This window comes from Coturnix japonica, chromosome 3, assembly GCF_054131305.1.
Source record: "Coturnix japonica strain WE chromosome 3, WE-NBRP24, whole genome shotgun sequence".
In the NCBI taxonomy this organism is placed as follows: Eukaryota; Metazoa; Chordata; class Aves; order Galliformes; family Phasianidae; genus Coturnix; species Coturnix japonica.
Genome location: NC_140665.1, coordinates 72,850,687 through 72,978,109, shown reverse-complemented (window position 1 = coordinate 72,978,109; position 127,423 = coordinate 72,850,687). Strand labels below are relative to the sequence as shown.

Genomic DNA, 127,423 nt, shown 5'->3' with positions numbered 1-127,423 from the left:
CCTTGTTGCTCCTAGTATCTTTGAGAGCAAACAGGATAAATCACCAAAGAAAAAAAAAACACAATAACATCATGGATCTGTCTGGGGCTATCTGGCAAAAGAGTTTGCCCAGTAACTACTCTTTGATTAGTAATTTATGTCACTTAATATGTATATTAAAAAAAAATAAAAACATTGTTTAGGAAGTATACATCTTGGAATTACTAACAGAAAACCACTGTCTTCCGCTATTTTATTTTCATGTCTCTACCTAATGAATGTATAAATCACTGCGGTTTTTATCCAGAGGTCAGGGATACACATTTTCCTTCAATAAATGTTATTTTGTACCTTTCCTTTGCTGCTCAGCTTTCTCATTATAACAAGAAAAAATTGTTCCCTGGTAAAAAGCTGGAATTCCCATTCATTTTCAAAAGAGAAACTGGATATTCCCACTACTCTCGCACAAAGCCGTATCATTATTTACTAATTCCTTTTTAGTCTTACTTCTGTGTTTCAGAGATGGATTAGAAGGTGAAATAGATAAAAATGTACTCAAGACAGACTCCAGGGAAAGTTCCCCACCAAAGCCTTGTCCCACATACATGTCTGTTTTGGAAATAATTAAGACTCAGGCTCACCCACGTAAAAGGATGCTGACTATAATGTATGTCAGTTAGGTGCTCAGCAGTGCAGGAAAGAAACTTATACTAAGAGCTGGCTCATTTGTGAAGAAAATCTCAGAAGTAAACCCAGAGCTTCTTCTGTTTGAACAATGGGAAAGTCATGGCCTGCAGCTGAAAGATGCTACCAGCCACACAAACTTTGCTAATGTTCCAATGTGACCCTGAGCATGTGCTCACAGTTTCATCTAATGAGCACAGAGATCAAACCATACAATGTTTGTATGAAAATCTAACTTACATAAGGAAATATTTTCCCTAAAGGCATTTTTAACACACATGGGGAACTATTATCTAACCATGATCTAACCATTATCATGGTTAGAGTTCCCAACATTTTCTACTCAAAGCATTTCTAAAGAAGGGAGGCTTCTTTTCCAAATTAAAAGATCTGTGGTTTTCACAATTTTCCTTTTTTTCAGCTTTCCTGTTGTCTTTCTTTTCCACACTGTTTTGGAAGGGAGAAATCTAGAAAATAAAAGAGTAGAAGGTAAAGAGGAAGAAAAAGAGAAAGAAAGAGAAAGAAAGAAAGATTTGACAGAGGGGAAAAAAAAAAAAAAAAAAAGGATGACTGAAAATACATTTCAAAATCCCAGGGAAAGCAAAATAAGATCAACTCTCAACAAGATCCAGCAGGGTTCTTTCAGTTGACAATGAACAGATAGAACCCATTCCCTAGTGAAAATGCTTACAAGCCACTAAAACTCCTGCAGCAATTAGTCAGCAAATGTCCAATCAGGTGGAAATCCAGGATGGAATTAGCATCCTTCCTGCCAACCTGGCATGAGCAACATGACCTACTGGATTTGGCTGACTGCACAGTATAAGTGTATACTTAAAAGTAATAACTGTTATTCATATGAGTCAGTGGAAATGAGGCACCTACATGGAAAGGCTGTGTAGAGTCTTCATTACAGTCTTCCAGTATTTAGAGGTAGATCATAAACATAAGGGATATCAACCCTTTACACAAGTAGATAGTGATAGGACAAGGAGAAATGGTTTTAAACTAAAGGAGGGAAGATTGAGATTAGATGTCAGGGGGAAGTTTCTCACTGAGAGAGTGGCAAGATGCTGGCACAGGCTACCCAGAGTGGTTGTGGATGCCCCAACCCTGGAGGTGTTCAAGGCCAGGTCGGATGGGGCCCTGGGCAGCCTGGTCTAATACTTGATCTAGAAGCTGGCAACTATGCCTGTAGTAGGGGGTTGGAACTTGATCCTTGAGGTCCCTTCCAACCCAAGCCATTCTACAAATCTATAACAGTTAATCACGTAAATACCTTTGCAGATCAGGGTCTTATTTCAGTGAAGGGCACTATGGTGCATTTTTTGTCATGGAAACTGGTATTTGCCACAATAAAAGAGACAGAAGTTCCCACAGAAGTTCTCCAGCCAAACAGCTTTATTTGGAAATGACCACGTCTGCAGCAGGAGTCACTTTTCTGATCAAATGTGCAAATTTCCTCTTGGTTCACACGGAAACATTTACAAGAACTCTGAAATATGGAAAGATTTTTGCCATATCATATGTTTTCATATTAGGAATTTTGTCCACAAATGCGGTCTTCCAAAAGAAAAAAAAAAAAGTGTGATTCAAGGAAAATGGTATCCAAGTCAGAACACGAAGCAAGCTAACAGCACTGTGAACCCAAAACAGCCTCAAGAAGATCTGTCTGCCAGCGGAGCCAGTAGTGGCGTCAGCCAGAGAAATCAGCCACAAAACCAGACACGGCTGCTGGAAAAACACATTCCAGGTCCTATATAACACTGCCAAGTTCACCCCATGATTATAGCCATGGACTTTGGAGAACCCAGAGGAAGAAGGTGAAAAGGAATAGATTCAACATTGCCTAGATCAGGAAGAGGCAGAGCCAAGGCAACACTAAAATTACTGGTAAGTCCCATTTCACTTTGTTCCTACAATGTTTTAAAGCGGATTCTAGCTATAGACTTTCAAAGTTTAAAGGAGATTTTGTCATTTTTGGCATCAAACTCAGCTTTCTTAGCAAACATGATAATGGCCTTACATTGCATGGCCTTTGCCCCAAAGGATTCCAAAGTGTTTTACAAACTTAAACTGATATGTGGCCAACGTACACACAGAACTCTTCATCTACCACTGAAATGTGCTCAACCTCAAGACAACCTGTCATAAATACTTACCAAAGCACAGAAGCTCTCTACAGTATTTTAGACTAGGATGTGATGAATGCTTTATGCTACTGAATCCGAATAGGAAGGTGGAACATAATTATGCCAGCAGACATTCAATCACACACAGAACTTTAGCTCCTACTCCTTCTACTCTACACTTACAGTCCAGCTCCTACCGCAGTGCCTTTCAGTGGTACAACTTGATTATAACCTTTGTTTTCCTAACCTCCCTCAGTAAAGTCCCCACCTACATAACTGAGTTCCCCTTCCTTTCTGACTGGTGCATCTACTGGACCAGCACCACCAGTTCTTCCTTCACTTAAGTGTTCCACCACAGTTTTTGACAGATATTTCACTTCTTCTAGGACACAAATATATCAAGGCCAAGTGAAGCTTTGCAAATATCTTCCAGTACAGTTATTGACCGCACAATAGTAAACTGCTACACACACTGTGCTTTCTTTTGTTTCTTTGAAATGGATATCCATTGCTGGTTTTACTTCTTTCCTCCTCAAGTAAAAGCATTTTAATAGTAGCATCAATTTTTGAGGCTCAGTAGCTACCTGTCCACAGTGGGAGAAATATTCATGGCCACAGTTTGCTTCCCTCTCCTGAACTTACAATATTAATAATTAAATTAATAATTAAAAATTATCATTTTGACCTTATAAAGCCACTTAATTCTCATGGCCATTTCAAGGCCAGAGGAATACCAGATTACTTAATCCTTAGAAAGAAAGATTTATAGAGCAAAACAGATTTGTGCCAAGTGCACATGGAGATCACAGGGTTTTAAATAAAAAATTTCAGACATAAAGCTATCACCAGCTCATGCAATACTGTATGTGGTTGCCACTAAAAAAGCATCAGCAGAATCCCAGATATTCTGAACACCATTGCTCTAAATAATGCTATCAGCCTCAGCAGAAGAAACGACATTTCCAACTCTAAGCACCAACACTAAGGCATTTCTTCTGAGAAATGAAGTGGTGGAATAGGCACAACGTCCCAATAAATGAAACCAAACAGATTTTTAGATTTCACCTCCAAGGCAGGGATATGGCCACAGGTTTCTCTTCAAGGGATGTTATGAGAAAATCTACTATCTGATTCCAGTTGCTTTTAGTACATGCATGTCTTTTTTTCATAATTACCTCCCTAATTATTTTCTCCAGTAACGGGAGAACTGGCTCTTGCAGCTTTCTCTCATAGTACATGTAATTCTGGCTCCTTCAGAGTCCCTGGAGTTGTGGAAAATATGTCTGTTTTCAAAAGCTTGAAATCTGATGATCTCAGTTTTCCCTTCTCATGGTGATTACTCTGAGACCATCAGATTTCAAGCTTTTGATAGCAAACAATTTCTTCCACATGTAAAATATTTCTGATAATACATAAGCAACAAATATTAACTGCTGGTCTGACTCTGAAATTTTCAATATAATTAATACTCAGGGCCCAATCCCATCCATTTTGGCATAACTGAATATTTTACCTGGCACTGCACAGCAGACCTAAGCACTGGCTTTGTTCAGCTGATAGACCATCCCTTCACAAGAAACAGGTAGCAAATCTGTTATGCTCCAGCACAAGCAATAAAAATTATGACAAAATTGACTACATTTGCTTTAGGAAATGTCTATAAATCAAGTAAACGCTAGCTTTGAGAAACTGCATTCAAAAGCTCACACACCTCAGCAGGCTGTAAATACAGCTATTTACTGCACCTTTTAACTACAGCATTACACATCTAGTAAAAGCAAATACGTAATAGAGGTGAGCCTGTTGATCTCAGCCTGGGCTGAATTTCAGCACTCTTACTTTTCTAGCAAAGTGCATAACATTTAGAAGGATAGGGGCTTGCACTGGAAGTGGTTTGCATAGCTAGCCAGCCCTTCCAAAGCTCTAAATCACATCCAATTACTCCTGTGCTGAGATCACAAGGTTGTGCTGGGATCACAAGCTTATGCTGGGCTCAAAAACTTGCACCCAGCTTTTCTTTGGCCAGCAGTGCCAGACAGCAGACAACTGTAGCATCAAGGAGGCTCTGCTCTGACTTGAAGATGTCCAGAGATGGAGACACTAACATTCCCTGCAGCAGTGTTTTCCAACAGCTAATCTTTTCCCTGTTGAAGACTCATGTCTTATTTCCAACATGACTTCGTCTGGCTTCAGTTTCAGGACATTGGTTTTCATTATTCCTTGGACAAATAAACCTGTTCATTATCATGCCTACAGATATCCAGCCCTGACATTCCCATCCTGTCTTCCTCAGCTCCCAGAGATCTGAATGGGGGAAAGAGAGATCTGAAAAGGGGAAAGTCCAGCTTGCTACAACAGATGCTACAACACTATTTATTAATTTATTTTTAAAGACAACAGCTTTCAAAAAGGTATGCAGTGTTTTGAGGCTGCAGTCTTTCTCTTAACTTCCCACCACTAGCCTCTTACAGGAGAGCCCCCTCTGCAGAATCCCCACCCACAGCAGCTAGTGGTGAAAATACTTCTCCAGCCTCTTCTGGTTTGGAGATCCCATTTCATTTCTTGGTTTGACATATTTCAGGGTAAGACAGACAATGCCAGTCTCTTCCAGCACTTCTTTATTGGATTGCTACTCTCTGCTGAGGTAGCAAACACACCAGTAGTTTAATGAGGAATTCAGGGAAGTTAAAAGACCTTTCCATTTGCGTTCAAATCTCACACAAGCAGCAGGCTGCAGCTGTAGCCTTTCCTGCCTATGGATAAATGTATTATTTTATAACATGGCCTGGACCTCCTACAAGGAGGTCCTCAAGGAGTGGAGCCAACGAGTCATTATGAAAGGCGGCCTAAAGAACATTTGACACTGTTTTCTGCCTACGCTTAAAAAGCACCTCGTAGTTTGGGCTGCAGTTTGCACGATTTTGGCTTTTAGAAAATATGAAACACCTTAGTAGATGGATTTTACGTCTAGGAGATTCCATCCGAGGCACTGAACCCACCCAGTTTTATTACTTATGCTTTCAAAAGGTTGGGAAAAGCTTCAAAGTCACATCTGAAGAATTCATGAACTTACCCTAAAAAAATATCTGGAACTCTGGCATCCATGCAATTTTTTAAAATATCAACACAGACAAAAATCTTCAAATAAATCTTACCTAAGCAAAAATCAATGGACTTATTAATTGTCTTGTATTTCATTTCCTTTGAATAAACAAGCTTATTTGCTACGTGTTGAGACACCATTCAGTAAGTCACATGCAGTCCAAGCCTGCCTGGCAATTAAGGCCCTGGGCTTCAAGAACCACCTGGTGACTGGGAATTCATATTAAAGAAAACAATGAGTGGAAGCTGCTGATGGGGCAGAGTTACAAAGATGAAGAGAAGGACATCTTCCATGTCTGAAGAGAAGATGGGACCACAATTAGAAAACTGCTTGCTTACCCTTTGTACCTCTGTTCTTGTGGCTTTACTAAAACTCACAAAGGTATTCAGGCAAGTGATAGCAAGTACAATAGCTAATTGTTATATTGCATGGCCTTTGGTCTCCAATCCTGCAGCAGTGTACAGTCCACCTGTGCTCTCTATGCCATGCAGAGGGCTGTCAGGCAGAGAAGCCTGCAGAAAGCCTTAGAGAGAAGCACAGAATCATAGAATCACAAGGTTGGAAAGGACCTACAAGATCATCTAGTCCAACTGTCCTCCCTTTACCATACCTACAGAAAACCACTAAAACCATATCTCCTAGCTCCCTATCCAGATGCTTCTTGAACACAAATTTTATAGCCTGTCCACTTGAGATTCTAATTTGTGATAAAATAGCATAAATAATCCTCAAAGAACAGATTAGAGCCCAGATCTGGGTCCTACTGCTTTGGCAGTAAGTGCTGAGCTTCACCCAAGATAAGACCAAAAGATGCCACCTACTTAACCCAACAGTTCACCTTTATGAATAGCATAATTTCATTGAATTGTTTGTTTTTATTTTTTCTGTACCCTTTCTGATGAAGGAGGTGAACCAGAGCCTGTAATGAGAGCACCTGCATAAACTTACTCCCAACTTCAACCCTATCTCGTGCAACTCCATGGACTTCACAAAAGTAAATGTGCTACCCAAAATATCTCTCAGATTTCCATAAATAATAGTTTCAAAATGAAAACATTTATGTGAATAAGTTCTTCAAGCTTTCAGCCTTCTGCTCCACTTTCCTTGGATGTGTTACTGAAGCTTATTACAGTTGAAAATAAACTGAAATGACTGTTAGGTTGTGGTAGTGAAATTAAAAGCAACTGAGCATATCTTGTAAAGTACGGTCAATAATTTATGGAGCAATTTAGGTCAAATATGCTTGACAATTCTCCACTGGCTTGCTAAGAATGTTATTTATTACACTCTTCACAACTAGTTGCCAGCTTAGTTAGTTCTCACTTCTTTATTTACTTTTCCACCTGATGTGTCCCAGGAAACACAATGTTTTCAGGTTTGGAGAGGGGATGGAAAGCATTTTTTGTGCACGCACATAATATCTAAAGCAGAGCTGTAATGGAAACTGTGGTTAAAATATTTTCTAGAGGAAAAGGTCAACTTCAGTAAAAAAAGAGGGATGATCTCATATCTGACAGTTCAGATACATGCAAATCTTAGCACCAATAAGTTATGTCATCTGTTAAATTCACATAAGCAGAATGCCTCTGTACATTTTGCACTGTTATGACAAGACTGTACAGAGCAGGGGTAAGTATTCCATATGAAACTGTTATCAATACAGAATTACTTGCATCTATTCTTATCTTCAGATAAATCAACTGTGAATTAAACACAGCATGGTTTTCTCTGCTGTCTTCAGAGACCTAAACTGTGCCACATTAAACAACATAGCAAGCATGAATTTATACTTAGACAGAATGACACTGAAAGTTATATCCTAGCATCTTACTCAGTGAGATACCATCCATCCTGACCTTGGCTAGACTTCATATTTTACACACCATTACTGTCATAGTAACAGACAGAGCCAACAATAATTTGCTCATACAATTTACAATATATTGTCTTCCAGCCACACTGAGGCTTCCTTAACCACCAGCAGATGTGTTGCTTGTATTAGCTACATTTGAACAAAGCAGAATTTATTCAGCCCAAAAGTCCCTATGGCTGCTTGGCTGTATCTTCATCTCAGTGTATAGCTAATTTAGTGTTCATACCACTGTAAATAATTACAGTATGGCTGAAGACTTTCAGCCTAGAACATGCTACCTAAATCTCATGCATTTTCCCCTTTCCTGGCATCTAAATATTAGAAGTCAGCCCTTGAAGAGGTTAATCAGTTAATCAGTACTTAATCCTGTTGCTGCTTTTTGATGTGCAGCCCTCTAGACTGTTTATATGTGAACACCATACAGAGCTTCTTTCATCATAACCCCTCAAAGATTGAAGTCCGCTCATTTTAATGAGCGCTACTTGTGCTTTATTATTGAGTCACCCCATCTTTTATGAATCTCTATATCTTAATATTCTGTAGAATAAACTAATGTAAAGGACATAAAGCACCATAGCTGCTTTTCCACATGAATGGAAGGGCTGTGGAGTTTATTAAGGTATAAGTATGGACCTAGCTCTGCTGGCAAAGGCATTCAGAAAGAGGAAACTCACAGGAAAAAAAGATGCAAGTCCCTAGTTTCAGGTTTAACTTACTGAAATAGCAGTACAACTGTATCCAGCACAGTGTAATAACATAGCCATCATTAATTTTTTTTTTTCCAGGTATAGAGCTATCCCAACCTGGCAAAAACTCTCAGTTAGGATCAACAAATAACTTAAATATCTTGTCCAGGAGCTCATATTCATTTGGGCAGAAAACCTGCCTGGCTTCAGAGAGATTAGTAGCCTGAGAGCTAAAACTACTATTTTTAAAGAGTAAATTAGGCAAGGAATTGGCTTCCCAGAAAGTTTCCTTAACAGCTTTAATTTTTTAGTAAAAGAATATGAAGGGTAAACAGCTCAGAATGTTGCAATAGTCTTTACTATAGTTACTGATTTTTATTCCTTTGTTTTTCAGAATAAGAACTGAAATGAGGGGAAGAACACAACTCTGAATTATCTGGGGTAGAATTACCCAGCCCATATTTTCCTTTGCCCATTTCACCTTTTCCTATCAGTAGCCTCTTTCACATCTTGACCAACAGAAACTCTTAACCTTTAATATCTATATCCTGTTAGTTATTTCCCTTTATACTGCTCAAAATAGCACCCCTTAACACCTGGTTACCAAAACTATTCCAGTAGCAGAGGGAAGAACATAGTGTTCTTCCCTGCCCACTTTCTTAGTGTGAGTTCATGACCCAAAGACGCTGCTCTTAAGCCCAACATAGCCAGCCTGCAAGGAAATAGTACAGCTTGAAAGGAGTCTTCTTATACTCACTAGAAAATGAAAATTTAGGTTCAGAATTTCCCCTTCTTTTTACTGCTTCTACAGGAGATAGTATTTCTCTAAGCCAATGCCCAGCCACTTGGTTGGGCCCTTGAGTCCATCGCCAGACATAACCCCAAACAGCCTGAAGGCTTCTGGAGTTTCTTCCACAGGTCCAGATGTAGGAACACTGCCTCCTAGAAAAAGTATCTTTTCACACCCTCCACTGGATGTCCTTCTTGGTCCCTAAGCACAGCAGAGTATCTCTCTCTTTTATAATTCATTTCTTTCTGCTTCTTCCTTCAACAGTCTTGAGGTATCTCAGGCATCCTGACTGCAAAAGCCAGGTGAATCTGCTTTAACATTAGAAGTTGGTCTAATTACTGCAGCTCAGATGTTTAATTCTTCCACTGCTTCTGATTCAAGGTGCCTTCACAGTGCCTGTACTGTCAAGTGTTGGCAATACTTCCCCAGGACCTTTTGTTCTTCTATAATATCCATCCTGGTTGGGGGTGGGGGATTATGAAATGAAGAACCTTACCCCTTTTCCTAAACCGGTTTTGCTTAGCTCCAGTGTGCCTCCAAATTTCCTAAACTTCAGGGTAGTAATTGTCATCAAAACAGATAATTTTATTCTTATACAGCTCTTCATTGTTCTTCCTGACTGTTAAAAGAAATTCTGCTGAGCTTGATAATTCTGGAAACTGAAAACTACACATTTTAGCTGGAGCCAAGGCTGTTTGTGCTCTTGCCCTGTAAGATCTTTGTATAACACAATCAAAATGCACGGACCTTGTGAGCGATGGACCAACATTTCCATATTTTTGTTATTTTCTGCATTTTTAGGAATGCCATAAATCCTGTCATTGCTTCTCCTTTGAGCATTTTCTAAATCATCGCATTTTACTCTTTGGGGCCTGTTCTGTTTTACCAGGGAAAATGAAATGTGTGTTCTCTGTAAAAGGTTAAACAATAAAATCTTTGCAATCTCCTCTCATCTGGCCAGGCTCGTTTTAATTTCAGTAACAATGCAAGTCAACTCACTAAAAGATGCAGCTTAACCTTTTTGAAGTCTTTCTGCTTCATTTTGATGTTCTTTTATTCATTATTGTTAAACCTTTTGAACATATCGTCAAAGTTTCTGATATCCAGGAGTTCCCACAAAGCCTAAGTTCTTCAAGTTGTGTTACATGATGAAAAACTGAGTTCTTAAAGCAATACCTGCTATTTCCTAAAGGGTGTGGAGGAAAACCGTAAATATATCCATAACGTACAGTTATGCAAGTATTCAAATGGGTAAAGCGAAGAAGGCAACACTTTTAAAAAATATGCTCTGTAACATCAAGGTCCCATTTACACACAATTCTCTACACTGGCAGCGCTCCTACTGCTCATTCCCTCTTGTGTGCCCCATCTTGTAACAAAAATCATTCCATGTATGTACTTATAGAGAAACATATCAGTAAGCTGGGTGGTCAGGGTAGTTAGAGGATAATCCTGCCAATTTCTTTGGCACCAGTGTCCAATGCCTCCCCAAAGCCTGATACGTGATGAAGCTGAACATCTTAGAGATCATATGAGGCAATATGGTACACAGAACCACACCAAGGTATTTGGTTTGCTTTTATTTGGTATATTAGTGTAGTACAAACACCTACACTTTTTTCTGTCCTGCCACTGTAGAATCTGAGGATTCAAGATTTTATTGCATGCTAGCTTTGAGTTAAGAAGATTACAAACAAGAGTAAATTATGGATATGAAAGAGTGAAAAAAAATCAGTAAATATAATTCAAAGGGAGTCATCTTTCTGTCATGGTCTAGATACCATTGCATAGAAAGCAAACTCAAGAGTGTTGTCATTTTCATTTGGAAAACCTACTCTAAACAGACCTGAAAAGTAGAAAGCTTAAAACAGTGTAAGCCAAAAAGCATGACATTATCTCTGGGATAAGTTCGTAAATAACACCTTAAAATATACATTGAGGCAAACTAGGCATCACTGCAAATAGAGGGACAGATTAGAAGTGCTTATCTCAAAAAACTGTGGTGAACTGACATCTCTTTGCAATATGAAGAAAGGTTCTGCTACACTTTGACTCTTCCATCATACAGAACCAGGAGCTGGAAGAGAAGAGAGGGGTTGGTCCTGCTTCATCTCATTCCCAGCTTACAGCCACCATTGGAGGTAGAGGACAACAAAAAGAGCCTTTAATCTGAACTGTTGATGCCAATTCAGTGCTTTTATGATTTTAATACAGATATTACACATGTATATCAACTCACTGTGTACTGAGTTGATGCAAGCAGTATTTTTCCAAAAAAAGACATAATGGGAATAAGTATGAAATAGACTTTAGCTTTTGCAACATCACATGCCTACAGATTTATTACAAGACCAGAACTGCTATTATTCCCACAGACATAATTACATCTTAAAATACAAATTTTTTTTAACTCCCAAAATATTCTTCACAGAGAATTAATTTTAATTACAAAAATATCTCAAAGTGAAACATCTTTCTGTAAGTAAATACAAAATTTAAGGGATGGAGAGTATCGCATTTTTAAAATTCCCAGCTCTGTTTGTCAAAAAAAAAAAAAAAAAAAAAGAGTTGACTTTTTTTTTCTATTCCTGGTTGAGTAGCAAAAACGTAAAAATAACTTTGTGCAGCTGTATTACAATACTGCATATTAGTAATCATGCTGTTAGCAGATGCAAGTTTAACTTTCCCATATGATTGGAGATATATATTACAAAATCGTACTTTATTTACTTTTCTATCTAATACCTTTAATTGGCACTCTTAACAGAAGTGCTTCGGGTTCCAACTCAAATAACAGCATTTCTTGAAGCTGTAGCCATAACCATTTTAATCACGTGCTATATGGAACCAGTTCTAAATATTAAGGAGAATAAAAGCTCTAACAGCTAAGCAGAAGGCTGGAATCCAGGCAATATTTCTTTGCAAACACAAACTAAAGCTCACTTTCTGTGTGACCTTGAGCAAGCTACTTGATCTTTTTGTGCCCTGTCAAGAGAATTATTAAAAATTGGACTTCTCTAACCAACAGATGTTACTGTACATCAACACAGAGAATACTAGAGTGAGTGCATTACTGAAAACATTTATGACAACCAAACAACGTAGAACCAAATTTATTTCATACTGTGTGATTTGCATCTTCATAATTCTTACCACACTTACTGACAAAGCCATTTAAATCATGAGATCACTTGTTTTCCAACAAATTAAATCCCAATACTTGCCAATCATTCTGTTTCACAGGTCAAGAAAGATAAAGTCCTTCTTTACCTTGCATAGATCCTCAAGACTATTAGAATTACATCTATTTGCAAGAAATGCTCACAAAACTAACAAGTTCCAAATGTTTCCTTAAATGCATGTTTGTTTCAAATCACATGTTTTTAATCTGTGTAAACTGACCGCATTTTATTTACCCCAAGCAAGTGCTATCCAGGAGATACTATAACTAAAACAAGCTAAGCAAATATTTTTAACTCATCTATCAACACAGAGCGTAACACAAGAAGAAAAAAAAAGAAAACTACTTTAGCGAGTACTACTCATATAAATAACAGTGTTCAAAACATGTGCTACAATCAGAAAGATTAACGTGGTGGAAGAGCAGCAAAGCGATGTAACAATAAAGGGACTAGTGCAAATAGAATGGTGTCTTGATAAAAAAGGTACTCACCCATCTCAAAGATCTAGGCTCACAGAAAATACAAGGAAGGGATCTACAACCAGAGATTTTTCCACTCTGGTTTGTCAGCTATTAAATGATGTCTAAGAGAGGTGCAGCCAGGCTCCACCCCTTGGGTCATGCAGCTGAATTGCCTTCACCTGTGCTCCCAGGGCTGATCAGGTCCTAGCCCCAGGTGCTCAGTCAGTGGTTCAGGCTGTGAGTCAACAGTTACCATAAAACAGGTAAGAGGCAGAGGGGAAAAGCAAACATTCTCTATCTCTAGGAGCATTAGGACAGGAAGAGAGAGCTCTTAAGTAACATCTTTTAATAAGAACCCTTGCAAAAGTAAAGAAAGACGGTGACATGATAGAAAAATATGTTCCCAGGGACTGCAGCACTAGAGGCCATTAAGATCCAGGAGGACAGACATCTGAAGTACTGAGAACCCTGATGCAGTTGCATGTGGAATACACCTAAGTAAAAGTGATAATCATTTTTCTGAGCTCCTAGCTACAAGCCATTCAAAATAGAAAGCCAAAAAAGCCCCTCAAACCCTGAATTTGTATTTTCACAACCCTAGGACAAAGCTTATCAATGTTGTTAAAAACCCTTTGAGTTGTTTAACATTGAAAAAACAGTTCAGGTAAATAGGGATCAACAAGAGCCTCTCACATGTCTTAAACTGATTCTAGAAGGTCATTCAACAACAGAACTCGTGTATTTACCTTGCGCGTTAAGTATACACCATTGTTTTATTGCAGCAATAAACAATTTTGAATCAAAAGGAATCTGAAGAAATTTTGGTGAGAAAAGAGACCCATAGGACACATAAGCTGGGTAGCTCTAATGGCATCCATTCTTCCATGAGGACTGGAAGTACATGCAGACCTAGGAATGAAAGATAAAAGGATAATTATGAAACATCTTGAGGTATCTTTGTTGCAATTATGCTTCCAGTCTGAATCTGGTGGGGAATGTAATGAACTTTCCCAAAGAAAGTAAGAAATATTTTCTTTTCCCCTCTTACTGGAGTAAATTCAGCAATTTTGCCCTTGACTCTTACCGTAGTGTCCTCAGTTTCTCTCTTTTATGATTCTCAGAGGCATTAAAAAACTAACAATGCCAAATGATTGAAAGGTGTCCTTATGAGACAGATTTTGGCACACAGCATTGTCAAGGCTGACTTTTCTCTCAACTATTTCTATACAGTGAATGAAACACAGGCATGTAAAAATATTAATCTGAGAAGCATCTTTCCACTGTTTGGTTAAAAGAACCTTATTCATAAACCCTGTTGTACTTCAATATCACACAGGCATCTGTCTTTACAACCAGTCATGCTCAGAAATTACTGTGATTAAACCTTGACATGAAACCTGAAGCATTTTACCGTACTTCTCATGAAAGATAAAAAAAGAAAAAATACATGCACACACAAAATCTGGCTTAGTTTTCCTAAAGATATAATTGTAGATTAATGCTACTCAGCACATTTCTAATGAACTATACATTTAATTAAACAGTTCTGAGGCAAAACAAGGTTTTATACTACAGCAGTAAAATTGCTGATGAGCAGAAGTCATTTTCCATCAATTCCCCTCCTGCCTTAGTTCATCTCCTTGTATTTCTGACCTTTTTTGGTGAAGATTTGACCCTGATTAGGGTTAGGTATCAATGCATATAGATGACCTTCTAAATTTCACCCTAAATGTAGCGATGACAGTTTTAAGTGGTGTGCCTGCATTCCAGAGCTTGATACCCAATCATGTTTACTACCACTGTCCTAACACACAAAATGTATTTATAAAGAATATTATCATCCCTACTCAAGTTTCATCAGTCAGACTATATATCTATCTATCTATATATTTCTTTTATTTCTATTTTTTTTATCAAGCACTCCCGAAGCAGGCTTCTTTTTCCATTGATTATCTTGTCATCATACTCTGAACTTGTTCCACTTTGAACCTTTTGGTGTTTTTGTTTTCAAAACCAGTCAGATGAAATTGAGTAAGAATTCAGCTAAAGTCATATCAGTGCCACACAGAATAAAATCCTCTCTATGTAATGCTTCTGCTAGCAGTATCTTGCCTGAGATTTATATTTACTCTTTTTCCCAGCTGTGTCACATCCTTGGCTCTGTCAGAGACCTTTGTCTTTCACTGCTTTCAACTGCAGCTTCCTGCTTCACATAAAATTTAAGAGAAGCAATGGCAATGAATTGAAATGTGTTTAATAACTTCTTGTTTCACTTAATTTAGTCACAATGAAGATTAAATGATATTTATAGTGCCATTTTACTTGTTTAGATTAGAAGACTTTCTTATTCTTGAAATTCTAGTAACTCAAAAATGCCAACAATTGTAAACTAAACACAGGGTGAAGAGCACTCATCTGTGCCAGGGTCTGGGACTGCATTTCCAGAAGCTTCAGTTTTACTACTGTCTATTTCAAAGCCTGACTACAGTTTCAAAGATGTCATCAACTCACTGAAAATACTTCGGCTATTTTAAGAGGTTCTCTGTCTGTGTATAGGGTTTCAGATCTCAGCTCAGTTACTTCAAGAGGTGGAAGCACATCTGAGGACATCTTTGGATTTCTCTGATATGAGCTGGGTTAGCCCTCAGTTCAAGTTCAACATCCTGTAAAGCCTAGCAATTACTTGACTGTAGAAAGGCATAGTCATGTCAACTTAACTCTGTCACAACCACTGAAACATGATGTTCTTTGTTTTTTGTCCCTATTCCTTGAAAAGTTCATGGCAAAATGACTGATTTCCAGTTAGTTAATCTTTTCACTAGCTATTGTTGAAGACCTGCCTTATCCCATGCTTTTTACAACCAGTTAAGCCAGTATAATGGCCCTGAAGCATCAACAGAGCAGCAAGATCTTTTCTAGAGTATGAAACAAGATTGATTATCTGATTTCCTTTTAATACAGCCAATAAACACTCTTAATCTATATATCTTATATCTGAAGTAGCTTTATTATTTAATTCCTGTTTAACTTCTCAAGCAAATGCAGAGTATATCCTCTATTACTTTACCATCTTACTTTCCTGGAATACATGCACATTACAAACCTGCCCTTCCAGACCATGTTCTCAATGTGTTTTTACTTTAGTTCAGTAACTTGCCATTGAATAGAACAGCAGAGGACTGAGAACACAGTCTGGAATCCAAATTCTGCCTTCAGATTGGATACAGCCTGCAGTACAGGACCAGAGTCAGGCTCCCTCCTGCTCTTCACTCATCACCTCTGACATCCTGGGCAAGAGCTTTTGCCACCAGTTCACCACACAGAAGGCAAATGAAAGCATATCAGATGACAGCAGTTACTCTACTGACCAGGTCCAGTTTTCAAACCCATCTACAAGACTTCAGAGAGTATCAAACTGCCTAGAATTTGAACAGCAGCCCAGTTCTAAGCAGGCAAATGAATCTTCTCTTGTCAATCAGAAATATCATGAAATCACAGAATATCCCAAGTTGGAAGGGACCCCGAAAGACCATTGAGACTAGCTACCAGCTCCACACAGAACTACCCAAAATTCAAACTGTGTCTGAGAGCGCTGTCCAAGAGCTCCTTCGAATTCTGGCAGCCTGGGGCTCTGCCTATTGCCCTGGACAGACTGTTTCAGGACCTGACCACCAAGAAGAATCTTGTTCCAGTCCCCAACCTGTCCATCCCTGACACAGCTCCATGCCATTCCCTTGAGTCCTGTTGCTGTCACCAGAGAGCAGTTCTTAACACTGCCCTTTCACTCCCCTCATGAAGAACTGCAGCTGCCATAAGGCCTCGTGTCAGCCTCCTCTGCTCTGGGCTGAACAAACTCAGGGGAGTCAGCTGCTCCTCATACACCTTGCTGTCAGACTCTTCACCATCTTTGTAGTCCTCCTTTGGATGCTCTCTAGTAGTTTCAAGTCATTCTTACAATGTGGCACCCAAAACTGTGCACAGTGACTGAGGTGAGGCCATACCAATGCAGAGTTTGCACTACATTCTGCCCGACACAGATTTTAGAATGTTCCACCAGTGCGAACTGCACCAGCATGGCCTGCAACCACAATTTATATTCACAGCCATAACATTTGCAGGAATAATTCATATGGCAACTAGACAAATACTTGTTGTATTTGACTGTGACCATACCGTTCTCCTGTACTAACTGTAAGCTCAGTCTACACAGACATTCTCATTCAGAAATACAGGGAACACAATGCACTATAAGGTGACTAAAAGGGATTGAAACTGGCTCAGACTAAACATTAGTGGCTAAATGTTAACTGTTTAGGCTACCTGCATTGATGTCTAACAAATCTATGAACTTAATGTGGTTGGTAGGCAAGAATTAGGTTTTTCTTGAGTTTCACAGCATGTTCCACAATATTTCTGCTTTTTATTGTTCTACTGCAAGGGTTAATGTGATACGAGCTGTAACGAGCTGGCCAGCTCCTGACATGAACAGAAACTGATTGATTATATGTATAGCACACTAACTCTCTGCAGATGATAATCGCCATCCATGTATCATGCATTCAGCAATCACCAACATCTTTAATACAGATGTAAACCTTTGTATTGATGCCAGTTAAGCTACAATGAAGAGAGAAAGAATGTCAGAGACCATTCATTTTCTTTCAAAGAGTCGCTCCCAGCAATGCAGTTTAGAGCTCCATGCCATTTTCTGCTGCCATAATTTACCAGAAACTCAATTCCTGGCAGTATATTGTTCATGGTTTCAGAAATAAGGACACGTCTAAACTGAGAATTACTGCTCACAGATACAAGCCATCACAGCTTACATCCTTAATGCGATAGCTGAGGTGGAGATGGTGACTGCTGTTTCTCACTGGATGAGCTGTGATGTATTAGTCATTAAATAAGTTTCAGTAGGTTTTTCCCATCTTCACTTAAATCCATTCTCAGGTACCTACTTAAAAATATTCTAGGCACTTCAAAGGTTCTAAATAATCTCATATCTTCTTAGAATTGATGGAAGTCAAAGACAGATATCACAGAAGGAATCTGTAGAACAATACAAGGAGAAAATTCTAGAGGGAATAGTAGTAATAGTAGTGTAGATAAAATGGAGGATAATGTACAAAGGCAACAAGCACTGTGTTATAGCAACAGTAAAGCAAGAATAGTGAGATACCTGCATTTCTTAGATAATAATATGGTAATATCTCATAAAAACAGGGGAAAGAACACTAAGGGTACAGACGTCAGAAATTGTACAGGTAAGTTGATCAGAAACACAGAGGGAAGAGAGAGAATAGATTCAAATGATGTGTTCACTTTACCATATAAACTGAGATTAGTATTCCTAGATGCAAGGTTTGCATCATGTTGATAAATCCCAATTTTGTGTAGAGAACAGAGTACTGCTAGAGATGGCCTGCCCAGACTTGATGTCAACCTCTTTTCTCCACTCTCAATTCTTTTCTCTCTTGTGCCAGTAGAAATGCATCCAAGAGCTCATTTAACTGAAAAATTAGGAAAACGCAATAATTCCTCACCTGCTACAGTTACAAGATCTCCCAACTTAACAGTGAAGTCAGCAGACAGATTGGCCTGAAGAATGAGTGTTCAAGCATGCAATGACTTGTGCTCTTAATTTTCAGTTTTCTGTTTCTGCTTCACATCTGAAAGAGAACTAGTATGCCTGAAAACTTGCCTGTGCTATTCCACCAGTTAGACTAATAAGAAATAAGAGAGAAAGCTTAGAACAAGAATTTGGAGCAAAATCAGCTCTGACTTTTAACTAAAAGAGTTGCTTCCTTAAATAATTAGTTTCACAAAGTTACCTCTACTTCATCTCTGTGGTCCTGTATACTAGAAGCCAAGTGCAACAGCAGTTAGAATTAAATCACAAATATGAGACTGCTCAGAAAAATGACAAAGTAGGGTAGCTTAAAGGTCAAAACCCCAAGAAAAGCATTCTTTGAGGAACTTTTCCATCCTCTGATATAGATGGGTGTAACTCTCAGACCTGAAGTCAGTGATAGGAGTGGCTGATTGCATCAGGTGCATAAACGTGGTCCCCAAGAGGCCCAAGTATCCTGTGACATCAAACAAAACATGAGAGAGACCTGCTTTCTCTTTCACTCTCTGACTGGTACTTCTTGCTTTCTTCCTTTCCCTCTTCAGGCTCCATCAAATGTGTACGTCATTAGCTAATGTCCATCGGGGCTGCTTATTCTTCCAAGATCATTTCACACCATCCTATATGCCATTTCAAATAATGTGAAAGATATTTAGCAGAACTGCATTTGTCTACGTAAGACTGTATTTGGCCAACATCTTCACAGGGTCCATTTAACACAGGCGTAAGCGTGAGGTTCTTAGGTTTTTGCTTACATGAAGATTGAGAAAAAATGTTTGGCACTATTATTATTACACATATGTCATTCTGGCAGATCTGCATATTACGATAATTAACAGTCTTGCATCCAGAAGACAATATGACTACCAATTCAGTTTGTTCAGCAGTTCTTGCTGTGCTAAAACACTAAGGAAAGGAAAAGGAAAAAAAGGAAAGGGGAAAAAAAAAGTGAAAAAATAATTCTATGTGCTGGAAAAAAAAGGAAGGAAGGAGGGAAGGAGGGAAGGAGGGAAGGAGGGAAGGAGGGAAGGAGGGAAGGAGGGAAGGAGGGAAGGAGGGAAGGAGGGAAGGAGGGAAGGAGGGAAGGAGGGAAGGAGGGAAGGAGGGAAGGAGGGAAGGAGGGAAGGAGGGAAGGAGGGAAGGAGGGAAGGAGGGAAGGAGGGAAGGAGGGAAGGAGGGAAGGAGGGAAGGAGGGAAGGAGGGAAGGAAGGAAGGAAGGAAGGAAGGAAGGAAGGAAGGAAGGAAGGAAGGAAGGAAGGAAGGAAGGAAGGAAGGAAGGAAGGAAGGAAGGAAGGAAGGAAGGAAGGAAGGAAGGAAGGAAGGAAGGAAGGAAGGAAGGAAGGAAGGAAGGAAGGAAGGAAGGAAGGAAGGAAGGAAGGAAGGAAGGAAGGAAGGAAGGAAGGAAGGAAGGAAGGAAGGAAGGAAGGAAGGAAGGAAGGAAGGAAGGAAGGAAGGAAGGAAGGAAGGAAGGAAGGAAGGAAGGAAGGAAGGAAGGAAGGAAGGAAGGAAGGAAGGAAGGAAGGAAGGAAGGAAGGAAGGAAGGAAGGAAAAACAGGCAAAGACTCCAGAAAATAGTTCATTTAAGCATAAGTAATTCACCAACATTTACACAAAAATTACACAGGAATTATTTACATAGGAACTAAACTTTCTTCTTCCCATAGAGTACAACGGATGTAAAAAGAAAAGTGTAATAGATGAAGATGAATCTTGAAGGTGAATCCTTCAAGAAATGTCAAACTTTCCATGAGTACAAGTCAATTTCCTACCCAGGACACTGTCCCACCCAGACTGGAATTCCTGCATGTGTTTGGTGCCCACAGTTCTCTCTGTGTTGTTATCTCTTCCGCTCAAGTAAAGACTGATACAGCTTTCCTAAAGCTACAGAGTTTACCAGAAATCAGCTGAGCAGTCATCAGGAAAACATAGTGTTCCTGTGCATGTAAGAAAAGATAAGACAATGATAAGACTACTGATGATGATGATGCTCAAACCAAATTCATCTGGGCATCAATACAGGAATGTTCTGTCCCTTAGGTTTTCTAGATAGTGGAGAAAAATGGAACAAAATCACCTCTGCCTTTCAGACTTAATTTCTGAACAACTACTGGGAAACACCACAGCGTGAACAGCCCAAGCAGCTTAGCACCTACGTAAGGCCTGGACCCTGAGAAGATTCCCAAATCAGATCCTCCCTGTCTGTACAGTCTCTTTGGAGACACTCCACAAAGTGTTCTCAAAAACATCAAAACTGTAACAACTGTTGCCATCCTCTTTCAAAACTGCTTAGTTAAACCAGCAGCATTTTCACTCCCTCTATTGCTGCCAGCTATGAAGACCTACCCTTCCTTCTCACTGGCTCTGGCATTCATGTGACCCCCTTAGAAAGTGAATGTAGCTCACTAAACTGGCAGAAATCTAACCCAACAAAACAAAACAAATCAAGAAAAAGTGAATAGTTTTCACCACTTTAGTGAGCTAATGGATCGGACATATCCCAGAGACGACAGAAGGGAGACAAATGGAGCATGTGCCCAGGAACACGCCTGCCCCTTTCACCAGCAGCAAGCTTGTGGGTTGACAATCGCCTCATGAAACCTCACCCACAGGAGAGGAGAGGGCCTGTCAGAGAGGCCAGAGAGGCTCAAGGGGACCAGGAGAGACAGAGTGAGCTCTTCCCAACCTAGCTGCAGTGCTGAAGGGCCCAAGTCATTCTAAAAGCAGAGCTGGTTAAGACTGAGCCTGCCCCGAGGAGCACTGCAGCACCGTCTTCCTTCAAGACTGGCCTCCCCTCAACACAGAAATGGAAGGAAAAGCAAGAAAGACAAGCAAGTTGCCAAAATCTGTCAGTTCCAGAAGAAACGGTACTATAGGATGCGTCATGCCTTTTAAACAATAGTGCTATATAGTTGCATGTGAGCACAAAAAATCATTTGTCCTTTAATCAGAAAATTAAGGACCAATCACATCAAAGTCAGCTATTTAGGATATTAAGGATCGAGCTTTATGGAAAGCCAACCTAATGCAGCAAAACCATAAGACTTGCAGCATTTTCTGGTCAGTATATACAATTGAGAAACATCAGAGAGCTAGAAGTCTGAGTTGACAAAGCAAGTAAATAATTTGTCAGAGAGAAGAACCTGCCCCGTGTTAAATCTATGTATGGATATAATTGACCACATTTCATCTTAGGAGAAAAGAAAAGTTGTGGCCAACTTCAAAGGAAACTGAACAAAAGTATCTCTAATGATTAATGAATTAGTATCGTTGAGTAAACGAGCTATTCTGAATGTTTGCCCAGAGGCAGTCATGGGAAAGTTTCCAGAACTATTGTCATTTTTCCTGGAACTCATTGACTTTAAGGACTCCACAGCTGCAAGAATTGTGTGAGCATTTCAAGACTGTCAATTTCACCACTGATTTTCTGAAAAATTCTTCCTGAACTGATTTTTATTGGTTTCAGCTGGGGAATCCATTGCACCCAGCCAGGAAATGCCACATGCCTCCTAAGCTACTGCTCTATTCTTCTTGTGCTGATGCTATCAGAGACTCAAATTCACTGCGGGGAGAACACTGGGGGCCAAATTTGCCTTCTGATGTATGCACACAGCTCCCACCGAGCTAATGCAGTATTTTTTCGCCTTTGATGCCTCTTATAAAATGCAGTTTAAAGAAGCCTGGAAGTATTGCATTAGAACAGGGAGTTCACACTATTGGTGGTCCCCATTGTCATTAACACAGTTAGTGGCATTCCAGTGAAAAACACAGAACAACTCTTTTGTTTGTTTGTTTTATAAGCAGATCTTTCAGGGTGGGATCCGGCTTGCTCAAACTCCGCCAAAGCTGGAACTTCAGCTAAACTCAACATAGACCAGCAGCGATCCACTTAGTCTCCTTTCCATAACTGCCTAACATTTTAGGCACCTCAATACATCAGGCTCTTTCCTCCTCTGCCCAAAAACTCCCCAGGCAACTAATTTACAGTTACATATTCACTCCCACAAGAAGTTAGAGAGGGTGTCTCATTCCCCACCCCTCCTCTCTTACTTCCATTCATGTAATGCCATCCCTTCTCTTGTGCTAGCTGTGATGCTCCAGGGACCTTTGCTGTGGCAATTTATCTTCACAAAACAGCAGATCTCCCACTTCTTTACTGGGCTTATTTGTTCCAATTAGTGAGTTGAATCAGCTCCCATAGGGGTGGCAATGTTCCACAGCAAGGCCAAGGTAAGTGGCTGGCGCATGTAGAGCGGGAGTTGGACTGTGTTTCTTATAGTGCCCACTCTTGTTTCATGAAGCTGGTCACTCAACTGGCAGTCTGTATTAAGAAGCTCCATTTCTTGGGGGAGACAAGTTAATTCCAGCTGAGACACCTGCAAGCAGGAAACAGTTCAGGATCTACCTCTCACCCCAGCAAAAACTAGAACATGAAATAAGCCAGGGCCGCAGCTAGTTCAGTTGGTGTGGCTTTTTCTCTGATTCACAGTATAGATTTTTTTTTCTATTGAATCCATTAAAGAAAAACAAATCATAGTAAATCATTAAAGTAAATTAAATACATATAAATAAAACTTCACACTTAAGGCAGTGTAAGACAAGACATGCAGCCTGGAGCAGAACTGAAATCTCCGCCTGCCTGCTGTACTCAGCTCACCTCAGTCTTCCACAAGCGCACACCCCAGGTGTACTGCTCTGCAGCACTGCATTGGTCCTACATGAAGTCTCCAATTTTCAGTTCAGCTGAGATACTTTGATCACAGTTCCTTCCTAAATGCATTCTTCTGTGCTGGAATAGCCATGTGAGGGCCCTTGATGAGAATGAGTACTGAGAGCAGAAACAGAAACTCATTTCGTTTGATGCAACAAAACTTCTCCTCAGACAAATGCTCCATGGTGGTCCCATGGTAGGAGGCTGTGCAGAAGGCCTTGCTGAAGTAATAATAATACTGAAGTAATTTCATGCCTCCACCCACTTCCAGGCCTCTGATTAGTACAGATGCTGGAAAGTTAACAGCCTTGACTGTTATAAATGGATGCAGCTTCTCTGGCATCAATGAAACCATGTTAATTTACCTTTCAAATTTGCTGAGAATCTGGTGTTCATTCTCCTATAATTAACTATTTTAAGAAGTTTTATTCTGAGTCCTATTTACAACTTAGAGCTTGTTCTTCAAGAAGTTCAGCTTACTCCAAGTCACAAAAAAAAAAATGCCCACTCTTTGCTGTCCTGTCATTATAGTCCGCAGAAAGGCAACTCTGTCTGTATAAAATACTTAAACAGTCTTCCTTTACAAAATAGGAAGCCAACAGTCTGCATGTAAAAACTCTTACAAAAGTATTCTCTCCCAGATACACCTCTGTGCTTCAGACTGGAATATCCACAAACTACAGAGACACAACATTAACATCCAGAGCATGGAAATCAATGTGAGAACTTTTACATTACTTTCTGACGCATTGTTAATTTGCACATATGAATTCAGGTTCTTATGAGCTCATTTCTTAAACAGCTCCAGCACTCATACAACTGCCATCAGTAACCTCCTCTTCTTTGCCATAAACATGCATACCCCACACTTGGCAGCTCAGGCAGCATTTCTCAGCAAGTCCAGCAATATTTCAGGCACAGAGAAGGTCTAGAACTGCCCAGTCAGCATTAACACCAGGCAGAGGAGATATGGTAGATTTCAATACTGTCAATTGAGACCACTGGTGAATCCACTGGGATTCTTAAGTAGAAGTGACTCACAACTTGAGTCTAGACCTGATTTTGGTGGTGTGAAGGATCATTTCTAAAAGAACTCAGAAAGCAACATAAGCAAAGAGCTTGATGCAGCATTTAGGCAGACTCTAATCAGCTTGCTTCTATGCAAGAAAGGGCAATGTAGTCAAATATCTTACTTACAAATCTGGTATTTGAACAGTGGCCTGAAAATCTGAAATTTGTTAAGCAGAATGTTAAACCTGCTAAGCTGTTTGATGGGATGCATTAGGTGGGGCTAGTTCTCTAGTAACAAGATATTAACTGAAATATATTGAAATGCTGTTTAACAGCTATGCTATTTAATGAAGTACAGTCACAACCAGGTTTGCTACTTCTTTCAGCCGGTGGAAAAAATGAACACATTAGGGAATCTTATTGCCTGCCTAGAATGTGACATTTTACACTGGAGCAGGATGGAAATCACATAGATCACTGCCAAGCATGTCGGTTTATTCTTAAAAGATCTCTCATACTCACACTGACTTCAGAATGAAGGCAAAGCTTACTTCAAACTACCCTACAGTACTGAATTTCCAGCGAAAACTTCTTTCATACCAACAAGTCAAGTTCTCAAAGCATCAGCGCTCTGTGAAAGAGAATAGGAAGAAGCCACATAAAAAAACAAAGAACAACAACAAAACAGGTGTAGTTTTGTGCTTTGATCTTTTCTACATGCTTTGTCTTCACTGGTCTACCTCACATCCTAAGATTTCTGTTAACAAAGAAGATCTTTCCAAACTGGATTGCTAATGTGATAAGAGTTTTAAATCAGAATGGTGAAGGCTAGAAGCTGTCTAGTCCTCGAAGAAGCATTAAGGAAGAGGAATCTACAGAAAAGACTTAAAACATCAACGATAAAATTACAATAAAGTTTTAGAAGACTAAATTAGGATGGCTGTCAATGAACAATATATTTTCCAGGAAGGAAATAATGGGTAATGAACGCTAATCTGTAAGTGTTATAAGATCAGACATACAACTTCATTGGCATGACAGAAGTGACCTGATTATATGAGGCTGCAGTTTGTTCAAGCAGGATGGACAAGGAAACACATAACAAGCACATACACACTTCCTTGAAGACCCAGGGAGAAATTTGCTGCTCTAAGGTATTTGGATAATGTTACACAGGAAATAAGACTATAGGGACTATCCTGGATTAGAGCACAGCATAATATTACATTTGGAAATCCACATGGTTAAGTGTTGCAGTCTTTATAACTAAAATTACCTTAACGGAGGTATGCAGCTGATGAGAATTTAATTTCCCAACCTTCTGTTGAAAACGTCTTATCTAAGTTATTCAAACACTCAAATATTTCTAAAATCAATGAAGTGTCATGAACTGACATCACAGACTGGTGTAAATTACTCCTGGATGTGCCTCTCCATACTCTGACTGATGAGAGAGAGAGAGCCTGGACACCTGGGCTTGGTACTCAGTGTCTAAACATTTACCATTCACAAGCCAGTTTCTCCCCAGGAGGTTCTTGGAATGGGGTGAAAAGGAGAAGACTTGTCTGGACTCCACTGCAGGGAGGAGGGAGAAGCAGAATAAGGAAAATGGGAGTGAAGTTCTGTGGATTCTTTGGAAGAAGAGGCAAAGAACAACAAAAGACTATAGACTTCAGGAAAATGGCCAAGAAGAAATGTTGTTTTAATAGGTAAGAAGAAAAAAGAAAGAATTCAGGAGAAGTGGCAGTTCTTTAAAGAAACAACAATGATGGCATTGCTAAAAACCATCCCCAAACCTGCAGTAATCCTTCCATTCCATGTGTCCTTGTCAGATGGCGACATAGGCCTCCAGTGAAGATGTGAACCTTTTGCAGCAAAAGTCTGAAGAAGATGTCTAGAAACATGAGGAAATTGAGGAAATACTGAAGGACTTCAAACTATTCAAGTCTCGAATTGAGCAGACTGATTTTGCAAAATGATTATAGCTCTTTAAAGATAAGCTAGTGCAGAGTGAAATGGATTAACCAGTTAGCATGAACATGGCTTGTTTTGAGTTGGCTAAGAATGCTCTGAACTTACAGCAAAGGAGGGTTGCTGTAGTGACTTAGATGTTAGGGATTTCTTTATCTCACGAGGCCAGCGACAGTCCCAGTGTATTAACAGAGAGTTTTAAGAACAAGTTTAATCAATGCCTGTAATGAATGTTGCATATAATTGCTTTGGATGAGCTCTGTTATTTCCTGTAATAGTCTATAACTCCAAAACTCAAGAAGGCGTTTAGCCTAGAGATCTTAATTCCTCTTGACTCTCCACAGTTGGTCCCTTAGAGGTGGATTAAGAACAGGACTAGCCTCACTGACTTAACTAATGTGAATAGCCCCAGCAGTTCCCCAAAGCTGAGTACACTCATCTTGATCCCTTCCCTCCAATACTGCCAAAAATAGCTTCACACTCCTTCCAACCCAGTGATATTCTCCCCTTCCAGATCTCTTCAAATGCCAGACCTCAGCTTGTGACTGCTGTACAAATTCACACTCCTCCTCACTGTTATCCTGGTGTTTCCTAGTTCCGAACCAGAGCAATTTATCAAGAATGTTTCAAAACATCGCAGACTGGCAATACTGTGTGTGAGGAATGCCATGCTCTTAATTACAACCAGCTCTGCTATTCAGAAAGAGCAGTTACAGTATCATAAGCATCCTTCAGCTCCAATTTTTTTTAATCAACACTAACTGATTGGCAGATGCTGGTGCTCTCTCTAGCATTCCCTCAGGTTTGAAAAGTAGCCACAAGTCAGCAGTCATTCTTCAATACTTGTGCAGCAAACATGTGGTTTCTTTGCCTTCCAAAAAACCCTCAGAGTCTCTTCTAAATTAGGTATAGATTAGGTAAAGCACATCGCCTAATAGTAAAAACAAAACAAAACATAATCCCTGACAGACAGAGGTCAACAATAACAACAGGCCCACAGCCACTCTCAGGTTTCTGCCAGGGTTCAGCTTGCACTGTGTGGGTTGCTTGCAGGTTCACTGATGACAGAGCATGCTCCTGAGCCAACCGCTTTCTTAAGCAACAGGCTTGGCTGCAAAATGTTTCTTCTTGTCCTGCCCTGTGCACCTACCACAGTATCTGTGGCATGCGCAGGACTGATACGTGACAGAGGTAATTTGGGGAGAGATCACAGGCACTGTCTGAATCTCAAATGAACACTGGCAAACTCCACAAGCTGCCCAAAATCAAGAGAAAAAAGCATTGTGCTTGTTTCATGAGGTGCTTTCACTTGCTAGGAAGCTCTAGAGAACCTCTTTCCCAAACAACCCTCCATTCAGAAATTAAGATTATATTCAAAGCCTCTTGATATATACAGTACAGCACAAGGTGATTGAAAGAAACCAGAAGGTATCAAAATGGTTACAAGTATTATCATTTAAATCAAGACTACTCAGCCTTTTCTATCACAGTCTGCTAACCCCAGGGTTACTCAGCTTAAGGTTCTTGTCGTCATATGCTTCTTCCCCATAAGCTCCTATGCTGGATGAGCAGCAGCCAATGAAGTAAGATGAGGCCACAGACTCATATCAGCATAGACAGGACAGCCCCAGTACTGAACACAGCTGATATGCCCTACCACCACTTCTCACCTTTTAGAGAGTAAGAAGGGTTCCAAATTATTTAGAAGGATAGCTGGCAGAGGGAATGTTTAAACAGTCAAAGGGCTCCTTAAGTTCTGAAATCTTCCTTGAAAGACACTAAGCAAGAACAAGAAGCAAGAGGTGAATTAAATGGTCATTTTATCTCAGAGGAAAGTCAGCTGGAAGAAGACTGTCCAGGGAAAAAATGAAAGCAGTAAGTAGGTACAAAGCATAATGAGAAAAGCAAACAGATCAGCATATGTCATTCAGCAAACACACCTAGTTTATTTTTCTACTCACTGAATCATTAACACAAGTTAAAATTATGATTAATACTAAGACCCATTCTCCCTAAGAAAACCAACAATGTATTAAAATAAGCCATGCCAGAAGAATACTGAATACACCATAGGAATGCTATTGAATAAGAATGAATAAGAAATACTGAATGCTCAAGATGATTATCTTGATGATGCCTCTATTATTCATGTCAAGACCAGAACCGAACATCCCTATAGAGTAGCTCTTCATATCTCCCAGCAAATTTGTTTCTTTCCTATTCCAGATTGTGGAGCTTTGTCTCAGCATTTTAAAAATGCTTATCCACAAAAGACAGATGATGCATCTTCCTGAGTTATATGATCAGTCTTTCACTCATCTGTAAAATATTCATCATATTTTTGTTGTTGTAGCAAAATTATTTTGGAACACTTTCAGATGCTGGTCTACAGTTTGCTGCACGTGAATTTTGAAGATAAAGAGCAACAGGATCAAACTGTACTGGCATTTCAAATAGCCCATGGTCAATGTAACCGCCAGCTATACTGGACCAGCAGTGCCAGGTTGTTGTGTCCTGCAATTTGAGATGGGGGTGTAAATAGCAAAAGGTGTGTAAGTAGACTTCCAGTTTGTTTCCAAATGTAAATGCTACAGAGCAAACTGTTGCAGTTTCTTTTCTGAGGTTATTTGGACTTAAAGCCAACCAATTTTTCATGAGTTCTCAGAAAATATGTAGACAATTGAACGTTAGCCAAAACTCCAGTACAAAGGTAGGCTGAAACAGAGGAAGAGAAGTGTAATAGTAGCAATATTCCAGTATCCCAGTTACACTTGTATCTGCTTTCATCTCTACCCAGATATTTTCCTGCACCTTATAAAGTAATGTCAAGCACATTCCTAATCTAGTGTTGAGTGTAATCCGACATTTGGAAAAGTTTGGTAACTAGAAGGTGAGGTCACATACACCCTTGAGAGCATCTGGATACTTCAAAGGATGAAGTTACCAAGCAAGCAGAAATTATTTTTGCAACTTGCACCACAATATCAAGTCCACATCTTTCTCCATTATTCCCGGATGGAAAATAATCCTTATCCAAATACCAGTCTTCAAAGGCAGGCAGGCAGAGATCTTGAGCATATAACAGGGTGTTTCCACTGAACACCCAAAAACATGAGGGGAGGGGGAAGCGGGGAGGAACGCCAAAATACAAAATTACTGGGTAAATTTCTAAAATCATAGAATTACTCAGGTTGGAAAAGACCTCAAAGATCATCAAGTACAACCATAGCCTAATCATAGTACCCTAAATGTAACAACTCTCTGCTAAACCATTTCTCTGATATGGGGGAAAGATTCTCCATGAAAGGCCCCAGACAGTGAGTAGCATAGGAACAGAAGAGTGAAGATGGCAGAATAGCCCAGCTACTTTCAGTGAGATTATAGAAAACACAGTAGAAGCCTGAGCAGTAGCAGTGCTGCAGGCTTCACTTTAAGCCATCAACAGGCTCCTGCTGTCTGTTCCCTGAATAAAGGCCCCTTTCATCTCCTGTTACCCAGTTGTCTCCTCCCTGCTTCTGAGTAGCATCTCACCTCAGACAGAAGGAAAAAGTGGAAGTGAGGAACACCTTGTAGCCTCTCACCCATTTGTCTGTCCAGCACCATTCATGCACTCCCCAGGCTCTTCCCCAGAAGCACCTCACAGCACTGTGGTCCTTCCTCAGCCCCCTCCCATCATTAATCAAGTCCAGACAGGAGTTCTTCAGCCCTTCTAAACCTCTCCTACCTTCTTCCCCTTTGTGCAAGACCCCTGTATGACACGATGGCAGTAAATAATCCAGCCAGCACCACTTTTAGCCTATCTTCCATATGAGATCAATCACCACCCCTTACTCTTTCACAGCTTCATTCCCATTCCCTTCTTCCCTGTTCACAATTCCTCCCACAGAGCAGGCAGCTTGAAATCTCATCATAGAATGCCCTGGATTGAAAATTACTTCAAAGATCATCCAGTTTCAACCACCCTTTTCATGCAGGGTCGCCAACCACCAGACCAGGCTGCTCAGAGCCACATCCAGCCTGGCCTTGAATGCATCTAGGGACAGGGCACCCACAGCCTCCTTGGGTAACCTCGTTTTTACTCTGTGGCAGACTAGCCAGCTTGCTTTGAAGAATATCCCTCCACCATATTTAAACCAAACCCTTTAACCTTCAGGAGACAAGTTGGTTTTGTGGGTAATTTGCACAGCAGGAGAGCAAACATAAATGTCAACCGAGTCAAGCTGCTCTAAGATTTCTGCAGTAAGTACTACTGTCCTAAATCACAGCTCCCTTTGTTTTAGGAGCTAATTTCTCCCCTTCTTACAACCAGGATGGGATCAACCTTTTAAACCTGCAAAATAGACAGGACACTTTAAAAATCAGTGAGTCCAAAATTTGCTGGTGAGAGAAGTTGTGAAGAATGACACCAGCCTGTCACAGGCTTTTGAACAAATAAGATCAGTCCAATTAATGCTGGCCTTTGTAATTTTACTATCAGATCTGTACCTTTAGTAGAAGATAAATACTTGCCAGAACAGATATTCACAGTTTTTTGGTTCACATTGGACACTTAGCTAATATTTTTCTCTGAGTTCCATGCCCTGTCTCTGCTTTTTTTCTTTCTTTGTTTTAAGCTCATGAAAACTATTATTAAATGCTCATCTGAATGCACACATTAGATCTGGTGAGCTGCCTTTTAACAGAATGATTTTAATTGAAAGGAAAACCCTGCCTCCTGCTAGGTTTGGGTGGGCTGCAATTAGTTCCATACTAGCTAGTTTTGCCAGAAAGTCATATAACTCTTCTGTTCAGGCATTCACATTCTGGTCCAGCTGCAAGCAATATGCTAAGTCAGCAAAAAAAGAAAGAAAGGAGCTGAAGGAATTTCTCATTGAATTAAGAATCTGGTCTGTCCTCAAATCTGAAAATATGTGTAGGATTCCATTAGTCCTGGGGGATCATCATGCTGGATGTGCCAGCTACTGATATTCGCATGAGATCCATATACCCACAGCAACGCTGTAAGGAAGCACAGGGATACATCATCCACACTCATACCTTTCTCGTGTTAGCAGCAAAACAGAAATCCTCTCTTTATACCTGAATCGTAATGATCTGGTGAAAAAAAAAAAAAAAAAAAAAAAAAAAAAAAAAGTAGTTTATTCTGTTCCTTAACTGCAAAGCAAATAAAATTCGCCACACTATCACAAGGATGCAGTGACTGAAACAAAGAGCAAAGCATGCAGAAGATTGGAATTCTGGCAAATTCGGACAAATGAAAATTGGAGGAAACTCTTTCCTTAGTATTTCTGGTTTATTTGAAGCCAGCTAACTATGAAATGGTCTTAACAGTCTGTTATGTTTCAGTGTAACATGAGGATCTTGAATCTCTTGACTAGTAGAGCATGAGCTGGAGTTTCAGTTCACTGATGGGTGGGGTTTTTTTTTTTAGCCTAACAAATATATTTAAACAGTATGTGCAGCAGAGACCCCCTTTAGTCATGAACATTCAATGGGAAATATCTGAAAAGTGGACATTAGGTGCCAAAAGTAACAATTATGATTTCCAAAGAGATGCACTGGAACTAGGAGATGCTTATCTTTTTCCATGTGGTCATATACCTACTAAGATCATTCAATGCTCTAACAGTTGAAGGCATGCTCAAGAATTATCATTTGCATTACCGAGTCAGAGAAAAACTTATCCAGACACCCTTTGAACCTTGGGGGTTTTCTACATCCATGCTTGAATCAGCAGAGTCAGTATTCTAGCACAACTACTGCACAGAAGACTGAGCATAGCAAGCCCATACAGAAGCAATCCTTTCACGTTGTTCTTATGGCATTAATAAAAGGTGCCAGGTAAGTTATACATTATTAACTAGAACTAAATGGAAATTTCCTTTTTCATAAGGGAGATGTTCTATGGAAAAAAAATCTTTATTTGAATTTTTCCTTTGAAATTGATTTTCAGTGTGGGATTTCTCTTACAATTTTAGAATGTTTAAATTGTATTCCCATTATATATATGTGTGTGTGTGTGCTACACTAAAATAGTTCAAAAATACTTCATTCTGAAACATCAATTCAATATGAAAAACACTATTCATTGTATTTTCTGTAGGAAAGCTGAAATTTTCCAAAGGATATAACACTATAAAATTTCAGCTTAAAATAACATTTTTGGTAAGAAAATTTTCTGCACTAAATACTATGGCCAACAGCAATTACAACTTTTCCAAAAGTCAATGAGATCTACAATGGATTTTATGAACCTTTATCCCACCTAATGCAGTAATAATGTAGCATTCTGAAAGAGCGTGAAAGGATTACGCTGAATGGGTTGTATCCCAACAGCACCTGAATATAAACAATGTTTGTTTAGCTGAGAACTGCTTCTCCATACATGACTTTAAATTTGCAGAAAACTATAAATAGATAGCATTTTCACTGAAAGCACTGAATTAGCCAACGGGGTACTCCACACTTTGTAATGTGGAGCAATGTGGAGTGATAATGAACACCATGTGTGTGTGATAATGGAGGCTGTAGAAAACAGATCTGGCCAGCTGAGTGAAAAGGAAATGCTGGAGAAGAAAAAAATCTGAAGTCCAAGCCAAAACAAGTGACCTAGAGAAGCAAGTAAGGGTTTGTATTTGGGGCAGGCTAGAGGCCTGAGAGAGATCAGCAATTCAGCAGGGTATTTTTAAGCATATGCTCAAGGCTCTCCTTATTCAGCAGGAAACTTAAGCATATGCTCAGAGGTTAAGCATCAGCTAAAGTCTCATTGATGTCAATGGGTCTTAAACACATGCCTAGAGATACATGTGTGCTGAAGTGCTTTTACAAATAAGAATGGACTGGGGATCAGGGCCTCAGTCCCCTGATATTTCATAGCAGGCTAACCCTGCAACCTCCTGGCTTTCCAAATTCTTCGGAGTAGATCTCATTTATTATACTCACAGGACCAGACTTAAGCGTGTAAGAACTTGCATTACTGTACATAACTGCCATTGGCCCTTTGGTACTGAAACAAATAGTAAAGTACAGATAAACTTATAAAACACCAGTAATTTTTATTGCAATTTGCCCAAATAATCCCCTTAGCGATAGAAATGAAAGCTTAAAATAAGCAGAAACACAACTTTGGGGAAAGTCATTTAGTATTTGCATTCCTGGTGGCAGAAAAGAATGAACTTAAAGATAAAATTGAATCGAGTGATTCAGATTTACTTTATATACATATATATGTATATTTCTGCCAACCAGTGGATCTATATTTCTTTGTGCCTGAACAGCCCACTTCCCACCTGCATAGCTAGCTGGGTATCACTGTACAACTGAACAGCCACACCACTTCTTTGACAATCCAGCCTTATTGAAGCAAATTGCAAATGCATTAATCTGCACTGATATCGCTTTAGAAACATGCAACAACTATTCTCTGAAGCCAAGTTAGCAGAATAAGATTAAAGAAGAAATATCCAAAACTTTTAGATGAAATGTTAGATTCCAGCATGTCTTCTCCTTTAAAAACACATGAAAATACGTGATAGGGTGACAAGGGGAATTACATGGCTAGATTACTAAATTATTAAGTATTTTTTCCATGCAGCTAAACATGGGACTAGAAATTATCAGTAAAAATCCTTCCTGTGCATTTCAGTGAACCCGAACAACCGCTTGGTCTTTACATTGCATAATTCTCTGAGGATAAATAAGCAGTGGAGGAAATGGCCATAAAGTCATGCTACGGGGCCAGCTGAAAACTCCTTTAGGTGGAATCTGTAAGTGACAGCCATTTTTAAAAACCCCTTAATGAGACAGGAGCAAATTGGGGTACATTTGAGCAGCAAGACTTTGTCAGAGTGCTGCTGAGCGTAACCAATGTGAGGCTGCAGTAGCAGTTACCTCCCCATAGGCATTGTAACAAAAAGATGACTTCAACAAACCAAAAAGGCCCACTTCCTCATTAAAATTTATTAAAGGAGGCAGAAAAATTATTGTAAGAGCCCAGAAATCAGCTTTATGCATGTGTCTTCCTTTTGTCATGTTTTAAACTGAAGGATATTACTGTTTGGCATTTCCTGCAAAGGCACTGAGGAAAAGCCACAGCAATATAGTATTTCTTCCATAGATGTTAAAAGACTCACAAAAAATGGCTAGCATACAATTTCTGGTTAAAATTCACTCACTTTTTTTGCTTTGTTTTTTCAGATGAAGACAACCTGGTGAAAGCATTCCCACATTCCTCTTTGCACTTTTGCCATGACAGGACTTAGCTGAGGCAGGCAAATCTGTGTGCTAAAAGCGTGTATCTTAGCACAACTTAATTTCAAGTTTCTGCTTCTTCATTAAAAGAAGAGCACCTCTCCTTCCTCACTCAAGCAAGCTGCGGGTTATCACTTTCATCCCTCCAAATGATGCTGCCCTAGCACAAATACAAAACAGGTTCCTATGGAATCTCAAGAACTGTTTGTACATCCTACCACTGACCACAGCGGAACAATGGTGTGCCAATGATGTAGGAAAAAAAAAAAAACCAACACCTATACTTGCTTGCTCTTTCGGAGTCTCTGAGCTACATCTAGCTCCAAAACTATTATTTATAGTTATGAGGTGACAACTGAGAGCTAGCAGTCTGCTGAGTGAAAAAACTGTTTGCATTTATCCCTTTCAGAGACATCCTATACACATGTATGCACATCCATGCACAACAGCTATTCATGCTGGATAAGGAGATGTACCTAATCAACTGCACTGCTTGCCCAGTGGCAAGAAAAGGAGTTTTTTATTTAGTGCAAATTAAGTGCCATAAGCTTCGCTTTTTAAGGGTGTTCAAATTGAAGTTTTTTAAGCCAAGCCTACAGCTGCGCTTAAAACAACGAGAAGTTGTGAATGTTTTCTATGGGTATTTTTGCCTATCATTTTAAATAAAGGAATCACTTCTAAGCTGCTTGAAAGCCCCGTGTTATTTTAAAATCAGCATCTTTACATTTTTCACATCATTACAAAAATGTTGTTGTTGGGAGAGCTTCTGGAGGTCATCTGATCCAACCGCCTGCCCAGAGTAGGACCGTCATCAGCACCGGCTCAAGCCTGTTGTGATTTTATTTAGTCAAGCCCTGAAACCCTCCTAGGCCAGATACCTACTCTCTGGGTAGCCTGCTTCAGTGCTGCACTGCCCTTTGAAGAGAAAAGCTTTTTCCGACTTCTGTTGTAACATCCTAAGCCACCCTTGCATTGTTGGGTCCCCTTGTTTGAAGTGGCAAAACCACTGAGAAAGGTTTGGCTTCACCATCTCAGTCACTTGACCTCAAGCAGTTGCAGGCTACCAGACTGCCCCATAGCCACCTTCTTCACTGGGAGCTACATGTGCAGCTCCTGTCACTCCATTCCAGAGGTGGAAACTGGCACGCCTCAACACCTCTCTCATCACTGCTCCAGGGGCAAAAACTTCCAGCAGCAAGAAGTGACAGAATGCTAGAGCTATAACGTTGACCAACACCACACCTAACTAAGCCCCTTGAAGCACACTTTCAGATAGACTCTCCAAATCTCAAAGAATCTCATTATTCCATCATTTTCCCCCAAGAATAAATCATTTCAAGAAAATATAAAACCAGCCATATGAGCATATGCAGTGTAAGCCTTGTGACTGCTGCCCTTGATTTAAGAGGAGCAGAAATCCCAGCAGAATTCTTTCCAGCAGGCGGGCGTTTAATGGATCTTGTGAAAGTGTGAGCATGTGGGCGGGGGTGGGGGGGAGAGAAGGATGCTGATACGTACTTTTGAAATAGATAGTCAACACTAGAAAGTTTAAAGTAATTTTCTAGCCAAATAATTACAATTGCCTTCCAGCATAATTTCCCATGTGTGGAAAAAGAAGAAAGAAAGACAAGACCCAATATCTAGTAATCAGCTCGTCTGAAGCATAGAAAACCTGCTATACCATCCTTCCCTAGGAGGGTAGGAGGCGGTGCTAGAACAAGATGGCTGTGCTTTCCTAAGCACAAGAATCTTAATGATCCACATCAGTTCTTGGCCCAGACTACAAAGATTTTAAGTCCTGGATATTAGCCCTGAAATTAGCATGACTAGCTTTTGCCTTTTAAGCCTTAATTCAGCATGTACTTCTGCTCTGAAGGTGGGAGAGAGAATTACAGAACACAATAAGCTTACCCTAATAGCTCCAGTTCCACCCAGATCTCAGTTCTATGAGCATAGGAATATTCAGTAAACATTTCTTATTGACTGCAAACAACCCGCCCTTCCTATTCCTTTAGGTAGTTCCCTGCTCAGCATCTTGTTTATACTCCAGAAGCTACCAGAGCTGCCCAGTTCTGACTAGGCAGAGGGACTGAGATGGGATTTAAGTATCTGACTGTCCACGTACCCTGCTAACATTGGAGAAGTTGGCTTAGTTCTGCTCACCATAGCCACTATGTATCCTTGATGCAGCCAAGGGGCTGCATCTGTGCCTAGAGGCTTCTGGCAAAGTCCTGGGCGTGCAGTGTATACACCATACACCCTCTCCCTAGGCAGTTCCCGTTGAATATGCCAGGCCATTCAAAATGTCTCTTGTTCCCAGAACAGAAACATTTGACCTGATGAAGACAAATGAACTTTTGGCATGTCCTCACTTCAGTCCTCCCAAGCCACACTTTGTTTTCTTATTCTTTACTATTGGTGGAGACATTTTAACAATCCACAGAAAAAGACTGGATGCTTTTCGTTATTTAAAAGCATTTCTGAATCTACACTGCAAACAGAAAATGACTCAGTGCTCGGCATTACCTCCTAAAACCCCGACCATGCAACACACTGCACCCAAGAAGCAAGATGGTCTTAGACACATTGCATAGTTCTGTCATCTATATGATGTATGGTAATAAATAACCAGATGTCTTTTGCCTTATTTACCCATTGCCTTAGTATGCAGACAAATTCTAGAAAGGTAAAATACAATTTAACAAGCCAGTGCATATTACAACAATGTTAAGGAGACAGCTTTCCCTCTAGCACTCCAGACAACCAAAAGACTCTCCAAAACTGCCTATATGTGTTAGCTTTCCAGCCATCATCAAACACTGGATAGCAAATACTGTCCTCACAACTCTTCTGATTAGGTTTGGGGATTTTGGTCAAGTTAGATGTTCACCCAGTTTGTACCATCACAGCAGCATGGAGTAATTTCAAAACCACACAAACCATTTCACATGGGCATGAAAGCTCATTCAAACAGTAGAGTACTGGAGCTAAGGTAAACTGCACAAAACATCTCTTAACACACAGTTCAAATTGATCTCTCTTTGTAAAGAGCTCTTGGAACACCTATGTAGCAGTGCCTGCAGTTCCCTTGGCTTGGATATGTTCCTGTTTCCCACATACCCTTTCATGCAGCCTTGAGAGTGTTAACAAGTTCTAGAATCGGTTGTGTGAAGATCTCTTCTCAAGGAATAAACATTCTAATATGTGTGTGAGGCTGAGGCTGCAGGGGAAAAAATTGTATATATGACAAGGTTACTCCCACTTTCCATGCCTCTTAGAGTCAGGGATTGCCATCACAGCTTGTAAAACATATTTAAACAACACATTAAACTCCTTGCAGAAAAAAAAAAAAAAAGAAGGAAGTGTTGGAAGTTGAAATGCTGGTTTTGTAAGCGTTCTATTACCAGCTCAGGAATCGCACTGTTTTCAAGCTTTGGTTTTTGCAAGGAGGGAAAAAAATTGTCTCCCTGTCAGAGAATATAAGTGCACTGAAAACAAAGAAATGTGTTTCTCGTGTAGGGGAGGGGGAGGAGGGGGAGGAACTCCTACAAAATAAAAGATACATAAGGCAATTTCAGGAGTGCATGACCATCTGAGAGGAAACATCAAAGCTTTACACACTTCTCTGCTAAGCTCACATCTAACCCATTGACTGCTTCTCCTTTCACCTACAGCTAAATAAGCTATACTTTTGTTAAGTCTAGTAAGAACATACTTGCACTAGGCCAGACTCAGCATCTTGACCCAGACTCTTATGTGGACATTAAGGACATTTGCTAAAGAAACACAGACTCTATTGTTAATCATTTCTTTTAGCAAACTTCCTTCGCAGCCTGAGCTGAGCGCTATATTAAACTGTGAAGAAATAACTAGAACTACTATGCTGCAAGTGACTTTTAAATCAAGTGCATCAGTTATACAGTATTTAGCACTGTGCTGTAAAGGGTGGTAAGCGGAGGTGTCATAAATATCTGACTTTATCATCTGTTGACTCATAATCCAGATGCCAATGGGATATAAATCATGTAAAGCACGTTTCCAGATTAGGAAAGTCTGACTGCTCACTATTGTTCAAGCAAACTACATTATTTCTTTGTAGGATCAGCAGTGCCCTCTGATGGTTAATAACTGTTATTGAGATAGAAGAGCTGAATATGGAAAGTAAACTGTATATTCAATACAAAATGTTCTCAGCTCCTGAACTAGATGTTTTCAGTCTTCTGTATACTTAAAAACTGTTGATTTATTATCTTGATTTAATAATCTTGACTTATTGGAAATATTTTTTGTGGATTTCTCTTTCCATTACAGTTTATTTCCATTGATGTTGAAGGGTACACACACACGTATACTAAGAATGCATCAGAGAACTGTTTATACATACACAGTTTCAAAGGAAATGAGTTGCAAACAGTTTCATGCACAAATCACAGGATTTCTTTAGTAGACACTGAGAAAGGCTCTGACAAATTCAGACAGCAGGATATGCAGATTTTCAACTAAATGTCAGAAAGGACACAACTGGAAAACAAGGAAGAAAACAACTGGAAAAAAAAAAAAGAAAAAAAAGAAAAAAAAGAAACTTAGGCAAGCTCTCTGAAGAGCCACATATGCTTGTCTGTATTTTTCCAGCTATATAAAGTAGGCTAATAACTCTCTCAAGAAACCCTGCTTCACATGTACTTAGAACGTTACACGTAGTACAGAAGTGTAAGAAAACAAGTAATCAATGATGCTTTTTCCCTTTTCATCTTTGACTTTACCTGTCCTTAAGGTCATCAGCGTCCCCGTCACTTACCATTTTATCAATTCTAATATCAACTGGTCTTTTGAAACAGGTAGTAGCTAGAAAACAGCCACGTACTTGGAGCTTTCAGTGATGACAACCACTATGTAAACGTACACAAATCTCTCCCTTCAATTGAACAAGTAGCAGGACTGGAGCTGACACCTTTAGTGAGACAAAACCTCCCCAGATCTGTATCAAGCACACACCTTCCCTACTATAAACTGGAAAAAGAAATGTGAATATGAAATGTCCAAACCCTTGCAAGACTTAAAAACTGCATATTAGAGTTTAATTCTAGTATGACTACACGACAACTCCTAAAACTAGCCAGACAATATAGAGAGAAATATGCATAATAAGTTGTAACTGCAAACACTCACAGACTGCAGAGCAAAATCAATTCCACAATCTTGCAAAGAAGGATGGCATCAAGGGAGTAGACAGTTGGGTGCATCCTCTGCTTCCTATTACCTCTGCTGGCGCACACAGGCAGCAGCCATTGTGTTCCTAGATCTGCTGAGCTGTTAGCAAAACTCTACTCTCTCAGGGCTACTTTATCTTATTTTTTTTGTTTAATCTAAACCAAATGTCATTTTGTAGATTTTTCCTCTGATGATGAAAGCTGAAAATAACAGCTTCAGATGAAAGAGACCAGCAGCAAGCCTTCTCCATGCCAGGTTTTACTCTGGTTCCAGACCTACTACAGAACCCCAAACATTTGGAAACAGGACAGTGCTGGGGAGTTGCTATTTATGCGTCCCTCTTCCACCTGAGGTTGCTATCAGCTGAGGCTCAGCTGGGAATACCAGGGCTGAGACTCCCATTAGTGTTTAATTTGCCCATTGCCGTAGCATAAGAACAAATTCTAGAAAAGTAAAATATAATGTAATAATCCTATGAATATTACAGCGGTGTGAAGGAGACGAGATGCACTCGTGCAGCTTTAAAACCCTCTTCAGCCGCCTGGGAGGGAGGAGGTAGACGCTGGCCGGCTACCCCGGGCTGCAGGCAGGAAGGCCGAGCTGTGAGAAGAGCCGGAGCCTCCTCTGCTGGAGACCGAGGGAAAGGCTGTAAAGATATTTGTGAATGGATGATCTGAATAGAAAGTAAGCTAGGTGGGCTGAACAACGTAAAAGTACTTCTTTTTCACCTTCACTTTTCCACCCGCTTCAACGTAAATTAGCTAAAATTCCAAGTAAGCATCCATTTCCACATTAAACAATAATAAAATAATAGTTAATAATAAAGATGTGAAACAAGCTACTCCAGGAACTCAACATGTTCTCAAGATGCTTTTCAGTCAGGAGATTAATGGGGATGGATCTCTTTAATGCGGCATTCTGTTCCAAAAAATAGCACTGTCCAGAGGAATAATGATAATGTCACTAGCACTATTTGACATCATAAGTACCAGGAGGATCCAGCTCCCTTCTGAGGTTCCTGTGCCTATAGCTACCAGTTGGTAATACCTATTCTTAGGTACTGTTCTGGCTGTAACAAGAAGAATAAGCACGCAGCTGCTTAATAAAAACCATTTCCAAAGCAGGAGATTGATGGCAAATGAATGAGCTAAAGGGAAATTTTTGTAACTTTCTGTGAGGAGCCTTCTGGCCATTATGCTGGGTTGTATGGGAGTAGTTCAGACACAGCAGCTGGTTTATGAGTGTGCAATATGGCAAAAGAACATAGGTCTTCTGGGTCCCTCTTGTGTGTACAGCCCTTGGGAATCACTAAGTGCTTATAGTATGGGCAACATCAGAAAGAAGATACCAGAGTTAGAGCCCAGGGAAGAGAGTTGCAGATTTCTTAAGTTGTACTACAGCAAAATAATTTGAAATTAATAATTTGAGATTGTCTTGGATTCCTGTAGAAAAAAAAATGCTTCCTCTTGTCACTATGTAGCGTGGGAAGTGCCAAAACGATGCCACATAACAGTTTTAAGGGAGCTGGGAATTACCAGTCAGGCAGTAATTACTATTTGAACAGAAACAAACAATTCCTGTGTGAACAAATGGTGTAACTCTTTAATCCAAAGTTTGACTGGGCTTACTGTTTATAGGTGAGGCTGTGCAGATCTCACTGTCCCCGACTTTGCCATAAATAAAGTCAGAAAAGCAGTATTATACTTTTGTTTTGCTTCTCATTTCACCAATGGAATATTTGGCTTTGCTGACAATTCAGGTCAAACAGGAATCATGCACATAAGATATAAAAAACATTGAATTAAACAGCCAACAGCCATGGAGCAAAAGGTGCATTGTGTCCTTAGCCTGGGGCTCTGGGCTCAATGAACTTTAATTTGTCAATAGTTCATCAGCGTTATGAAGGACAGTCAGTAATAAAAGAGTACAAAAAATAAGTCTTGCTGCTTTATGGACAAATCAACCTAGCCAATCCAACACCTTGAATGAGGGGAGACTGACATGCAAACCACGGTCTACACATCTTTACCCTTCAGGCATGCTGAGGTGATGGTAAGATCAAAGAGGCTTTTGAAATGCCAAGTTCTGAGAAAGGAAATTGGGAAATATAACTCCAGAGTTAGCTGGGGAGGGGGCAGGGATGAAGGTCATGTTAGAAGGTGTTAACCACTGTAGAAAGAGAGACTCTTATCCCAGATGGTGCAGACGTTTCACTGTTGAAATATAGCTGTGACCAGCCTATCTTATAAGGTAATGAAATCCGTCACAACTTTAACAACAAAAGTGGTCACAGGCTATAAAGGAACAGTGTTTGCAGGAGAGGTAGGGACGAGAAATGTCAGACACTCGAGGCTGTGTCTTTGAGACGCTGTAGTCAAGAGGATCAGAAAGGAGAGGAAGGAAGAGATTGTCTTGCTGACAGCTGCCCGAGGATAGGAGCGGAGGACAAGTAAGATATTGCTTCCTTTGTAATGAATCCAAGATGTACCTCCCTGGCCTGACATTTGCTGAGTAAACTGAGTTAGCTATTCAGACAGGTCCTTTTGGTCCACTCCAGCTTTCCTATACATTCTTAGTACATTCTGTTTTAATTAGACCAGTTGAGTCTTTGATTGTTTGCAAATTTCATGCAGGCTTTTCCTTAGCGGTGCTTCTAAGAAAGAGGAGCTACAGGAAGATGCCTGGAGCCTGTCATAGCTGGGATGTTTGGTCAAAGGGGCACAGGCTATGGAGACCTTTCTCACAAGAGATGGCACCTGCAGAACTGAAGTCTGGCAAACACTTAGGTAACACCTGGATGATCAGCTGTTTTTCCACTTCTTCATCTTCTAATCTTTTTATACTATTTGAGCATAATGGAAGCCAAACCAGAAAGAGGGATGTCTATCAGCTTTCATGAAAGCCAGTACCGCTAAGTAGGAATAATTTGTGCCAAGCCCACATTTATGCTAGAAATTACTGAACGCACACAGTAGTAGTAGGAAAATAGAGGGAGGGAGGCTGGAAAATGCAAGTAACAGTGCAAAGCCACAGCCAGCAGAGCGCAGCATCACACCAGATGGATGGTGTGTGGATGTGACAGTGGTGAACTATATTCCCATTGATTAAATAGCAGGTATCAGGTGCAAACAAGCAAATCTCCCAGGAAAAGAACCATACTTTTCCATGCATGCATTTTGAATAATACTTAGATACTCCCAAGTGATAAACTATTTTTCAACATCAATGTTTTGAGCACAGAAAGTAGGAGAAAGAATCTGGGATTTACTGAGCAAGGAAAAGGGAAGTGGAAGTAAGAGACTGGAAGATCCAAGCCAGGTGTAGTAGGTTGACTGGTAGCCTGGTGATAAGAAATAAGGTAAGTACTTGGGATGCTGAGAATGGGGAGGGTGGCACTTCTGATCTTAACTTCTATATGTCATAAATCACTGATTTATAAAATAGTGATGAAAGCATTACTTTTCCTTCAGGGGTTATTCTAGAAATTAAGTGGTAATGGGAGGACAGTTGGACTAGATGATCTTGTAGGTCCTTTCCAACCTTGTGGTTCTGTGATTCTATGATTCTAAATAACATTCTGATAATACTCAAGTACGGTAGAGAAGAGTTCCATAGTCCATCATGCACAGCATATGGATCATGATTCCAAGTGAGAAGCATATTTTATGATCTTATAATTAAAACTCTATTGTAATATATAAACATACTAAAACAAATTAGCATTGTAAGGCCAATGTTGGATTTGAGTTATTCTTTCTTATAGGTATATCTTATGTCTATCTTCTTCACCATATATATATATATATATATATATATAAAATAATAATAATAATTATTATTATTATTATATTTCACTATGTTGTGTCTTACATGCTCATAAGATTGTGTATACATTTATATCCTGTGCACATATGGGATTTATTCAGCCTAATATCAGTCATCCAGACTTGCTCGATCAGTAGAGTTTTTATTCTACAATAGGTGCCTGCGAGAATCAGGATGACTCTCTCTTCACACTGACTACTGTGAGGTCCAGACTTGGTAGCTGTTCAATCATGGGGAATATTTTTAAGAACTAGAGATTATTCATCATAGCTTTAAAAATATGATGATATTTCACATTACTAGTAACAACCAACTTACTTTGTTAATGGTAGGTGCAAAATACACAGCTACCTACGTTAGCAGGTCAGGCAAAGGGAGACTAAACTAATCAGTGAATTATATTTCCAGACTTCAGTTTCTCTCCAAATAATAATTGCATGAGTAAAATCCAGGTCTAATCTCAAAACTTCTGTTTTGTTTTAGATTTATACGTTATCTTACACAGATCCTCGGATTCCACATGTATTGTTTTGGATTAGAGTGCACAAAGGTAGAAAGTTGCTCATCATGGCCTAACAAGCAATGGAAATTTGCCCAGTTGGGAAGAACAGCTGGACAGAAGTCTCTGTGATGAAGATGATGGAAAAATGGGGAGAAAGTATGTGGTTGTATGACCACCTTAGATGCAACTGCGCATGCACAGAGGGATATTAGCGTATACTAATGAGTTCTTGGGAAATAATGGATATGTATGGCAATGTACTGCATATGTATGTCTTAACTGTTTAAAGGTAGAACTATAACTCTGAGAGCACACACCTGGTCTGTCAAACGGCCCAGTACATATTGTAAGTAATAAAGGAATGTCATTTTCTAACACCACATTGGAGTCAGACAGTTTTCTTCCTGGATTTTGGATGATAGTTTTCAGGACACTGACAGTTTTTTGAACCCCTCTGAGACAGCTCATTGTTTGCAGGGTCTCTCTCTTGGATAAGAAATGTCTGACCTCCATTTAAAGTCCTACAAACATACAGCTGGAAGGATAACAAGGAAAGCTCATTTCCACATTTAGGCCAAGGATAGAAGTCTGCTTTTTGCTTGATAGGTCTAAGTGGGAGAATAGCAGGAAACACTGTTACTAGCAGCTGACTCAGCTGATAGCTCAGCCAAGCCAGTCCTGTAAGCCATGAGAAGGTCTACCCACACGGACACATACCTAGCCAGCTGCCAGCATCTCTGCTCTTAGTCACCTCAAAGGGTTCATCGGTCTCTGTGCACTGAGTCCCTCTAAAGTCAACACAGCAAAGTGGCTCCTTCTTGGCTCACCTTATTTGGGCTATTCTGAAACCAAATGAGTTGCAGTATCTGATGTGAGCTAATGAGGCCCTGTGACAGAGATGCTATGGAAGAAACAGCATGGCAAGATACATTTTTAACTGATTAAGTTCCAGGAGTTACTTCTGGTAACATTACATATTCATCATACTTTGTTCTGCACTATTTTCCATAGTAAGAAAGACCAAGAGCTCATTGCCCATACAGCTCTATTGAGTGACCACAAGGAGTAACACAGAACAATCCACTTCCTAGAGAGAAACTGAGTTCACCCTTGCTCTGCTACTGTTTGCAATATTTGTTACCAGTATCTATAACCTATGTCAGATTCAGCTGTATGAGAGCTCTGGAAGTGATTAAAGGAGCTTTGGAAGAGCTGTCCTAAGACATTTCTCATGCTGAATATGAAGATCAGTCCCCAGTATCCCAGGGTGCACCACTGGCTCACACCAGAGCATGGCCTGCTCATTTCAGAGGAGTAGAAGTGCTGAAAGAAAGGGTTCGACTAACAGTTATCGCACACTTTTTCCCTCCTCCCCTAAAATTTTCTCTGTGCTCACTTTCCAGTGTCTCCATTGTCTTCTCTAACTCCAGTTCCAACAGTCTCAGGTGCACCTCTGTGCAGTTGCACAATGTTGTGCTTTTCCTTAAAATAGCGGTAGGTTGGAGAGGCTGCGATAGAAGTGGACAGTATTTAATGGGCACATCCTGTTAAGTAACAGGATATTCTTGCTCCGGGCACCCAGATATGGTTCTGGAGTAGACATTTTCAGCACAAGGTTAATCCCACATCTGTTCCTTTTTGTCTTAGTTAATGCCCAAGATGTTCTCCAAGATAAAAGCGCTGTTATCAAAGAGCCCTTCCTGGAGTAAGAGGATGCCTATTTACATTCTCATCACCTTGTAAATGAAGTTTACATGAGGTGAGATCCTTGCAGAAGTGGGAAAGCTGATAAGGGCACATTGTGGATGGCCATGGCCAGCAGGCATGAGAGGAAGTGTGGGCCCCCCACCCTGATACACAGGGTGCAATGCCTTGGAACATCCCAAGCTGTTTCCAACACACCATCCCTGACCAGACCAAAGAATTCCTGTTCCAGAAGTGAAAGAAATCTGTGGAATTTAAGGCTGGGCTGCGCTGTACAAGTAAAAAACAGCATTGCGTGTGCAAGTACCTTTTGCTTCCTTTTGAACTTTTTGCAGTGCCCTCATGTTTGCACAGAGCTGTGGAGGGCAGGACCAGGACTTGTTTAGAAATGGTGTGGCTGTGAACTATGATTCGCAAGGAAAGACGATAAGGTCAGAAAGGTGTCAACAAGCTTAAAGGTGGTAGGTGCACACAAGGATGTAAGCCTGGACATTCAGGAATAAAGTGGCTGGCCAGGGCTGTCTTTGTTGTCAACACAGCTGAATTCCTGGCAGTTTGTGGGTATTTGACAATGCTGGTGTAGCTATTTGGGCGAGTAGTTTCAGAGCAGGGCTGCTGGGTCAGGATGAAGGAGCGTGACTGACTCCAGAACAGGTGTTCGCTACCTGTGATGAGTGGTTTAAATTCTCATAAAATCAGTAGAGATCTAGTCACTACAGGGAGTAATGTGTCCTAGGGAGCAGCACAGCAGAGCAGCCATGGCAGGAGGTACTCAGCTGCCCAAAGACATCTGAGCAATCACGAGGCTGGCAGGTAGGATGAAAGACTTGCAGGAAATCATCTTTTCTAGAGGGACACCTGGAGATCACCAGCCAGAACCTTAGTTTAGGTCATGAATCACACACAGCTCTTGTGTCTGCTCTGGGGTGACTGAGTCACTCTCCAAGTTCCACTGACTGTCCTAACCAAGTTTCCATTGGCCTCAATGAAAGTCTAGCCAAACTAGAGCATGTGTATGCATGTGTGTGTGTGCAGCTACATTTATGCGCCTTGGCTTCAAGCTGGATCCCAGCCAGGCTGTTTCATGAGGTAGTGGAGGGGACATGAAAAGGAGGTTAAGGAGGAGGAGAGGAAGTGCCACGCAAGATTTTGGCACTGGGGACTTCCCAGAGATGAGATAGGTACCGCACAGCACAGTCATCCAAGGAAATGAGAAGATACCACAGCTATTTTAATTCAAGTCATGTATGCGAGCACAGGGACGGTGGATCATAGTCACCGTAGAAAACACGGGTTCATTTACTTTCCAGCCATCTGAGGAAACAAACAGACCAAATGAGTCCAGATTCCATGCCGTGGACTTTGGGTACCCAGGAAATCTCAGCGTGACATCAGCCGTCAGCAAAGAGACAGTGCCTCACACAGCCACCACAGTGCTGCGGGAACTGACACTTCTCCGTGTGGTCGGGACACTTCTGTTCTTAAGGGAAAAATCGACCAGTCAGTCGCTGCTTGCAGTGTGACATTGTCCAAAGGATGCAGGGAACCGTCGGGAAAGATAACTTTCTCCATCTGATTTGGTCATCATCCCATTTGTGGATACGCAACTTAAAGGGCCAGGTGGGGGGGCACAGGCAGCTCTGACTTATCCAAACGGTGATTACCCCACACTGCTCCCTACAAGCTGCTTATTTAAAGCATCTGTGTCATTTTTTTTCCCGTCAGCAAGCGTATGCCAAGCCGCAACCGTAAGCTCGGCGTTTCACCGCAGAAATAGTCACAGAAAGCAGTTCGCGAGCCTACGCTGAAAACATGAAAGCTGTAATTAAGTCAACTCTTAAATAAGTCATTCTCAGGCTGAAACAACACGCTTTATTTTAAGCATCACTGGGGAAACAGGAGGGGAAAGGCTGGGTGGAACCCTGGAAAACAAACACTTTCATCTAAGCTGAAGAAACTCCTTGAGGCGCACTAAACATTCACCAAGGATCCCTGGGAACGCTGGAGTTTGTCCTCTCGCCTCCACCTGATTTCTCCTCCGCTCTCAGCCCCTCACGTCCATCCCCGCGGAGCCACGCGGAGCCGCTCGAGCTCCGCCTCCCCCCGGTGCCCGCGGTATGGCGCACGGCTCGGCCGCGCTGTGCCTGTGCCTGTGGCTGAGCTCGGCGGCGGGGCTGCGGCTCACACTGCTGCACACCAACGATGTCCACGCTCACGTGGAGGCGCTGGGCTGCGGGGACGGGCAGCGGGGCTGCTTCGGTGGCGTGGCGCGGAGGGCGGCGAGGGTGGCGGCGGAACGAGAGGCGCAGCGCAACGTACTGCTCCTGGACGCCGGGGACCAGTACCAAGGCACCGTGTGGTTCTCCCACTTCAAGGGTCGGGAAGCCGTGCGCTTCATGAACCTCCTGCGTTACGATGCCATGGTAAAGAGGAGCGGTGCGGAGCTTCCCTCGCTCCCCGGGGGGGCGGGTGTGTGCCTGCCTCGGAGTATTGCAGCGGAGGGGCTGCGAATCTCGGGGGCGTAAGGGATGGAGAGTGAAGTGCTGAGCTGGGTGAAGGATATCCCGTTGGGTAAAGGAGTCAGCTGGCAGCCAAAGAACGGAGCGTGTGCCGAGGCTGCGGAGAGGATGGGATGCTGCTAAAGAGCCACTGTCGGCAGAGGCTTGGGGCGAGCGGGCTGGAGGGGCTCTGGTGGAGAGGGGCTCGGCGAAATCGACGGGAAACGCCGCGACCGGCTTGACGGGTCGAGGAGCGCACGCCCGAGGGGTTACACCTGGCTGTGCACGCTGGGGGCTGGCAGCACGGCTGTGTCTGGTCCGGTGGGCAGGGACGAAGGGCACATAGCGGCAGCGCTGCTTCGAAGAGTTCGGATATGGGATGTTAGTCGGAACAGCCCTGCTCTTGTCTAGTCCTGGCAGTCCCGGGGTTGTGAGGGGACCTAAGAGTCCGGTGTGAAGCGGTTCCGACTGCGGCGGGCTGTAGGTAGCGTGGGGATCGTCACTGCACCTGAGGAAGCCGGCGCTGTGCTTCCACTCTGTCTTCTATGAGCGCGACCGGGAAGGCTGAGGATTTGGGATGAAGCTGGGTGGTTATGATCAACCCTTGTTCTTAAACCTCTTCTCTCAGAATGATGAAGAATTACTGTGATTTGTTCTGCTTGTGTACAACACCAGAGAAGAGACAAGGGATGGAAATTAAGTTCGGGAGTGTGTAGTTATTTGATCAGAGATGACAGCTTGAGAGGAAAATCTTGCTCTGAGCAAACTGCATCCTCTGGCTTTATCTTGATTTCTGTGGAGTGTGTTCTCCTTTCTCATCTCCAGAAGGGGAAACGTTGTCTCATGCACTCTCCTGCCACACCTCATACCAGACAGGCAGTGCTGTGAGGGATGCTGCTCGTTCTTGCTTGGCCTCCTGAACTGTTTAATCTTAAAACTAACATTGTCACAGGGTTTCCACCCAGTGATAATGGGGAAGAACATGTGCCTGCAGAACTGGGAAACACTTTGATGTTCTGGAGAACAGGAGGATGATATTCAAGATCATATTTTTCCACCTTCCTTCCCAAATCTTGCTGCTGGTTGCCCTTTCTCACCCTTAGTGGTTGCTGATTTGACTGGCCAGTGGTGAAGGGACTGGAGCATCTCCCCTATGAGGAGACACTAAGCGAACTGGGTCTGTTTAGCCTTGAGAAAGGAAGGCTGAGAGGGGACTTGATCCAGGTTTATAAATACCTGAGGTGTGGGAGCCATAGTGGTGAGTCTGGTCTCTTTTCAGTAATGCGTGGGGATAGGACTAGGGGTAATGGGATGAAAGTACAGCATAGGAAGTTCCGCACGAATGTGCGCAAGAACTTCTTTATGGTGAGGGTGACGGAGCACTGGAACAGGCTGCCCAGGGAGGTGGTGGAGTCTCCTTCTCTGGAGATATTCAAGACCCGCCTGTGTGACGTGGTGTAGGGAGCCTGCTTTGGCAGGGGGGTTGGACTCGATCTCTAGAGGTCCCTTCCAACCCCTACAATTCTGTGATTCTGTGAAAATTGGAGTTCTCTAAGCGCTAGTTGTATCAGAAGAAGTTCCTTTAGGCAAAATCAGCAATATTGAGCTAATTCCCAGTGTCAGGAAGACATAATGTAGGAAGCATTGGCAGTTCAGTTAGGATATCTCATTAGCTTTTTCATCAGAATAAAAAATTTAAAAAAGAAAAAAATCTGAACCATAGTGGGTATCCAGAGGCTTGCACTGAATGCTAATGCTTTAGGTGAAGCAAGTCAGCCACTTGCACAGGGAGTGAGGTCAAAGCCGTACTGCAGAAAGGTGAGCCAGTGCTTCTGTAAGTAGAATTTGAGAAGTCACAGCCTTGGCAGAAGGGGCGTAGCTTACCAAAGTGGTTGGAAGCTGAGATACCAAAGTAGGATTGCAAACAGGATGAAGGGAACATGAGTCACAGAAATCATTGCAGGATGAGGGCAGGAGAGCCGAGGGAGTGTTAGGGGCAGCTTGGCAGCATTATCAGGTTTGTTCCGCAAGTGGGACAAACTTTGTGGGTTCTTTTTAGATTTCTCATTTTCTCCTTTGTGCCCACTATCACTACAGGCTTATTGTCTCCTGTTTAGCTAGGTATTGTGTTCCAAATCCTCTTGCTGCTAGCTTTCCTTTTTGGTGTGAACAGCACTGAAATCCATATGAAGTACCATAGAGGCGGTAACTGGAGGGGTGAGAGAAGCATTCTAGTTTTAAGTTGCGTCCATATGTTAATCTGAATCCTGATTTTTGAAAGCTTTCCAGCTTTGATTCTTGTGAGAGGGGGGTTGTATGACCACATGCTGTATGCCTGCATCTTTCTGTTTATTCCTCATTGCCACAGAATCATAGAATTGTTTGAGTTGGAAGAGACCTCTAAAGGCCATCTAGTCCAACTCCCCTGCAAGGACAGGAACAACTCCATCTAGATCAGGTTTCTTCGAGTCTGGTCCAGCCTTGACTGACTCCAGGGATGGGGCATCCACCACCACACCTCTGTGCAACCTGTTCCAGTGATTCACTATCCTTATTGTAAAAAATCCTTTTCTTACACCCAGTCTAAATTTCCCCTCTTTCAGTTTTAAATCACTTCCTCTTGTCCTAACACAACAAACACTGCTTAAAGTATGATGTCCTCTTTTTTCTTACATCCCCCTTTAGATACAGCAGTTATCAGAGCTCCATGGAACCTTCAACAGGCTGAATAACCCCAGCACTCTCAGACTGTCCTCGTAGAGTGTGTTCAGATTAGCTGAAGGGTTATTCTCTAAGATTAAAAAGCCATAGGAGCTCCATGCATAATAGTGGTTGGGTAGAGTAAAGGAACCCCAAATGAGCAGTCCATCCTTCTCCCCAGAGGAAAAGCCACATCAAAAATAAGGCTGTATTATTAGACGCCAGTGACTTCTCATGAACAAGAGACTTTATAACTGCCCACATCATGGGAAAAGTTTTGACCAAAGCTTTTATCCTAATGGACAAGAAATAATCCAACTGCAAGCTACGAAGCCAAGAGAAACAAGGTTTCATAAGTGTGTTGGGTTTTTTTGTTTGTTTGGTCGGAGGTTTTTTTTTGGTTCATGTGCTAATGGCTGTTATATGCAATTCCAGTTCTTCTTTCGTTTGCAACAAGTTGTTTTGGGATATACTTTAGTATTTAGGATGAACAAAAGGTATTTTCATCAGCCAAAAGGAAATGGCTTGCTACTGTTTTGAGATTCTCCACCAATCTGTCACCATTCTTTCAGAACATGTTGACATCAAAATGATTTTCCATACATTTGATTATTTTATTATTATTATTATTATTAATTTTTATTTATTTTGTTTGTTTACCACAGGTTAGGTTGCAGTCAGTATTTGGTTATAAATGGTATACAGTCAGAACACATCATTGCATTCTCTGAAGTCGCGATTTTCTTCAAGATGGTTCTCAGTTCTGCTTGAAAAACACAGAAGCAGCAGCACAAGAACCATTTGCCTCCTTCCCTGGAGTGGTAGCAATCTTCTCACTAGCATCAGCAGGAGCAGTTGGTTGCAGATGCAAGATATGGAAGATCTTGCTGATGTCCTGATTTTCCCTCAGTCTTGCTGGATCCCACCACACCAGCAGCTCCCTGCCTGTGGGAGTCAGAGAGGCTGGGAGTCTTGTCTCCCCCAAAAGAAAGACAGTATCAGTTCATTGCTCAAATGCTGACCTCTCATGCTTGCTGTGGCTTCAGAATCCTCCTTTATATTGTCTGTTCAGAGAATAAAAACAGGAACAAAGATGTGGATGTGTAGATCAGGGAGGTATATAAGTCGTTTAAGACGGTGTATACAGCTTTTCCTATTTAACCTTCAGAACAAAATCACGAGCACCTTTTTGTTTAGAAGGGTTCGCTAACTGAATTCAGCACCCCTGTCATACTCTGCTCAGTTGCCACCTGAAATCTTGTTACAGGTGCCAACTAATGCTGTCACTGCCTTTCCATAGACATGTCCTTTCCTTTCCTAACACCTCAGGGTGATGCAAGGTTCTTGTGTGTGCTGAGCTTCTGCATAGCTGCCCTCTGTGGTGATTTTCTGGCTGGCACCAAACATGGAGGCCCAGGTGTGTGGCCTCAAGAATTATTGCTAAATATCATTAAATATATATTTTAAAACAGCAATCCAAGCCTGAGCTCTTAAAGTGCATTTTATTTAAAGATAACATATACTGTGATTGGCTTGTACTGTTTTTTCACTATTTATTTTTCTTTACACAAAATGCATGTTTTATTTGCTGGTTATTGTTAATCCTGTCATAGTTAGAGGATGTAAAACTGCTGGGTTCCAATCTGAATGATGAATAATGAATACAAGCACTTAGATTTTAGATTCCTGCTTTCACATCTGTACTGATATAAGAACATCTAAAAAACAGAAACCTAAACCAGAAGAAGTAATGTTTCTTTGTTCGTGGGAAACAGAAATGTGATGGTTTAGACAAGAAATGGCATTCTTCCCTAGAACACAGACCTGGTTTTCTCAAACATACCTTGTATGTCATTTATAAGAGTAGTTATACTGAACTGTAGGAAGTACCTTACATTTTCTTCTGCTTTTCACAGGCTTTGGGCAACCACGAGTTTGATGAAGGTGTGAGTGGATTATTGGACCCTCTACTTAGAAATGCTAATTTTACAATTCTGAGTGCAAACATTAAGGGAAAAACCCCATTGGGAAACCAAATGATGAAATACGTTCACCCTTTTAAAATACTACATATTGACTCAGAAAAAATAGGCATCGTTGGCTACACTACAAAGGAAACTTCCTTTCTTTCACGGCCAGGTATGTTTTCTTTAACATGTCTATACCCTTTACTCCTGTTTTATTGCTTATCTACTTGTCTGAACCCAAAGATGACAAATGTTCTCAACTGGAAAGTTTGTTGTTTTGTTGGTACATCCCCATGTGATTGAAACTTCTGACTTCCTCGTTTTTAAGCTAGTGAAGGTTTGGTAATTATCTTGCATCACAGAATATCTAAGAATAATAAGAAGGCTGGTGAGATTGTGGGAAAACTGGGGGGGAGTGTTTTATTTATATATATATATTCATATTGCTATCTATCCATTTAAATAAGTGTTAAGTCATGAATACAACTTGTCTCTAGAGTGATGTGTGTTCAGGTAAATACACTGCTCTGTGTTGGAATTTTACTCATGGGTGCCTCCATGCTTTAGCACCAGTAAAAGCAAGGAGAACTTCTGTGTTTTTAAAGCAAAAGTTGCACAAGATGTTTTTGGCCTCTCAGATATTTCCAGAAATTAGAGTAAAGAAGGAACACGCATTCAGCTTTTACCACAATTGCTTCATTCATGAGTAAAATTAGAGTTGATGAGGAAGAAACTTTTCAATTTCTGACTATTTATTCCAACACTTTGGGGGTTTTGTTTTCTTTTTTGCTTTTAGTAAAAAGAAATGGAAATGAATAAATATAAACAAAAGAGAATGGAAATATCTGAATCAGCCATAGGAGATCTGAGTCACTGCCTGTTCACTGTTCAGTCCCATCCTATGAAAATCTGACTTTCTTTCCTGGATTTTCGTAGATTCTAAAAGGAACAGAGATGTTCTAAGCACTGATTTAATACATTTTTCTGCTCAGAAAAAAAAAAAAAAAAAAGTATTTTATTTTGTCTCTTTCCATTGGACAGTAATTAAGCTAAACCAGTGTTGCATATCTTTCCTGAGAAAAGGAATATTCATGTATTGCAATATTAAGCTGCTCCTTTTGTGCCATTTAATTCTTACGCTGTTTATTTAAACTATCAAGGAGCGGATGTATGAGGTCAGAACAGACTTCTGTATCTGACTCCTATTTTTCAATATTGTTTTGGGAGCCGTCTGTTTCCCTAATGAAAAAGGAAACGGATCTGTATTTTGTGTAAGTAGGCAGTAGAACTTCACCAGTGCATGAGAGTGTTCCAGTATCATCTGACATGGTGCTGAGTTCGAGAACTCTTCATACAGCCAATTTTGTCCAGTGTTGTTCTTCTTCAACAGTTAATAAAGTAGATCTCTGCTTTTATTCCAAACAGCAGTGTTGGTGTGGGGATGTAACCAGGCTGATTTCCTTTCAAATACTACTAGCAGTACTCAAATACTCCTAGAGGAAAATCCAGATAATGTTGGACTGATTCTTTACAGCATTTAAATGCATCTCCAGCAACATAAAAATATTGTATTGAATGTCTCAATATGTTGAGACATTTTATCAGTGACCACGACTAGGAAAGACAATACCAGAAGGGAAAGCTTGTTAGCTCCGTATGAGCAGTTGCAGAAGCACTAAGCTAAGTATATCCCACAGTGTGAGTGAACAGCAGGGCAAAATCTAACAGCTACCATTTATAGTGATTAGGGTTTTTATAGCTTTCTGCTTTGCCCTTCTCAGTGAGTGGAGGAACGTTTGGAAGCTCTGAAAACTGTGAGTTCAAAATATGTTTGTGTATCTCGGTGACTAGAACCTGGGACCTAGCAGTCCTTCAGACTGATAAAATCTTGTCAGAGGAGGGTCAGTGGCAAAATAGGTATCAGCCTAATTCTTTAGCACCATGAATAACATAAGGAGTGAATTTTAAACTTATTCCCTTGCTTATCTCCACATACTTCTCTCAGATAGTGCAATTTGCTCAGGCTGAACTGTAATTGCTTTGGCTAAAAAATGCTGAACATACTAAAACACACTAAAATTAAGAAGTCCTTAGACCTCACTGTTGCTATGGTGAGGGAACAATTAACCTCTGCTGAAAATACTGATAATTTTACTGTTGGGAAATGGTAGGGATGGGGAGCACTCAGTTCAATTTATAGGTCCTGCATGCATTGTTTGGACCTTGATATGCTGACAGACTTCTGTCTGATAATCTCAAGGTCAACTGTTTCATATATGATGCTACCAACTCACTGAGTGCCTGACTTGTTGTAGATGTTCTGTATGTTGTGAACTCCCCAAATAATTAATGTCTTTATCTGTCCTGAGAAGTGCCACATAGCTGCTATATACCCATTTGTTGTTGTTAAATAATAGACCTAGTTTTGTCCACTGTCATTTTGTGTAAGGTACAGACCCAAAGCAGCTTACTCAAAAAAAACCCTAATGGCAGAAAAATATTTATTAAAAATGTCAACTTGGCCAGTTTTCTAAAATGTGATTTTAAATTCCATTTATCCAGTTTGTTCTGGCTAGCTTGCATAATGTTTTTAACATGCAGCCAGTTCATTTCCTTGGTTCAGTTTGGATGTTTTATCTGAAAACCTACGCCCAGCTAAAAGGAGAAGAGGATGTCACCTCAGTTTAATAACTTGGGAGAGAAGTGAAATACTGACAGAAGCAGTAGAAAACTCTTAGTTAAGAACGGTACTTCAATTCAGATTATATGCATTTTTTTCAATGGGCAGTGGAACACTAAGCAGTACGTTGCTTTTTGCCTCATTCCTTGAGAAATTAGAAATTCAATTACCCTTGCAGTTCCCCGCTGCATAAGTGTTGAACCTGCTGGCCACTTCCAGCTAAATTTGATGAAGCAATGCAATGGCTGAGATGTGAAGCTATGTGATGTGACGTGGCTAGCTCAAGGAGAGGCTGTGAGAGCAGTACTTGCATTTCCAGAGCAGCAATCCCTTTTGAAGGTACAGGGAACTGCCTGCTGTCACAGCCAGTCCACATCTAGCCCTTCATTTGGAGGTCTTAGCTCTCTGCAGAACTGATCTCTATGCTGTGGTGTGCATGTCTATTGTAGCTAGTCCACAGATGGTTCAACAAGGCCAAGTAAGTGCAAGGTACTGGGGCAATCCCAGTATTTATACAAACTGGAGGAAGAACACCGTGAGAGCAGTCCTGCGGAGAAGGATTTGGGGTCCTGATGGATGAGAAAGTGGACGTGAGCCAGCAGTGTTCGCTTGCAGCCTAGAAGGCCAACTGTGTTCTGGGCTGCATTAAGAAAGGGGTGGCCAGCAGGGAGAGGGAGGTGATTGTCCCCCTCTACTCAGCACTTGTGAGGCCCCATCTGCAGTACTGCATCCAGACCTGGGGGCCCCAGTATAGGAAGGGCATGGAGCTCTTAGAGCAGGTCCAGAGGAGGACCACTAAGATGATCAGAGGGCTGGAGCACCTCTGCTATGAGGAAAGGTTGAAGGAACTGGGCTTGTTTAGCTTGGAGAAGAGAAGGGTGCAGGGAGACCTCACTGTGGCCTTCCAGTACTTGAAGGGTGCATATAAGCAGGAGGGGGAATGGCTGTTTACAAGGGTGGATAGTGACAGGACAAGGGGGAATGGTTTTAAACAGAGACAGGGGAGATTTAGGTTAGATATTAGGAGGAAGTTTTGCATGCAGAGGGTGGAGACACACTGGAACAGTTCACCTGAGGAGGTTGTGGATTCCCCATCCCTGGAGGCATTCAAGGCCAGGCTGGATGTGGCTCTGGGCAGTCGCATCTGGTGGCTGGCAACCCTGCACATAGCAGGAAGGTTAAAACTAGATGGTCATTGTGGTCCTTTTCAACCCAGGCCATTCTATGACTCTTTGGTGAGATGAGCACATGAAGGGCCTATATTCATGGAGCGCTTCTTGGACTTTGTCTTCTGCAAAGAGCTCTGCATTAGGCCCAGCTTCAGACAGGCCCACAGCTGAAGCTGGTGGCCTGGAGAAGGAAGGCTAAGGATATAATTTAAGTCTTCCATTGTCTTAATAGAAAGAAAACAGAAAGAGACCTTTCTGAGAAGGGTCCAGAGGAGGGACAAGAGACAATGGGCTCTAGTAGCACCACAGGAAATTATGGCAGGATGTAAGGAAAAGATTTGTCATGCTAAGAGTGGCTAAGCCAAGAAGCAGGTTGCCCAGTGAGGCTGTGGATTTTCAGCTTGCTTGGACAGGACCTGAGCAGACTCATCTGGCTTTGAGTTCCTGCCCCAAGTAGGTTTTGGAGTTGATGGCCCCTGGAGGGCCCTTCCAAACCTCAATTAGTTTCTGACTCTTTGATCCTAAGAAGAGTTCCTCAAGAGAAAAATGTGGGGATGCTCTACACAATTTGCTCTGAAATGTGCAGTACAGAGATTCCCTCTGGCAGTAGTAGAGCTATTCAGCGGGTGTGGTGGGTATCCAATTTATATAACCCCCTTTTATCTCTTCTATTGTGGCAGTTTCCTCTTCATTTCCTGAGACATTTTGCATTGAATTAAGAATTAGTTTCACTCCTCCGTTTGTTATGAAATAATGTAAATCTTTTGACTTTAAAGGCACATTTAAAAACCGCCTGATCGAAAAACTACAGGAAGGAGAGGCATTAGGTAGATGAGGAATTGGTTGAAATGTTATTCAGCTGTCTTCACTGAACAGTTAAGGCTGACAGTTTGTTGACTCTGTTGTTAAAACTCTGTTGAAGAAATTATCTTCTTACATAGGAAGTCCTTTTGTACAACCGTAAGCACTGTGACCAGGATCAAAACCCCTATTTGTCTAATGTTCTTGTAGCTGTTTGTCACATTAGAATAATTTCAGCAGGCACAGAAACATTTCAGAAAGACTGTGAGTTTTCCAACATTGCAGCCCAGAAGAGCTTTCTCCTTTCCATTCTTTATGTTCTCTTTTTGGGACAGCAGCTCATTTGCTGTGCAGTCATTTGACATTACTGATAGGGGTTCACGTTAGATGAGATCATTTGTTTAACAAGGCAGGACTTTGAAGCAGCTGATGCTTAACATCTCAGAAGAAGGGAAAATAATGAGATGAGTGTACAGTAAAAAGAGAGAGATTTAACCCAAGAGGAGAGGGAACATCTCAGGGTAATATAATTCAGGAATAAAGAAGCTTCATAGTCCTGTGTGGAAATAAGCCAGGAACTTGCTGACACATTTTGTTTCCTTTTTCCAGCTAAATAATAATAATTGGCATTATTATTATTATTATTATTGTTATTGATATCAATGGAGTTATAACTTATTTAGTATAGGCAAGTACATTCCATTACCAAAAACTTGAATTAGCCTAAGCATACAGATATTCTTGAGAGACTGCAGAACTTCAGTTTAGGAGCTTGAACCAACTATGAAACCATTGCCATTTGAACTTCCATTAATTGTACAAAAAAGAATCCTGTATGACGTTTATGTGTTAGAAAAACTTGTAATTGATGCTTTGTAAATATATTCATTCTTGCTTTCTCCTTTCTTTTTATTTTTTTTTTCCCCAGGAAATGATGTAATCTTTGAAGATGAAATTGAAGCATTGCAAGTGCAAGTGAACAAACTCACAGCTCTGGGAGTGAACAAAATAATTGCATTAGGTCACTCTGGCTTTACTGTGGATAAAAACATTGCCCAAAAGGTGAAAGGAGTGGATGTTGTTATTGGAGGACACACAAACACATTTCTCTATACAGGTATTTTACTTCATGCTGAAATGTTTTTTCTAAAACAAAGCTGAAACTGATTGCTTCTCTTTAAACTCAGCTGACTTTCACAAATACAATTTTCTGCCGGCAGTGCTGGCCATACTCATATCTGGTACCTATCCATAACCTCACCATCACTCTTTGATGATGGTGATAACATGATAACAGAGACCGGTCTGTGGAGATGTTATACTAAAATGTGCTGCCAGCAGCTTGCAGATCAGGGAGTTCTCAAGCCTGAAGCAACTCCTGAGTATTTCCCAGTCACTGCCAGAACTTCCCTTCCCAGAACGTGCCTCATCTCCCCATGAGCTCTACAGCCTTTCCACACAACAGCTGGTCATAGGGCATTCCATCGCTGAGCTGCATGTCCTGCAGGGACCTTGCTTTATTTTCCTCCTGCCCGCTGGTGGCATTTTCCTGAAGTTTTAATAAACTGTTTTGGAGATGGTAAAATGAAGGATAAACACAGTACTCAGTGTATGCATTCATCATGGATTTATATGGCAGATTGAAGACTCCTTTGCAAAGACTCATTAGCCATAGATAGATAGAAACTAAAATAATGACCAGAAAGCATAGCTTTCTCTTGTTAATGCTCCATTCATTCAAAAAACAGAGAAGGTAAAAACCAGTTCCTTTTCCAGTTCCAAAAAACTAAAGCCACTTCTGTGTGCATAAATGCTTCAGGGTTCTCATTAGTTACGGGATTGTTTCAATTCTTCCCAAAATAACAGTCAAATAGTGAAGGGACCTGGATTCCTCTAAGCAACCAACTCTGTCAGCAGGGCTAAAAGTAGGAAAAAAAATGTTTCTCTTGTGAACTTGGTTCAGCTTGTCATTTGTTACAGTCATTCCCTCTTGAGAAGAGGAGGGATTAGAGATGAATATGATTTGCATTAGAGTTCTGGAAGGAACATTTGTCATGCTTATCATCCCCGGATTTCATGCTACATAAACAACCACAAATGAGAGGAAACCAGCTGTGCTGTGAGCAGTGCAAGTCAGGAGTGTGCTTTCCTTCCACTCCCCCTTCTACACGCCCACGTGCCCAAGCCTGCAGGCAGCCCAGCTCTCATCCATTAGAGCGAGAGGGAAGCATTCCCATGAATGGAGAAGATGGAAAAGGCTGTGGGGGGTGTGCAGCAGGACCTGTCACCACGCATGCGACACCTCTCGGAGCCACCTGACCTGGGTCTTTGCTGGTGATGGGGTTGAGGTGCTGATGGGAGTATCAGAGGGTGTGATACTACTCAGGTATATCATCAAGGCCACAGGGAGGCAGCTGGCACCCTGGGACAGGTGCTACATGGCTTGCTTTGCCACTTCCTCCCCTGCATGGTTTCTAAATCCACAGCAGGCTACGCTGATTGAGCCAAGAGCTCTGGAAATATCTTGCTTTAATGTGTCTGTTTCCAAGTCTTACATCTAAACACACTTTAAACTTTGCAGGGCAGTAAGTTTTAAATCCATGACTACTTAACTCTCATGCCGATGAAATCTTCTTTTGCAACAGGTTTGCAGCCTGTCTGAGATTTTGGACACTAATTTTTATATAGCAAAAATCAATTGGGTGTTGATTAAAAAAAAGTTACAAAACTCCTTGTAGGTATTCTGACTGTGTATTATCTCAACACCCTTTCTTTTTCTGTATTTTACATTCTTATTTTTTCTAGCTGGTACAGAGCAATGTAGTATGAAGGCTTTTCAGCCAGAGAATGGCATACGTGCACGACTTAGAGGCTTATATTTGGATCATCAGAATGAAAAGTGCCTTTGTTGCTATTGTCACATGATGTCATTGGAGGAGTGCGCTGTCACAACTCAAAAAACACTGTGGTGGTTATTAGAGCCCAAGTCCTCAAAACAACATCATCTCTTATGAATTAACATAACTGGACAACTAAATGTGAATTTGTTCTGCTTAATATCCCATTTATTTTATTAAGGACAGGAGGCACTTGAAATGTCATTCTTACAATTCCTTGAAGGGCACATGAGCTGAAGCCCCTCTTAACATGGTTGTTTTGCGCAGGAACCCCTCCCTCCACTGAGCAGCCAGCTGGCCCGTATCCCTTCATGGTTGACTCAGATGATGGGAGGAAGGTGCCAGTGGTACAAGCTTATGCGTATGGAAAATATCTTGGCTACTTGAATGTTACATTTGACAAGAAAGGAAATGTAGTTGAAGCAGTTGGAAATCCTATCCTGCTGGACAGCAGTGTTCCTGAAGGTAAGTGGACTTTGAATTTTCCTGCTGTACTACAACTCCAGTATTACTGGGTTGAATGCATAGCACAACATTGCAGAAGAATTCAGCTTTCTTCCTGCACTTGTGGCTCGTTTCAGTGTGGAGTTCAGGCTGTCACTGTTGTATCCATTTTCCTCTGTATTTCCTTTTCCAAAGAGTGAGATATAAAGGCCCTTGAGTATACACAAATGCAATGCATGACTTTGCCTGTTTAAAATCACAGGGAGTCCTTCTGTGGGAACTCAGGTGATACATTATCTTCCCACTTAGGAGACAGTAAAAAGCAAAAATTGAGACTGATAGATGCTCTGATCTCATAAGCATGCAATTTTAACATAATGTTATAAATGTTGCTGTTGCTGACAAAGTTACAAGGCAGATGGTTTAAAATTAGTAAAGCAGTTATGATGTATCTGTATGTGCAAGCATTCTTGTACCTATTTATTTTCTGATAGAATTAGATTTGCACAAATGTGTGTATAGAGTTAATTTCTATAATGGGTTTATTCCTTGGCACTGATACTTGAACAAGTATCCCTTTTAGCACAGCATTAAAGGGGAAGGAACTATCTCTAGAAGGGGCTGAGGGGGAGGAGGGGAGTTGGAAGAGATGCTGTGAAGTAAGGGCCAGGCTCACTTGTATATTATAAGTTCTTGAATAGAAGCTGCCATCTGTCAAAGCAGATGCCAGAAATCCCATTGTTCAGCAGTTGCAGCAGAACTGGGTGAAAATATGTGTAAGTGGAATAGAAGAGAGGGCCTTGCTGTGACGAGAGAGTAACTTATTCACCAGTTTATGCAGCTCTGCCACCTCCCTCCCTGAGCTTTGTTTAGAATGAATGTGGATGCCATATTGGAAAAGCCTCTAGGGAATGAGTAACATTTAAGAAACATAGCACAGATACACTTGTATACATTTGAAAATGTATACAAATAAGCACTGCTTATTCTACACTTATTTTTGCTAATTCATAGACGAGCAGATTAAAGAAGAAGTAGAGAAGTGGAGGAAAAACTTGGGGAACTACTCTAAAGAGATTGGAACAACTAGTGTTTATCTGAATGGTTCAAGTGAAGCATGCCGTTTCCAAGAATGCAACATGGGAAACCTGCTTTGTGATGCTATGGTAAGAAGTTACCGCCACAGGTGGCAATCACATCTATGTATTAGTCTAGGGTGATCAGATGAAATGCTCCCAGTCTCTGAACTGTCACTGCATGGGCTCTCTGCTGCTTTCTGTCCCTGTAACATCTATTTCCTTTGAAAGACCTGGCAGGGGCAAGGCTGCAGTGAACCTTACTTTGTAGAGTAGGGAGCACTTTATTTTTGGTATAGATTCACAGATAGATAACTGTTTGTTCTGTTGAAGCTGCAGTTTTAAGAGAGAGGGAGAGCCAGCTTAGCTGCCCATGACTCTACTGCTCTGATTCTCACTCTGACAAGTGAGTGTGCCCAGCGCTTTTGTTTCAGCCAGTGCTGGCAGTGCCCTTTTACGGACTTTTTGTGAAACAGAGCCAGAACTCAGGAGCTGGAAAGTCTTAGGGCACTTTCCAGCCCTGAGGATACCGCTAACTCTCGCTGTCCCTGCCCACCTGCTTCAAGACCCAGTGCCAGCCCCAGGGTCAGGCTCCATCTCCCCACAGCTTTGCTTGTCCCCAGGGAGGTGACCAGTGTCTGGGTTTGTCCTGGTGATTCTGGCTGCCCCACTCCTGGTCAGGGCCTTAGGACAGGCACTGGCTAGTAGGCTTGACCTAGCAAACCAGTGGGGAAATCCCAGTGCTCCCAGCACCCTATCCTAGAGCCTTGCTGTGCTCCTACAAGTGTCACTGTGCTTCATCATGTCAAACCAGAAGTCTCTTATCAGTTTTAAACCAATTGGTTTGGGTTGTTTTACTCTCCCACAGTAGCTCCATTTCCTTTACATGCTCCAGAGAGAAACATTTACCAATGCAACCATTTCCAGAAATGAGAATTGCCACAGATCTCCACAAGCACTGCCACAAAATCAAACTGCAGTTAATAATAACTTTTCATTTTGGTATCTACCAAAAGCTGATTATCCAGTCCATGGGATGGCTTTCATTGTAATCCAATTTTTAGTTCATGTGCTGATTTCCAGATAAGATTAAGATCTGGGGATTCTGCATTCAGTTCTGCTAAAACAGCAGTATCTTGCTTTGGGCTAAATATTATACATTTATTAAAATAATAATAATTTTAAAAAGAGATAAAATACATTGGCACTCTTTAAGATTAAAGAAAATTGTTTCATTGCCCTTCAGAAGTCAGTAGACTTTCTTGATACACACTGTGTTGGGATGTAAAATTCCATTCCAGTGAAGTAGATGTCTGTAGTCAACCATCTGTGTTCGTCATAAATCCACATGGGTTACCTTTTACGTTCTTTGAAGGATGAGTTTTACATTTGCTCTCCTGTGTGGTGCCGTGCATTTGGGGGTATCAAGGGATAAAACAGACCTGTCTGAAACATGGGCTTGAGAATTTAGAGTCATACTGGGAACTCTGGAGATTGAGAAACACGGAAAGATTGTTTAAACAGTTACTCAAAACAGAAGTCCAGGTAGTTCAGTGATGCTTTTCCAACAGGAGCCTGACATCTGAGTAACAGGTTGACAGATGTAGATGGCATTTTACAAAATACTATGAAAGAACCCAAAGGGGAAATGACTGAATTGTTAACCGCAGCACGCAAACACTTGTTCTAAATTGCCTCTGTGTTCAAGGCTGAGACCAGAGAGTGTAGGAGCACATTTTAAACATACTTTTTTAGGTACTGAGGAATTACAGATTTATGATCATGACGTCTGTTCTGGGACAATTACTAAATCAGAAGGTATAGTTCAGACCAAAAAACTCAGCAACAGGCAAAATCAACTCATTAAGTATGAATTATGAATTCAAGAATGGATTTGGCCTCAGAGAATACCAGTGAACAGTAAGCTGGAGCAAAAAATTTCTGCACCTACAAGTTAAAGGTCACACAACACCCAGTGAAGGGATGCAGAAGAGAAGTGGATGAACCAGAGCAGAAAACAGGAAAATCCATCCCAGTGTCTCATCTCCAAAAGTGGCTGGGGGATGGTGGTGAGGACAGAGCGTACGTATGGGCACGCCTGTGGATAGGTTGTGTACTCCACTATGCTCCCAGTAGCTTGCAGCTCAGGGAACTCCTAAGTCAGAAGAAGCACCTTTGTATTCGCTATTCACCACTGGAACTTCTCCTCTTTCAACTTGCCCCGCCCCCCTTGAGCCTTTCCGTCATTCAGCATTCACAGCATCCATCATTCAGCATTCACAGCATCCGGCGGCAGGGCGTTCCACAGCTGACCTGCATATCTTGCTTTCTCCAGTCTCCTGCCAGCTGTGCCCTGGCTGGATGCCTGATGGAGACCAAGGAGCCGTCCTTGTACTGGAACATTTGGTCCCTATTCACTCTTTTTGCACCACTCATGATCTTACGCATGTCATTTATTTTCCTTCCATTGTCTTTTACCAGTACAGACAGTCCTAGCCCATGTCAGCATTCCATGATCAGATGCACTTCAGTGTCTTGGTCATCCCTGTAAACCCTCACTGAATCTTTTCCACTTTTTATTATCTTTGAAATGAGAAAGTACGCTGATTCCTATCCAACTTCCACATGCCCTTCTTGATATTTATTGCTTTTTTGTCAAGCCCTTCCTGTAGTTGTCTTTTTGTGCAACTGACAAGTCATAACCATAGCCATTTCATTATGGAAATGAGTCCGTCCTTTCCATTATCCTTGTTTCCTTTCTCTTAACCCTGTCCCTTTCTACTCAATTATTTCTAATGACTGATTCTGTAGGCTTGTCATCCAACAACAACAGAGTAGATCCCTGACCTCTGTTTTCTTGACTCCTTACGATGTCTCAAGCAGATTCTGTTCTGTCCTTGCAAGTTGCTTCTGTCAGAGTTTGGATACTGTTGGACACATGATTCTGCGTGAAGTAGATTTTTGGGTCTGAATATGCCTGTTTCACATTCCACCTCTCTTCTACATCTCACTTCTTTGCCAAGAGCATTCCAAAAATCAAAAACCAATCTCCAAGAAGGTGAAAAATCTTATTTCCCTGCAACGTGCAACAGGAGCTCCATTATTCAGTACATTCCCCTGCATATTGTAGTGTTCAGCTGTGTTTAAGGTTCTGTTTAAGCTTCTGTTTAAGGTACTTTCTGATTCTCCAAACGTGCTCAAATCATTTCTATGTCACAACAGTTTGAATTAATAAACAAAACAAAACAAAGGATCCTTTGTTCCTCTATCTTTCCCTGGTAATGTTACGTACACACAGACCATGGGAAAAGTTGAGACTTCCCTAAAGAAAAAACCCTAAAGAAAAAAGGCAAATATTTTTCTTGTTAAAAGTTTAAAAAAGCAAAATAATGTGCTTTGCCGTGTTTTTCTAAATCAGTATTTTACAGTCAGTACATAGGTAATACTGGAGAAGACAGAAAACCTTTCACCTGTTTTTAGTCTTGGAGCGTAAACATCCACAGCCTGGACTAAGCGAAGACTGAAAATCAGTTTAAACATTTTCCTTTGATAGCTTTATGAGAATGTCAGACGTCCAGACAGAAAGTCATGGAACCATGTTTCACTCTGCATCCTGAATGGAGGTGGGATACGGGCATCCATTGATGAACGGAGTGCTAATGGTACGTAGAGCTACATACTGAGCGCCGGCTATCCAAGAACAAATTAGCAAGTTGTTAAGCAAGCCTGAACACAGTGTTTGGCACTGTTTGGGCTTTTTCTGATGGGGCATTCTGAAGTTATCTGCTATTACAGTGAACTGCACTCAAGTTGACATTAGAAGTTTTTAGTATTGTTTATGCTTTTTATAATGTCATTCTCACCTTGGTGCTGTGGAACAAAGGAAGTTGGTGGCTGTTCTTCGCCTCCTACTGCAGAAGGATACATGCTATGGTTGCTGGAAGCTTTCTGTAGTCTGCCATGAAACAAATGATTTATTTTTTTTCTGAATGCTTGAAATTTTACAGATCTCTTTTTCCTGATACTGGATAAATGGAAATTGAAAACAAACACAGTTTTTCACTTTAGCTTAATCCTTCTTCAGGGCTACATGAGTTCATCTTAAGTAACTGGAAAAACTGCTAGAGTTAAAGACAGTACTTTTTTTTCTTTTTCTTTTTTTCTTTTTCTTTTTTTTTTTTTTTTTTTCCCCCTAAACCAATGTAAATAAAGTCTCATTCCCCAGGTAGCATCACTATGGAAGATTTGCTGTCTGTTTTGCCATTTGGAGGCCGTTTTGATTTGGTAACACTGAAAGGTTCCACACTGAAAGAAGCTTTCGAGCACAGTGTGCGCAGGTACGGAAGAGGAACAGGAGAGCTGTTGCAGGTTGGAGGTATGCTTTCTTCCTTACTTGCCTTGGTTTTCTAAAGGAGCGCTCCTTTCCACAGGTCTTGTTTGTCTAACACTTGAAAGACCTTTGCATTGCCTCTTTAAAAATGGGAAGCATACTCCAGCTCCGTGCTTCATCTGTGCCAGCTAACTGACACTATTTATCCTGAAGACCTTTTAGCTGAGCTGTGCAAGCCCCACAGCACATAAGCTATCAATGATTCTTCAGCAGAGACAGGATTCCCTGCTGTTGTAAGTGGCAGCAGTTCAGTGCTTTAATTAACCACAGGAAGGCATGATCAGGTAGAGCTTTAACGCAGTAACTGCTGTGACAAGCTCCTGTTTTCAGTTCTTCACCAACAGCCTACCTCATACCCCACACCAGACTTCCCTGCTGGTCACTGCCCATTGTTGTTTTATCAAGATCAGTTTGTGCCATTGCCTAATTATTAGGGATATGTTTAGAATTAGTCCAAGTAGGCCATGGAAATACTTCAGAGAATTTCTAAATATTTTAGAGACTAAAAGATAATATTAGAAACACATGCACTTCTTGAAACACAGCTCCACAGATATTTATCCAGATGCATGCTACGTTACAGGCATGTTTATTCCTGCTCTGCTTGCAATGCTGTGCGGATTTCTTTGTTTACGTAGCAGAAAAGCCAGGCCCAAGGGCAGAGGCCAAGTGATTTCCTTCCTTGCCTCTCCCCACACAGCCTGGTGATGGGGGCACTCACCCCTCATGAGATCCATAACCGCCTTATACCAAGGACACAATCTGCATCTCACAGGTGGCAAGTGCTTGTACCAGTGAATTACCTACCGCCAGGGTAAGGCAGCAGCACTGCCTTGTCTTACAAAGAAAGAAAAGATACCTAGTAGCTCTGGAAAGGGCTCAGGACAGAAGATGCAAAGAGAAAGAGAGCCAAGGTCAGATGAGCTGCTGTGCTTTGGGTTGGTTGTTAGTGGCTTCCTGAGCAGCAAATTCTTGGTAATGCTGTTCTCACAGCCTAGCCCTCCCCAGGCTTTGCACGAGGGTTCACTGTGAGAAACATTCATTCTCCTACAGTGAGTAGGAGCAGCAACATTAGGTCTTGGCTTAACTCTCTTTTCTTGAGGACAGTGTTCGTTACCCATAATAGGCTGCCTGGCTTTAAAAGTCACTTCACTGAACAAGACAGTAGAAAGAAAAAGCAGATGCTGACAGCAATCAGAGACAGTATTTTCAACCTTGCAGTTTCCAGTTTGTTTCTGGAGAGTTACATTAAGAAGAGAGCAGATGATCAGACACCTGAGGTGAGGCAGTATTTCAGCAACTCTCTAAATTCATGTGTTTTCTTGCGTAAAAGTTGATTTGAGCACTAAGAAAATCCTTTGAACCAACACGACCTCTCAGTCACAGAAGTGAATGTATAGAATCTTCAAAATGATGGAGGACGCTGCTTCTAGCGCCATGTGTTCAACAGGCACTGCTTAAAGTGGCACTCAAACTTATTTCCTGCAGGTATCCGTGTGGTCTATGATCTCTCCAGAGAGCCAGGAAACAGAGCCGTTAGCATAGAAGTGCTTTGTACAGCCTGCAGAGTTCCAGCCTACGTCCCACTGCAGATGGATGAAATATACAACGTGACTCTTCCATCCTACATGCTGTTTGGTGGAGACGGCTATCACATGCTGAGAGACAACCACATAGCATACAGCAAAGGTAAGTACAGGCTCCGAGAATGTAGCAGACAAATCCTAAGATCTAGAAGATATTTCTGTAGCAAAAGTGTCAATTTTTTTTTGCTTTTATTGGATAGATTTGCTTCTAATCTGATGGCTCTGGAAGGCCAGTTTTGGTTTTAGACAGCAACTGCACTTTTTTTATTTCAGTTAAATCACAAAGGTTTCAACAAGTTCAAAGGTTTCACAAAGAAGGTGAACCTCACCCATTCGGCTTTGTTAGGAGCACAGTTCTGGAATCATAGTAAATCACAGAAACAAACAAATATAGTGGAGAGTAAGCACTGTGTGCAGCCTTGCTCTTGCACTAATTAGTAAACAATGCATTTGGTGGAAAGGTGCTATTTCCTTCAGACCTCGTACTTGCAATCTGTGGAGGTATTTGCAGAGAGAATGATCACCTCTGCTACTTCAGGACATAAAGCTCAAGCAAGCACCACCAGAGTCAGCCCACACCCTGACAGCACCATGCTTCCCATGAGCTCTGTAGCATGATGCTGTAAGGAGGTGCTGTCAGGGTGCTGACAGAAGCCATGCTACAGAGAGAAGTGTTACCCAGTGCTGTATTAAGACTCTTTATCATAGCACAAATTGTTACAAGGTCACTATGCATATGGTTGATGTAGGGACCTTTTAAGACAAAGGGAAACTTTTGAAGTATTTGAGATTTAAATTCATTATATGCATTCTGTGTTTTCCAGAATGCCCTACCAAAAAGAAAAATTCTTCTAGGATCTCACCCACATCATGCAGAACTTTCACTCGGCACATTCTGATCCCAAAGTGATTATACTTCTGTTGATTTAGTTAAACATGTTTGTACTGCCAAAAAACCACTTCCTTTTGGACCTCTCTCACAGACTATTTTTTGGTTTGTCAGGATGTTTCAACTTAAAGTTGATTCTCCCAAGCAGGGGCAATGTTTACAGTCATATTCAGTCCACAGTTTATACAGGGGGCTGTAGGTTTTAGTAAATAACTGCTGATGCAGAAACAAATTCAGAGAGATAGTAATCCAGTCGGAGCAGCAAAAGGTGACCAGTTTGAAAGGTTCCTGCAGCATCTTCCCATGTGTCAGTGGAGCAAAATGGAAATTACTTTGAAGAGGGATGCTCTTCAGAAGTGCAAGAGCATGGACCAGAAAGAGCCCATTGGAGATGGATGGCTGCAATAACTCATGGGGGGGTCTTCAACTGTAGACAATTTCTGTGTGCAGCACAGCAGTACCCAGATCAGATATTCTTCCTAAAAGAAAGCCAGTTCTATAGCACTCTATCCAAAGGAGGTGGGAACTATCCAAATTTCCACCATAACAGAAGCAAACAAGAAAGCCAGTCAACTGAAAGGTTTTGTTCTCCAGTTAAATGTGATTTCACCAAAGCTTTCTGCTACAAGCCACTACAAAGCGGTGGTTTTATCTCTTCATAAAATCCAACTCTCTGTCCACCCTACACTGTTCTGACAGTAAGCTGCCTGAGTCAGGAAGGCCGGGAATATAAAACCAGTCTTTAAGGCTAAATCCGCAGTTCTAAATTGGGTGTGGGGTGTGGCTGCTGCAGAGAACGCTCATCATTTCTTCTTGTTCATTTAGGTGAACCTGACATCGATGTCGTTTCCCGTTACCTTGACAGAATGAAGAGAGTTTACCCAGCAGTTGAAGGTCGAATAAAGTTTTCTTCCGGGAGCTTTAACCAAGGAAGTCTTACCCTGATTTCTGCTTTGCTCACTGTAACGTTCTGGCATTGCTGATTTTTTTTTTCCCCTCAAGTGTTTACATTTGGAAGAAAGGTGGAGGATCAAGATGGTGCTGAGATGGGGAGAAGAGGACTGTTCTCTTTTCTCAAACCTTAAAACAAATGATTGGGTTTCTTCATGGAGTCAATTAATAGCAAGGACTGTATTTGATCTGGCTGTTTTTGAAGTGAGTCTGGGGCAGAATTCATGGCTTTCCTCACTTTGAAAGAGCAAATACAAACTGTCGTGACCCACCATTCGGGTTGAGGTTTCAAGAAGCAAAGTATCAATGTTCCATCACAAAACAACCACTGACCAACATGGGATATTTTAAACTCGTTGATTCTTCCAGCTGCTTTAGTGAGATGATTGAGAATCTGATTCCAGTAATGTAAATTAGCTTCTATAAGTAGATTATAGGTGCACATACTTCTCTTTCACCTCCACTCAGGGTTTAAGCTTTGTATCTCAGAAATCTAGCTTGCTTCCAGTTATTATCTTACCTGCGCCAATGCCTAAAGTAGCTGGATTAACTCAGTGTCATTAAAAGCACTGGTCCATTTATGTGCAATTTAAAAAGTAAATTCAGTACACTTTTTAAGGCACAGCAGCTTATTTATGTTTTCCATTAATAAAGCTTGATTTGATTTTGATAAATTTTGATAAATCAAATATATATCCTCACCAATTATTATGACCAGTGTGGGGACTGTAGCTACACTAAGTACAAAGTATTTTAAGGTTATTTTCCAGGCAGATGCTCCATTTTACACTTACCCAGAATCCCAACAGTTACCGGTACCAGCAGCGTTCACAGAGGACACCAGATACACAGATGCCTGCAGCACCAGGGCACCCTTTGGAAGTTTCCCAGTAATGGGACTTTTTACAGCATAAGCTGGCTTCACCATAACAGCAATCATAACTCAAAAGCCTCTTTCCTATACGAACAGACTGCTTTAAAAACCCAGTCGTAAGTGCCAAGCTGATGAGCATCGAGTCAGAAATATGAAGAAATATTTCATATGAAAATGTGAAGTTCCATCCGGAACTGATATCAACATACTTCCATATTGTTTACTGCTTTATTAAATGGATGTGCAGAATTATAAATAAACCTACCTTGATTTTCTGGAAAGCAAATGACACTTCTTTTTTCCAAGAGCCAAGCTACTCACCTCTTCAACTAACCATGCCCACAGATTACATGGAGAAGGTGCATCATATTAAGGTAAATTACAGGATGCTTAAGTTTCAAGATCTAATGATTACTCACATAAATTCAAGAGTTGAAAATGGAAAGATTTGATTACAGAGTTGCATTAGTTAAACTGTTAGAACAGGGATGACAATGAACAGCCAGCCTTGGTGGCAGTGCTGACTTGTCAATAAGACTCCTGAAGTTCTTAATTTACAGAATGGTCTTCCCCAAACCAATGTAAAACAAATAACAGAGACTGTATGTATGGACTGAGCTGTACCCTCACATCAGATTTTGAGCTGTATCTGCACGTCAGGTATTTTGTTGTGGTATGTTGTGTTTGCTTAAATAAAAAGAAGTGAGAAAAAACTCCTTTGGCATGCCCAGAGGGAAATAACACAGCTACACCTTCTCTCAGCAAGCAGAAAGAAAAGGTTTACAAAAGCAATGCAAGCAGTTAATGCAAACTGTACAGGCTAAGAACATTCACACTGTATTACTTTGGCTCACTTGTAAAGGCAAAAATGAGGAATTGTCTGAAAAGTAAAATCTCAAGAAATGCTGAAGATATGAAGATATCTCTGTGTTGTTCTGTGAGTAAAACTTGTTAAAAATCCCTGCACGTTTCCCTTGAACAATCTCTTTCAGGCAGGCTGAGCCAACACATACAGGTTTACTGGAAAAACCTTCCACACATTTTTGTACTAATAAATTTTTAGAAAACATTCAAAACAGACTCACATTGTCTTCTTTTCTAACCCTGTAACCCTAGTTTGTTCTTCTAAATGCCCTTTAAGGAACACGACAATAGTTGCACTTTCAGCAAAGTGTATGCACTCAGCAGCCTTATTTTATATCATCCCGTACTGCTGCTCACTGAGACTTTGGGGAAATGAATCTGGCTTTTACTGATAACAGCTAAAGAAATTAAAATACAGATATATGTTATTTACTTGTAAGTGGTATTAAATTTTAATGTCTTTATAGCAGAAAGAGATTTTTAGAACTTAGATTTAATATTATTTACAAGAAAATATACAATGCAAGGCTAAAACGTCACACACCCATTACATTAGTGCACAGAAGATGTTTCTACCGCATGACCAGTGAGGTCCCAGCATTCACATCCAACATGTCGCAGAGCTAGCTTCCTTTGGACCCTGTCAACAGGAATCAAGAAAGAAACTGATGTAAGTGTGAAAATATGTATTTACCTATGAACAACTGATCTACAACAGAATGAGATCTGAAAATATCTGCTGGAAATCAGAGATAAGAGAAAGGAAGGCTACTGCTCCCAGGTTTTTAATACTTTCCTTGAAGTAGGTATTTTATTCCTTTTCTGGAAGCTCTCGCCTCCTCCATTCTTTAATGATAAGTGCATTTATTAATACACAGCAAATTTTGTCTCTGTAAGGATGTGTAAAAAAATATGCAGTGGCATATTTTTACTACTGGATTTCTTTTCTTCCTGTGCTAGGAAAGCTTCTCCTGTCTCAGCTTACCCTTTTCCTCCTATCCTGCCTGAACAAACTCCCAAAGGACAAGCTACACACCGTATCAAAGGAAAATTGAACTACTTTTCCACTTCTATCCTTGTAAATTGTACACTCACATACAGTGCCATTAACCACAGCTTATCTATCTGCATGTACATGTAGCAGGATGCAACTCCAACAAGTAGGTACCAAGAGCTGGAATTAGGTTCCATGTCCCCTCCAACAGAAATTGCTATGGCCCCTCTGAACGCTCAGTACTCAAACCAAAACTTCCAGGACGCTGTTTTCTCTTTAAATGCTGACTGAGCTGAAATATCTTTGTTCCTCACCACCTGCAATCACATTTTGGTATCACACAAGAAGGACCAGCCTGCTCAACAGAGACGTTACAACAATTTCTTTTTTCCACTCCCAATACAACTGATAACCAAATAGCCACTAATTCATTTTAAACTTTTGCATTAAAATTGGTTGGAGCAAACTGTCCTCTTCCCAAGTGGCTTCATGGGCAGTTTGCAGTGATTTAGGGGAAATGAGTTTTAGAATTAAGGGCTCCATATAAAAAACACTGCCTTCCACCCCTCCTCTCTCTTCATCTTGTGTTTGCCTCTTCCTATCTATCGGCCCTCCCTCAGCTGCCTCTTTTAATCCATTACAGTCCTGCAACCCTCCCATCTAAGCCCTACAGTCAAAAACCTTGGGAACACTTCCTTCTGTTTTACTCTTGGCATATCTGAGATAAGAAAACAGATGAAGTTTCTGGTGGGAGCATTTTCTTCCCCTTCCTTTCTTCTACTGAAACGTGAGACAGTTAATCGCTCCCCTCTATTCCCATCAACTCAAATGCTTAACACAAAGCCTTCACTTTCCTCCAGCACTATCTGAAGACAGACCAATATTCCTATACATTTACTGCTAGCTGCTGTGAGAGAAAAGCATTTCCATGCAGTAGAACAGTAGGGTTAGGTCAGGTCTTTCATGCAGCACACAGGTCACCAGGTTACTTCCTTATTTGCTTGGATGGTTGGATCATTTTTGGTTTTGTTTCTTGACTGTGTAAACACTGCCCTAAATACATGAGCTACAGAACCAATGCACAGAGTAGGTTAGACTTGCCAAGCCGGTCTCATTTCAGTGGCAACAATGGAAGGTGCCCTAACTTGTCCTGAAATCTGTCATTTGCTTATTATGCTGAACAAATCATTGCTCAATCCTGTGGTGTACTCTGGTAGTTCCTGGACACGGGACTCATGCAACAAAAATCCAAAAGATAAATAAAGGGCTATTTTTAAATTTTTTTTTCCAGTGAGATGGATCACAATGTGTATCTTTCTTCTTTATCTCAATGGAGTAAGTTAAAGCTGCAGAGACCAAACTTGGAGTAAGAAATCTATCTACCAAATAGAAGTGCTAGAGCTCTATCTGAGCTCTGCATGTGGAACTCACATCTGAAGAACAGGAAATCCCTGAATTAAAATGGAAACAATCAAACAGAAAGGCACAGGGATCCTGACAATTGATCACAGTCTGGTGCTGCTGAAAGGTACCACACAATCACTGCATGATAGGTAAATAGGCCTATGTGGGTTTTCAAACCTAAATAACAGAAGTTAGGAAAGCCAGATCCACAAGATTTCAACACATTAGTAAAAAGCAGATTATCTACCAAAAACCTAACATATTACAAGGGAACAACAACAAGCATGCAACAATGATGAAACATGTCAGTAGCTTGAAGAATTCTGTACCTATTGGAACAGTGTTAGCACATACCTTACTTAGCTCTGGGAAGAGTTCTTGAATCCCAATGTCCAACAGCACGTAAGTTAACTAAAAGAAAATGAAGGAAATGGCATCAGCCAGACACAAAGTTAGACCAAAGCAACATCACCTCTTTTTATCTTTGCTCTGGATGAGAGTTCTGCCCTCTGCTATAGCCATGCATTCACTTCAGGAAATGGCAAGTTTCCCAAGTGCTGCAAATTACCTGTTTGTTGAGCACTGGTTGCTGCATGCCATCAAACAGAAGCCTGATGCCTTCGTATTTAGCCTCTTCCCCAATGCACTTGCCTATTAAATCTAGGCCAGATATCACCAACACAAGTCATTAGGAAGCATTGCAAAACAGCTATAAGATATATAGTTGTAGTTAAATAAGTAACATCCTGAGCATTTGTTTTAGTTGACATGAAAATACCACTATAATTCCATGAAAGCATTTTCTGTTATCTCCAGTAATAAAAAAAGGCTTTAATTAAAGAAAGAGTTCAAATTTTATCCTTTCTAAGTAACCAGCGGAAAAAACAAATATTCCTTTGGTACTTCCTTCCTCATCTTTCAGTGCTGCACACCGAAGCATTTGTTATAAGAATTTCATTCTGTTGTCCTAATGCTTTGTTTAATATGTGGCAAGTTGGAATGTTTTAATTACTTTCTGAATAACCCAAAAAATGAGCCCTTCTGTAGTTTATATAGTTTAAACGAGCTCAGATTTATCTTCTGGCTTCTTCTATCACTGCTTTACCTGGTCTGCAGTTGGATAAAATGCAAATCATACAAGCTAAACATAAAGAAACCACAGTTTTAAGGACATTTGCGAAGTTTTCTGTTACCCCAAGTCTTTGTGAATGACTACACTGCAGCCTTACACAGCAACACTGAATTAAATGATGAAATGAACTCTGGGATTCTTCGTTTTTCACACCTAAGTATTCCAGTCATATCTAAGCAGCGCAGAAATTATTTTATTTGGAAAGCTAACATTACTGTACTTGCGTTACACTTCTGCTCGAACAATTAATACAGCCATAAAGAGCCATTATTAACCTGGAATGTATCTCATCATTTCTTCAAAAGTCTGCTTTGCTCTCTTCTGTTTGTCCTGGACAGAGCGTGGTTCGGTATTCTCACAGAACACAGCATCTGCAGTGAAGACACATTAATGAAACCATCTTTAGGCAGTTATTTTATCACCAGCATAAGAAAGTTGGTTTGGATTATGGCTTCAAAGTTGAGCTGCTTTTCTGCACGACCTTAACTGGAAGAGAATTCTGAGCCTTGATTACATTAGCCTGATCAAATCCAGAATAACCCATGCACTTAGAGGACAAGAATCTTTTGCCAATTTATTTCTTCTCAACTTTTGAAAGCAATAACCTTCCACTTTTGGCTCAACCCTACTTTACGTTAGTCATAATCTTCTTACTTAAAATTTTCCTTACAATCACCTTGTAAAAATTACTGTTCATAGGAAGTATTTGCTGCTCAGTCTTGATGGTTGTTTTCATTTTGTTTTGTCCTTTACAATATTCTTGGTTTCATATGGACAGAGTTGGCCTCGACTGCACAGTTTTGGCAACAAGTTTCATTTAGCTGAGACCGTGGTCCCATTACACTTTGCAACAGTTGTGAGGTTTTGTTGTTTGCTTCTTTTTAAATAATCTTTGCCTTCTTCCCATCTTTGAAGGTTAAAATTACCATAATGAAGAGAATTTAAAAGAAAAACCCACACAAAAAAAATGCCCTAAAGCAGGCCTAAAGCAGCACATAAGTGAAAACTAATTTAAAGAAAGTATGAACCATTCACAAACTGACATACTAACCCACCTTTATTCTCCTTTGCGCACCTTTGCAAATTAATGTTCATAATACCTTTGTTTTGTTGTGTATTTTTCCCTGTAAATCATGCTTGATAGACAACAGGGCTAACATCACCTTTTAGCAACAAATTTCTGGAATGGTTTTACAGGCCCACCTGACTTTTAGAGTTCCACTGGCTTTAGTTCAGCACTACAGCGTAATACTAAATGACTCAAAAGAAGGGATTTCAAATGTCAAATTAAAGCAACACTTCAATCAAATATGGAACCATTGCTGACCTCTCAGCAGCGTTATCAGAGAAACCAAACGGTGCTCCTCACATAGCTGTTCTAACTTATAATGCAAGTAATAGTCCGTGTATAGTTCCAATGTATTTTTGAAGAGAATTCTTCCTCCCATCAGGAGATGATGCAGCCAGTCAGGAATGTGGAAGACCACTCTACCTGCAAAGTTATAGGAACAGATATTTATATGGTTCTCTTAATAACCAGGACCAAGTAGTCAAAAGAAGTCATCACGACTTCTTTGCTGACTCAAAAGACGTCCAGATTACTCATCAAATACTCTTTTATTTAGTTCTTTTATTTATTTCTATATGCTTGCTTGAGGAAACGGAAGGAACTAAACCCACAAAACTACATGCAGAAAGGCGGAAAGATAAAGCAGAATTGAATGATAATGAAAGATTAACTGCAATATTTTAGCACAGCAATAAGGGTTCTTTGCTGCTTTTCTTATAAATGGCTATCTTCCTAAGTTGTATAGTGTTATGGTTGCATGTCCTAGGTTATATACGACTACTACAATAGAATTTTATTTCCTGCCAAAGAACCTGAACTTCATAATGAAAAGAAGTATAAGAACAACTAAGAGAAATCGCTTCTTACCAACATACATTAAGTAGTCATAGACTCCTTCTACAGTCATCATTTCCATGAAGTAGTTCTGATTTTGTCGTCTTTCTGTATTCTCAGAGCGGTTTGCGTTATTTTTGAATAAATCGTTGAAAAGCTAAAAACAGAGATACAATATCAAAAATAAAAGGAACATCAGGCTCTTGTCGCATCTTTGCTTTTCATTTCACAGGCCATTTTGCTTCCAAGTACCTTCACACAACTAGACTTGCTACAGGCCTTGACCCTTCAATGCACCTTCAAAGGCATGAAGGGTGTGAGTCTGTCAGCCTTAAATCACAGGGGGACCCTATGACATTCATGTATTCCTAAAACATCCTATTGTCATGTGTTATGAAACAGGCAATGGGTTCTAGACAGAACAGCTGGAAAAGAAGAGTCCGTTGAGTCATGGAGGTCCACATCTTACAATACCTCACAAAAACCATTAAGAGTTTATTTTATATTATTTAATTCCCAAAACTGTTGATGCAAATATCAGAAAAATGTATAGGAAACAATACTGTATTATGAAAAGAGAGCTCAAAAGCCTGCACCAAGCTTCCAACAAAACTATCTCCCTTTTAGAAGAAAATACAGTGCAACTCCAGTATAGCCTAGAAGGAAAATCTGCCCCGGCGTTCACCAAAAATTCAGTGTTGAAGAGCTTCCTTGCTATGAGACTGACAAGACTACTATCAATAGATTTTTCAGTAGAACTCACATATTAGAAATTAGTTCTGAACAATGGTCTCTAAATTTGCTTGTTCTGGGTCTACTCTCCATAGAGCAATTCTCCCTGTAGTAGATTAAGCCACAAAACATCCAGGTCACAATGGACTCTGAATCCAACATGTCTCCAGAGTTCCTGTGCTCTTACAAAAAAATTATATCGGGAAATCTGGCAAGACTCAAGTTTTGGCACATACTTAGGGCCTTCCTTTTGCCAGTGCTAAACAGCTGACATCACCTTCATAAAGCTCACCTTAACTAAATGACAGCAAGTTACTACATAAAACACATGAAAGGGCAAATACGGTTAATGTACACTGGATGACTGGAATCCAAGAAAATAACAAACCAAAGCAAGAGCAGATAATTATTTGCGCCTACTGTAAGGAGTACACCTGGTATGTTGGGTAAAGAATCGTCTTTAAACTGATGTCTACATGACTTCTCAAAACTGAATCTACGACAGTGGGAAAGACTGTAGTGGAACTGTTGGAACTTCAACAAGAGCTTTCTTTGTTGTTTTTTAAAATACCTCCAAGCTGGCTGAGATAACAAATTGCCAGCTCATAGCAACCCACAGTACAATGGAGAAAAATTTCAGAGGAATGTGTACCAGCCAAATTAAATCATTAACAACTCTCCAGTAGGTAACCTGAAACCAAAATGCTATCTTTGGGCAGAGCTTTCCAGCTTCCAAAAGTTATTTTTCACTTTCACCCCAAACCAGAAGCAACATATTTCAAATACTGTATATACCTCTGCGCAAGGATAGCTTTTCCTGTGCCTTGAGCATAACAATCCCTTGTTCATTGCCAAGCTTTGAAAGTTCATACTCTTGTATGTGCATGGCACGAAGAAATGAGCAGATGAACAGATTTATAAAGTATATACTTCATACTAATCCAGTGTAAGCGTGTATCTACACTCTTTAGCAATGCACATCTGAAGGATGCAGCCACCACCACGTTTTACTCTCAGATTTTGACTGAAAGTGAAAAACGTACAACTGTATACCTAATACAAACATAGGGGTGATATTCATGACTCAGAAAAGCAAGTGATTTTGCTTTTACATTTCTGCTCATTTTACTATCTGAAACGTGATATAATGCTCATTATTGTAACTACACAAAAAAGACAAGCAACGTTACCCTTAGTTAAATTTTTAAGATTAAACAGTAATTGTGATTATAGCACTGAAATATTCTTTAAGGGCTTTCAAGGGGGAAATTCCACTTAATGATACTAGCTAATAAGGGAAGCCAAGATCTTGAAGCAATTGAAACACAAAAACCGTATTACAAGAACAACCAAAATAATCTCAAGTTCAACAGGTTCCCTATTGTACCTTCAACGGGAAAAGCCAGCAAAGTAAATACAACCACCCATTGAACTGCCAGTAAGTTACATATACCCCAAAACATTCCTGTAAGTGCGAAGCTGATAAAAACAGTACCACAGTTCTGAACAATATCCACAGCCAGAGGCATAAACTATTTCCCTCCTTCATTTTCAAAGTAGAGAATTTGCACCCAAATGCTAAAAAGAGCATATGTATAGTATCTAAACCACTTCAATTAGCATAGGAAAATGCATCTGTTTTCCTCCAAGTAACTGCAAATATACACTATACTGCTGTTGTTTCAGAACAGTTCTTACTGCCATTGGCAGGTCAGCACAATTCAGCAGCACAGTGACTTTGCAGGCATGCTTTTCAAAGCCTGCATCAGCTGAGAAGTCCTGTTGCATTCTAGCAGTTCTGATGAAAGTACATTCAGAAGATTGTTGAGCTGGTAGAGACAGGCTCGAAACATAGCTAGGAAAACTGAAAATGCTGTTTGGTGCCCTTAGAAGGGGCAGCTCTTTGCTTGGTTGTTTAACCAGGAAGGTTGGTAACTAGATCAGATGAATCTGATAAAATCCAATTGCTCTCAGCTGTACTTATGTTAACTGCTCACATTCATTATATATTATGATGGAACAAAAGATAATGACCTTAAGTTGTTACAGGGAAAGTTCAGGCTGGATTTTAAGAAAGAATTCTTCTCAGAAGGAGTGGTGAGGCAGTGGCACAGGCTGCCCAGGGAGGTGATGCAGTCGCCATCCCTGGAGCTGTTCAAGAACTGTGTGGATGTGGCACCAAAGGATGTGGTTAGTGGGAACAGTGGGGATTGCCTGAGGGGTGGACTAGGTGATCTTAGTGGTCTGATCCAACCTTAATGATTCTATGATTCTATATTCATTAGCTGCAAATCGCTGATATTTCAAGCATACAAACACACACACACACCAGAATTATCAAAAAAGCAACAGCATGCAGACAACTTTCCAAAGAAACAGCCATGTTTGTGACTAAGCTCCCGCTTTCATCTGCCCTCACAGACCTTTCAGCATTTCTTATTCAGCCTGATGAAGGGGTAGCCTGGGCATACTCTGCTCCTGGCAACTGAGTTGGTAGCACATCCACACATCTCAGTGGATTCTGGCATGCTGACACTAGAATAAGCAGGCTTACATCAGATAAGTTATGTGGGAGCACTGTGGCAATGCAAATATCAACAGAAAATCTATCCTGGACTTCACCATATGATCTGTGTTGAAGAATTTCTTGCCATCAGTCAACACACTCTTCTCAGAGATGGACACAATGAAGCGCTGCAGCATGTTCTACCTTCTATTGCTCCACTGCAGTATCTTTTCATTGACTTCATACAGGTAGTTCACACAATCCTGGTACAAACATTTTGCATATGTAGCCACCACCAGTTTCTGTTGGGACTGTGCAGTACATATAATCTTCAGAAGTGAAACAACAGAACTGAGACTGCAGAACCAGACAACTGAAGTCTATGTTTTGGTGGTGGCCTATCTTAGCTCACCTTTGCACTGAACAGTCCTTGGTATCTGCATTTCCAGCTTAGCCTCATCTGACAGTAATTCAATTAATGAGTTCTCATACAGCTCTCTAGCACTGTGGCAAGCAGAGGTGATCAAGAGATTTGCTTCCCAAACAAATTCAGTGGTCTGAACTACAGTGGCACAGCAGATGAAAGCAGTGTGGCTTACAAAATGAACCCAAGAAGTGACAAAATGCAAATGACCTGGAGTCGCAGTACTGGCACAAAGCTTTCCCCAAGCATGGGCTGAGATGAAAAAGAGAAAACTGGCTCCCAGAGGAGGCACGAACACTCTAACAGTTCAGTTGAAGGCTGAATCTCACAGCATGCAAGCGAATTCTCACAAGAGGCCAGAACATAGCATAGCCCAGCCCTAGCTCATCAGATTGTTAATAATTACAGTGATTGCGTAAGTACATGTGCCCTGGCAAAACAGTAGATAGCAATTTAGCAAGGAGGCAGTCAGCATGTGAACGCCATGTACATACATGCTGGTCAAAACTTGTAGCAGGATTAGGGCACTCCTCAAAGCAAAGTATCTTAAGCGCCTACAATTAGATAATAACTGTGGCTCTGCAGTTGATGAATTAATGTCTGAAGCTTTACATACGGACATCAAGTGGCTCCCAAAACAAAACAGGTTTCTTCTAGGGAAAGAAGAAAACTCTGAAATAGCTGCTACATGACTAAGCAATTAGTTCTACAGACAACTACAATAAAGTCACTTAAAGGAACAGAAAACCCCCACAACAGACAGTGAGAAGGAACTGGGAGCTGGGGCTAGCTCTATTGTACTTAGTCAGTACAGAAACTGTAGTAGCAAGTTCTCTAATGTCATAATACTATAAAAACTGCCATACTGAGGGAAATCAACTAGGCAGGGGGGTTGGAACTACATGATCCTTGAGGTCCCTTCCAACCCGGGTCATTCTGTGATTCTGTGATTCTGTGAAATCAAAAGGCCAATCACCAGTAAGCATCATAAATATAACCTAGGTTGAATGGAAGCATTAGGCTTTAGATTTGTTGATGTCAGAGAGAGCAACTAACAGATAGGAGCCATATTGTATACTAGACGTTAAGGTACTGCACACAAACATTCTAAAGACAGATAACAAGTATCAGCACTGTGACAATTCTGGCTTGTAGCACTTCAACAAACCACTCTTCCCAAACACTCTAGCTCTTCACTTTAAAAAGAAGCTGCCTTACAGCATTAAAATATTCCCCTCTTTACACCTAAGCTTTCAGCTCTTATCCTCTCAGAACTTCTCAGGCTCTTCATATTCTCATCTCCAAATCCAGTAAGGACTTAAAAAGAAAAACTGAAAAACAAAACAACAAAACGAGAAAAAATCCAAACAGAATTAATTTGCACTGTGACACACAGATGATAGAGTGAAAGATCTTTCTTGTGGGAAAAAAACAACACAAGAAATATATGCTGTTTTATTTATGATTTTTTGGCTTTGCATTTTCAGAGCATGATTGCTTTTCCCCACCACTGTACAAGGGAGAAGGAAGATTGCTTACTGTACCTTCTTGTTGTTCTCAGAAGTGGGACTAAGAATTGTAAGCTCAGGCCTGCTTGGTTTGGGCTTGGGAGATTCACAGGAGTTGATAAAGTTCATGATGAATGGCTCCAAATGCTGGCCTTTCTGAAACAGGATACGAGTGGCCTGTCACTTGCATAATTATAGAAGGGGAGGAAAACAAACAAACAAAAACAAGCAAAAAAGCCACGACAAAACCTGAGTTTCCAAACGAGTTTTCCACTAGCCTATACATTAGTGGGCTGCTAAAGTTAGTAACTGAAATTAAAAGGCTGGCAATCTGGATGACTTACCTCTTTCATCAGCTTTCCTGGAACGGATTTTATAATCTTACCTGTAATTAGGAAGAATTAAACAAAAAAGAAGTCAGTGCTTGATCTTAAACATACCACAGCAAAACTCTTTTCCCCTCTCCAATTTTTCCATTCCTTATGGTGCCCATTCTGACCACAAGCTCTTTGCAGCATCTTGATATATCACATTTTAAAGTATTTATTAAGACTTCCTACAAGCAACAGATAACAAGTAATGAGTAAGGTGCAACAAGAGATTTTTCTCAGCCAATCAGTATCTAGCATTTCATTTTAAAATGCTATTGTTATAAAAGTTGATAGAAAAAACTATGAAAAAGTCTTCCACATATCCAGTTTATAACTTAGTGCTCAGTACTCTCCAAGATAAAATACTTGAACACAAAAATATCAAGATGATTCTCTGATTGCTTTAAAAAGCAATTACAGTTTCTAATGTCTAAGTTCTTAATCCTTCATAATTGTTTACCACAAAAAAAGTCATAAAAACTGAAATTCTCCGCTTGCCCTGTAAAGATTGGCTTATCTGGAGAGATTCTGAAAAGCTACAGCCTTGAATGTACCAGTGAGCAATGGTTTGCAAATTGGATAGGCTACAGCTGTGATCTCAAGAAGCGCTCTCTCTCCTGATAAGGCTATAAGGATACAGCATAGTAACTTTGAATGCCAAAAAAAGTGGTTTTATTTTAGGAAAAATACTGCTCTGAACATACCGCTTATCTACATACTGTTAATTTTGGAACTTACATTGGAAAATATGTGCAAGCGTCAAATGAGAATGTTACTAACTCTCACTAAAAGCCCTAATGAAATGCCACATGTTGTTAAAATGGGACATTTATGGGAGGAACACATATTCTCACGTGCGAGATGCCCTGAAGTAAATGAGCCAAGCTTGTCTGAATGACACAGATTCATCTAGAGGGAAGAGGGTTTATTTTTTATTTTTTTCCTTTGTCTAAAACTAAGTAAAACCCTTTAACTGGAAGATGACCATCAAAACTGATTCCACATTTTGGTAACTTGCTAAGAGCACAGCGACCCCAGTAGGTTCATGTAACAAGAGGGAGAAGGAGAAATGCAATGGTACAGTTCAGATACAGCTCTCCTGGTATGTATGCTGATGCCAGAACTATAAGTGTTAGAGTTATGTGAAGACAGAGCAGCCACAAAGTAGGACCTAGCAGCTCTGGCACACTGTTACGAGGAAGCTACATTTATGGTCAAGCTGTGAAGTCACACTGCAAACTGCTTCTTAGTAGTTTAACAGATGATATTAGGCAGTATCTATTTCTTAGATTCATTATCATAGATCCATTATCATTATAGAAATTCTCTACCTCAGTTTCCATTTGGCCTGCCTACATCACATGCCCCTGACTAAAATATTTTTCAGCTGCTCAGATTAAAAGAGGACACCCACCAACACTAAAAATATCTAATATTGTACTTTACTGATTAAAATAAAAATATTTTTATCCACTAAATACTGAAAAGTCAATTTTATTAAGAAACAGCTTATACCATCATATCTATAAGCAATGTCTGGCTTGTCTAGATTTGACCTGGGACGATGCCACAAATCTTATTGTACTACTAAATGTACTTAGCACACCTTATTTTGTGAGTGGTAAGAGGTGTGAAGGAGCATAGCTGTTCTTTCCCATATCCATATCCTTACACAAGCCTATCTATTCATTACCACTATCATTTAATCACAGTACATATGGTCTTAGTAATTGCCAGCACAAACTGCGTATTACATACCAAGATTCACATCAGGCAACATTTTATCAAGAAACTGAGTCTCTCCTCCATTAGGAGACAGGAAGTCAGCTAACAGTTGGCTGTTACTTAGTTCTGGATGTTGCAGAAGTTTCTTTGAAATGGAAGGAAAGAAAAAAGTAGTTAAAATTAATCTTTAAAAAAATCAGTTTATCTACAGCTATATGTATATGTACATACACATACACACACCCAAGGAGTGTTACATTACCATAGATATTGTCATTTCCAAAGTACTTTTCAGTCATGTGAAACTTGTTAGTTAAGGTTTAATTTGTCCCATTGAACCCTTTTAATAACCCATGAATTAGAAACAACAACAAAAAAAAGAAATAGCAGATACTCATTTGTTAGTCTTAAATAATTAGCTGTGGAATATTCTCTACTCTACAAGACTGATACCTGCAGATACTCCTGAAACTCCTCCCTTTTGGATTTTAAGAACTCGTAGTTCTTGGGACCAATGATTCTCTTTGAGGGAAGCTGAGCATCAGGAAAAGTGCCTAGCAAAGATATTGAGCAGATTAAATTACTCCCGTAACAGAACAAACATTGCTTTCCTTATTTTAAATTCCAGCTTGATACTGGATAACATTCGCAGTAGTAGAAAAGTGAGCTTCCAAGGTGATGGAGAACATACCATGAAATTCTGTTAGCTTTGACTCAAGCACATAAAATTCCAGATACCTCCTGTAGACTGACCAGTGCTCAGGTTCATGCCCAACTGGAAAAAAAAAAAAAGCACAGCAGTAAAGATAAGCCAGGTTTTATGCCACTTGGAAAATGAATTATGCAACAGCAGGTGTATGTTAGATTATTGTAGGAGAGACTGCAATAATACTAGGCTACCGTATTGCAGTAATTAAAATGATGAAGTCATGACAATAAGGCACATCAGAGCATTCTGAGTTAAAAGACCTTTTAATTATCCACAGCATTCCATACCTGCCCTTCTATCATTTCTCTCCACATCAATGCAGAACACTGGAATTCTCTCTTTTCTGTCTTTTCTCTCCAAGGAGGGGTCATCAAAAAAATCTACGTATGGGATGCTGATTTTCCATGCAGAAAGGTTGCGGGGTGTGTTTGGGGTACTAACAGCCTCCTCAGGAGAATCATCTTCCATCACCATCACACCTTCTTCAATCTGTAAAGATTCAAACATTCCAGAGAGTTCAGTTTTAATTGGCTCGGTCTACTACTGCAAAGCATATGCGTTAATGAAGCTATCAGGTCTAGATCTGTGCTCATGATCACTTCAGAAAATTAAAAAAAAACAAAACAAAAAACCCTCACATCATTAGTTTTCAGAAGACTTTTAATTTTTAGATTGGCTGTAGATTGCTTTTAAGTTAGTGTATTTTAATGAGAACTAAGAGCTTTTATAGCATTATCAAGTTTCACATCTGATATTTCAAAGGAAAAGAGACAGATAAGAGAAGCACACTGGAAGGAACACAGCTGGAAGAACGCCTTAGATACAGACCATCTGAGTGCTACTGGAACCTGGCAGCATCCAGCACAGATGCAGTGCATTTCCTGGCATATTGGGAACCAAACTGAAGACTTGAGTTTATTAGGTCAGACCATAAAGTTATCCAAACACAATGAGAGACAGAAGCCAGTAGTGCACCAAACTATCAGGTTTCTCACTCCCAAAGCACAGTGCACTGGAGCATGCAGCAGAGCCATTAACTTGATTTAGTCTGCATGGTGCAATGTAGTCAAGACTGGGAATTACTTACTTTCACAACTCAGAACTAGTTTTAAGCAAAGCCACCATCAGTATCACTGCATTTCCCACGAGTTCCAGCTTCAATATCACAGTCCCCAAAACAGATGAACCAGGGAGCAACAGAGATACAACCATTGCTGGCTGTGTGTAGGGCAGCTCCAGTGCTGAAGTGTCACAGGTTTAGACTTCACGCCACAAAATGTAAAGCTGTTTCCTCCATATGCAAACAGAACTTGACACTAATGCCATGCAAATGCTGAAGAAATCCTTCCAAAATGAAATGGTGACCCCCAACACCACACTAACACTGCTCTTTACAGACAGAAAAACCACCCACAAGCAATCTATCAACCTTTCAACATATAGCACATGTGCCTTGGTACCACAATTTATTCAGGACCATAAACATATAGATTATCTTAAATATCTCATTAGAAAAATCCAAGCTTCAGCAAGTATCCTTGAAAAGGTATTTATCCAAACAATGAGTTAGTTTTACAAATAAGGACACAGTATCTGCAAGAAGGTAGCACAGGGCTGGGCTGGGAATTGGGAGCACTGCCTTTGTTAAAGTTAATAAAGAAAATTATAATGCAAGAAATTATGACGTGAATCTAAAGCAAATAGAGAAGCATGAATCCAACTTTCAGATACAAAGTCCCCTAGCTTCACAGTTTACAGCTTAATTCCTCCCAGAGGCACAGCCAAGGTGGCTGAGGAAGTTTTGCCTGTATTGGGATACTGGGAATATATTGGGATCCATACTGCAGATCTGGCTCCCTGCACGTGAACCAATGCATTCTGTCCGTGTCTGCACTACAATATTCACATGGCCATGACTCAATTGCACCACAAGCACAAGTGTTTTCACACAGATATTGGTAGCTAAACTCCACCATGCCGCTTTCTCATTCCTGCTCAAAAGGCTGGGGGGAAACATGTTGAAAAAACCTTGTGGGTTGAGATGAGAACAGCCAGAGTACACTCAGCATCAGTAAAATTAACGTCATTTATTGTCCTTTGCTAACAGACACACACATTGAGAAACTAAAACCACTTTCTCCCCACCCACTCACTTTCTGCTGCAGGACCTAGTCTCTCCAATGGGATGCTGGCGCTCCCCAGCTGGTCCCACATGGGCTTCCAATGGGCTGCAGCTCTCCCAGCACTGCCCCCAGCCACAGCCAAGGTTGCACTCTATCATTAGTTTGTGAAACTGCTGTCTCCACCAGATTACTCACCTGACTACTACCCTGATTTTGGCGCCGACATTATGCAATTTCCTACGCATTTCCACTACAGCAACTCACTGTAATTACATTAACTGAAAGCAAGGAAGCATGAATTTCTGGGGTTTTTGATCCTTTCTAATCATACTACCAACCTACAGTAATTATCATTACCTCAGTCTCTTAGTCTCTTTCCATTTCCTTTATCCAACAAAGCCACAAATCCAAGTTTACCAGTCTTCTTGCTATACCCATGCTATAAAGTGTACAACATCATTTGCTGTATTTAAATTTACCTTACAGAGATTAAGGCTGCCTTACCGTATTAGCAGCTTCCAAATTTGCAGAGCCTCAGAAATCTGCTAATTCATTTCTATCTGTATGTGGTTTCCTTACACTACATGATTTTCTCTTACAGGCTTTCAACTGTAATCAACATAATTTTGTCAACATAAAAAAAAAAAAAAAAACAAACCAAAACAAAATGGGATAAAAACAAAAAGCTCCAGACATTTCAGTTTTTGTCAGGACATGACAATGCTCAAAACACCATTTCACTATTATTCTTTATTAACTTTGAATCCACCTGGCTTATGTTATCACCGATCATTTAAATACTAAGTAGAGAGCAAACTCAGTGGGAGGAAATAACTTTTGTTTCTCTTATGTGTATATTAATCAGAAGTTGCTAAGTCTGTGCTCTGCACTGCCACTACCATACAATTGTGCTGTTTTAAGCACTGCCAGATCATGTTTAGAATGGGACAGCTCTTCCTCTGACTCTGTGATGCCTGCTAGGAAACTGCACCTCAGCTCTTACTATAACATTATTAAACTTGTATTAAGCTGCTGAATTGTTTATACTCAGTATTCACTCAGGAAATGAAGCCACAGGTCTGTCCAGCATGCTGGAAGCACAGTAACCTTGCAACAGTTTAATGCTTTCTTTCCCTATTCTTCTTCCCATTCACACTTACAAACGAAAGGACTGAGGTATTTCCTGAGGTTTGTCTCAAGTGTTTTCACTAAGCGTTGAATCCTCCTTTCTCCTGAATAAAGGAATCTGAGATAATGCTGCACTTAAAACTCTCTATTCTTGCCAAAGATAAAACCATTCGGTCATCCTGAAAACTTACCTCGCTAAGGCTGTCTCCACATAGTCTGCCTCTCACTGAATTCAGGAGTTTTCACAAGTTAACTTCTTGTCCTCTGATACAATCATAGAATCATAGAATTACCCAGGTTGGAAAAGACCTCAAAGATCATCAAGTCCAACCACAGCCTAACCATAGTGCCCTAATTCTAACAACCCTCTGCTAAATCAAAACAAAACCATGTTCCTTTTCTTGTGCAATTGCTTCAACTATATTTCAACTATACTTCAACTATTAATTCCCGCCTACCACACAGGAATTATACTTCCACATCCTTTAGCTAGTAGAGTCTATGGAAGTGATCGTCCTGGTTTCAGCTGGGACAGCTGATTACCTTCATGGTGTCTGGAATGATGCTACATTTTGGCTTCAAACGAAAAACAATGTTGACAATACACCAACATTTTCACATCACATAAAAAAGCCTGAAAACTGGGGAGTTGGCTGCTAGGGGTAACTACTGCTCAGGGAATGGCTGAGCATCATTCATGCTCATCGTTAGTGAGTAATTACATTGTGCAACACTTGTGTTGTAAATATACACACACATATTATCATTGCTGTTATTTCTTGCTCTCTTTTCTGCCTCAGAAAATAGTTTATCTCAACCATGAGTTCCACCACAACCTCCCACCTCCCATTTTCTCTCTCATCCCACCGGGAGTAAATGAAAAGCTGCGCTTAGCTGCTTCCTGGGTTAAACCACAAAAACAATGTTAGAAAATAAACACATTTTCATAATAATCTGGCCTCCAAAGAGAGAGCAGAGAAGTGACATCAACAAGAACTTAACTGCCCAGTAAATTAATAGCAACAGTTTAAAGACATGATCTATATGAAGATTCAGACCATAGAAAATGTTCCATTTAAAGGAAAAAAAAACAAAAACAACAACTATTTGGAGTTCTAAGTTGCTGATTCTTTCACATTTTATTCTGAAAGAAACTCAAAGCAAGGTGAATAGTGTTTGTTTGTATTTACACTTGCCCTTTTGCTGTGGAAAATTAACTAGCAGTTTATAAAGGTAATAAATGCTTACAGGTCTTATTTTGTGCAGAAAAGGTATGAAGGATTGTATGGATAGACACACTGTAAAAAACTATGGCTATCAATGGCTGACCAATCCTCCCGCGTTTTTGAAAACAAAACAAAACAAACTTTCTATTTGTTCCCTAGCTATGTGTCAGGAACCAATGTCCCAAGCAATATTTCCACCACTGGCTCTATTCATTGCTGTTTAGCATGAAAGAAAACATTAGCCAAGAGATGCACACAAGACAAATGAGAAAGGGCTACTAGTTCATGACCATAAAACAACACATCACAGTCCAGCTTCATAGCAATTTCTCCAGTAACGTAAGCATTTATGGTCTTGTGGCAAACTTCAGAGTGAAAAAATCACATCCCTTGAATACCATCTTATTATCATGCAGAATTAGAAAATGTCAGTTTTTAAATAAAAATGCATTGCTTACATAAGTGAATGACAACACTACATTTAATATTTCACTCTACTTAAAAAATCAGTTCAAAGGTACAATAACTGGGGATGAAGCCTTGGCTTATGAATGACTACAGAAAAAGTGCAGCTAAGTTGCTGGCTTCTGATTAAGTGAAACAGGGAACATAGCAAAGTAAGACAGCTTAACATTGCCAAATAAGTGAAGGGAAAAAAATACACAACATAAGGTCTAAAGAAAAAAATGTAAAGCTTTTACTTACAAAGTCATCTTCTCCGTCGTTTAAGTTATAATTAGGCAGCATAGCTCCTTCCATTGCAGAACTCTTGAATACACCTTTTATTTTGTTGCCTATTCTGCTGATTCCAAATGACTCTCCTCTTTTCTGTGTGGTCCTAGGGTTAGAGAAGCCAGAGTTCACACTATAGGGTGTACAACACAACAGCTCAGCAGGCCATTGCAGATAATGTGCAGATTAAGAGAAAAATGCAAAACATACCTAGTCAATATATCTACAATATATATCTACAAATCCACTTAAGTTAAAATCCATGTAGGAAAAAATAGAATTTCTTGGTTACACTTGCAAGTAATTTGGATTTGTCATATGCTTAACATTAACATGCTAATAACAACATCACAGTAATGCAGTCCACAGAATAAACAATTAACTGTATAAAACAATTTTGTTTTGACAGTAGAAACTGGTATTGGTACATGCACGCACACCAAGAAGGTCACTAACTCTGTCCTTTTCCATGTATTCTTATTTAAACATTTATCCACTGTTGCCAAGTACTATAAATGGAGTAGTTAGATGCACTTTTCTACATAAACATCCCAGATTTTTACAAGCATGTGAGATCTTGACTTTTAAGCCTTAGGGACAGACAGAAAGAACGAGCAAGGAACAAGACTGAGCATGAGACAAAACAGATGCAACTGAAAAATCTTGGCTTGAAGAAGCAGTCTGACTGAAAGATGAAGAACTGAAGTCTTCTTAAGAAATAAAGGAACTCATGATAAATCATCCAATAAGAAACATTACAGAAAGATAGTCCGGGCATGAACAGCACTCCATACCGAGAACAGTTTTTATAGCATTCTTATGCCCTTACAAGACCTGACACCAAAGGCTACTCCTTAAGAAGCAAGTCATGACTAATTCTGGAAAGAAAAACGTTGAGTATAGAATCAATCGACCTGAAACTACTTACAGCAGTTCAGTACAGGCAACTAACAGGCAATTTAAAAACAATACAGTGAACTGCAGAATCAAGGACTCAAAATAATTTTATAGATTACTAAAATTCAAAAGACAATACTTTACATGACCAAATATATATATATTTTTTTTTTCCTCTAAAGAAACAAAAAGGAAAATCAGTGCTGCTTTTCAGCAGTTCACAGGTAAAGCATTAAAACCATGCCGACATCACCAACTGCTGACTCAAAGCACCTGTGTGTTACTAACAGAAACTATCTTCCCATTTTATAATTTTACCCAGACTGTGTACATGACAAAAATCACATAAATAATTCACTGTTCTTTCATTATTATCAGCTCCAACACAAAGACAGACAACAGCTATCTTTCCCACCTCTGTTAACCAAAGGTCACAGCACAAACACATGCATGAACAATCTGACTCAATTTTAAACAACTTCTACATGTTACTGAACTTTTTTTTCCACATTTGAGATCTGAATCTTGTTCAAGACCTTAAACCCAAGGACAGCAAAATACAAACCATATTCAAAGTTAAACAGTTTTCCTAGAAGGCTAATCCTTTAGAGCCCTGGCTTAGCTTTCAAGGACGTTTTTATTCTTGCACAAAACTTTGCAGTAGTCAGGATTACGAATATTGCTTTGTACCAGTTCATTGACTTGGTAGAGTACCACTGAAGTTCAGATTGGTGAAGGTTTGTTTTCACTGATAATGATGTAGCAGTAGGCAGAATACAGCTGCACCTGTCACAGGTAGAGCATGTGCCTCACGAGTGCAAAGCAAGAACTACACTGGAGCAGTTATATGGTGATGGACAAGGATAGGATTGTCTTCACAGTTAAACGTACCAATTAAGAATAAACTGGTGACTTACAGGCTATACAGACACACAGCAAAGAATGGTGACAACACTGGAATGGTTTGGCCAAATACTTAAAGAAAGCACAAGCCAAATAAGATAGATGAGCATGGACAGATTCTAGGGAAGTTAGTAGACAGGAAAATAACAGGATGGTCAAACTTCTAAAGCTAGCAAAATTAATAAAAGACCCAAAAGTCAGGATGGAAATTCATGGATTCACAGGGCAGGTGAAAGGGAAGAAACGGGGCTAGAATAGGTTCAATGCAGGGAAGAAGAAAGAGGAGAGTCAGTGGCCAGTTTGGAACAGAAATGAAGTCCACCAAGACTTGCCAATTTGTTACTGTCAACACATAACATAGAAAACTTTAATTGGGAAAATATCCCACTCCCTCTAGTGCTGATCTACATAACAGCACTGCTAGACCATCAATCTAGTTACTTTCTTGGCAGGGCTCCGGGTGGGAGATTCTGTAAGTTCCAACATTCCTGATGAATGATGTGATGACAGCAGGTTGGATTTTATTTTTATTTTTTTTTAAAAAGCTCCAGAATTCACACATGTGTAACATTAAAAATTGTTATCGCTAATCATTCCAGAGCTAGAAACTGCAGAACAAAGTTTGCGTTATTGCCATCCTGCACTGTAACATTCTTTAAAGATGGAGGGCTGCAAAGTCGTTATCCCACAGGATCTGCCATATAAAGTGGTCGGTGTGGGCTATGCAGGTGAAGAATGCTGCTCTGTGGGGCAGGTAGTACCGGACAAGTCACAGCTATCAGACAAACTGGATTCTTACATGCATATGAAATCAGAGTACCATATTCTTTTTTTGGCTGACTAAAATCCATACATCTGATCAATAGAAACACTGAGTGCACAGAGCTACTTTAAAATCAGAGTAAGCTATAAATGTTATTAATTGCCCAGCATGCCAGAAAATTGTAACTCTGTGCACTGAACTGGCACATAAAAGATTAAAAGTTTCCATGAACTTGATTCCTAATCTGTAAAATGAAGTTGCTAATGCTCCCTCATGAATAGCATGAGTAATATATAAAATACCAATGTCCATGCTGACAAATACCAGAAAAAGCTCCAAATAAAAAGATACTGAGTTTGGATAGCATGTATTAAAAGAAGCATAAATAATGAGAAAAATCACCAAGCAGCAATTAAAGCATTAACGAGTGACAACAGACAACCTAGAGCACGAATAAAGAAAACTACTGAAAAAACAGGATATGTTGTAATCAGACCTCCAGCAGCCAAAAGAAGGGCTGCACAAAGGATTAATTTGGAGAATGGTGCTTGACTTTAAATATGATAATACTTATAAAATCGTTATGTGAGCATGCAGTGCCAGGCAATGGTCCTACTGAACACAGCTGTGCCAGGCAAAACAAGCCATTAAGTGGATAAAACCTCAAACATGATCTGGAAATGTGGAGTAAAGGAAATTATAGAAAGCTTCAGAGGAGCCAGCAATCACAGGCAGAAAACACATCAAGTTATGAAATGTGTTCCAAAATTAACAACAATAAGCAAATAGTTAACAGCAATGAATATTAATGTACCGCAAACTTGTGAAAATTAGTAATTAAGCACTTTTTATACGATGGCGAAGAAAACATGGGGACAAACACTTAGTCTGAAGAAGGCACACTGTGAAAAGTGAAATGGATGATTAATTGCTGTTATAAAGGCTGTGTGATGCAGTCATGATAAGACGCAACGTAACTAATGCACAACATTCATTGAGTGTTAGATAGACTTACCGGAAGTCATCCAAACTCAGGCTACTTCTGCAACAACAGGCACACAAATTACCTCAGAGCCCAGGTGAGAATAATGTTAAAAGAAAACAACAACAACGAAAAAGCTCAGACCTACCCCAACAAAACTGAGTAGACTTGGACCATCCCTACACATTAAATACAACTACGGTAAATAGTTTCTGACCTAAAACCCTTACAGAGTGAAATGAGAACAGTGCTTGAATACCTCATCAGCACAATGACCTTCAAATTTAAAACCCCTGTTACTAGAATTTTCTTTAAGATTCATTTTAAAGAAGAATTTTTCTTTAAATCAGTAGCTGCTTACACCGGTTTTCATTGTTGAAGTTAATTGCAGTGCCAGGCAGGTATCAAAGTTCTTCTGTAATCGATATTAAAAATTCACATAGGACTCTAATTCACTTGGCCTTTTTTTTGGTACGTGGAACCAATCCCTCAGCCATTAACTCATTAATTCTTGTTGAAATGTTTAATCGGGTTGACCATAAATACAGTCACTGCACATGCTGCATTTTTATTTCACAAGAGCTACTAAACTCTGGACAAACTGATGCAATGAGCATCAGTTCACTCATGGGGGTGGTGGATTCACCAGACCTACAGGTGTTCAAAATACTTGCAGATGTGGCCCTGAGGAACACAGTTAGTGGGCATGGTGGGGTAGGGTCAATGATTGGACTAGATGATCTTAGTCCAGATGATCTTAGTCCAGTCATAGACTAGATGATCTCACCCTTTACAGAAAGGGTAGTTAAGTACTGGAATAGGCTCCCCGGGGAGGTGGTTGAATCGCCATCCCTGTTTGTGTTTAAGAGCTGTTTGGATGTGGTGCTCAGGGATATGATTTAGCAGAGGGTTTTTAGAGTTGGGGTACTATGGTTAGGCTGTGGTTGGACTTGATGATCTTCAAGGTCTTTTCCAACCTGGGTAATTCTATGATTATAGTGGTCTTTCCCAACCTTAATGATTCAATGATTTTACGAACATCATAGTTTATGGGATTAAAATACTCAAATTTCAGATTTTGTTTTACAATAGGTACTGCTTTCTAAAGCACCATGATAAAAGACAGTGCAAGATAACTGCAAATATGGAAACACATCCTAGCAAACTGGAATGGATTATGTCTAAGAGAAACTATTATAACATATACAGCTGCTTAATTCTGCAGGTTTTATTCCTAATCACTCCTCAAAATTTTTACATCTTCTACTAGGGCCTACATTTGAAAAAGGTTTTAATTTCACTGCTCACCCCGTGATGAGAAGTTGGGATGCTTTTTCTCAGACTACATATAAGGAGAAACATATTTATTGTGAGTGTGGTCAAACACTGGGATGGGCTTTCCTGAGAGGTATCAAATGCCCCCCCTATACCAGTCAGTGTTCAAGACGTTTGGACAGTGCCCTCATTAACACTGGTTAGCCCTGAAGAGATCAGGCAGTTGAATTAGATGATCATTGAAAATCCAACTGAACTATTTTATTCAATTCTTCTGTATGTTCCAGGTGTGTGCAGAAAACCAAAGCAGGTTTATATCTACCCAGAAGCCTGGGAAGCATGGCCACATACACTAACTAGTAGGTGGAAAATACCAATGACAGAGTTGAACTGCTAGTCATCAAGATATCCTGCATGAATTCTTTACAATCCAGAAATATTTGTGACTTCTCATTTATGAACTTAGAAGTTTTCATTGGACATTATTTATGTCTGTACAAGTTATGGTTGCTTCGTGCAGTTAAAAAAGTGATTAAAAACAGAAGTTATGCACTGATCATCTCCTCTTCCTACCTTCCCACTTTACTCTCTAGAAATTGCTGTTTAATAATAACTTCCTTGTCTTTTGATAACTGAAATCTTTCAACAGATTGCCCACATATTCATTCCTCTGGGATTTTAGATGTACTACTTGATCTCAGACTTTTTAGCCGACCGTATCAATGCAATACATGCAAAGTGGCTCTTGCAAAACTTCAAATCAAAGATGCAGGAAACAAAACTCATCACTTTGTAATTTCTCTCAACTGGGACTAAAGGTAGAAGAGGGAAGAAAAAGCATGATGCACATGAATAACATTTGGAGTAATTCCACAAGTAATCTCTACTTCTTCTGGCAGTGACTATTCATAGCAGACTCTGCAGAGGGAAAATCCAAAGCAATGAGCAAACAACTTTCAGATAGGATCTTTGTTTCATGGGAATATTCACTTAAGCATCATTTCAGGAACAAACAGTATCTCATACCATAAACCATAGTATTTACTCAGGGCACTCAAATCATTCTAAAAGGTGAACCAGATTTACTATCAGTAATGCTGCTTGAACTCCAAGAAGTGTGACAGCCCTTCCCCAAACAGAATAATTTGGTTATTTTGTAGCCAGAGATTTATCCTCTGTAACTTCGTTCTTTCTGTATTGGAAAGCAAAGCACCAAGAAGATAGCCTAAATACTTCCTTAATTTGACTAGATTTAGGACATGTGTGACAGGATACTTTCATTCTTGAGATGGATCACTTCGGAAAAGATACCAGAGGGCAGATTTTTAGGTCTGAATGAAACCATGTAGTCATATCCAAGAAAAAAGCTGGAGTGTGGTTTAATGTCAATAATCCTAATGAAATATAATGCTGGGGACAAACACGATTTGGACAAGTTGTCTTGTATGCTTCTTCACTAGTCAACACAAGTTTGTCACCACCAGTCTGAGAAGACACTACTTTTAAGCCTGAATCTTGGCCTCATGAGATTACAAAGACTACAAATAGATGTCACAGATCAAGGGAAAAATGGAACGTTAGGAGAGAAGAAAGGGATCTCATGTTATATAGGATTCATAGTGATTGACTCATTCTGTGAGTCAAGAGCGCTGTTGCTAGGTATGTCTGTGTAGAAGTTGTTAAAAAATTTGCTATGATTCCCATAGGAGGTAATCTAATATAAAAACAAGCGTTTTCTACAGCACTGTGGATCTTATTTCATCCCCAAAAGAAACCCAATCCAAATTATAAAATGTCTTATTGAATGTTTCCTTCCTTTGATTAAAGTGTAAAATTAATTTTGAACTGGGCTTTTCCATGACTGAGCTATCCAGAACAGCGGAAAATACAAGAAAAGAAGAGCTCCAGCACCACAGTAGAAGGAATCCCATTCACACCAGAACAGCCGCTTACTCTTCTCTACAGGCTGAGCCTGAAGTTGGTAAGCAATTATACATCCCAAACCCAGAAACAAGGCTTCTGACACTACATTTCTACAATGAATGAGGATAGCTGGGGGACATAAGCACACACATAATACCACTAAAAATTTACATAAATTAATATTAATCAGCAGCAAAACTCCTGGTTTAATAAACTGAAGCTCTCAACTGGAAAACAAAGAAAAAAATTAAACAAAAATACCTGTTAAACTTTGAATTGCGTGTTGGTGACTCTGCTCCTCGTAAAAGGTGTCTGAAGTACTACAACAGAGAGAAATAAAACACTGAATAAAGCACTGGGCTAGCTAGGAGGTAAGGGCTACTCAGCAAGAACAATGTTAAGCTGACCATAATCTAGCAGCTACAACAAACTTCTAGAAAAGGATTGACTGAATTTGCAATACATGCTCCCAGGACAAGTTATTTTAGTTACACCCTCTTGTGATTAAAAGAAACATGAAAAATTAGAAGCTAAAACTAAAGTCTAAAATTAAGTGATATAATCCATGTTTCCTTCCTTGTTAAAAATCAAACACTTGAAGCACTATAGCTTTTAAAGGAAAGTGATCAACAATGCCATTTTTGAGAGATGCACTTTATGAAACAGAACGTAAGCAAGGCAAATGTCTGATTCTAGGATAAGTCAGTATATTCTGCCTCAAATAAATGTAAGAAACCCAGTTTGACCAATACACACAAACTGCAAAGGGGATGAGAACTCAGACTCAACTTCTGTATTTAAAGTGTTGTCTATTAGAAGGCTTTAGAAGTAGCAGTGTGACCAGTGTGATGACATTATTTATCTAAACTTGCATTCAGAGCTCAGTTTTCTTCATTAATCATAGAACAATTTTAAATGCTTAGCAAATTGCTTTGAATGATCTTCTGGAGATCATACTCTTGATTTTCAGGTGTTATTATTGTACTTATATAAAACCATCATAACTTCAAGCATTGCTGCATTTTAACAAGTAAATAAAGCTATTCTAAATAGCATTTTATGCCTATTAAGAAGATAACATTTGCACCAAACCTGTAATTGTAAGAAGTGGTGGAAGGAATGGGATTTTGTAGTAGCAGTGCTGTACAAGAAATTATTACATCAAAATATTTTCTTTCTTGTTTTTATTCTGTTGATTTTATGATGAACTAGAATAAATTTAGTTTTCTGAGAGCAGGCAGATGTCAGAGCTGAGAGCAAGGTGAAAAATGAGGATGTACTTCTCATGTACACATGCATGCAGCTTAAAAATAGTGTGTCCTATAAAAACAAATACAGAAAACAACAATATTGCTTGAGGACTACTCTTTAAATCTTTCAGACTTACCTCATCACTATGACAGAACATAGGAGTGAAAACGTTTTCAAGGAGAGAAAGTACATGCTCGTAAGCTTCAAAAAGACATCTCATGGTTTGAAGTTTCACAACATCCTCATACGGACCTTCAGCAACTGCAGAAAAATTATTAAAAAACAAACAAACAAAAACAGCATTGCAAGCTAATACAAGTCCAACAGGTAATAAACAGAAATACACTGATAAAATATGGCATAAGTACAGCATAGCAAGGGGTTAACACGTCTTAACAGTTACAACAGAAGACTGAGAACATGTTTAGATAAATTAGTCCTGTCAAATGCTGTCTAACTTTCAGTGTTACATCATTCCTTCCAAATTCAAACTTACTTCTTTGAATCTCTTCCACAATAAAGGGATCAAATCTAATTTTGTCAATGCTTTCATCCAGACAGTAGGTTTTGTAAATTTTCTGGACTTCCTCATGAAGAGCCATCTTTTCTGCATCTGACAGTTCTGGCCGCAAAATTCGGTCATTGAATTCCTCTGAGAATTAAGGAAAAAAAATGGATTTGTTGATACAACTTGGCAAACAAGTAGCAGCATAAAAATCAATTAATTTTCCAGCAGATACAGTCATTCATACGGTTTTGAAACAAACAGAAGACATCTCAAAATGTCAGGGCAGATGCACTCTGATTAAAATTATTCCTAAAAATAAATTGTATTACAAAAAATGATTCCTCATCACAGTAAGGATAAATCCATGAACCCATGAAGGGCCTGAACAGCCCTTTAAACTAATCATCCACCTTCTATGTTGCTAGTTCGTTCAAAAGTTACATCTTCTCTCAATAATTTCAATATATTTAATATCAGGATACCTTGAAAATGAATTTCCTCTGGCTATGTGTATTGTGTATATTCAACACAATAATTCAACATTGAATATATACATATATTCAACGCAATTACTGTGCAATTTCTACATGATTTATTACTCATCATATTAATGGTATGAAAACTATCAAGAAAGAAGGGAAGATATTGTAGCATTCACTTCATTTTTCAATTAATTGACACAAATAACCTTCTTCAGAGAAAGTCTTGCAAGATCATCTCTGTTTCTTCAAGCTGATTTCGTCCAAAACTTTCAAACATTTCCACCAAGTGAAAAACCACCTGTGGTACATATTTAGACACCATAACCCGAGTGAACTACTTCTCACCCTTTGTTTTATAAGCTAATGTAGAGTCTCATCCTTAAAATGAGACTCATCCTTAAAAACATCCTTAAAAACACAGAAGAGGATTAGACATAAGAAAATTCCAAAGTTTACTAAAACATATTGATCATTGGAAATAGCCAGAGTTTGAGTAACCTTTCTGCTTAGAAGAAGCATCTCTAGACAATTTTATTGGCCGAGACACTGCTCTATACATAGCACTAGCATTAAGATGGCAACCACTTGGCTCTTTTTTGGAAAGAAGAGATTTTCCTGACAAACAGTCAACACATCTGAATGATACTGAGCCCAAAGGAAGTGCATGCATGCAGATTCCTTGTATTACTTTCATACAGTAATTACTTGTGGCGTATTTCAGAGATAAAGTCTAATTAAAAAACAAAAAACAAAAAAACCATCTTGCTGCTGTATATAAGGACCTGGGATACAAAGGCTGAACCATTGTTTCCTATGAAACACAGAAATATTTGGTTACAAAAAAAAAAAAGAAAAAAGTAACAAAAAAGCATTACACTGGTAAGCCAGTAATTAACCACCAGTGGGGGCGGGGGGAACAAAAAAAAACAAAACAAAACAAAAAAACAACATTAACCACCCTAAATTACAGAAACTTCACAGAAAAGCTTATGAATGGAAAGCGAGATGATTTTCAGACAATACTCATCTAACAGTAAAACCTAATGCATACATCACAACCAAGATTACCAAATAGGAGGAGGTGTCAGCAGCTTTACTGTTCCTGCTATGTTTCCGCTCTTTATTTTAAGCTTTAGGTCTAAACAGGAAAATCTTTTCATAATGCAGAGCTCATTTTATAAATACTTCAGTAACCACATATTTAAAAGACACAGCTGCACATTGTATCTGCGGCTAGAAGTTTTTTTCTTACAGGAATACTTTATTTGTAAATGGACAACCTTTATCAATAAACAGAAACATAATTAAGACCTAAAGTCCACACTGACATCAGCATTACCAAGATTAGCATTCAAGAACCAGTACATAAGTAAACGAATACAGACCCTGAAATGTAATCTCTTCCTCAATAATGCTGCCTCACTCTGTGACTGAGTATTCACTTAAACATACAAATGGTTAAACCCTTTAAGATCATCAAATGCAGCTCAGCACATACACGTAACCTTACCTACAGTCAGGCAGAACTGCAGCACGTGGACTGCTCCCTCCTGTTTCAAGAAGTTCATAAATCGAAATAAAAGATCCTGCTGATCCCGGATCTCCTTTAACTCCAGTTTCAGGACCTTCATGGGACATTAAAAACAAAACCAAAACCAGTCAATTTTCATACTTTCAATGAGAACAAAAATAAAAGCAAAGAGCCGTAGAACAAAAGGATCAGGTAAAGTAAAACAATTAGGCAAAACAGCAATGCAAATAAACATTGCCTCTTCTTACAGATGGCTTTTTATTTCTTGGCTCTGCAAATTTCTGCAGGAATGGAACCAATGAAGAAGTAGGTTCAGTTGCTTTCTCAGGCTGCAGAAAAAAAAAAAAAGAGAGAGAAAACAATTGGGTAAGAGGGTTTCTTTAAAAGGAGAATAAAATACTCTGGTTTTAGCTTTGTTAGCACTTACTGGACTGTCATCAATGAAGATGAGCAGCAAATGGTTGACAGTGTCCTGGAAGAAAACATCGTAGAAATTTAATATTAAAGAAACTCAACTAGAGGGAAATATTTTCACTACTGTGTTATAGTCATATTAACATTTATATATATATACTTAAAATGTTAAAAATATATATATTATTTACAAGTCGGGATTTCCTACAAGATTTGCATAGAAACATTCTTCACTTAGTGGTGGAAAGATCTGCAAGGTATTTTTGCTGATAAAACAGCTCTAACTACTAATATTTCCGCAGTTACAGTATCTTCTGCTTATAGTTTGCTGAATTATTTGTAAATGCTGCAGAGGATGTTCAGAGGGCTGCAGCACCTCCCCTAAGAGGACAGGCTGAGATAGCTGGGGCTCTTCAGCCTGCAGAAGAGAAGGCTCCAGGGGGACCCTACTGCAGCCTTCCAGTACCTGAAGGGGGCCTAAAAGAAACCTGGGGAGGGACTTCTTATAATGGCAGGTAGCAACAGGATGAAGGGAAATGGCTTTAAACTGGAAGAGGATAGATTTAGGCTAGATATTAGGAAGAAATTCTTTACTGTAAGGTGGTGAGACAGTGGAACAAATTGTCCAGAGACTCTGTGAATACCCCCACTCTGGAGGTGCTTAAGGCCAGGCTGGATGGGGCTTTGAGCAACCTGGTCTAGAGGGAGGCGTTCCTGCCTATAGCAGGGTGTTGGAACTACGTGATCTGAAAAGCACCCTTCCAACCCAAACCATTCTATGATTATATGAAAGTCAATGATGGCAGTATTCTACTTTTATAAATAAAAGAAATAACACTAATGCTCTATTTTAATCAGTTCAGTCAGTTAAGCATTCAAATCATATAACAGTTTGAGTTGGAAGGAACCTTCGAGGTTATCCAGTTCCAATCCCCTGCTATAGGTAGGGACATCTTCCTCTAGACCAGGTTGCTCAAAGCCCCATCCAGCCAGTCCTTGAATGCCTCCAGGGAGGGGGCGTCCACAGCCTCACTGAGCAACCTGTTCCAGTGTCTCACCATCCTCACAGTAAATACTTTCTTCCTGATATCTAGTCCAAATCTACCCTCTTCCAGTTTAAAGTCATCTCCCCTTGTCCTGCTGTTATCTGCCCATATCAGCTGCGGTGAACAAAGGCAGTGGCCACGAAGTTTCCTTTTCTTTAACCCAGACAAAGCCCACAGTGAGCAAGCTACTGAGTGTCATTTGCTTTATCATAATATGCTTAGGATGAAAACCCTAATATTAAATAAATGAACATTACTTATGCGTTTTAAAGTCTTACAGGATCAGCTAAGAAATCCATAGAGGGAAGGAAAACAGAACCAGGCAGAATCTCTCTTATAAGAAGTGCCAGGGACCTGAAAATTAAAAAATAAATAAATAAATAGATAAAATCAGTACCCACACTAAATGACTAAATTTCAAGGGAATAAAGTCGCTAATAACATTACATTGTACTGGGAAATACTTTAGTATTTAAAAACACATTTTAAGTATGTTGCAATACTTCCAACACCGATCAAATAATCCACAAACAAAGGGCTTGCACTGCCCTTGAACACACAAGCAAAAGGATAAGGAGAGCAGGAGGATGACTTTGGAATTCATTCTGTTGCCCCTAAAATTATAGTACTATATCATATGCGTATACTTTAAAAAAATAAATAAATACTTTTTATACCTGCATTCTGTTGATTTGGGGGGCAAAATATATGGAAAAAGAAGTTCAGTAAGTTTTCTTAAGTAGTGAAGTTCATCTCTTCGGCTTCTCAAAGCAACATGGAGTTCTGGACCGTACTCTTCTAAGGCAGCTTGCTGTAAAAATTCTGCATTTTTAACTGGAAGTAGGAAAAAATAAGTCACAGGCTGTTGCTTTTTGTTGTTGTGAAATAAGAGGTGACTGCTTTTCATCTGAGCAAAAACTAATACTTTCAGTACATGTACAACTGCCAAAGGAATACAATGTTGTAACTTTAAAAAGAACCTTGTCTTAGACTCTGGGGTCTGGCTATGCTGAAATAAAAATCCCATAGGAATATGAATTCTCTCGCTAAATAATTGCAGTTTGCATAATTTCCTCAATGATTTTTTTCATTCATCACTACTGAAGAACTCAACATTTTGATTCTTCAGAAAAAATGCATTGTCTAAAGTATATCTTTCTTTGCTTTTTTCTGGCCTCCTTTTTGGCCTCCATTTTACTGGGCTTCTACCTACTGCCTTGCATACAATACAATTCTAGATTAATGTAAACTTAAACATTTATTCAGTCCTGTTAAACCCATTTTCCTCCTCAGAACACTTAGAAATAAACATGAAGGAACATATATTAGCCCATATAAAAACAGCGTGAATCAAACCAGAACCTGGCATGGGATCTGCAGCATCACTGCCTCATAAATAGGTGTTTGGAGTTGAAAGAGTATCTGCTTTACCATGTTAAAAGCTACACATACCAATTAGCAGTAACAATTATATAGTCCTCCAAGTTACTTCAAAAGACAAGAACCAAACTGCAATAACTTGCACCCAGTTGTGTGAACAACCCACCACCTGTTTGTGCCAAAAAACACTGGGATAGTGTGGGATACATTCCTGCTATCTGCAAAGCAAAAGCTTGTTTTCAGCTGACTGAATTTAGTACAGAAGACAGCTAGCTTATCTGGCATAACTAAGAATTGCAAGTTGGACTTGGCAAACTCTGTAGGTCCTTTCCAATTATTCTGTTGTAACAGATGATATGGGGGATGTGGGAACATGTACTGCCTGATAAGTCCACCTAGTTGCTATCACTAAAGGCAGAGAGGAGGAAGACACAGTCTGGCAGCAATAGGTAACGAACAGTAGAGATGTATGCACAAATAGGAGTGATAAAGGCAGGAAGAGCGGGAAGAAAGGAAATACTTCCTAGAGCAATAATAAAAAAGGATATAGGAAGCAAACAGAAAAGGCTAAACTCAACCAGTTGCAAAAGCAAGGCCTGAAAGCTACCTCTGAACAACGCACACTAGGTGACTGGTTAGCAACGTTTACTAGGAAGTGCTGCTGAAAGTCATTTTCAGGTGCCATTTCATGCATCTGCCCTCAGAAGCTTTTCTGAATTTAACCTCTGAACAAAACAGTTCGTTTTCAACGCTGTACATTTAAAATCCAGGCCTTTGCCAATGGAGAAAAGTGTTTCCAGTTTCTTTGCAGAAATCAAAGGAAATATGAAATTCACTTCAACTTAATCCAATCTAATTTGATGATGCTCTTGTTTGTGCCCACAACTCACACCATCAGCAAGAATTTCCAAAGTTCAGATAACAGCATATAATTATGGATATCGAGCAGAGGGAAGGGAGGAAAGTTCATGACTTCAGTGAAAGTAAACAACTACGCTTGAAAGTTGAATGAAACCACATTTAGTAAATACAGCGCTGTGGAACACAGCCAGCGAAAAAAAGATAACATTAAGTGTGATATTTTTCAAATATTCCCTCAATGCAGAGTTTTTGTTACTTTGTTACTTTTACACCAGGCTTGTGAAAATATTTTTATTTAGATATGAATAAAAGATGCTACTTTTCCAACATTTATACCTTGTTTTTGAGCATAATTATATAACTTCAACATAACGAACATTTTCATCACATTAACAAGCAGACATGAAATCAGTGGTAGGTGTGAACTCATTCAAGCTATCCAAGTTACAGTTATATTATAGAACACGGACATGCAACTCTTCATTTGTAATTGCTTAGATAGAACACATAAGAAAACCTTCAACAAGCACTGCTAAATGATCTTGGCTGCTCTGAACAGACAAAAACATTCTTGTTCACCACACAGATATAGAAGTTTAGCACTCCAAACTTATGGTGACACAAATACACCAGAACTGAAAGCCGAGAGATTTTTTGTATCATACCATTTTCTTACTTGTCTTTGCAACCTCCAACTCCAGAATAAAAATGTGAAAGGATCTTTTTGGTTGGATGTTGGTTGTTTGCTTTTAAAAAGGAGGCAGCAATGATAAGAAGACTTAGCAAACATATCAACAAACATGCAGAAATAAAACTTTTATACTTGCCATTTGAAACTGAAAACGCGTTAAATCTTTACAGTACCTTTCTGCCTGGCTTTGGCTATCACTTCTATATGTTTCATTGCTGCCTTCAGCATTTTCTTTGTTACTACAGTTGGAATATCCACCTAAATAACAGTTTCAAAATAAAAACGGAACTATTTCAGTTTCTTCCCCAAAACATCTTAAAGACAATGACTATCAAACATACTAATTTGTCCCCATTGTAACCATAAAAAGAATCATTCAGAAACAACCAATGCATTCTCCTCTAGGTAAATGGACACTGTGCTCACTTTACACTTGTGTGTAAAGCATACAACATCATGTACAATGCTACAAACAATGCTGTTAGCATTTATTTTCAACTTGTTAACAACGTGATTCTTCCATTGCAGTAATTATAGTAATACAGCTTGATTTCCAGATCACTGTGGATGAAGTCTAGTTCTGTGCAAAGAACAACAAAAGCAAATAATTCCCTGGTAGTTCTTAGTACTTATACGTGCTTAAGTTTATTAAGTTATTTTGTTGTATATCAGTCACAGAATAAAATTACTTTATTACCAACAAAGACAGATACGATGAATTATTACTCAGCTTCTAACTCAAGAAGAAAATACGCAACAGTTGGTATGAGATAACAGTTAATACCTTATTACAAGATCAACAGATCAGCTATTTTTCTGCAACAATAAAGGAGCTACAAACAAGAAGTACATACAAGTAATACTTGCAGAGTATATTGGAACTCCAAACGTTAACACCTCGCTCTAGATTTTCACTTTGAAAGATCTGTTTCACTTTCAAATCCCTACATACTGTCTGGGTACTACACAGATCATTTCCTAATTTTCCCACAGCTTTGCTTTAAAAGCAACAGATTCAAATTCCAGTAAACAAGAAAGTCATCTGGATTTGATATATAAAAAGGACAGAATCAGGCTGCTCTTCAGTCACCACAGAGTGCACATACAACTTGTAGCCCAGAAAATACTGCTGTTATGAAGGAGGGGGAAAAACACATTTCCAGTAACTGCTTCAACAGGAGGGCCAGTGCTGAATAAACCTGGAAACTGAGTTAGCATCTCTTACGGCTTAGAACAGCCAGAAATTTTGAAGCCATATCTGTAAAACAGACTTGAAACACTTTACTGGCATACGGGGTGTATGTGTTAACATATTAAAAATACAAATTAATGTATGACTATGATCCATAAGATTGACTTAGGAATTATCACTTGTAAAATTAAAGAACTAGCTGCAGTTGGAGAAAGAGTGGGAATAGCTCTCAGTGGCCTTACCTTGTGAATTCTCCGAACTAAAACAGATGCAAAGAAGCGCAGCGTGCCTCTCAGTTCATCCACAGAGGATTCATCATCAGTAATATTTCTGCAGTGTTATAAAAGCAGGTTGTGTAAGAATAAGAAAAAAAAACAACAAAAAGAAACATTTATATTCATCCAACATGTGACAAAAAACCTAAAGTTCTAAAAATACTAAAAGCTGGAATAATAACATCCAACAGCAGCACATCAATAGACATTAACTGAATTGAAAGCTATGGAGTGTGAGGAGAGACTGAACAGTCTTCTACTTGAGCAAAACACAAAGCATTACCAGCATGGCTGTGCACTCAGCAGTGTCTTAAAAATGTCTGAGGGTAAACTGGAATTGTATGTCAATTCCTGCCCTAATGTACTATCTGCCTATAGCAGAACAAGATGATCTTAAAAGTCTCTTCCAACCCAAACCATTCTCTGATTTGCATGATTTTGAGCAAGTAAAATCTAACTTATCTTCCACATATGTGAAAACAGTAATTGCTTTCTATTCATTCCACCCCAATTAAGCTAGACTGAACTGCATCTTCCCATTCCTGCATACTCCACAACTTTATACACTACAAGATTTCAAATAAAGAAACTACAAAGCAAATGAGACAAGAACTTCAACCTAAAGCCACATGAAACAACTGAAGTTATTTAGTATGTTTCTACTTGGAAAAAAAGGAATAAAGAACTTAAAGTACATTCCCAAGTCACTGTGTCAAAACATCATCTGAACTTTTAATCTGGCTTACCAGTTTCCATCTGCTGCAGTACATTATGTTCAGTGAAAAATCATGTTAAAAATACTTGAAGTTGATTATGGGAAAAAAAAATACTTAATTCCACGTTTTCTGGAAATTGGATGAAAATGGGAAATACTGAGTCTTAGATGCAGAAATTGCACCTAACTTGAATGGGAGATGGGAGAAGAGATCCTAATAATGGCACTCAACAAAATGCAACAGAATAAATAAAAACCTACCAAAATTTAAGTATATATGGCCCTTAGAGAGTCAGTAAAGATACTGCTAAAAGAGCACTATAACAGTTGAGTAGTAACACTACAAAGAAAGCTACACGCTGCTTCAGCTAATGACCATGTGTAAAAGCCATCACAGATTTCAGTCTGCATAATGCATACGCAAACCCCTAAATGTTTCTGCCTATGCACTAATTGCAAACATCATTTGTTTAAATATATATATACATATATATAAATGCAAGCAGCAACAGTTCTGTTTGAAAAGCAAATAGTTATGCCCATAGCATCATTTTATGTTATTAAGCATCAGAGATTTTAAAGCAGTGTTAGCCTGGGTTACTTAGCATCCAAATGCACATTGAAGGTGACCTCTTAGCTACAGATACTGGGGACCTGGCAGACAAAGTACATAACTAATTGCAAGAACATACACCTCAAAGAAAGTGGTCTGGCACGAGGAACACAATGATCCTCCAATAGCTAATCATATGTTGATAAAAATACCGCAAGGGAAGGTTTGTTTTAAGATCACCAGCTCACATTTTGGAAGCAATATGGCTTGCAAATATCCATACTTTGTAAGGAAGCCAAGGGATCAGCAAACAAACTGTATGACTGTATTACTAATATTTGTCAGATAATAAGATACATGAGGTAATTTGGACCAAGAAATCGTTTATTGACACTTGGATAACCACTATTTTGGCAAATTCTACTTGGACGCGACTTTCTGCCATGTACTTTCATGAAACGCCACAGTTCCGCAGAGACATTCCTTTAATCAACAGCGGACTGAATTCTCATTAAAAGGTCAAGCAACTGTAAAACCCCAAATCTCCAGTGAGAGGCAGGAAGGGCCAAATAACATTTTAAAAGCATTATAGAAGTTGGCGGCATTTTCTCAGAATTCAAGGAAAAGCTTAAAAGAAAAACGCTAGAAGAAAAGACTCAGTCTGTTCATTATAAACAGTTACTGAGTCAAATACCTCCAAAGATACACACCCAACCGCTGGTCCATGCAAAGTCTTATGGGGTCTACTGATAAACAAAAAACATACGCAAATACTGAAGTGATTTTTTTTTCCCCTGTTTATCAATTATCCTTATGAAATTCAACCGACTCTTACAATAAGCACTATGAAAGGCTGCAAACTGCCTGGTACTTATTATATATTATAATTGCCTATGCTTGGTAATTCAATAAAAATTCTACATCTGCAAATGAGAAAACTCTTATTATAGTCACTGTCAATGAACAAAGGTTTTCACAGCAACGTATTACATCAGTAAGGTAGGTTAGAATCTGGAAAGCTGGAATTGCAACAGAAAAGAGGGACACATTCCAACATCAAACTGTCCTATTTAAAATCAGATATAAGATGTTAAAAGCAAGACTTCATGTGGTATAAAACTACATAAGCGACTCTGACTGGTGTTTTGTAGTTCTGTACACTTGGATAACTTATAACTGTAATCCACAGTTGAAAAATAATAAGTATTAGGATAAAATCAATACATTTTGAGAAATACAAGCAATTGACATAGTTATAACCGTCTATTTCAGTAGCATTCATGGGATTTTAAGTACTAAACTTCATTCCTTGAAATTAAACCCGTTTCAGGGATGTTTGCTTTTAAATTTTAATCTTCATGAGAGCTGCTGGAGATCACAGGAAAGCACAGAACCAAGTATCTACAGATAAGGATACCAAAAATGATATTGCAACTTCTGGGCTGAAACCTGTAAACCTTTCAGAACCAGGCTCTTTCGCTGGAGAATCAGAGATACCATCGCAGTAGAGCTCACTGAACTCCCACTGCACAGTCCGCTGGAAGCCCATTGCTTCTGATGAGTTGGGTGTGAATTTATGGAGCCAGTTCAAAATCTGGAGGTGCAGCCATGTGAAAACAGAAGACAGATCACCAAGAAGTAAGATGTAACACGGTCTAGGCTGGTTGGCTCCGTACCAACTACATTTTGCGCTGCACTTGCAGCCACACAGATTCCAGCTATGCTATACCAACTGTATGTTGTACTCCAGACGGCAGTCATCCTGGATACCCGGGATGTACACAGGTGATATGCAGAACACAAATCTCCTTGTGGGCCGAAACCAAGTGAAATGTGAAAGTGACTTTCCACCAGTCACCAAAAATAAATAAATAAATAAATAAATAGATAGATAGATAGATAGATAAATAAATAAATAATCATATCTAATTTCAACATATGAAACACCGAACTGTCTCCTTGTGTTTCTTCCTTGATCAAACTCAGAGCACCCCCTAGTTTTCTGCACTTGAAAGTTAAAGACCTTGAGTTTTCCAGCTTGAATGCAGCGAATACATGGAGCTCAAGCTCCCTCTGCTGTTTGTACTAGCAGCTGTTTTATACTTAAACGCATTCACCACACAACAAAGACAGAGGTGACACAAGCAGATGCTGCCCATAATTAAAAACCAATCAGGCCAAAAAGGCTGCCCAAAAATTCCAGACCCCAGACAGACAAAGAATAGCAGAGAACAAAACAACATCTAAATTGCCTTTATCACAAAACTCGACCTCTCCATTTAATGTGAAAGGATGTTGTTTTAACGTATTAATAGCAGCAAGACCAGTTGAAATTTTAATCTCTGTTAGTATCTCCCTACAAAGCACTTTGAGGCACTAATTTATATAACCACAGCTATAAGATTGTCTTTATTTACTAATTGTAAGGTTATTTACACAATACTACCATGTTCAGCTCAACACAGACGCCCATCCCAGCCTTAAATCTCAGCAAGTTATCAGACAGTCTGCAATAAAAGGGCTAAGAGGAGCACTTAGAATATCTTTTCTGCCCTAATTAAAAGCAGAATTCTTATTTTTGAAAGGCTATGTTTAAAGATTACATTTTATTCAGAGATGAGATAGACAAGAATTTCTTTAGTCTGGAAATAATTTCAGTTCAGTTTATTTAAAATTTTATAAAAACAAAGTTGTGCAGATTTCCAAGCGAGAGTTTTTCAAAAGTTAACATAAATTATCTAAAAATGTGGTTTTTAGGATGAAATAAAAATTCTAGGATAACCTCTACTGTATCTCAATCATTAACAGACCTGCTCCTATAACAAAAATGAATGCTGATAACAGTTTGCTTATTGCAGAATCAGAGAACATCTTGGGTTAGAAGGGACCTTGAAGCTCACTCAGCCCCAGTGTCCTACTGCAGGTAGGACTGCCTCTACCAGCTCAGCTGCCCAGGGCACAACCCAACCTGGCCTCGTGCACCTCCAGGGATGGGGCACCCACAGCTTCTCTGGGCAGCTGTGCTGGTTCCTCACTACCCTCTGAATAATGATTATTTTCTTTATGTTATTTGAAAATAGTAACTTTTATGTAAAGCTCATACCTGTACCACGGATAAATAAAGTTTTCCAGGACCAATTCGAGCACCTGTGAAAAATGAAGTCATTGCAAAATAAACAAGTGTACTGTAAGTAGTTGTTAGAGGAGACCACAGAGCAGTCTCCTGTATCATAACATTTTAACATACAGTTATATATGACGCAGACCTACTGTAAGATCAATAATTATGCATAATAATCATCAATACATTGGGCAAGGAGTAATCAGCCGATGTTTTTATGAGGTTTCAAGGTGACACTGTTTTCACCAGCACCATGGACAACACAAAGCACAGTACTACGGCCACTCTGTGATGCAAACCTTGCTTCAGACAAGTTCAGCCACTGAAAGGAAGGCATCTCTTGGGCCTAGGCTGCTTCTTGAGGAGTGCTGTATTGATAGAGGGCCCCTTCACCAGAGGGGTGAGTTCCAATCTTCTTTTGGTATAAGCCTACTGGTCTACCTGTGAATACTTTTCCTAGTATCACTAAGAACTTGTCAGAAGCAATTTTACTTCTTTGTAAGCAGAACACTAGTTCATAAGAATAAGCATTATTCCTCTTACAGCATCTGAGGCTGCTCTCAGTCACACTGCAGATGCACTACAGGAACCCAAGGCTTAATAACTGTATGCTGTCTTTAGGGCTCTACTCATGACTATATAAGTACTCTCAGTAATAGACACATCATAGACTTTTTAATTCCCCTCAGTTCTTCAGACATAAGCAGTTGATGAGCACACTTTTTCTCCTCCCTACTAAGAACACTGTCAACTCGGATCTCATAAGACAATCTTCCTTTCACAACTATTTTACTTCAGGGATTTTCTTCCCTTTGTTTTTTTCAGGATGAAGAAGAAATCCTTGTTCCTTCACCCCTTCTGAAAGGACGCTTTCCAGTTTGCGATAACTTTGTGTATCTAGATTGTGGACTCCATGAACTGGTTATTCTACCCTATATTTCCATTGAAAGGATGAGGGGAAACAACATCACAGACTCATTACTTCCCAGACCAGAAAAATAAAATAAATCTGGAAAATCTTCTTTGGAAGTTAATTTTCAGACAACAGGAAGGAAATCAATCCAGCAGCAGTCTGCAAAGAGACTGCTGGCCTTAAGAGCAAAAGATCAGAGTACCCAAGACAATTTCACTGATGCTTTCTGTAATACAGCCAGAACATAATACACCAATCTGCTCTAGAAAATTCAGTCTCACAAGTGCTGAAACATTATTTTTGTTCGTGCAGAGCTTCTAACAAAACCTCTTCCAGGGGTCATGCCAGAGATGCATTAAAATAAGTGCCTATCAAAGGGAAAGAATTGGAGAAAAATCTACACTATGGATCTGTATCTGTTTAAAGATTCTTTTTCTTTCTTCGTCTATTTTTGCTATGCACCTCCCTAGCAAATAGCAACTGTAGGAGATTACCTTCCCCGTGGAGCAGAGCCTTCAAGCCTTAAGACTCAAAGGGATTACAATGCACTACCCCTGAGCTTTCATTATCTGTGATGGCTATTTTGAAACTGAAAACCTATTCATCAAATGTATTACTGCAACTTTATCAGCTGCTAACATAACTTATTGATGCTATCTCATCCTACTAGAAGAATTATTTCTAACAACTCTACTTAACTCAGCCAAATATACAAGTTCTGTTAAAAAAAAAAGTCCTGTGGTTATTAAATCAGCAAGATCAGACAGCCTACCCTGCCTTCTTGAGACTCATTCTGTTGACTTCCACCTGAACATTTTGCATGATTTGTCGGGGCTTTTTTTGGCGTCTCTCACCTCCAGATTCATACTGTAAGTAAGGGCTCTGTATTAATGATTATCTGCTGGATAAAACCAGGCAGGCAGTCCCACTCAGACAAAGACCAGGCAGACAACTAACCCAAAATACACCTAAAGTTCGTGTGTCTGTGATCCTGAGGTCCAAAGGTCAAGACATATCCTATTAGAATTCAGGTTATCTGTATCATCCCTTGGTCCTGGACACACAGAAGATAATCCTTATTCACAGATTTGCTGAGCAGCTAAGTATGATGCTCCATTCACTGCGTTCTCGTAAAGCATGACATGCATCCACACTCAGTCCAGCAACACCAAAAATATCACCCAAGCAGATAGGATAGCTCAAGGAATGCCACTTAATGACAAGCAATTTCCTTTTCTATGAAGTATTCTTTTCCAGCTCTAAATTGAAATGATGAGTCATTTCATTGAAAGCCTAACTATTTTTCAAGTATTTCACAAAATGACTGGTCCTGCAGAATGCATGAAGTTTTCAGTTGGAAAGAGATTAGAAATGTACAACCAAACATACTGCAGGTAGCAGTACTATAAGTAGCTGAGGAGGAAAAGAAAAAGAAATTCATTTCTAGCAAGCACTACAACATCGCAGCTAATAAATTTCTAGCTGCTGAGACAAGCTTTCTGTGGACTCTCATTCATAGTACAGGCTCCAGTTGCCAGGAGGAAGAACGAGAATTACCAGGCCAAATTGGACTGAATAGTAGCAAGGACTTGATAAGTAAACCACAAACACAATCTAAAAAGCCCTAAAAGACTGCACAGCTAGATAGCGGAGGCTGCTTCCTGAGGGGAGAACAAACAACTAATATGAAAGCAAGCAGGCTGCAGGGAGCTACAGGAGTTTTAGGCTGGCAGGAAGCATGCCATTAATTTGTCCATTTTTCACTTCTAGAAGGAAAAAAGAGAAAAAAATCTGGTCTCATACTATGAGCAAGAATCTGAGAAACTAAACATGAATGAAAATTTGGTGAGATCAACAGACAGCACCCTGACCCACTGGCCTATTTCCATAACGATGCTGATCACAAGCACCTGAGCAGCTTTCTGTAGGTTTGACTTGCAAATATTCTTTTGTAAGTAGAGATGAGCTCATTGACTAAATAGTAGAATTCAGTTCTCCTGTATACAATCTGTAACACCTTGATCAAAAGAATGAAAAAAAAACCTGCAAACAGAATTATAGTGAAGTCAATGTAGTATTCTTTATACAGGATACAACCCAAATGATCAAACACTGACAGATGCATGGCTGAGGCAGTTCAAAGCTCAGTTATAACAATAGCCGTGAATGAAGGGAGGGAGGAAAGTCCAAGCATGTGTTTCTCTTACTGTTCAAAACAATACAATGGCGAGATAAGCAAGGCAAGGCTGCAAAGGATTATGAAACTAGAAAACAAGATGAACTATCATTACGACCTAATGTGAGAAGTCCGTATATTATGACAAAAGAAGAACTAGAAACACTAATCTAGAATAAAAAACAAAAACAGAACTATTCTAATTTTCTGGAGAATCTGCTTTTTCAAAAGCAGGCTGAGCTCCAACACTGCTTTGGGATCTCATTAATCTTAATTCACTTCTTGCTGTATCAGCTTCCCTCTAACATGTGACTAACCCACAAAAGAAAACACGAGCAGTCTCTCCTTCCAACCCTAAGCATGTATCCAGTTCCAATTGCACATTAAGTGCCACATCCCCAGTGCAGGGGATGACAAGGAAAGAATAAGGTGTGGACAGAACCTTTAACCGGTACAGAAGGGTTGCAACAGGGAACAGCACAGGAAGATTTAGCATTACACACAGCACGTGAAAAAGGTGACTCAAGTGTGTGAACAAAAGTCTATTTTCGTCCACCAAAAGTTATCACCCTGCCACACTGCAGAAGGAATGCATGGAACCCTCCAGTTGAGCACTCAAAGAAGAGAAAGGAATAAGAAATGCAGCATAGATATAGAAAAGCCAAGTCTATGCTGCTAAATAAAGCAGGTCCAGAGGAGCCAGTGAAGTTAAAACAAAGAAACAACAAAAAAATCCACCAACAAAAGACTCACATTGTTTTGGTAAAAGCAGAACTACAGTATCAGCAATCAAATACAAAATGTCATTGTATGGCAACAAAAGATCACTCCTGAGAGATAACTCACAGAGAGGTTCCCTTCTGAGAAACATACTAAAGAACTTCACTAGCTAACATAACTGCTTATGAAATACAGAAGTCATGCTGTTAAACTAAAGGGTGTTAACAAGATATCCCTGTATTGAGGTTTTTTTTGCACGAGTTTGTTTTGTTTTTCAGCTTGCTAAGGGGTGTGCTCTGAACACAGAGCTGTATTACAGTTCACTTTAGTTGGCTTTGCACACCAGGTTCTCAGTTGTGAGAGCTGACACAAATGGCTCTGTTCGCTTCCGACACAACATCTATTCCTCCTTTTACCACCGAGCTCCAATGCAGAAATTCTAAACAAATAGAAACTAGGGCACCCAAGGTCTTGATGTTTTCTTAGCTTTTCAAAAGGACAGAAAATTATCTACTGAGCTTCATGAAACAGCAACAAAATGGAACAAATATAAACCAAAACAACTTTTCACTACTTGAACCAACCAAGTAGGCTGATATACACTTAAATCAGATGTGTTTTTCAGGCACTTATTTATACCTGATCTGCCTCCTGTACTTCCCAACGTGCACAGACCTTTCTTGAGTTCTAAGGATGCCATTCAGGAACAGTCACATTTCTGTTAACAAGTAAACCATCTTGCCTCTGCACCCAGCATTTATTCTTCTGATTTGATTCTTAAATGATAAGTTAACGTGAACACTAAGTACCTCTGACTTGTTTGTCAAGCCAGAAGTTACAGGCCTACAAAACATATAATTAAAGAAGTCACTGAACTGCAAGGAACTAAAGAAATGAAACAACCTTTACCTCTGACAGGGACGCGTCGACCTTGGAAGGCACTTTCAGATCCAGCCATGGCTGATAGTTTTCCAGGAGCAAAGCTGGTCTGTTGGAAAGCACAGACAAATTGATGCAACAATACTGCAGTTTTCCCACTGACATACACAAAATGTGATAAACAACAGGACTGTCAGTGCCACATATTTAATTTACCTGTGCCTCTTGCATTTGACTTTGCCACACACAGCACAACTGTGACCATGAGGAAATAGCTCCGGCAGTTCCAGTTGCTGAGAGAAAATATTTGGACAAGTTTACACTCTCTGAAATGATGGTTCTTATAATATACTGATGCATTAGTAAATTTCTCTTTAGAGTATGCAGAGAGTATTACAGAGAGTTGAGTGGTAGAAAGACAAAGCTGTTTCACAGCAGGAAAACAGGGCAGTAAGGCACAGTATGAGAAACCACTGAACCAAACAAAAAAAGCACTTTTGCTGAACAAAGTTTAAGATGACAGATACCCTCTCATATGTCCAGTCACTTCCCCATACAATCGTCTGCAACTAGAACAAATGATTTCTATACAATTCTTGCCCTGCTTGTATCCCTGAAGACAGAAAAAAGGATTTCATAAAATAGAATCAATGAATCTTCAGAGTTGGAAGAGACCTTTAAAGGCCATCTCATCCAACCCCTCTGCAATGGACAGGGACATCCATAGCTAGATGAGGTTGACCAGGGCCTGATCCAGCCTCACCTTGAAAATCCCCAGGGATGGGGCATCAACCATATCTCTGGGCAACCTGTTCCAGTGCCTCACCACCAGCACTGTAGGAGACTTTTTCCTTATGTTGAACCTAAATCTACCCTGTATGAGCTTGCAGCCATATCCCCTTGTTCCATTACCACAGACCCTGCTAAAGAGTCTATCCCCTTCTCTCCTATAGAAATGCTTTGTTACCTTGGAGTTCAGCACCGCTAAGAAATGTTTGCCCTGGAACAGGCTGCCCAGGGAGGTTGTGGATGCCCCGTCCTTGGAGGTGTTCAAGACCAGGCTGGACAGGGCCCTGGGCAACCTGATCTAGTAAAGGTGTATGTTTGGTGGCCCTGCCAGGCAGGGGGGTTGGAACTACATGATCCTTGAGGTCCCTTCCAACACGGGTCATTCTGTGATTCTGTTTGATTATGATCAATAAAGCTACTTACTTCTGAAATACCAAGTGACAAACAAGGAAAATGGTTAAAAAGCCACATCCAGCAACAAGCTTCAGAGGTCTACGTACCCAATGATTTGATGGGATTATGCATAAGCACACGAGGAATCCGGTCTTAATCACCACACACATGCCACAAGATCCATCAGTATGCAGAAATAAGTGGTATTGGTGTGTAATGCTTTAAAAGAAGGATTGCCATCCACATGCATTGCTGCCAAACGTAAAGAGGAACAGGTTCTTACCTTGGGCTTGTATTTGATAGTGTACAGAATGTTGGGCAGGAGTGAGTCCGGTCCCAGCGAGCAGTAGAAGGTGACGACGCCAGCCACAAAGGACCAGAAGATCATCAGGACGTGAAGGTACCTTACAAAGAACGAAGAAAGGAGACGCTACTCTTCATACCTGTATGCATCTCAACGGGGGTGAGGCCAGGCCAGGCAGCACCACCACCCGGCTCACAGCCCCCCCCCCCGGCCGAGTTACCGGTTGAGCAGCAGGGTGGCGGCCGCCAGCCCCAGCAGCAGGCAGCAGAACAGCGGGTACTGCCGGCACGTCTCCCGCAGCGCCTCGGCGCCCCGCACCCGCTGCCGCAGCCTCTCGCCGGCCGCCCGCAGCCAGCCCATGGTGCCGCCGAGCCGGCTCCCAGCCAGCGGGGCAGGCCGCGCCGCTTCCGCCGCCAGCAGCATGTGACGGCTGAGAGGGAGGCGCCACGGCCGCCATCTTCCCGTCCCGCCCCGCTTCTCTCCCCCTTAAAGTCACAAAGCGGAGACCAGGCGTCGTCTGGAATGTAGTTTATTGCTGCCATCTTCACGTTAATAACAGCCCTCAGCTTTAGAGTAAGGCACGAGATCCCACGCTGCCTGAGTGCTGTCAGCACTGTGGTGATCCCAGCTCAGGGAGCTCCGAGTTACCACAGTGCAGCTGAGGGGAAGATAGGCCATTACACACATACAAGCACTTCAGCAGCTGCTCCTGGGAAACCACAGCGAGAAAGCCTGCTCAGCAATAAGCACCTGCTTATTTCTATGTTACCTTGAGAAGCCGGAGATCCCTTTTACATGGCATACAACCCCATATGTGGGCAAAGGACGCATGGAAAATTGCTGCTAAAGCAAGCCCTGTTCACAAAGCCACACTGCAAACCTGTGAAACTTTTCTTTCTCTGCGAAAGAAAAACCATCGCTGGGAACACGGGTGAATATCTAGAAAATGAAAGCTGAAAATAGCTTTCAGACACGTCCCTCCGACGCCCGTCATTTTATGCAACACTTCCCCTGACCTCCACATCAGGTGAAACGCTGCAGTGAGACTTGCAGCATGCTGACCTTTCTCAGAGCGCCTGGCACCAGCCCAGGACGAGATTGGATTTCCTTCAGAGCGCCTGCTCAGTATTATTTCATGTCAGTCCACATGTTCTCTATTAGGCATATAAAAAAAAACCCCAACACCCACAGAAATAAGGTGCACGTTTACAGCAAGGCTCCGTACAGACTGTTCAAAGGAAATCAGTTTTCCTCAAGAAGATGCATCTTTTCTGCTTTCTAACTTGATCCTCAGTTTAACTTATTGGGATTAATATACTTAAAGTATTGCATAGAGATGTCATGACTAGCATAATGTACGTGGGACATAAGAAGTAACTCAAAGCAAACGAGCAGCAATCAGGAAAAGAAGTCAGATTCTGCCTCTATACTCTATGTAAAGTTCCTTTAAATTACCATTTCAATGTTTATTTGTTTATCTCAAATAAAATCACCACATTCCTATTTGGCAGTAATTGTACCCCAAGATTTCCCTCCGTTCAGTTTTCCCTCAGTTCATTTTGCTCCACTGGCCATACACTGCCACAACCTGCTTTACCCCATCCTCCTCCACCACAGTGCAGCCACGCAAGCATCACAGTCACCCTTTACAGCCCATGCCTGACTTCTGCTACACTGAAAGGGAAAAGATGGAGATGGGCTCTGACGCTACATGTGGGCAGCACTGTGTGATGCTGAAAAACTACATTAAACACTAAATTATTATAAGTTATTCTGGTGTTTTAGTTTAATCTTAATTGTTTCTTTAGGCAGTGAGCTATAGTACACATTCACATAGGCAGACTGCATTTAATTTACTCTGCATATACAGTCAGTTTTTGCCCTTCAAGCTTTTTTCTTGTTTTTGTCTTCTTTCTATAATATCTCCTTTTAAAATGTACTTGTTTTTCCCAAGGATAAGGCTGTCAAGGCTAACATGCATCACACAATCCTTCATATACAATCATAGAATCATAGAATTTCCCAGGTTGGAAAAGACACTGAAGATCATCAAGTCCAACCGCAGCCTAACACAACCAGGGACGGCGATTCAACCACCTCTCTGGGGAGCCTATTCCAGTACCTAACTACCCTTTCTGTAAAGAAGTTCTTCCTAATATCCAACCTAAACTTGCCCTGGCACAACTTTAGGCCATTTCCCCTCGTCCTGTCACTTGTCACTAGTGAGAAGAGACCTGCCCCACATCTATATGCCCCCCATATCTAACCTTTCAGGTACTATTGTTCCTTCACGCATCACGTTCCACAAATTGAAACTCAATTCACTTTAATTTTTCACTTTAACTTTTCAGAAGAAAAGCTGCCTATGAAATAAATCTCAAGAGAGTATTCAGCAAACAGGTAAGAAATAAGTGAACAGACCCAGATCCCAAGAAAATTAAGCATTAGTAGGCAATTCGACTTTTCAGACTAAAACTCAAGTCCACCAACAGTTACAGTTTCAGCTTGTGAGTTCAGATAATTATTAGCATTTAGGTAAACAAAACTAGTTCTACTGTTACAAATGCAGTCATGTGCATTTGTCTGTAACTGAGTTAATAGTCTGCTAATAATCAGATCTATGGCCTTTGAAGGTCAGCTCCCTGCACTGTCTATACAGACATGCACTCACTGCTTGTGAGATCGTGTGCTGCCAGCCACAAGCCAGGGCTCTTACCTTTGCTTCCTGGACTACCGCATTCTCCAGCCATGAGTTGATCCATAATATTACAAGATTAAATTGGATAGGGATAACCCAGGGCCCAAGGTAACCTCTGCACACAGCAACAGAGGCTTTAGGTTCATGGGCAAAATCCCATATGAATTGTCTTTCACAGGGAAGGAGAGCTGCTTTGGGAGAACAAAATGGCAGAAAGAAAGGAAAAAATTGCTAAGAAAGATAAGTGACACATGTCTCAACAGATCACTGATCTGCACAGTTTGTCCTTTAAGTATCAGAGAGAATTAGTATATTAGAGGTGAAAGCTATTTGTCCTGTGACAAACAGTTGTTTATGGGACGTTAAAACGAGGACGTAGAGTGAAAAGCTGCAAGATGGCTCCAGAAGGCAACAATTTAGACCACAAGAAACAAAAACCCAACAGAGAATAGCTGTAAAGAGAGGCATTAGACCTACAGAGGAGACAATAGACAAATGCTTGAAGAAATGTACTAATGGAAATAGTCAAAAGAATGTTATAGCACGTGCTTGAGAGCTCAATCTAAATGAAATTATCTGTTTACAGCGGGGTATAAAGAAAATCCTGCCCTGGAAAGATAACTACTTTCACAGAGTGTGTCACATCCTGAGTTGTTCCCACTGATGGCTTGGTGGTTAATGAGTGAAATTCTCATATTTGAGGAGGAACCCGAGCTACATTCCCTTGATTCAGCTGAGTTTGAAAGTGTCAAGGAAGCACTCATAAGATGACAGGCACTTCTGGTACACACTGCTAAGTGATGCAGCACCTGTGCCTCTCATAAGTAAGATGAAACCTGTAGGATTCAAAGTGCACTGCAAGTTCTTCACAATGGATACTCAGTGGATACATAAAACAGCTGTGCTGGATCAGCAGATGTTCATCCAAGTGAGCATCCTGCTTGTGACGATGGCCAACAGGGGATACCTAGGAAGGAGTTATAGAAGCATAGCAAGAACTTTCCCAGAACATTTTTTGACTCTGATTTGAATCTTGGGCATATCCTGAAATGAGTTGTTCCTTTTTTTCCTGAGTTTCAAGTTGGTTTCTCAACTACCACAAAACATCCATGAAAGTCGCACAGAAAGGCATTCCACCACTTAATTCTGCTTGCAAGGGCGACAGAGCATACAAATGGCTCAAGAACTTCCATTTATTATCTTAAACAGAGACAGCGAAAAAATCATTTCTTACGTAGCACAGCTGCTGATTATCACTGTATAAAATAAACCTGACGTCCCTTCCTCAGCAAGCCATCCTTTAGAAAATGAATGGATTTTTTGGCATTTTTTAATTTACATCATTAATTTTTCTTCAAGAGAGCACGTTGGTACTTCTGGACATCTTTATTGCTCTCTTTGTCATTTCCAGATCTATTATCTCTAGTTTTGTAGTGCTGGACTAAGGAGAGGCTGCAACAGGCAGAACAACAGAACCTCCACAGTTTTTATGAACTGCCTAAGTGCCTCAGTTAAATAGTTCTTTAATTGCTTGGGGCTTTTTGCCTCCTTTGATATGCTTGAATTTATCTTTATTTTAGATTATGATTTATTTTTCCCCCCTTACTTGTACACAACTTCAGGGTCTTTATTTCTTATTTTATTTTCCTCTCCCCCTTCAAATAGCAAAAAAACTCTCCCAGCTTCAAGTCTTCACGTGTCCTGTGTGTCGAGAAGAACTCAGCTATGTCGAAGTGGAAAAAAGCCTCACGGTAGCTAAAGATTGTCAGCTTGGATCAAGGAAGGCTTTCTACCGATAAGATCTGTCATACCTCCTGATATTGGTCACATTAACCCTGATATAGAAATGAGATTTTCTTCTTTTCTTTAAGTGGTGACAAGCAAGCTGGTACCATGAAGTCCACTGCTTCAGCTTCTGTAGGTACAACAGCAGATGCCTGAAGTGTTTTTGTTAGGTCAGCATTCCGGAGGGATATTTTTAGTTCGAGCAACCGGTTTCTCTGTGAACACGAAGCATTTAGGAGCAGCGTAGGGGTAAGAGCTAAACAACATTAATTACCACCCCCCAAAAAAATGATTTGTGCTACAGCTGAGTCTTTCATCAACCACTTCACAGAAACTGTTAGCGCCAGCTGTATAACCAAGGTTGTTTTGATTGCCATTTGTTGACTGAGGATGCATGTTGGACATTTTCCTTCATTTGTATATGATGTATGGTGAAAAAATAGACATTTTTAGAGTGGTTAGAGATAGAAATAACAATGGGACATAAATGTTATGTTTCCCTGGCAAGAATATGGGGTGTAACAAAAGCATAAGAATTCTTTTATGCTAACAGACTGATGAACACGATGACGCTGTCCTTAAGAGAGACTTATTTCTCCTCATACACAAGGAAGAGTTTTGAAGCTTTCTGAAGAAACTTCTTAATGCATATGGGCAAATCACCAGTATTAATTGTTACGTGTAACTTGAGCACAAAGCCCCACATTAAAGCTCCAATGTAAGAGGAACATGAGTTTTAATGAGACAATTTAAGAAGCGGGGCTCAGCAGCAAGTTCTGCAAAACCAGGCTTCTCTACAGCTGATAGCTGATCAATGTTGCACTCGTCAGAGAGCAGCTGAAGATGACAATCCCTCCACAGACCTGTTAGCAGACGTACCTTGGTAGGTCTCTCTTCTGGGCCGCTAAGAACAGTTACTTGGGACTTCTCCCAGGTGATCTGCAATGCAGTTCCTGGTTGCAATGCCTGCTCACCACCTGCATGGTGGGCTTCCCTAAGGTGCTCCTTTGGGGAAGGAGAATGCATACTTAGAAGATAACTGAGCTGCATGAAAGGAGGGCAAGTTATGAAATCAACACAAGGGAAGAGCTAGCTAAAGGTGTTCTATAGTTAAACGTGTGACTAGTTGAAGCAGTTAGAATAGTGTTTCTTAGAAGCTGCTAATTTCATCTAAATAAATTAATTCAGACAAGTGAACACTTCATACAGAACACAGCCTGTTCTATTTACCAATTTAAGTATCAAATTTCTGCACTATTGCAAGTTTTGCTTTTTATTTTAGGTAACTGTTATTCTAGCTGGGAAAGTCACTGGAGCTTAGAGGAACTGAGATTGTATGAGGGAATACCATCATTCAGTAGTGTTCTGACACTTTCTACATCAGTTGCTTATCTGTGACTGAATGGCTTGCTACTGCATAAGCTACCTGGCTAATCTGTGCTATTACACTGAAGTATAAAAATCTACTTTCAATGCAAGGTAGGCATGAAGCTTCCTCTTTCAGGGATACATAAATATTTCTAAGTATATGCTAGTAAATGGGCATGTTAATATGAAAATCATCTCACCATCTTTCATATCAAATTGCAAGGAATTATATTTTTTCCCCTTAAGGAGCTGCAAATATTTACTCTTATCTCCAGAGTTTCAAGTATTCTGTACACTTTATTTCTGGTATTTTTTTTCACAGAATCACAGACTTGTAGGGGTTGGAAGGGACCTCTAGAGATCATCGAGTCCAACCCCCCTGCCAAAGCAGGCTCCCTACACCACGTCACACAGGTAGGCGTCCAGGATAGTCTTGAATATCTCCAGAGAAGGAGACTCCACCACCTCCCTGGGCAGCCTGTTCCAGTGCTCCGTCACCCTCACCATAAAGAAGTTCTTGTGCACATTCATGCAGAACTTCGTACGCTGTACTTTCATCCCATTACCCCTAGTCCTGTCCCCACGCACTACTGAAAAGAGACCAGCCTCACCACTATGGCCCCCACACCTCAGGTATTTATAAACCTGGATCAAGTCCCCTCTCAGCCTTCTTTTCTCAAGGCTAAACAGACCCAGTTCCCTAAGTCTCTCCTCATAGGGGAGATGCTCCAGGCCCTTCACCACCTTTGTGGCCCTTTTCCTTCAGGAATTAGAATGATTGAGATTTGAAGTTTCAACAGATGCATTTAAGATAGCTCTTTACCCTGCATAGTAGTGGCAGGCTTTAGATAAACCTGAAGTTGGGTTCGGTGTATTTCAGATACAAGAGGGAAGGAACAACTTTTACCTTGAGAAAGTAGATCTTGCTTCAAAATGAAGGTGTCAAAATGGGGAAGGGGATGCTTTTAATATCATAGATTCCCGGGGGCATATATTGAACCCTTCAGACATAATTTGTTGAGGCACAGCAGTAAACTCCCCTAAGTACTGGCTTTCCCACCTCGTTCCCTGATGCCCACACGAAAAAGCCAGCACAAAGAAAACAAGGTCATATATTATCTGGAGGAGCAGTTCTGGTCATAAGGAGACATCTTTGCACGTAGCACAAGGTGTTTTAGTTCAAAGCTGCTCACCTGAGTGTCACCAAAAACTTAAAACATACAACCGCATCTCCACTGGATGCTTTGTTTCCCATTCCTTCTACAGTCAGGAATGTTCCCATCTCCCATTTGAGTCTTCAAAAAGAACTACTCACCTGCAGAGAAAATGACAACTTTCCCCCACTGAAGGCTGCCTATGAAACAAATGCTTCTGTGTGTTGTCCGTAAGCACTCAGGATACACAAAGCCTCATCTACTCTTGATCCTCTTTCATCTTAGTAAGGAGAGAGAATCCTCACAAAATGAAGCTTGGAATAAGATAAGACAGAATATATTTGCCATTTCTAACTGCTTTATCATCTGGTACAGACTTTTGCATCTGACAGTTTATTTTCTGGTATAAAAATATATATATAAAAACTGCTGCAACTTAAAAATGAACACCTTCAGACTAAAGTCTACCAGCCCTCTTGCTGGCAATCCTTCAGAAGTTCATACTGATCAATGCAAAGATCTTCAATTTTGAGCACATCTCTAGTGCAGAATACACACATGGGCTACCTGTGCTGCTTCATCTTTAACAGCATCCCATCCTAGAAATGCTGTGTCACTTGTCTCCTACAGAATGCTGTGCTTGCATTGGACCTATGCAAGAACCAGGTGTTGTATTTGGGAACCCTTCAGACTCATTCTCAAATTGAGATCTCTAAAGGGGCTGCTAAAAGGGCTTTGGGTCACTGCAGCTTCCTGGGTGGAACAGGTGTTCTCAGTGACCGTAAGCCCTGTGCAAAGATGTGCAAATCAAGACTCTATGAGCAGGATTCACTATGAGCACCATGTTCCCTAAACATCACTCATGACAAAGGCCTCATGAAGCCTAATTAAGTTCATATTTTCCACTTTTACTTACCTTTTATGGAACTGTTAAGAGTACTAAGAAGCAGATTCATTTAATAACTGTAAAAAGAATGGACTAACTCCTCATTTATATTGAAGAACAGGTCAGGCGCTGGAACAGGCACAGCAGGTACTCAGGACTGCCTCTTGCTTTTCTGTCACCACGGCTATTAGTCCATCACTTCAAAACAGCAGGTTAGCAATTATTAGCTGCTGAGCATCACCCTCAACTCTCACAGCAGGGCATCTGAAATAGTGTAACGCACACTAACTGGATTTGTTCATTTTTTCTGCTTTGCTATGTTTGAAACATCCTTTCTTACTGAGGTACTTCAGACTTCCCTAGCTATCTTCGACACGTTCCTACTCTCTAACTTGCCTTTCTCCTAGAACTTCTACCAAGACGAAGAGGCCCCGATGGCCACACTAGCCAGAATGGGATCTCCTTACCTTCCCACATGAAGTCCAATGAACCTGCATCTGCTCTTGAACTGATGTTTGAATCTGGGCAAGATCCACCACCTGACATTTCCTTCCCATTTTTCAGTGGCTGCTAGATGATGCCTGGTTTACAGTATATCTACCTTTCACAGGAAAAGGACAGACTGATTAATAGCAAGAAAGATTCCACAAAGCTGTAACACAGCCAAATGAAGTTCTTTTACTTTGTGGTTTGCCAGGTCATTTACCTGCTGTTTTGCCTTTAACTGTAGACTACATACTTGCTAGTAGCTTAGTAAAGGCACATATAATTATATTATTGTGCCCACAAATTGAGGATTTCTTTCTCCCACTGTCACACAACCTTAAATTCTCTCAGCCTCTCAATTCCAAACAAATATTCTCCTCAGTACTCTCCTTAGAGGAGCCTCCCTTGTTGTCAATCACTGCATCAAAGAGGGTGAAGGGGGGAGGAAAGTCGTCTGAAAGGGGCATAGAAGGATGCTTTAAAAATATTATTCCTATTAACTATTGTTTTTCTAAGACTACAAAATATGAGTGGATGATCATCGACCTGCAGCTGTACTTGACTAACACCACAAAAAACAATGTAAGCCATCAGCACTCCAGTGTAACTCGGTACCAAATCGGACACATTAGCCTGAGCCATTATTGAGGGCAACCTGCACCAACCTTGCTGAGATGTGACCGCTCTCTAATTCACTTCAGTGCAGTTTGTACCTGAGTGGAGTGTACACCTCAGTGACCCTCAGAGTGCCTCTACAAACCAGATGGCTTCACTTCTGAAATGCTGAACATCAGCAATGCTACACAATTCATCATTACAAAAAAACGAGCCTCAGTACTTCCCGTAAGAAATCTCTACTATTTTCAACCATAGAAAAGACCAAGTACCTCAGAAAGCAGAAACTACCGAGTCTGAGGACTTACTGATCAGTTAACACCACACATTACCACATATATACACCACAGTATTGACATTTCTGTCTGTACATGAACGTGACAATGCAATCGCTCAGAACATCAATAAACCTAACTCGGTACTTACCAGATTAGTAAGCCACTAAGACCCTTTAAGTACCATTACACCATTCCCATTGTAAGATCACAGTGATAAACAAAACCAAGTTGCAACTCCATACACAGAATACTTTAAATCCAATGGATTTAAGACATTCCAGATCCTTCCTAGTTTTAACTGAAGGATCATTCTTGCAGAGATGTCTATTAGGATTCCAAAAGCAGCTTCCATTGTACTCACTGTAAAGGCTTATATCCATCTCAGGCTTACAGTGAGACTAGTTATGAGATGCTTTTTTTTCCCCATCTATTCATTGAAGTCTTATGTTAGAATGAAATGTGCAATGTTCTTCTTGCAAATTCTGACAGATCTTTAGAAAAGTACCTTGCTGTGGTTTTCTTCTGAGCAGATCTTAATTCAAAAGCAAGCGTAAACCGCCTACGCTTTCAAAGAAGTATGTTAATGTGAATGAAATTAGTCTAGTGAAACTGTCCTGAAGTCAACTTTGTGTTCGTGCTTCTGGTGAAACTACTACTAATGAGGAATCTGAAGTTGCCCTGGCTGAGCTCTCAGAGGATGCTCTTATCCCAAATTAGCCACATTGTGTACAAGAATTTTTAAATATCCAATGCTGGTCACAGGTGCGTTCATCTCTTTAAAGAAAAGAAATCTGAAAAAAATAAATGAACAATATGGGAAATGCTACACTTGGAGCCAGGGACTCGGTACCTGATATACTCAGCTCCTGGCTCTTTCAATGCCCGTGTTCATGGAAATATCCCTTCCAACTGCTAAGGCTGCTATGCTTAAAAAAAAAAATACATACTTCATAACATCAGAAGCATTTTAGGTGGTTTTTAGGTTGAAAATATTTAACATTAAATGGTATCAGCTTATACTCAGTATTCAATTATCACTGTGATAAACACTAAGGTTCCCAAACCAAAACCCATATAACCTTCCTACTCCCTACAAATAAGGAGTCAGTTTG

General features: G+C 40.1%; 2 protein-coding genes across 9 annotated transcripts; one reads left to right on the top strand and one right to left on the bottom strand.

The window, feature by feature from the left end:
* Window positions 1–47,687: 47,687 nt before the first annotated feature.
* NT5E (5'-nucleotidase ecto) lies at window positions 47,688–71,699 on the top strand. Of its 2 annotated transcripts, none has more exons than XR_014944173.1 (9): window positions 47,688–48,124; window positions 52,816–53,038; window positions 58,445–58,633; window positions 60,681–60,878; window positions 61,872–62,023; window positions 65,487–65,595; window positions 66,163–66,308; window positions 67,812–68,012; window positions 69,624–71,699. XR_014944173.1 is itself a non-coding variant. In XM_015858889.3 (9 exons), exons 1-9 carry the CDS (start codon window positions 47,819–47,821, stop codon window positions 69,779–69,781), a joined length of 1,686 nt encoding a protein of 561 aa, XP_015714375.1. In that variant the 5' UTR covers window positions 47,692–47,818; the 3' UTR covers window positions 69,782–71,699. The 2 variants fall into 2 exon arrangements, 1 of the variants encoding a protein (XP_015714375.1); XM_015858889.3 differs by having other exon boundaries at window positions 47,692–48,124; window positions 66,159–66,308.
* Window positions 71,700–71,915: 216 nt separating this feature from the next.
* Window positions 71,916–117,434, bottom strand: SNX14 (sorting nexin 14). 7 transcript variants are annotated; one of them, XM_015858883.3, is made up of 29 exons: window positions 117,262–117,434; window positions 117,021–117,141; window positions 115,772–115,848; window positions 115,586–115,664; window positions 110,850–110,893; window positions 106,446–106,533; window positions 105,185–105,269; window positions 102,757–102,913; window positions 102,358–102,433; window positions 101,047–101,091; window positions 100,868–100,948; window positions 100,599–100,713; window positions 98,595–98,750; window positions 98,235–98,359; window positions 97,109–97,167; window positions 93,683–93,709; window positions 90,078–90,210; window positions 85,183–85,384; window positions 84,878–84,961; window positions 84,640–84,740; window positions 84,220–84,331; window positions 82,435–82,475; window positions 82,127–82,246; window positions 76,954–77,077; window positions 76,345–76,509; window positions 75,293–75,388; window positions 74,454–74,545; window positions 74,240–74,296; window positions 71,916–72,127 (listed from the first exon to the last, which is right to left on the bottom strand). In XM_015858883.3, exons 1-29 carry the CDS (start codon window positions 117,399–117,401, stop codon window positions 72,089–72,091), a joined length of 2,841 nt encoding a protein of 946 aa, XP_015714369.1. In that variant the 5' UTR covers window positions 117,402–117,434; the 3' UTR covers window positions 71,916–72,088. The 7 variants fall into 7 exon arrangements, with proteins under 7 accessions (XP_015714369.1, XP_015714372.1, XP_015714374.1 ...); XM_015858886.3 differs by having other exon boundaries at window positions 93,683–93,706; XM_015858888.3 differs by lacking the exon at window positions 74,454–74,545.
* Between the last annotated feature and the right edge of the window lie 9,989 nt (window positions 117,435–127,423).

Excerpts from the sequence above, each read along its gene's own strand:
- SNX14 (XM_015858883.3), bottom strand. The coding sequence starts at position 117,401 with ATGGGCTGGCTGCGGGCGGCCGGCGAGAGGCTGCGGCAGCGGGTGCGG. Across the intron at positions 102,434-102,756 it reads CCCAAATCAACAGAATGCAG|GTCCCTGGCACTTCTTATAA; the intron begins GTATAAAAAGTA and ends TTTAATTTTCAG. Across the intron at positions 76,510-76,953 it reads TGACTACTTAATGTATGTTG|GTAGAGTGGTCTTCCACATT; the intron begins GTAAGAAGCGAT and ends ATAACTTTGCAG.
- NT5E (XM_015858889.3), top strand. The coding sequence starts at position 47,819 with ATGGCGCACGGCTCGGCCGCGCTGTGCCTGTGCCTGTGGCTGAGCTCG. Across the intron at positions 58,634-60,680 it reads AAACACATTTCTCTATACAG|GAACCCCTCCCTCCACTGAG; the intron begins GTATTTTACTTC and ends TGTTTTGCGCAG. Across the intron at positions 68,013-69,623 it reads CCACATAGCATACAGCAAAG|GTGAACCTGACATCGATGTC; the intron begins GTAAGTACAGGC and ends TTGTTCATTTAG.